The sequence below is a fragment of the Cygnus olor genome, chromosome 2, assembly GCF_009769625.2.
Source record: "Cygnus olor isolate bCygOlo1 chromosome 2, bCygOlo1.pri.v2, whole genome shotgun sequence".
In the NCBI taxonomy this organism is placed as follows: Eukaryota; Metazoa; Chordata; class Aves; order Anseriformes; family Anatidae; genus Cygnus; species Cygnus olor.
In genome coordinates this window covers 151,252,064-151,373,959 of record NC_049170.1, presented here as the reverse complement: position 1 = coordinate 151,373,959, position 121,896 = coordinate 151,252,064, and the positions used below count along the sequence as shown (strand labels likewise).

Below are 121,896 nucleotides of genomic sequence, written 5' to 3'. Positions count from 1 at the left end.
GGAACACAGCTGTCTTGCTGAGGGCTGGATTTTGCTCAGGATTATCCTTTAACTCAGCATCTGTGTTCCTGCGAGGTCTGAATGGGATGCGACCAGGTACAGCAGAAAAGCTCCTCCTGCGCCTCCTTCCCTGCTGGGGCGCAGAGAGAGCTGGGATGAAAAAACAATAATAAATCTGGGGGTGGAAAATGCCCTCTACTTCAAAACGCTGGAGAGCAGAATTTTCTTCCTTCCATCTTCCAATGGCAGTTTTGCCTAAGTGTTTTTCCTGTGCAAAATAAAGCCCCTAGCAATATTTATTTAGCCAGGGGTCTTTCTAGGGTCACCACCTCCCCCTCTGTGTAGCTGGCATCTGTTCTGCTCGTGATCCACAGGGTTAGCTGCTCATCTACTGCAATAACACACAAGTGGCGAAATAATATAAAAGAAGGGAGCTGAGTATAGTGCTTCTGTATAGCAGTCCCGTTTCCTACGTGGCATCTCAGAGCAGCTAGCTCTGCCTCCAGCCTCCCTGCTGTCACCTTTCCATCTGCTTTGGGCCACGTACAGGTTTTGTAGTCGTCGTGGCATTGCAGAGAGCTGTGTGCCACAGCACAGGGCCTTGCTGGGGCTGCAGAGCGAGCTGCAGCATCGGAGCCCCCTGCAAGCTCCTGCCCATAAAGCTGGCCAACAGAATGCCATTTACAGAAATTAACTTAAGAGCTGTTACCCCATCTAATCCCTATCCGTTCCTAAAAGGGATTGATGGCACTGGAGAACAACAGCATCTGTCACTGGAGGGAGAGCCCTGATGCAGCCTGAGCAGTCCTTTGTGTTGGGCAGGTGGAACGGGGGTCCTGGGGGAATCCTTGCTCCTTCTGCAAGCAAGATGCCATCAATAGTTGGTATGAAAGAGGAGACACCATGCAGGGTTCCTCAGGGTTGTCATAGGTGCCTGAGCACAACTCTGGCCCCAGGACCACCAGCTGTGGGGCCTTCCTCCAGCTGCTAGCCCACAGCCCAAGCCAGCTGGTCGGGCTGAGGGCAGTGCTCTGTCAGCCTTTGCACTCTGAAGACTCTTGTAGGTGATTATTTTTGGTATGTACGCATTTAAACTTCCCAGAACACCTTTGAGTGTTGCTGCTGGCTGGTGTCTTCCTACTTCTGCAAAACTGTCTCATTCTCTCTTCATCAAAGGTTTCACGTGCGTTTGACGGGAATGGTCATGCTGAAGTTGTCCCTGTTCCTGCTGAGGTGGCAGGATGAGGCCGGGTCACATCATAGAATAGAATCACAGAGTGGTTTGGGTTGGAAGGGACCTTAAAGCCCATCTGGTTCCAACCCCCTGCCAGGGGCAGGGACACCTCCCACCAGACCAGGCTGCCCAAAGCCCCATCCAGCCTGGCCTTGAGCACCTCCAGGGATGGGGCATCCCCAGCTTCTCTGGGCAGCCTATGCCAGTGCCTCACCACCCTCACAGTGAAGAAGTGACCTCGCCAAGGCTCCCAGGGGGGACCCTAGGTGCGAGGAAATCCCAGTGGATTTGTCACCACCACAGGTGCCTGAGGTGGAAGGGGACACGCTGGTGCCAGCAGAGCAGCCGAGTGTATCGGGTTGTGCCCGCATCCACACTCCGCATCCTCCTTTGGCTACAAACCTTCATCCCCCTCCCTCCTCCTCCTCCTCCCCCCACCTCAGCACCCCCTCCCTGAGGCCAGCGAAGGACCCCAACCCACAGCACCCCCCTCATCCCCCCTTCCTATCCCCCATTTTGGGACCGCTTCACCAGCCCCCGGGGGGTGAATGCTTCTCCCTCCTCCGGTGCTCGCTAGCAGCGGGCCGGGGCAGGGCGGCCCAGCCGGGCCCGATGAAGGTGCCGGAGCCTCCTCTTCCTCCCCTCGGGGCTCGGCTTCCTTTTATAGCGATGCGGCACCGCTCTCGCCGCCCAACCTGCGGCGGCGGAGCCGGCCCCCGGCAACCCGGAAGGCGGCGGCGGGCTGAGCGCCGCGGGCGGCCCCGCGCCCAGGTACCGAGCCCCGGGGGGAGCCGGGGAGGGGGGTCCCGAGGGGAAGGGGCGAGGAGGCGGCTCCCGGAGCCCTGCTGAGGGGCCCCGAGCCCTGCTGGGGGGCTCCGAGCCCGGCTGTGGGGCCTCGCCTTCGCCCCGCGAAAGGGTGGGTGCAGGGGGAGCTGTGAGGGGATCCCCCCGTGGTGGTGTGTCAGCTCCCTCCCAAGAGGCTGGGGGGGAAGCAGGAGACCCAGCCCCAGATGTCCGTGGAAAGCTGAGGGGGGGATACGGTGGAGTGTCAGCGAGATGGGGTGGATGGTTTGGGGGAGGAAGCCGGGGTTTGGCTTCGTGTCCTGCTGCCTGCAATGGATGGAGGTGCGTGGTTCGGTTTCTGTCCCAGGCTGGGCACGTTGTGCTTGGTTGTCCCCTCGCGCCAGGACAGATGCCAGGCTGGAGGCTCCTCACACAAATCTAGCACCTGCTCCTGGCTGCACAGCCGAAATTCAGCCAGCTAGAAGGTCAGCAAGGAAGCGAGAACTTGTGCTTTGGTGACTGCCTGGCCTGGGCAAGGACAGCGGCGTCGCTGTGATGGTGGCTCTGTGTGAAAACTGCCCCGGCCTCTTAAGCAAGTCGTGGCGTTTCAAAAGGATTAATGGTGAAACAGAGAGGAAATAGCACGCAGCCACCCCTAAACCGTGATCTGGCTGCGCGGTGTAGAGCCACGTTACCGTTTTGCTGTTTAAAAAAGTGTTATCTCTAATAAATGAATCGTTCTTTAGTGTGCATGACCCCAGAAAGGCGTAAGGGGTACGCCTCTTGTTCCCTAGGCTTGTGATTAAACCAGGGAAGATGCCGTTTTTCCACCCAATGTCCGTCCCCTAGCAGCGTGGGGTTTCATCGGCTCCTGTCTGCACTGCTCCCGGTCAGACCGATGGGCACAGTCAGCCCGTTTTCCACCGGTTGTCACCACTTGGTTTTCGGGGTGCAGCGGGGTCAGTGGCACGGATGGTCCTGTGGGTCAGGAGGAGAAGCTCACTGGAGAGATGAGGTTTCTGAGCAGGTCTGAGGCAGGGAGAGCAGTGTCCCACATTGAAAATGGCAACCAACGGGAGCTGTCTGACGAACAGGACTTCCAAAAATGTTTCCAGTAAAGTCAAGAGCATCTGTTTCCTTAAACGAGATCGAGAGTTCGGATTGCTCAGCAAGGAGTGTGTGCAAGGGATTTTCAATAATGTCCATGGCGCAGCTCAGGCTTGGGGAAAAAAACAAAATAAAGAGGCCTCATTTGGTGCCTCTAAAGGTGGTGTGGCCAGCAGCAGCAGTGTGAGAGGGCAGTGGAAAGCGTAACGCAGCCTGTAGGTGTGGGAGGGCACGGCCACTCTTCACCGCTATTTCTTTTTACTCAAAGGTATCAGAGAATAAGTAGTGACTTAGAAGAATAAAGGGCAATGTTCGACTGAGATACTTCCTGTGCTTGTTCGAGAAGAACAAGGACGAGAGTATTTTGAAAGTAAAAGCTTATTTCCTGCAAAAAGCTTTTGCTGAAGTGAGGGGTAAGATCATTTCAGAGCCGGAGTCGCGGCTGCGGTGACTCGGGCCAGCCACGCTGGCATCTGGACAGGGCTTGGCTGAGGCAGAGCCGAGGGCACCGGGCGCTGGGCTGTCTGAGCCTGCAGCGGGGGAACAGGCGCAGCATCGTGTGCTTCTCTTGCCTCACCGAGAACAGGAAGACGGTCTGGCCTGTTCCCCTGCCTGCAAACAGCCTCGCTCAGTAGACTCGGTACCACATGGCCTCGCTCTGCCTCTCCCCCGGAGGCTGAGTGGCCGCGGTGCGGTCTCCTGTCCTCCCAGCGAGTGTCCAGGAGCACGATGCCTGCGTGGGTACCAGGACTGCTCCTGTAAGCTGAAGGTCGTTCCTACGGTGCCTGTCTCAACCGTGGCTTAGAAAGGCTTATCTCCGAGGTTAGCTCCAGCCGAGATCTATCTTCCTAATCGTCTGGTTTAGGTTTTCCTTTAGTGCTTACCGTGGCTGTAAGCTTGCTTATCTGCCACATCGCCGCTGTCATGCAGAGCTGCACGGTCCCACCAGGAGCTTTCCCCTGCAGGAGCGTGCTCCTGGGCGAGGAGGTGGCCTCGGAGCAGCCTGCAGCACTCCGGGCTCCTGCAATACAGTTGTTGGAGCGGGGATTTCCCATCTGCAGCCGGGCTGTGTTTCGTGATGGATAGAGAGCGCCTTGCACAGCGTCTGCAATTGCCCAGCTGTTCAAAACCTTCTTTTTGCGCTGCTCTAAGTGGATCTCGATGTAGCGTGGATTTTCTTTTGCTTTCTGAGCTGTATTGCTGTCCCCGCTGGGTGTGGTTTTAAAACTCTTCCCCCCAGAGTTCTGTGGGTTTTTTTGTTTGGTTGTTTGCTTGTTTTTTGAGTGCTGCACACGTGAATTTATTTCCTTAAAACCTTTCTGCATTGAAGGTGCTCAAATTGAGTATACGTGTGACCTTGTGGAATTAGGTGGGACAAGTCTAACATACAGCTCTGGTTTCCATTCCCAGCAGCTCTTTGCATGGTATGAGATGCTTTTCTATCATTCAGAAATGCAATTAAAAAAAAAAATGCTGCTTTTGATATCTGCTTTGCAGAAATGCTGTAAGACCTACTCCAGGGTATCTAGCGAACAAGCTCTTCTTGTTTTCTCAAAGGCTTCCAGTGTAGAAAGGGAAGACTATCAGGCCTTCTAACTGCAGCAGCAAATGAGGAAATTTATCTGAGCCTCCCTAGGACAGCCTTTGTCTCAGCCAGAATTAGGATCCCCGCCCCACACATCTGCCTTGCTGCCAGTCTTGAGCCCAAGCCTCTTGGCCACAACCCTCGCTATTCGAGGAAAAAAATCACGGGCAGTAGATGTAATCTGCACTATGAAAATCTAATCTGTGACCTAATTTGTTGTGATACCATGAAGAACCTGTCAGCAGCGATCACTGTAACCGGCGGAGCAGACGCGCTGCCCGCTTTCCAAGAGCTCTCCGCGGAGCAGCCTCGGAGGCAGCCGCGCTGGGCCGAGCGTGTACGTTTGAAATCCTCCTTCGCTGCCAAATTTGGGGAATAATACACAGCCAGCGCTCCGACCGCTTTCGTTACTCTTGTAAAATGAAAGTGGTGCAGGCACTCTTCCTGCGTGTGGAGATGAAACTCTTCTGCAGGCGCTGCCGATCAGGCGGCTTTGCTGTGTGAGAAGGAAAATGGGCTGCAACAGGAGCGGGGCAAATTTTGGTGCGTGTCCTGAGAGCTGCTTGCCTGGTAATTGCTCCTCTGGCTCGGCTGTGGCACTACTTTGGTGGAACCAGCTCGCTCAGCGAGGGGTGTTTGTGGGAACGACTTCTCACCGGTGTGTGGTGAGTTCTCACGGGCTGGTTCTCAGGTCAAAATGGGCCGGATTTGGGTACAGTCCCTTTTACTCAAGTCCGCTGTCCTTCAGGGGAAAAAACGATCTTCTGTGGTGTGTTACTGAACCCACAGCACCGCCAGTCTTGCTCCACGAGAACTGATAAGGCAGGAAAGTTTTACAGCTTGGGAATGTGCAAGCAGGAGGCCGATAACTGGAGGTGGTGTTCCTAGGTCTGGGCACGGCTGCATCTGACAGGGAGAAATCTTCACTGAGGAACTACGGCTCTGTCAAAAACTGACAGCAGAGCTGGGCTTCCTGTGTGATTGTTCTAGAAATAACAGTTCCCCTTTTTTAAAAAATATTATCTTTAAAGTGACTTTCTTGAAAGTACTCAGTTAAAATGTGCCGGGGTGTGCAGCCTATTAACAACTGCTTGGATTTGTGTCCTTGCCCAGCGACACACCGTCGGTCCCTTCGGGCTTTGAGGGCCTCCCGGTTCCACGCACACCTCAGGCACACGTTTGCGTGGCCTGCATGTATTTGTGTAGCTTTTGGTAAACTCTGGGTCCTTGTACCCGTGCCGGGCACTCGGTGCTCGTGTCTCAGCGTGCTGTTTGTTGATTTGTGCTCGCTCCAGGCTTTTCCCTCCACCCACTCGCTTCCTCTCACCAGCGGCCAGCAGCTCCTCACGCGCTGCGGGCAGGATCCCCGCCCGGTCAGGGTCTCGGCGTCTCGCCGCGGGTGAGCGGAGCAGCAGAAGCAGGGGGCGGGCACCTGGACGTGTCCGGGGGATCTTCTCCCTTCTTCTTAGCGCTGGTGGGGCTACAGGTGGAGGGCTGCGGCTGGCTCCGGGTGTCCCAGTACAGTGCTGTGTTCAGGTTTGGGCCCCTCACTACAAGAAGGACGTCGAGGCCCAGAGCAGGGCTACGAAGCTGGTGAAGGGCCTGGAGCACAAGTCCTGTGAGGAGCGGCTGAGGGAGCTGGGGGTGTTTGGTCTGGGGAAGAGGAGGCTCAGGGGAGGCCTCATTGCTCTCTGCAACTGCCTGAAAGGAAGGTGTGGGGAGCTGGGGGTCGGCCTCTTCTCACAGGTAACCAGTGGTAGGACCAGAGGGAATGGCCTCAAGTTGCGCCAGGGGAGGTTCAGGCTGGAAATGAGGAGACATTTCTTCTCAGGAAGAGCAGTCAGGCATTGGGACGGGTTGCCCAGGGAGGTGGTGGCGTCACCGTCCCTGGGGGTGTTCAAGGAGAGGTTGGACGTGGTGCTTAGGGACATGGTTTGGTGGGTGACATTGGTGGTAGGGGGATGGTTGGACCAGGTGGTCTTGGAGGGCTTTTCCAACCTGAATGATTCTGTGACTCTAAGAGGGAGCTGGGCATACTGGGAAGAGTCCGACAGAGACCACCAGGGTGATGAAGGGATGGGGGCACCTCTCCTGTGAGGAGAGCTGTGAGAAGAGGCTCATGGGGTCTCATCAATGTCCGCAAATATCTGAAGGGAGAGTGCAATGATGACAGAGCCAGGCTCTTTCCAGTGGTGCCCAGTGCCAGGACAGGAGGCACTGGGCACAAACCAGCACACAGGAGGCTCCCTGCAAACACCAGGAGCACGTCTGTCCTGGGCGGGTGACAGAGCCCTGGCACATAGGGCCAGGAGGAGCCAGAGCAAGTGACAAGAAGCAGGGTGGGTGTATGGCTGGAGGGGACGAGGGTGGGAGAGGGAGGATGGCTGTGTGTGACCAGGCTGGGCGCTGCTTGCTGTCCCTGCCTGTGGGGACAGTTCTCTCTATGGGTAATTTTTTCTATTTCCTCATTTCTTACTAAGGGTTGCCACCTCCCCTTGGACAAGACCAATTACTCAACCCTGCGGGGTGCATCTGGCGGCTTACAACCCGTCAAAAAGAGAAAAAAAGAAGCCCATGAAAATAGCATGCCTGTAGTTTTAAATTAGGCAAGGGCTAAAATTAAAAAGAACAGGCCTATCTGTGGCTACGCAAACCGACAGGGAATTAATATTCAGCTGACTGCCGAGGAAGGCGAGCAGAGGTCTGCAGCTCGCACTTCCTTTGCCTCGTCCCACTCGTGTCCTTGCAGCTTCTCCTCTCTGCAGAGCGTGCTCAGGAGTTAGGGGAGAGCTGCCCAAAACCTGCTAACATCGTGCCGGTCCCAGCGCTACTTTCAGCGCTGTGACATGTCAGCAGTGCCCCGCGTTTTTAGCTTTAATTTCTTTGCTTGGCTGCTACGAATGAAACTTCGGGTGCCCCGCAGCGGGGTCACTCGTCGTCAGAGCCCAGGTGAGGCCTGGTTCCACCTCCCATTTCCTGGGCGAGAGAAGTGCCCCCCAGACACTTGTTCTTGTTTCCTCTCTCCAGCTGTGGTTTGCTTTCCTCCGCTGTGATGGCGCTGCTATGAATGGGGCTGCGGCAGAAACCAGTTGCTGAAATAATTCCCATTACAAGAATAACTCAGTCTGCTCGGTTCCTAGCAGGTCCAGTTTTCACTATGGGAACGAGTCAGTGGGCAATGGACTGGTGGGAAAGGTGGGAGCTTCCTGGTGGAGGGGAAAATGTTAAGAAAAAAGGGATTGGGAGCTGCTGGGGAGGGAGTTGTGGTGGTGAAACTGCCTGGTCCTGCTGGTGGAGGTGACGTACGGCTCTGTGTGTGTATTTGGGGGCCGTGTATGTTCTTGAGGAGGGGAGATTTTGACACCTAGAGCCAGGAGAGCTGCAGGTAGGGTTGGAAACTGAATCCCAGACGGAGATGGGGCTCGGGGGCTGGATCCAGGTTGGTGTGCAGACCTGCAAGCAGACAGCGAGCGCCCCCGCTGCCAGCAGTGGATGTTCCCCAACCCTAAGTGCATTCAGAGGGGCTGGAGGGCGCTTGGAAATCAGTATTAAACAGCACCTCAGCACAGCTTTGACAAATTTACTCCAAGGGCTGGTGTTACCCAGTGTGGATAAACTGCCGAGCTGCCTGTCGAAGCAGCGCAAGGCTGAGGGCTCCGGCTGCAAACCTGGCGTCCTGCCCCTCTCACCTTGCAAAACTTGTACCAGGACTTCCTGCGCCCACAGCTGGTCAGACACCCTGGTTATAGGTGTTACTGGCATTGCTTTTATCAGCAAAATTGGCTTTTGGCTCAGTTGTGCCTTGTTCTAGGGCTGCTGGTACCCAGGGCTGTGTCCTGGGCTGTCGCAGGAATCGTCCTGCCTCTAAAATACCTTTACGCCTCCGAGGTGCGATTCTGCCTAGGACTTGGAGTTGCTGTGCATGCAAAAAACGGTCTTTTTAGCTTGTTGAGGTTCTGCTCGATCTGTCTTTTTTCTTTTAAATAAATCGCTTGCCGTGAGTGGTGTGCTCTTAGTGGGGTCCCGCTCGGGAGCGCTGCTCAGGGTGAGGAGGCTGCTCCCTGCTTCTGCGGGGGGCTCGCGGAGGTGGTGCAGGACCCGTAAACGCTTCTCCTGCAGAAACCAGCCAGTCTGAGGCAGCAGTTGGGGCCTGCAAGGAAAATACCAGGCTCAAGTGAGGGTGTCCTGTGGAAAAGGCCTGATTCTGACAGCCTTGCACCTGTGGCTCGACCCTAGGGGAAGACGTTCTTTTGGGGAAGGTTTTGTCCCCCAGAGCGCAGCCTCGGAGGTGTTCCTGGGCAGATGTTTTCGTCGAGCTGCATGAGGCCATTTGCATATTGCGTGGGGCTTTTCCTCTTCCTCTTCGCTGCCGTCCGCGTGTCTGGGAGGAAAGTATCGCTCTCAGTCAGGGCCCGAAGTCGTGCAACTTCCTCTGAGCAGTGGCTCCCGGCAGCGCAGCCCCCTGCGGGAAGGGGAAGGGCAGGGGCTCCTCGGGGAGACCTCGGAGGGGAACTTCCCGAGCGCTTCTCCTCCTCCGCTGGTTCCTGGTGGGCAAAATCGGAGCCCCCGCGCTCCCCTGGGGGGCAGCTGGCTTTCTGCTGCAGGGATGCTCACATCCCCGGTCCTGCAAACCCCGCCGTGAAGCCAACAAACAAGGCTCTGCTGGAGCAGACACCGCAGGGAGCGGGTTCCCTTTTCTTTCCTGCCATGCGGAGGAAAAGGAGCCTCGTGCCTGCCCCCCACGTACCCGGTCGGAGCATCCCACGTCCCACACGAAGCACAGGCAATGGCAGTCTGTATCTGAGCGTATCCGAGAGTGCAAAAGACGTAATTTTGGAGGTCACTGAAACTCGGTCCCTTATCCCAAAGCCTCCTTTTGCCCTCGACGCTATTACTGCCAGTAAAATAGGTGAATTTACATTCCAGCCCCATCTGACGGTGTTCCGGATAACGCAGAGAACTGGAAAAACTGCCCTTCCTTTCTCTGATGTCACTTTAATCCCTTGAGTATACAGAGATTAGAAGATATTTGATGAATGCACTGAACATTCCTTGCACATTTCTCTTCCAGCACCCATCTGACCGCAGGTCCTGAATGAAACGAATTTGCGTTTGTTTTTAAAAGTGTCTCATTTTGTGAACCAAGATGTCAACACGTTTGCAAATGGTCCCCCAAGAGACGTTTGTGTCTCCTGGAGTTTAAATTGCTGGATCAATTTCCCATTAATACTGAGGGCGTTTAAAGGACAAATTCTCTGCCTACTGCAGTGAAAATTCACCCCGAGGTATGACATTTCGCCTGCCACTGAGTGTAAGATAGCTGATCACAATGGACTGGAAGAGCTAGGTTTGCACATCCTGGTAACAGAAGAGGGTGAGCATTACAGTAAGCCTTGCCTTCTTATTATCTTCTGTCTTTTCTGCACGTGGAAGCCTTCGTGCTCTTTGCAATTCATGTTACTGCACTACCCAGAAGCCCCTGCCTGAATGTGAGCACGGTTTAAACCCTAGGAGTGCACAAAGAGAGCCCTGAAGAGCTTCCACTCAAAAGGGCGTGAAGGAACAGGAGCACCAGGGTACGGCTGAGGTCTTGCAGCCGAGCAGCGGCCCCGACGCCCAGTTCCAGCTGTGGCAGTCCCTGCACAGAGCCACCAGCCCCGTTGTGTGTCCTGCTGGCAGCTGTGCTGGCGGACGGGGCTTCGCCACGGCTGGTCCCTGCTCAGCATGGCCCTGTCCTGAGTCAGAAGAAGGGAGGACGGTGCCTGGCAAGCCTCAGAGCGCCGCTCCTTGAATAAAACACAGAGGCAACTGGAATCAGCTATCGGTAGAGGTGCAGCTGCAAATTATTCAAAGCCAGGGGCATGGTGGACCTGAGCCTGCACTGAGGCGTGTTTACCCAGGGAAGTGCCAACATAACCGAGGAGAACACCCCGTAAAATTGCACCATACTGGCCCAGGGCCCTTGCACCGTCCCAGGAACCGGCTGCCAGGATGGAAAAGCACCGAGTGAGAGAGCTCCAGTGTCAGAGAGCCTTCCTCGGGTTGCTACCTTCTGCTGCCGGCCCTCTGTGCTTCCCGGCATTCCCTGATCTCTTGCCAGCTCCCTTCAACAGCTGCGGTTTGCGGCTGTAACGCTCAGCGTTCGTCTCCTCTCTGTCCGAGCAGACCTGCGCCGGGGCTGGGTGCGCAGCCTGCAGCAGCTCTGCAGTCCTGGGGCTCCCAGCACCGGCCTCCGGGCGTGAAATCGACCCCTTTACCGAGACCCAGGGCGCTGCAAGCCAGGGTTTGCGAGGCTTCTGGGTCCTTCTGGTGGAGCTGTGAGGAAAGGTTCAGACAAACCGCTCTGTAATGCGTTATTTCGTTTCCTTTAGAGAAGAGAAAAGTGCCCCTAGTAAATCCAGAGCTGCGCTGCCAGCCCGGAGGAAGCCCACTTTCCGCATCTGGCAGATAAAACGCTGGCTGCCTACCACGCTTTTTGCAGGAGGCATCACTCCGTTTCTGTCTGTCTATCACTACCGGGGCTGCGGTTGGGGCAGGAGCGGCTCCAAGGTGTAAGTGCGTGCCCGTTAGGAATCCCACTGCTTGTTTCAGGAGACCCCAGAAGTTCGTGAGGTGCTGAAGAGCCTCCAGTCCGCGCTGCGCCGGCTGGGACTGAACTGGTGACCGGGAGGGGAAAGGTTCTCTCGCACATTTACAAACCCTGAGGCATCTGTTCCCCAGGCACAGATTTGTCTAATTTCCCTGAGCCACTGATGACCTGCCCTGAAACGATACTCTCATTCCCTTAGGAACTCCCTTGGGTTGATACCAAGCGGATAGTTATTTTTGGGTCCCTTCCCAGAGAGAGTGCGCTGGATTGCTCTGATCCTTGCACGCCAAATAAATGTATCATCGGACCGTAGTGAAGGTCCAAAAAGCTTTATTGAAGGGGAAACGGATTATTAATAATTGAGGATAGTTCACTGCATTGTTTTGGAGCCAAGCAAAGCTAATAGAGCTTTTTCGTAGCAGAGATAAAAGTGTGGAGTATCAAGACTGGATTGATTGCAACAGTTAATGGGAACATAAAAGTCAATTAATGAATCGCAATGGTTAACTCTGCATTAAAGTGAAACACGCAGCTCCCAAGCAGGGTATTAAGCATTTTTAAAGACTACAGAAAGCAAACAAACGAACAGAGGAACAGCAACAAAAGAGTAACGAAAACCCCGCACCTTATTGACTGGTAAATGCCTGTGTAAATAACTTTTTTTTTTCCCTGGGAGAGGAGCTCACGTGACCACTTTTTTAATCCATTTCTCCTAAGGCTCTGGGTGCACGTGTGTGTTTTCCCCTCAGCACCTTTCAGAATGAAACAAAGCCCCCGCAAGGAGTTGATCGGTGATCAGTTCTGCGGCGTCTCGTCGCGGTGAGGACTGTAGGGCAGAGGGAGCGGGCTTCTGCCGGTGGGTTTGTGACAGAGGCTCTGAACGGGGAGAGTTCCCGGCTGCGACGTGGCTGAGCTGCCCCGTGGTGCTTGTGACCGACCCAGTGTAGGTAATTTAACTCCTGATTTCACAGTATGTTCTCTATTTCTCTGCAATAACAGCAGAACATCCCGTACTGAAAAGCGGAAGCTGAGGCACTGGAAGGAATAGCTCAACTCCTGGTGGATGAGGAAGGTTTCAAACTGTCCTGCATTGAACAAATTAAAAGGTTTGTTGCGGAATAAACTAGCAGCCATTCCTTCTCAGTGACCGTCATTATATTCTAATGCTTCCTCCCTTTGCAGCCTTTCTAAAGCCATCCGTTTGTTCCTCTGAAACCTTTGTCCAAGCCTCCGTCAGGCGCGATGCCTTTCTGCGCGCAGCACTCCCCTACTCTGCCTTCTTCCGTGGTCACCGTTCAGTCTTCTGGAGGGCACTCGTCCCCCTCTTGGCCATCTGGCCGCATGCGGGGCCTCTTTGAACGCAGTCCCCTCCGTGCTAAACTCATCTGCAAAGCCTTTCACAAGCTCCGGGCCAGAGTCTGTCATCCGAACTGCAGTGTGTTGCGCCTCGGGACAGGAGTGACCCCATTCAAACCACTTAGGAGCACGCAGATTTAGGATTGTCTCGTTGTCCTTATGTTCATCTCTGCTCCCACGTGGTTCCCGTGACCCTTTCACATTCCTGCTGGCCTGAGCAAACCGTAGCAAAGTTGTACTTGCCTACATCCGCCCCTCCCGTGCTTTTAAAGTAAAGTTCAGCAGATAAATGATTAGGATTAAAATATGAATGGAAACATAACAGAAGAATGAAGAAGCAGGTATTACTTGCTTTTACTTGGAAGAAAATAAGAATTAAAAAATAAAAAGTCCTGTGAACAGTGTAACTAAGGAATCCCAGTTCCCTGTGGATTTGGGCCTGTGCACCCTCCATCTCCCACTGGAGCTTTCTCGCTGCAGAACCTCCAGGCTCCTTCTCCTCACACTTAATATCACACGAGAAGTCCAAGGCCAGAGAAGTGGTCAAAGCTCTTCCGAGCTACAGCCTAGCGCCTCACAGGAGAAGACTATTTTGCTTCTTTCCATTTTTTGGCTCTTTCACTGCCTGGGACAGGAATCTTTTATAACGAGGAGTATATGGCCACCTATTAAAAAGGAAAAAAAAACAGTTTTGTGACCCAGTCGTGTAGAGGCAAGGCAGTCAGGGTGGGAAGCTGCTTGCTCCGCTCTGATCATCATCAAACTCTGCACCTCAGCTCTGACTCGGGGAATCCACCGGTCTCAAGCGGGACTGCATCCACCTTGCTATGAGCAGAATGTTTCCCAGCCCATGCGGGGGGGTTCAGCTGGACGTGAAAAATATTAGCGTTTCATTAACTAGGTAAACTCAGAATCTGTTTAAGTAACAGAAACGTGCAATGTCAGCTCTAGTCCCTCTTCTTGCTAACTGAATGCCGTACAGCTGCGCTCGGGGCTAGGTTCAGTCCTAGGTGCCACGTTCACGCTCAGGAAAAAGGAAGAGAGGGCTGTCTGGTGTGCAGCGCTTCTGTTGCTCAGCGGAGGAAGTGTTGGAGGGCATGCCCCAATGCTTCGTTTTACTGCAGCCTTCATCTGCGCCCGGTCTGTCCCTCACAGAAAATGTGTGCGCTGCTGGGGAGGGATTGCTGCAAACTTTTTTACGTTCAGCAATTGGGTGCGCTAACATTATGTTAATGTCTGTTGCAGTTAGGAGCACCATGATGGAATTGCATGAAGGTAAGAGTAGAATGGGATAGAGCAGATGACTGTAGCACAGCAGTATTTTAAAGAGGTAGATCCAGTTGGTGAGCCAATAACCCAACCCTAAGTCCTTTTTCTCTCATTATTCAGCAGCCTTGTAGGCGACATCGCTCAGATCATAAATGAAGATGAGTTTTGTTTGCAGTTCTTCAAGTAGGTGTTACAAAGCCAGTCCAGGTTTTGATCAGCTGAATTGAAATCCACTGAATTGAAATTTCAGATGGGAATAAGCAGCCAGGTCTTTGTGAACTGGACAAGAGGACAGAAAAAGCCTCAAAAGTGGCACTGCAGCCCCGCAGGGTGCTGAGCACCCTCGGCTCACGGTCATGCCGCTGGTGATGACCCAAGCCAAGGGACGCAGCCTGTGGCTTTAGCACGTCCCTGCTCGAGTCGCCCCCAGCAATGCTTAACACTCCTGGGTTGTGAAGTCTGCATTCGTACGCTGGGTTTTGAAATTGGCCCCTCTGAGACTGTCTCTCCAGAGCCCTTCACTGAGGTGCTTTAATTAACTTACTTGATTTCCCTGCTGAAAGTTTTCAGCATCCCCTGTGATCCCCAGAGGAATCTAACTGCCACGGCAGCAAAGGGAACAGCTGAGACAAAGTGAAATGGTCTCCTGACGTCTTGGCAGCATCCCTTGGTAATGACTAGACAAGGCCCAAAAGTCACTATGAACCAAATGCTGAAAAACAACGCCCAGAAACAACCAAAGAAATGATTACATCGCTACAAAGGCTGTGATCAAAGGTAAAATACCAGTCTCGTGCAGCCTCATGCTCCTGAGGTAGGCAGAATTCCCAATGAAATCGATGAATATTTGTTTCCGTCAGGGTGGCGTTATTACCTTTGCTTGAAATCCACCAAACAAAAATTGTTTTCCCTTCCAGAGGGTAATGAACCAGTCTAGCCCTCTTAAATGTTGCCTTCCCTGCTCTCTGAAGCATTGATTCCGTCCATTAGCTGGAACACCGTTACGCTGCTGATTGACCCGAAACATTTTGTGAAAGAAAGGAAAGAGGCTGGTGGGGAGCTTCCAGCTCAGATAGGGTGTTTGTTTCCTGTGGTGCTCCTGCCGGTTAGCTTGGTTTTATAGACTGACATGACCGAGGGCTCGTGGGAGGTCAAGTGAAGTGCCTGACACCCTCCAACGCACCCCGATTCAGCAAGGCACCGAAGCTGCCCCCCAGAGTAAATACGTGCGGTGACGTTCGGGTGCTTCCACACGCGCAGAGGTGATGACCCAGCACCTGTTGAAGTGGTCGTGGCTTTTCCACTACACTGAGCGAACAGGAGCAGACCTCTGGGTGCTGGACAGGTCACGAAAAGCCCGTGCATTTCATGTTTCTTCTCACCTGAGTGCCCTAAGTCGGGAACTGCAGTCCGTGGCCATGACCTGCTGCCCTTGGTCGTGCTGGATTATCTCCCTTGCTTGGCAGGGCCCTCGCTGTCCAGTTCACCTGTTTGCTACCCACAGCGTTTTTGCCGTTGTGGTCGTTCAAAGTACTGAGCACAGTGGTATCCATGCGTTGGTTACGGAAGAAATTCTGCGTGTCACAGACTTGAATAAGATGCCTGAAGATGTTAGCATCTAATACTGCGTTCTGCTCTGCTCTCTGACAGGTCTACCAGTATAATTTGTCTTCCTATTTTCCGGTAGAGAGAAAATATGATTAAAATAGAAGCTGCAGTTCCTCTTTCCACCTTCCCTTATGCTTACTGGTCTACAGTCTTTTTTTTTCTAATGCAGGCTTAACACCTGCCATTTTCTTTTTATTCCTCTTTTTGCTTCCCTGTCTCATACGGGTAAGCTGCACTGCTGAGGAAGGGCAGCAAAATGTAAAAACAAAAGAGCTTTATTGTATAAAATCCCTGTTATCTTTGATCACAATCCAACACCGAACTCTCCTGCGTCATTTGACTTAAAGGAGCTGTTCATTAATCGAGCGTGCGTCGTGGCTCTTAGCTGAGGCATGCCGCGCCGAGAGGCTGTGCTGATCATTTGCAGGGAGCAATTGCATCAACTGATGAGAGAACTCGAAAATAATCTCAGGTTTGGAGTGGCAGCAGAGGAGATGACTAATGTAGTTAGTCACATGAAGTGACTGGGGCACAGCGCCGGGAGACAGTGGACTTTCTCCAGGTTTGTTAGGGTAAAAAGGGTTTGTTAGGGTAAAAACTTCTGAAATGCGTTGGTCTCCCCGTTTGCCACCTAAATATCAAAATGACCTTTGAGGGGAAGGAGAGCACTTTGAGATGGCATTGCCTGACTCCATGCGAGTATAAAACGTTGTAATTGTTTGCTCTTACGGTATCTGGAAGCACTTCAGGCATCCTTGTAAGCACAGAATGCTTTGACCTCGGCTTTCTGTTTTGTCTGTGCTTTTTTGAAATTTATGTTGATCATCCACACTTTGTTGCAACTGTTTGTACTTCTGAAGAGCTGCATTTATATCACAGGATTTCTGCTGCCCAAAACGAGAGCCCTAAAGGACACTGTAGTGTGAATGTGACTGCTTCTGCGATCCCTCATCTGCCAGGCATGCACTCGAAAAGGTGGAGGAACCTGGAAGAGGGAGGGCAGAACCTGATGGTAGTTTTATCCGAACTGAAAGGTGCTATGAACCACGGCAGCGTAACAAAGGATCTCTGCAAAGCTGCTGCTGTTTTCCAGCCTAGAAATTTTGCTGCGAGAAATCTCGTCTCTTTAAAAATTAAAGATCTCTGTATGGATATGGATATGGGCTGCTTACTTACCATTTTCATCCACGTAATGGAAAAGTTAGTGCTGCTCCCCCCGCCGCACAAACAACACTTGTCAGTGGACAACGCACGCTGTTGTCCCTGCTGAGTACAAATGAGAAAAGATGACTTCCTTTTCTACTTTTGACTTTCTCCCCTAGGCTACCATTAAGCCTAAAAGTAGCCGAAGTATTGTGACTGTGCATGGTACCCAAGGGCAGTTTTGCTTCTCTGTCTTAATTTATCCGGCTATCTATAGCTTAAAATAAAGCCATCTTTTGTCACCGGTACATATGCACATGTATATGCTGTATGTACATCCAACAGTACATTTGGAGCTTAATAATCTGCTCTGTGAACATGCTCTGACCCATTTTCTCTCCTAAGGGTCAGTTTTATCTACCTGGCAACAGTACTCCTACTAACAAAACAATCAACAGGCATTTAGGACCCTAGCAGCAGTTATGTTCTATTACCATTCTGTAATTTTATCATGCAAACTGGCAAATATCATCCTTTTTTTTTTTTTTTTTTTTTTTAATATTTATCCCAGTACTAACCTGGTTAAATCATTTTCTATTCAGAAGGAGCAATTAAGAAATTAAAAGCGAAGGCAGAACTAATGGAAAATTGGTGGGTTTTTAAGTCATGCAACATTTTCCAGATCGTTCAATAATTTTTATGCTTCAGTTATTACGTGGGATGTGGATGCCTTAGTATGCAGCTGCTGTTAAAGCATCGGTAATGCTCAGGTTCTGGGCACTCTTGCTTGTACTCCTGAAAGATGAGAGGTACGACTCAAGGGTATGTTAAAATTTGGGACAGCCCTAAAGAGTAAATAATACTGTAAAAGTGCTTATAGTTTCAGTAGGAGAGGCTTTTTTTGCCTTCCCCTCCCCAAACTCCATGCAGTTTACAGTATTATGAACATCAAAAATCATTCTTCCCTGAGGCCGGTTGCATTGTTTCCTTAGCTCTGTACCACAGGACAAAGTTCTGTGCAAGAGAGGTGAGAGCCCCCAGGCTTGCATTAAACCCACGTGATGAATCCCAAATAAACTTGGAGCGTGGTTCTGCTTCCCTTGAATCCAGTTCAGTGGGACCTGGATCTCTCCTTGCCTGGCAAGCAGACTTCCAAATGTCTTCAGAGAAGAAAGAAAATGTGGTAGTGACCTGCCAGCATCTCGGGAAGGAGGCTGCATCGATCTCGTACAGTGCAGATTTTTTATCTGCTGGTTGCAAAAAATTCTTACTGCAGCAGAAGTGAAAAGTCATGTCGAGCACTTTCAGTTTAGCCTACCCACCTACAAGAATCAAACACAAGCAGAACTGGGACTTCTGGTCTTCTGCCATTCTGCTCATCAGCTTCTTCTCTGAAAATCTTCTTTCATATCTTCTTGGACATCTCACCTATTTGCTCCAATCCGCACTATCCTGTAACAGTCCCCCAGGCTTGCCTGAGCACTCCCCTTTCCCTGCTTAGGTGGAGGCAGCAGACAATTAGGAACATGGTTTACCAGTCCTGGTATTGCCTGCATGCTCTTTGAGGACCCAGTTTATAGTGTAGTGTAAACTGAGTTCGTCAGGCAGGTTTTGGTGCTAAACTATCCTCACAGACTGCATCCTTCATATCCCAGGATACTATCTTATCCAAAATACTTTTAAATCATTAGCTTATTGAATCTGTACTTCACAGAATCACAGAATGTTTGGGATTGGAAGGGACCTTGAAAGATCATCTAGTCCAAACCCCCTACCAAGTTATGAGAAAACCTAAGTTTATCAGTTTAAGTTAACATATATAGAGCTATGAAAATGCAAAAAAGAGAAATACACTGACCTGTAAATCTCTGAAGTACTTTCTATTTTTCTTCTTTCTCAGACTGGGTTTGGGAGGGAGAGCTCTGCATGCGCTATTATTTGACAGTTATCAAACTGGCGCTTGGCTTCAGAAGAGAAAGTAGCTGACGTGGTTAGACTTTCAGGTGTCTTGTATGGCTCTTTCAGATTGAGTAATTACCTTTGTCGATGATAATGCTTTACCTTTGGACGCTGTGCATGAGAGGCTGCAGGGAGAGCCAGCCACCTGTTTTGTCTTGGTTGTATCTGTGTGTTCCTGCCCGGCTGTCCTCTCATTCTCTGAGCTGTTCCTGGTGGAGAGTACCTGGCAGCACCACGTTATCACAGTCGAGGCCTTGAAATCGGCAGTTGCTTTGTGTTCACTGAGGTGGTTGTTTGATACCTATCAGGTGAGAAGTCTCACCAAATATAATGTAAACTGGCCTTTGGCTTCTTCAGCCATTCAATGCGAAGGTCAGATGAGACTTCATGGGAAAGTTTTGAAAATAATTGTCTAGATTCCAGATAACGTTAAGAGGAAAAAAAAAAAAAAAAAAAGCAGAACTTTTGTCTTCCTGTGTGTGTATATGTAATTTTCCGAAAGAAGCAAGCCCCAAAACAGGATATTGATGTTATCCCTCTGCTTTTGCAAATTAGTCTATACCAGGAGTAAAAGTAACTCGGGGTGTGCCATGTCCCAGAGTGTAATGACAACAAAACCCGAGTTATGAGATAGGTGTGGAAAAGGCGAAACCTTCAGAATTTATTTTTTGCATGCAGATGTCTACATGGAGAGGAAATTACATAAGTAAATCAACAAAGTGTCATTAAAGGACACTTTTGTATTTCTTAACACATTTTGCATATCTTTTACATATTGTGGGAAACGGAGAGCACAATGACCCCTGCCATTGCCATAGTGGGATGTTCCTTCTGCAGGAGGCTCTGGCAGCTCAGAGTTCACTGAAAGATTTCACTTTTCCCTTTTTCTGCTTAGTTCTTAAAACACGACCCACCTGCGAAGAGATTTACGTACGTCTTTAAGTCAGCAATCCTGCTTTTCACCAAGAAGGAGCTTTATGTCCTTTCCCATCCCAGTTTTGCCCGCAGCAAGCGTTTAGAACCCCTGAGTCAGGCCTTAAAATAAAAATAAATAAATCACACAGTTGGCTTGGGGCATGACGCATATTTTTTAAGTCAGTGGCTTTTCGCTTTAGGGTGCTAAGTCTCAATGCTTCACCTGCAAAGGCTGCTCACGTCAAAACAAATGCCGGTGGAGAATCACGAGGACAAAGACCTGGACTTTGAGGTGTGTGAGGAGGTTTCAGGGCTGTGCTGCACCCTTGCAATTTTTGGGTGAGCTTGGGTGTCCCTGGGTGGGATGTGACCCTGAAGGGACAGGGTAAATAGATGTATATGCCTTGAGTACTGTGTTCAGTTTTGGACCCCTCACTACAAGAAGGACATTGAGGCCCAGAGCAGGGCTATGAAGCTGGTGAAGGGCCTGGAGCACAAGTCCTGTGAGGAGCGGCTGAGGGAACTGGGGGTGTTTGGTCTGGGGAAGAGGAGGCTCAGGGGAGGCCTCATTGCTCTCTGCAGCTCCCTGAAAGGAAGGTGTGGGGAGCTGGGGGTCGGCCTCTTCCCACAGGTAACCAGTGGTAGGACCAGAGGGAATGGCCTCAAGTTGTGCCAGGGGAGGTTCAGGCTGGAAATGAGGAGACATTTCTTCTCAGAAAGAGCAGTCAGGCATTGGGACGGGCTACCCGGGGAGGTGGTGGAGTCACCGTCCCTGGGGGTGTTCAAGGAGAGGTTGGACGTGGGGCTTAGGGACATGGTTTGGTGGGTGACATTGGTGGTAGGGGGATGGTTGGACCAGGTGGTCTCGGGGGTCTTTTCCAACCCCAAGGATTCCATGATCCTACATGGCCACATACGGCTTGCAGCAGCCCTCAGGGCTTGGCTAAGGTGCCCTGAGGAACCCCCCTATCCCCGGGAGGAGCCCCCGTGCGCCCTCATTTCCCCCCAGACCCCCGCACACACTCTGTGCAGATCCCGAGGAGCCTGATGGCAGTCTCGGGCCCCGCACCGAAAGATGGCTGCTCCCCTCCCGCCATCCCCTCGGCCCCTTCACCCTCACCCCCCTACCCCCTACCGCCGCCCGCCCGCCCGCCCGCCTCCATTCCCCCCCCCCGCCGGAGACACAGCGAGTCAAAGCAGGTGCATGCGCAGTGCGCTGGCAGCCGGGCGCGCGTGCGCACTCACCTGCCGGGATGCGCGCTGCTCCCCCCCCCCTCCCCACCGGTACATCCGGGTCAACGCCCGCCCGCCCGCACCGCTGCTCCCCCGTGGCGCTCCCCCTGCGGCTGCCCCCCCCCCTCCCCTTCCTCCTCCTCCTCCTCCTCCTCCTCCTCCTCCTCCTCCTCCTCCTCCCGGCCGCCGCTCGCTGCCTTCGGCCCGGCCCGCAGGGAGGGAGGGAGGGGAGGAGGCAGCGGCTCCGGTTCCCGGCTGAAGCTCTGGGTGAGTGGCGGGGAGGAGGAAGAGGAGGAGGGAGGAAGGAAGGTCCCCCCCCCGGTGCCCCTACCCCGTTACCTCAGCGCTGGCCCCCCTCAGGGAGCCCCCCCCCGTAACTTCTCGCTGCCCCCTTCCCCGCCCCCGGGGGGGGAATTTGGGGTCCCCGGGGGGGGGATTTGGGGTCTCCCCAGGGGATTCGGGGTCCCCAAGGTCTCTCAGTGTGGGGTTGACCCGGGGGCAATTTGGGGTCCCCCTCATCGGTGTCGCCCCCCCCCCCCCCCCCTTGGGGGTAGTGGTTGGGGAGGGGGGATGCAGGAATTTGGGGTGGGAATGTGGAAATTTGGGGGGAGATGTGGAAAACTGGGGGGATGTGGGAGTTGGGGGGGGCATGCAGGAACTGGGAGGGATGTGGAGAGTGGGGGGGCAATGCAGAAATCTGGGGGGGATGCGGAAATGTGGGGGAATGGAGGAATAAGGGAGGGATGCAGAAATTGGTGGGGATACAGAAGTCGAGGGGGGATGTGGAAATTTTGGGGGGAACGCAGAAATCGGGGGGGGATTTGCCGCCCTGTGCCCACCCCCTGATTCGGGGTGCGGTGGCCGAGGTGTTGGGGCTCTCGCTCCACCGTGGGCTGAGGTGACTGCAGCGGCGTGACAAGGTGGTGGCTCCGAGCTGCCGGTTAAATGAGCGACGAAACCAAACCGTAGCTGGGTTTGAATTTTGCCCTGTGCCACCCGAGAATGAGGACGCGCAGCTTGGCCCGGTTTTGTTACTTTGAGGTCTCGTTTATTAATAAAATACAACAGCCTCCTGCCCAGGAATGCCTCGGATACCACCGAAATCAAGAGCCTGTTAGTCGTGATGGTTCTTGAAGCATTTTTTTTTTTTTTTTCCTTTTTATCTGTTCCATTGCATCAGCAAGCCCTGGATCCAAATGTCAGTGGCAGCATGACAGCTGTCTTTCTGCTGTGGTGGTAGAGTCGCACCAACGTTTAAAATCTGTCGTTCTGCATTTCTGACGGGGCGATGTGGAAGTACAAGCCTTGCATTAATATGTATGTACATCCTTAAACCGGCAAAACGTCTCGATTAATACAGTAATCTGTCTCCTTCCCTGTTACCGTTTCTGTTGTGAACCGCAAAGTTTGTTTTGCTCAAACTTTTTTTTCCCTTTTGTACACAGATGGTTTCATTCATTGTGATGACTGCACGGCCTTTGATTATACCTGTAAATTAACGAGCGTTTTCTCTAGTAGGGCCTGGCAGGGAAGGGTACAGGACGGAGGGATTTAGCCACTAACCTGAGGTTACCATTGTCAGGGTTGGAACTGGTATTTAAACTTGTCAGCTTCTGCCTGACGAATATCTTTTTTCTAGCGAGATACTTTGTTAGGCTTGCAAAAGGTATCTTCAGTTCTGCGTGGCAAGAGTAACAGTAGAAACCTAACTCAGGTGAATAAAATATCGCTCTTCTCTGAAATAGGAGTGGTTTGCGTTTGACCTAGGGAGTGCGTTTCATTACTGAAACAAGCTTTTAGGAGGAAAGTAGGTAGCGTTTTATTCAAGTCAAATTGTGAGGTTTCTTACTGCGTATATTGGCTGCTGGAGAATAGGGTCAGTAGAAAAAAGTGATCCCAGGATCAGTTTTAGGATACCCCTGTCATGAAGCCTCGCCATTGTACGAAAGGGAGGAAGGAATTTGATCCCTTCTGTTACACAACTTCCCTTTGTCATCAGGTGCTCTAGATTTTCTTCGTTGTTTGCAGTTGAGCTGAGGCCACCTGAGGTGACTGATGACTGGAGAGGCTGTCTTCTGAAATCCTCTGCCTCTTCCTACAAAACCTTTCCTGCAGGAGCCTCGCTGTCTCCAGAAGCATGATGTTAGCTGTTTCTCTTCTTGCAAGCGTAACTCTTCTGTTCCCTTCCCTGAGTTTTGCGTGAGTCTTGTAACATCTGCATCAAGGAAATATGGAAAGTTGTGTTGTATCCCCTTGTAATTCTTAGCAGAATCATTAATTTTGAAATGAATAGGTCATGGAAGGGTAGGTGGGGAAGAGAATCGAGGTGTCTGTCTCCAGGCTTCTGCTGGTGCTCACTAGACACCTGGACGTTATAAAGAGACAGAGAGGTGGGGAATGTTTGTGTTGCTGACTGCTGGATTATCGAGCGATATCGTAATAGGAACTGACTTTGTCATGTGGCAAATAGTGTGGAGAGGGCCATTCTGGATTTCAGTAGCTGCCTAGGCGTGGTGAATGTAAATGCAGGCTTCTTCCCCCCACGCTGTGCATAGGAGCATACAGACCCATGGGCAGCCAGCAGTATTGTTTTGTTGCTGCCTGGCAGCTGGGGGCATGGATAGAAGTCAGGAGTACCCTGGGGAAGAAGCAGGCAAAGGTAAAGCTTATGTGTGAGGAGTCGGTTTGGTTTTTTAAGCAGTCGTTGGGTGATTTGGTTGTTCTTTTTAAGAAACAACAGTGCTAGAGTAAACCAAGGTTATCGCCTCTGCCTGCCCTTCCTGAACGCTTGTTCTCCCGTACTTGTAACGGGAGTTGTTCTGGTCATTGATGTAGTCAGGCTGAAGTTGCGAAGAATGACTCCTGCCTCTTGAGGTACTGCTAACTACCCTGAAGTGTATTACAAGTCGATATTATGGGGGTTGCCATAAAAATGATTGGAAATACATCTTCAAAGCTGGAATACTTCGGGTGTTGTCAAATAGCATCTCATGGACTATCAATAGTCAAGAAGAATGCTACAGGTGAGGTGTGAAGCCCAAACGAACACGAGTGCTGAACCTACCCAAGGCTCGAGCGTCAGCGCTGCGCTCCTGTGCTCAGCGGGCTGTGCTCGGGCTGCGGGGAGTTAGGAGCTGGGGATGTGAGGTGCTGGCACCTGGAATAGGTGCATCAGGTAGGCAGGGTGAGGGTCATTTCAAAGCATTTTCCAGCTGTAAAGGAGGAGCAGGTGTCTGCACCTTTCTTTTCAGCACCCGTTCATTTGGATGTATCAAGAGCAGGTATAAATAAATCAATGGCATACCTCATAAGTGTTCCTTTAATATTAATCTATGTAAAGAGTATTAATATTTTCTTGTGATTATCTAATTTAATACCTCCAAGTACCCATCAAGAAGTCTGCTTTTCTCTTCATGTGTACAAGGTCAGCGCTTATCAGATTGCTGTCAGTCCCAGGGTCTTCTCTAAATTCACCTCAATTTCCCTCCTGCTGTGCTTCAGGAATGTTCTCTTGAGTGCCAAAAGCTGGCTGCTGCAGCTGGCAGAATGTTTCAAACCCTCTAAAATTTGCTGAGAGTAACGAGCTGCCTTGTATCGGCGCTGTTCTACATGTGCAATTCCAGCGCTTATTGGGGGTATAAGTATTGTGATTATGGGAGCAGCAGAGCTTAGCAGAAACCAACAACAAACAATGAGTAGCTTTAGAATTGACTAGGTAAAGCTGGAGGTATTTTTAGTTACAGTACTTTCTTCTGTGTTCCCCGTCTCCTGTGGTTTTAATTGCATTCTGCTTTTTAGAAATGGCGTTTTGTGGCCCCTGCCATGTGAAAGCCTGACGCACAGAGCGTACCTTCACTGCGGAGACAGCGAAACTAGTCACAGACAAAGCGTTTTGAAAGGTGAAAGCAAAATGGTGTGCTCATTTGACTTTCACTCCTGATAACTTAAATTTCAAGGTAGTTCCAAGACAGTCATAGATATGAGGTAAAGGCTGATGATATCTGGGGTAACGCGCTCACGTTCGTTGCTACAACCTTTGTCATCCAGCTGTGCTGCCTTCACCTGCTCCTGACTGAGTCGTGTGGTCTTGGCTAAATGGTTAGTTGTGTACTTCTGAGGAGCTCTGCAGGTTTCAGAAACAAAAAAATCTTGATTTTTACAAGGGCTTTAGGTACCAGACTTCTTCTTTCTTAGTGTTCTTTAACAGTTCTGTGTATATAAGGAAAGATTTTTGTCTGCCCTGTTTGCTCTAACCTAAAGTTCCAGCCCTGCATGTAGGCAATGGTGTGTGACTGACCAAAGCCAGCACTTTTCCTTACGCGGGGTCTCCATGGGCCTGTAGGAAAAATCAGAGACTGAATATCTCCGAAACAAAATAAGTCCAAACTTCAAGTGTATAAAAACTAACTTCCCCTAATAATGCTTCAGGGGGAGGCTCCTGTTTGGTGGAAGCGCCCTATGGTCTGTGGGCTTATTTCCCAAGTGCCTGACTGATTCTGCAGCCCTTGGGATTCCCAGGTGGTCTCTGCGCAAATAGGAATTGGGTCTGGGACAGCTTAGCTTGTGGGATTGAGCGCGTTCGGTTTGGTGTGGCTGTCGTTACGAAAATAGCCTGCCTTGCAAAACAGGCCTTCTGTCTGCCACCCACACCAAAACCTAAAGCCTGATCCCGCAGGCAGTTCATACGCTTGTCTGCAAGGCTGATTCTCATCAGCAGGCTCTGCCTGAATCAGTGACCACCAGGCAGAAGAAGTTCAGCGCCAGTAACCAGTCGAGGAAGGAGGAAACCCGGCAGAAGGCTGCCCTAGATACATCTTTAAAAGCCCTGCTGCCTCCAGCCTGCGCGCTTAACCATTCCCCGGTAGCAGGAGGCTGCTCCGTGAGTGAGCTGTGCTCAACTGGCGCGGTTCACAAGCCTCTGAAATTTAGCCACGAGGCGGTTCTGGTTCTCCTGTAGCGCCAGATGACTAAATTAAATGGAGTGCTAGCGTGAGCAACTTTTTCTGGTGTGCCGTACGAGGTAAGAGCTGAGTTCCTAGGAGCCCGAGTTGTAAATGAGCTGACTGGAAAGCCCTGTTTGTGTGACGAATGGATCTAGCAGTCGTGTAACTTCAAAAGTCAGATGTAATTGAGTCTGCTTCCAGTCAGGTGTGGCACTGGGAGATTACTGGTTCTCCCATTCTTTGGCTTTATGGCAGTCTCGAGGGTGACATCCTCACACAGAAGGGGATTTTTTGGTTTTGTGCTGGACAACAGGGCGTTTGCTTCTACTTCCGATGTACAGGTCAGACTAACCTTTTTACTGCAAAAAGTGTGCTTTTCTGAATTGTCTGTTCAGAGGCACTGGTAGACTGAAAAAAAAACTTGTAAGGCTGACTACGAAATATATTCATGGCTCCTATTTCTGAAAAACAAACAAACAAAACCTCCCTGTTTAGTGTCTGTGAGAGCGAAACTTCTCAGCCCAAGTGAGTCCTGGGCAAGAGCCTGAAAAGCCAGTTCACTTCTTCGTGTTGCATTTGCACCTTGTATGTGCTGAGGCATGTGGTTATTTGAAACTTGTAACGTGGAAGTGAAATATGTAGCCACTAGACTTCATGAAGCTTTGTCTTAAAGATAAAATTGCTGACCTCTTACAGAAGTGGGGATCGTATGGACAAGGCAGAGCACTGTATAGGGACTGGTGATGGACGGTATTTAATTGATTTAGGGTTTAGATTTCCTGTTTGTGTGCTTTCTGGGAAGGGATGTGGGTCTGTCAGGTGAGCAGCCAGTTGAACTGTAAGAAGGGTTTAGCAGTTTTTTTGCTCTGGGTGCTTCTTGTAGAAGATGGCCAGCTGCATGTGGGAGCAAGAAGCAAGCAGATGTAATTCCCTTTCATACTGAAGGGGTACTTTAAGTGCTTTAGCAGTGCTTAACTCTGCAGCTCAGAGTTCAGAGCTGAATTTGTTTCTTAGCGGTAGTGACCTACCGGCATCTCCTGGCTAGAAGTTCAGAGGACGATGTTACAAGGGCTTCCAAGTATCCTAACAAATCCTAAGTTGTTTTCCTACCTTTTCTGAAGTTTCCACTTCTAGCAACATTCGACCTTGTTCTGGAGAAACCGTCCACCGTTCAGTGAGGAAGGCTTCTTAGCCAGCGCGGGGTGGGATTGTGTCCCAGCAGGGAGCTGCCTGTAGGTGAGGCTGGCAGCGACGTCTCATATCTGGCGGTGTAAGTCCCTATTGAGGAAGACTTAATACTTCGAGCAAATAATGTTGCATAATATTGATGTTAATGTTGTGTCAGGTTTTCAAGAGAATTTCAGTCAAAGTACTTCAGTAGCTGCCAAAAGTGAGGCTTGGGAACAGATGTTGTAACTATTCTTTAAATTTTTTGACAGCTCTTCAAACAGCTCTGTCTTGCCTGAGCTCTACAGCAGGGTGTTTCTGCGGGGTTTATGCTTCTTGCTTTGCATTTCCCCCCATCCTTAGCCCAAAGTATGCCTTGTTTTGACCCCGTTATGGTCCCGTGACAACTCATGCTGTGATAAACGGGTCCAGTCAGGCAACATGGGGGAAGAAAAGGGTTTGGGTGGAGATGAGTTGAGGTGAGGAGTGGTAGCAATAAGCTAGGAGGAAGAACAGCTTATTTTGAGCTGAAAATAGGAAAAAACATTAACTAGAATCTGGGACTGCACTGGGGACAATGTGTTCAAAAACCAATGTAAGGGCCGTGTTGGGAGCTTGTTGGCCACGTGAGGAACATGGGTCAGGCGCTGCGGGGTCGTGTAGGAACGGCCTCGCTAGTCTGTGCTCACCCTGCCTCCTGGGGTCATCGAGGGAAATTGGTCTCTGGGACAAAGAACTCTTGCAGGAAAAATTAGTCAGAAAAGCTGTCGGGAATGGCCTACAGATAAAGCACACCGAGTCTTTTCCACCACCATTAGTAGCCAGCGGGTCTTTGCTGCCTTGGCCCGATACGTGGCGAGGTGGTAGAAGTCGGAGCACTGAGCTATTGAGCAGCTTTTTAGACACACGACCAAGATAGTTTTGCCTCTCTTTTCCATCAGAGCTGTCGAAAGAACATCTCATTTTCTACGAGACCATTTCTGTAGTAATTTCACGCAGCCTCGTCCTGGTTTATAACGTTTCACACGTTATCACAAGGTCTTGAAGCTGCAAGTAATCGGCATGCGAGTGCGTTCCAGTTTTCACTATTAACTCTCACAAGTACGTGCCCATTAGGTGCAGAGGGGAGGTGCCTGCAGCTACCTGCTGGGTAGGGCTGCCCACTTGGGCTTTCCTTTGCAGCTGAGACACGGGTCACTGGGAGGAGGGCAGCCCTGGACACCCAGCCCCATGCCACCCCCTCACTTTGGGCCCTGCTTTGTCCCAGGGTCCGACGCCTGGTGCGTATTAGTTCAGCGCTTAGTTTAATATCTTGCCATATTCTCACTACATCTTGCTCCCGAAATGCAACTAATTTTCTCTAGTGTAGTTTCTGCCGTAGTATAGTACGCTTTCTGTGCAGTTATTTACGATCAGAATGGCCTAGTGAGATGAGGAAGTGGTTTGCTTCCTATTTTACACAGGAGGAGCAGAGGCCCGAAGAAGAGAAGTTCAGATAGTTCTGCATGCATGGCTGGAAATGACTGGAACCGGCGTCTCTTCAGACTGGTTTACATACTGCAGCCACATCCCTATCAAACTCGCTGCTGTTCTCTTGCCGTGATTCTATTTTAAGGCTTTATTCTGACTTCACATCTCTTGTTAATTTGCTTTTTGGACCTGTAGCCACCGGAACCGAACTGGAGAACGCGGCAGCGCTCGAGGCCTTTCAGTTTATTGCAGCAGGACGCTGCCATTTCGCTCTGTCATAAAGGCAGAGGTATTGCTAGTTGTTTTTTTCCTCATGTAAATAAGCTGCTTGCTCAGAGAAATGCGGAAGGATTAATTCTGGCATTGTGTGACTCCCCGGAGCTCGCACTGTGCTATCAGTAATCGCACAGCCCCCTGATTTCGCTGCAGATACCGCTGGCTCCTGCATTCCCAAGTGCACTGTAGTCGCACAGCTTTAGGGTCAAACGTCCAGGTGGTGTAAAAAGCTACCTGGTAGCGTTCAGGTGTTAGGGGGAAGTCAGGGTGGGGGTGCAGCTTTACGAAGAGAATTCCCTTCTCTGTGTGTGTGGTGAAGGAGGGCCGAGCTGCCTTGTTTTTCAGTCGGGGCTGTGTTTCAGCTCTCCACGTCGCTCTGCTGTTCCATTTGACAGCCAGTCCTACTGCAGCCGCTGGAAGGCAGGACCCACCGGCGCTTGCTGTTCCGTGCAGCCTTGTGGCTTCTCGAGTTTCTCGTTAGAAGAACCGTTTCTGTTTGTTCCCTCGCTAGAGGGAAGGGTAGAACGCTTTTGCTGCTCCGTTTTTTTGGATCCTCCGACTAGCTCAACGTGCAGCTCTGCTCGGGGAGCTTCTGCTGAAGATAAGCCCTGCGAACGTGGCTCACGCTGGTTAGAAAGCTGCGTGGTACTTTAAAAGGAGGAAAAAGCGAGTTTACTCCTGGGTAAAGAAAAGAACAGCAGCCTCTGCTGATGGAGCTGTGGTTTTTTGCCTTTTCTTGCCAGGCCTACTGTGTTGGCTTCCGTTCAGTTCGTGTTTGGCTGATCAGCTTTGCAGCCAGCAGGGCTACGAACGCTTCTGCTCTAGGTTTCTCTTGAAAGCTTTGCGTTCACTGGTGACAAGTATCTTCTCGAGTCCTTAAAATAAAGATTTCTGGCCCCTGTTAGGGAGTGGAGTGATCCTAGGAATGGTTTTGATCTGAAAAGCCAAGTCTGTGCTGGGGGCTTCTTAGAAGCACAGCTGGCTGTGATGTGGTACAGGGTAGGTGACAAACAACTTGAACATTGGTGTTCGAACTGGCGATGCTTCGTGTAAAAATGGCTGTGCGAACACAGGTTAAACAGTCAGAGCCTCGGGTGCTGTTTTCTGGCCTTCTGCAGGCTTTCTGCGTGTTTAGCTACGCGATCTGTCAGCTCTCCCCACCTTCACCTCCGTGGGTGCATTTATGCAACTCGAGGATCGCCGGCTGGAGCGAGCGTGGCGGTGACACCCGGCAGCGGAGCACGACGTGCTGGAGCACGGCTGCGTGCGGCTGAGTCAGGAGGGAGCTGGGAGCAGCAGCCCTGAGAAAGAAGAGGAAGTACAGTCATGGTAAAACTTCATCTCAAGTTAGACAAACAAACAAACAAACCCAGAGGATGGGAGCGCAGTGAAGCGATGTCCTCGGGATCTTCCAGTCGCTCTCCGTGTATGGCTTGGTGGGTATATATAGGCACAGACACGCACCCACGTACCAGCATATGTGTCCACATACGTTGCAGTATAGTTAGCTATGTTATATCTTAAAATAGTATTCCGGTAGGGCAGTTTGGATCGCAAACAAACTCGAGCTGATGTAGAACCCACGGGTATTTTTAGGAAACGTATGGTTTAATTGCTGGCCAAAATACTTGAGTGATTTTCAGGCCTCTATTTTGGTACACCAGCGGTGCAGGCTGTGCTTGTGCTCTCGTTCCACTTGCTGAGGGCAGATCCCCTCTGCCAGGGGACGAGCCTGCAGGCACTCATCAGGGCACGCTGTGTGTTGCTGACAGTCGTCAGGAAATAAAACCTACCGGGTACAATATAGAGCAATTTTCACAATGCGTTGGCTTTAGGCCACTGCTAGAATGACTCAATGCTGCTTGATTTTGTCGTCTTGATGCGTGTGTAATAGCCTCAGAAAAAGGCCTAAAAATCATTTGGTACCTTCAAGTAATTTGAGTTTGGCTTCCCCAAGCATAGGGCTTTTCACTTGCTCACAGAACATCACCCAGTACTTTGGCGTGTGGAAAAATAAACACAAAACCCAAACGCTTTCTTTAAGATGAAAAGCACAGTTGTGGCGCTCAGAATCGGTCTAGTTCCTGGTTCTGAATCAGAGCTTTGGAAAAAGAACCGACTGAATGTATTTACTTTAGTCCTGGTAAGCTGCTGTTCTCAGCAAAGCTATAGGGTGTTTCATTTTTATCAGGTGTTGCAAATGAGCAGCAGTTTCATTTAACAATTTCAAGATACTTTTTAATAACTTGTTTTTCTTCTGATTGGTATTTTACCAAGGCACTTAAGTGTATCTTTTTCCAAGGACGGTGGTCAGCCTTAATGAAAGCTACTGTTACAGTTCATCTTTGGGAGTTCAGGGGAAGAAATGGAAGGTAGTGAGTGAAATCCTCATTAGATGTCTGAGTCATCTTTCTCGTTTAGGGTTAGGTTTTATGAAGACCCTATTTCTTTAGAATACTTTTGTGTTGTTTTTTGGTTTAAAGCTGGTTGAGTTGAAGCATTACTTTTTTCCCCCCTTTTCTTAGGAGGTCTTAGAGTACCGCTAGCTACACTTCTGCTGCTGCTCTTCACTGGAGGAGAGCACCTAATAAGCGTGTTTTTATTTCATCAGCCAGTTACTGTGTGTAACACCATCTCTTCGTTACCGCTGGCAGCTGTGCTATGCTTCATAAGCTGCTGAGACTGCTGCTGCAGGACGGGCTTGAAGTTTGTCCTGCTTGTGGGCAGTGTGATAGCAGTAACTGCACGGTAGGTCTCACGCCCTCGCCTTATGTCTGGCGGGGCAGTTTCACTCGTTGCCCTCCTAATCCTCTTTATTTGGCATTTACTGGGAATCTTCTTCTCGCTCGTACTTCAGGAAATATCTGACATAGGGAACATTCTTTGTGTTTCCTTCTGTTTTGATCCACCACGCTTTTCTCTGCTTTGCTGTCCCCTGAATACTGATAAAACCAAGATGTTCAGAGGAACTGCTGCGAGCAGCGTCTTACGTGGCAGTACCGTAGCTCTGGTTGTCGTCCTGCTGCTTCCTACGTTTAGCTTTAATACTTGTAATCTTGTCCGTAAAACTGAGGCTAGAACTGTCTGAAAAGGAAACTGAATTTTGTCTTTTTTTTTTTTTTGAAAAAAGGAAGATAATGCTTGCTTTGTCAGTGAAACTAATCTTCAAGGTCAATACTTCAAGCTTTTCTAGTAGGATACGGGTCAGTAGAAGTGAAATCGGTATCTCCTATCTTTATCATTAACTAGGCTAAGCAGTGTTTGTCCCAGGCTGTAGATGACACCTGCTGAAAGATGCAGGTCTCCTTCGTTGGCGTCTGTTATTGCCTGAGACTTCATCGTGACAAATTTCTGACTTGTCCACGAGTCACTCTGAAAATCTGCTTGGGCTGGGCTTTTGGTGTTTGTCTTGACCAAGTTTGAAAGGGAATCTTCTGTTCTTAGGTTGGTTGTGTGTGTGTTTTTTGTTTTGTTTTTTTTTTAATAAGCCCATATTTTGTAGGTCAATTAGCACGAGAAAACCTTTTGGGGAAGCTTGGCTCTGACACAGTAGCCATGTCCTCAGCCCAGGAAACCTGACTATTAGTTCCTGCTTTGCTGTAGCACCTGCTCCGAATAATTGGCTCTGTGTGCCTTGCAAAATGGGGCCAGTTTAATCTTCACATGGAAATAGTGTGGTCGTGGTGCTAAATATGCTGCATCGCTGTTTTCATAGCTAGCCAGACTTCAAAGAACTTAGTTTTGAAAATATTTCTGAAGGTTGCAGCCCCAGAATTGTCTCATGCTTAAAGAGTCTTCTGCCACTTAAAAGCGACGGGAGCGATGGGTTTACAGTGAAACCTGCGTGTAGTTTATAGAAAAACCAAAGCGCACATCGGGGCTGAAACGGAGCACCAAGGCCTTTTACCTGTTCAGAGCAGGGAGGATGGAAACGCCTCGTCTGCCTGGTAACAGGGGATCGGTTCTGTCTGGTTGTCCCATTTATAAGAAAATGATTATATTTGCGTTTGTCTCATTGCCCATATCCTGACTCACTGGCAGGTGTGGATAGTAATGCATAATCTAACGCGTGATAAATACAAACACAGGTTTATTGTTTATCAATATAAAATATTTAAACACAATGCTAAATATTACGTGGGACGTGAGTAATTGTTTGTTTCAGAATCTGATAGTGTATTCATTTGGAAGTTGTACCGACAAATAGACTTATTCCAGCAGGTCTGGAATTTTTTTTTTCATTGGTTTTAACTGAGTTCCTTTAATTCCAGTTGCTGAATTGTTCCAATCATAAAAGCACGCCGTGACTGAAGAGACCTGGCCGTTCCAGCGTGACGAAGTGGGCTACAGCGGTGTGTTGCATAAATAGAAGTAGCTGTGTAAAGCTGAAACTTAACCTGTTTGCAGGTGAACAGTTTTGCTTGTCCCAGCCCAGGCACCAGTTAGGCTGCGCTAAGCTGACTGGGGAAACTGGTCCAGGTTTCAGCCGACTTCTGGGGTGGTGGTGGTGTAACCAGGGAGCTCTGCCTGTGTGAAGGCAGTGGGGTTCGTGGTGGTACCACGGAGGGAATGAGGCAAGGGGTGTTTCTTCTTCTGGCAGTGAGGGCTTAAAATGTAGTAGGATAAAAGCTTTATTTTATGTGAAGTTTCAGAGGGACTGAAGGAAACAAGTAGATATCTTAGTTTCACGTGGAACTTGCCCTTTAGGAAGGCATTGTCGGAGTCTCTAAAGGCAGTCGAACTCTCTGCTTTCTCCCATACGTGAGGTGTGTTTTTCATGCAGTAATTTCAAGGAATTGGTTTACGCTAATTCACTCCTAATAAACATTAAAGCCTTTCATTTATCTGCGAAATCCTTTGACGAAGCTGGCTGTGAGGAGCACCAGGCTTTGCTTCTAACAGGAAAGAAGGTGTGCAGTTCTCTCGTCTGTGTCATCGTGCAAAATGAGCCAAGGAATTGAACTGGGGCCTTTGTCAGCGCTGTGTGTTCTCCTGAATGCGAGAGTTTTTCATAAAAATATTTTTTTTCTTTTAACGTGATCTGTTAGCTTTCTAAAAGGCGACCTGAGGATGTGACTCAACCCTACAGAAGGAAGGAAACATGAAATGTAGGCTGTTCTCCTGTTCTGAACTTGCAGCAAACCTTTGCAGAGGGTTCAGTATTGTTGCTAAATAAATGCAGAACCGCTGTACTCTGCGTGAAAAATAGGGAAAGCACAGCTGCGTGTGTATGTTCTCAGCTTTTTGAAAAAAAAAAAAAAAAAACCATTTGCTGTTAATGTCATCTTGCATGTAAGCAAAACAAAAAAGCACCCCCCACACCCTATTTTAAGTTATTTAAATCCAAAGGGGTCTGAAGTCAGTCCTGCTCCCCCTTCCCTCTCTACACACACAATGCCATGGATCCTGCTTGGTGTCAGGTAGGGGTTTGAGGTGAGGGAAGTCAGCAAACAGGTGAGCTGTGGACAGGAGGACAGTAACACTGCTAGCTCTGCTTCTTGTTTTTCTTCTCAGCATCTGCTGATCCAAAATGAAATTGGGATCAGTACTGATTTTGGAGCTTAAGTGGTAAGCGTCAGTATTAAACTTCTTGGTTTATGGTAGTTTTTTTTTATCTAAAGGTAGCATGCTAGCTAAGGAAAAGAAGATACAATAGCAAAACATGTTTCTTTTGTTCCTTTTATTCTACAGTTAGTGTTGAAAGGGTGTTCCATATTTAAAGGAATTATATCTTCTTGAGTGTAGTACTGTAGGGGTGTTTTTTCCCTAGAGTGGTATATGGATAGTGTTCTGAAGTGTGGTTATGCAGTGAAAAAAAATAAAAATACAACAACAACAAACACACCCTGGTGACTTTGAAGCATTGGCAATGCTCACTCCTTGGTTAAGGTGTAAAATGGATTTTTATCCATAACATACAGATGCCAGTGACCGACCAAACTACCCTTGCTGTTCTAAAATGTGGCAAGTCTTGTCTGTGCCACCCCTGGCTGGACCAGGGAAATCTTGCTGACCATTGATCGGTCACTAAACTGCCTTCAGCACTGCCACTTGGAGTTGTCAGCTGAAAGCAGCCTCGTATTTATTTTTAAAGCACAACTGGTAGCCCCTCTGAACAAGGGAGAGGCTTGCACTGCCATACAAACGGTTCTCGTGGCACTCACTGCGGCTGAGGGAAGTGGAAATGCCCAATATTTCGGCATGGGACCAGAAAGTCGTGATATGATAGAAATATCAGAGGCTGCTTCAGGACTTCCACCCTGTAAGTTCATTCTTGATCTTGCCCTTTGAGGAACAGGCTAAGTGATGGAGAGATTTGATGGAAGCAGAGATGGGAGGAGCACAGGTGGGGAGAGGGGCTCTGTCCACGTGCGCCATCGTCGGCTTTTTCTGCTTGATTGTAGCGAATCTGCATGGACCTCAGGAAATGGCTGACCTAGTTTCTTGGCTGGTAAATTAATAGACACGTCTGCTTTCTGTGGAATCTGATCACAGACTGAACTGATGTTTAAAATGATTGACAGTCTTGGAACGTAGAGATGGGATAGTGACCTTATCTGGGCTTTGATGGTAAGGCACTTGAGAGGTGATGCGATAAAGGGATATGAAATAAATAACATGGCGCAGGGTGACAAGGAATGAGTAACTTCGTCGTGGTACGTGAAGTTGGCATCCAGTTAGCAGGCGTAATAGGTGCAAAATAAATTAAATCAGGCTCTTTTTTCCTCTCCACACAGTAATGTAACTGTGGCACTTGCTGTGACACTTGTGTTTTTAACTTCAGTTAAAAAAACAAACAAAACAAAACACTTGTGTACTTGTTCTCATAGCAGGACTGAAAATCAGTGTATTTAAAGGTAGTGGTAGTGCTGGTTGTGAGATTGATTGCGAGATATTTTTATGCCGAAGAATAGCGTGGGAGGGAAGCCAGTCTTATCCTGGTACAGTGCACTGGATGTGAAATCTGGGGCCTTGAGAGCTGCTTCGGAAGTCATCCTAGATCAGGACCTGAGCGTCTTCCCTGTGGCAGTCTCCTTCTTAGTAAAGATGCCAAGGGACTGTTCATTTTTCGCCATCTTGTGTGGAAGGTGACTTTGTAAAGCTGTGTATGCGTGGGGGTGTGTATCCATACAAAATATGTGTTTATTTTCCCCAGATCGCTTTCATCCATCTACTAGTTAGCATCTCTTGCTCTGCAAATCCAGCCTCTGTGTGGAATTAGGCTTGTCGTTTCGGTGCTGCGTCCAGCAGGAGAAGCTCAGGTTAACCTGCTGAACGAGAACGAATAAACCAAGTTCTCCCTCCCCTTGCCCCTGGGGGAGCAGGGGCAGGAGGAATGGAGCTGCGGATTAACAGCTCCAGCAGCTTTCCAACAGAGCTGCTCCTAACGTTATTCAGTGTTAAACAGTCTTGTTTAAATATGCAGAATTGTAAAATGCCACGCTAGGGATAATGCTTGGCGTGTTGGGCGGTTACTTCTCAGTGCCGGTACTCTGGTTTCCTTCCCTTTGGGCGACTGCCCTAGAAGCGGGGTGTTGATACTCTCTGCGTGAAACTGGAATTTTTTCGCTGCTTGAAGATGGGACTTCTCTGCTAGCAGGTGTGCTTCAGATGAATTTTGTCACTGTGATTCCTGTTGGTATTCAAATGCTGTGTGTAAACGGCCTTTTTGCAGCTATTTTGGTGGCTTCACGTTTCCCTGAAGTTAAAAGCCTTACGGAGCTTCGTGTGCCTCTCCAGCAGTGAGTGACGGGGTGGGAAAACATATTTTCAGATGTTTCTCCTGTCTGGTGATTTGAGTTTGCATCATTTTAGTTGTTCACGGCCTGGATTGCGTGTTTCCGTCTGGGTTTGTTAAGGACAAATAGGTCATCAGAATGGAAAGGACAGCTTAGAGCAGCGTGGTACAGGCTAACTTTCGGACTCGTGTTGTAGATACCGCTGAACCTCCTTAACTTCGGTAAGGGAGCAGCAGTTTGACCATCACACGGTTAGTTGAACGTGCTTATACAGCTCAGCAGAAATAACCTAACCTTTCTCCAGCTCAAGTCTTTGAGTGGTTTGTCCCGATATGAAGGTCATCAAAAGACGGTCAAGAACATGTTAGGGAGGGAAGCCAGCAGAAGTTAATTTTGCTGCTTATTTTCGGTGCTGCTGGTCCAGGCAGCCTTGGAAACTGCAGCCATACGTGGTGCTGGTGGTTAGTGGGATGTCCTAAAGACCCAAGATTTGGGTGACTTGCATTTTGTGTCAATACATGAGCCCTGCTGGGAAGTTAAACTGCACGTTTTCCAGTTAAGATCCATGTTAAAATGATGCTGTGCTTCCGATCCTCTGAAATCTATTCCAAACGGGACTTGGTTCTGCTCTGTGGTGCTTACTTAAGATGTTGTTTTACTAACCTGTTGCCTCAAAGCAAACTTGAGATAAGCATTGGCCTCCCCAGGTAGTTCTGACAAATGGCGTTGTTTAAGCGTAATTGGGTAACTTGTCTTTGTAGTGGCTTCATGTTCACACAGAAACCCACAGCAAAACTCTAAGCTGTAGTTTAGTTTAACGCTGGCAGGAATTGTGTGAGTACCTGAAGCAGTAATCTGGCTAAAGAAATACTTGTTTATGCCTTTTTTATATAATTTTGGTTGCTGACAGGGAGCTTTTTGTGTGTGCGTGTAAAGATGAGCAGGGAAGGACTGCAGTCCCCGCTGTGCAGCAGGTTATTCTGCGAGCTGCTACGGAAATAACTGGCGTAGTGCTGTAAATGGTGTCTGGTGAAATAGATTTTTACACATTCCAGCAATTTTTTTTCTTATCTCTGTTTTCTGTTTTCTTCCTGGTGTATCTCAGTTTTAAGTGTCGCCTTCTACAGTAACATCTAATCAAGCAACGCGTAATGAGTGCTATCTCATGAGAGTGGACAGGATTTTTCTTCCCATGACGTAGCTGGGAGTTACGTTAACTAGAAGGCCGAGGCTCCGTTCTGTGGAAGATAGGCCGGGAGGTGTTTAAATAAATAAAATCACTGTTTGGGGGTAAATCTCTGCTCTGGAAACTTGGAAGATAAACCAACCTCACTGCGTAAGCGATCCTGGTGGTGGAGCTGAGCTTCCTAACTTCAGCTTACTCAGGCAGCCCCGCTGCAGTGTCTGAAGGAGAAGTCAAAGGGGAGTCCTTGTTTAATCCTGGGAGGAACTGCGTTGAGTAAGTACACAAAGCAAAACGGAGGTCTCTTCAAGATACGTCACGGTAGTGTGTTGAGTAACCTTAAAAATAACAGGAGGGTGATGAAAAGCGCAGCTTTGACTCTAAGCTGCTAACAAGAAAGCTGAGATTATGTTTAATGGTTAGATTGAGGGAAGCTCTAAGTGTATACAGATTTTAAGTCCTGCAAGAGGGCTTGACAGGCCCGACTCCTTGAACAAACTGTCGTAACGCCGGAGTTGATGAAAGCTTGACTCCAGTAAAAAAAAAAAAAAAAAAAATTAAAAAAACAGGCTACGGCCAACGCCGTGAGTTCAGCTGTTTTGTTGGATCCAGCTACAATCCCCTTCTTATTTATGGCATGGCTCTGTGTTCCTGGTGTAACAACTGCCCCCCAGTTTTCATCATGTTGTCTCTTTAATTTCCTGCTGTTCCTTGCAGCTAACCTCCTGTGTTCTGCAGCAGCAAAGGCCGTGATCCTCTCTCCCCTTGGGAGATAATGAGGACGGGTGAGAAAGTGGCTAATATTACCTCCTGCCACCACCGCTGTCTAGGTGCTCTTTCTGAGCAGAAATAATTTTTTAGCGGTTCTTCTCAAGGTTGTAGTTTGTTATGTTAATTTTCAACATCAGATATTTTTAGGTCTGCGTATCTCAAGGCTTTTCTTCTGACAGTGTCAGACTTGTGTAGAGGCAACTAATTCTTACTGGTCCAGTTTGGATAGACTGACAAATTTCTCACGGGAGACTTAAGGGGGTTATGTCTAGAGCTGTCCTAGGCAATTCCAGCATCCTTGTTTTTAATTTAAAAAAAAAAAAAAAAGGTCATTCTGGCCAACTGATCTCCTTGTTGTGGGGAGGGGAAATGGGCAGTTTCTGGTCCGATAACAGAGCTTTAAGCTAGGAAGTCTTGCAAGTACCTTTTAAAGTCAGTCCTCCCATCAGAGCTGTGAAGGCAAATGGTTTTTATAAAAGCTGGGAAATGAATCTAATCCTGTGATCATTGTCACGAGCAGCTCCGCTGCCAGGGTGACTTCAGGAGTAAGGGGGGACCGACTACTTGGGGCCTCGGTGCCGCCTTTGAATTCTGCGCATTTGCGCCAAGTTCTTGTTTGTCTGCTTTCTGATACTGGTTTTGTGTGCGCTTTGGGAACCTAAAGCTATAAGGAGGTGTTTTGTTCACCCTTTGGTTTTATGGATACTCACTCATATACACACAAGATTGCTTTTGTAGTTCGTATGCCATCTCAATGTTGAAAGCATCCAAGAGTGGCATTCCTGGATTATTTTTCATCTCCTTTCCACTGTGGAGAAGAACTGACTGTCCAGATTTCCCTACCAGTAAGGGATACTTTTCTGTATTTCTTTGAGCGTAGCTACAGGCAGTGTGATTTAACCGATGCTCTGAAACCAGAAGCAGGTTCACTTCGACTGAAGGAGCAGAAACTAGGGCTTAACTTCCCCTTTCAGTCAAATACCAGCAGCAGGCTAAAAAAAGCCAGCCTGCGCTTACCTTATCGTGATCTAGCTGTGTAACTGTATGTTTTAAATGGTTCCCAGTTTGAGGATTTATAAGAGCAAAGCTGGGAGCTGCAGATGCCGCCTCCTCCTCGCCTAGCACCTCAGGTAGGTTTCAGGCTGACTTCATGTTTCTTTTAACTAATTTGCCCATGAAACCCCGGTCAGGGCCTCGATATCAAGTGTGAAACTTCAGTAGGCTGAGATTTCTCCAACAACTGCGTTATTTTGCCCTGGTTGCTTTTCCTCAAATAATCCTGGGACAGGTTTTTGTTTGTTTTGGTGGTGTGCTGTGTGTGGTTTTTAGTTCTTCTAACTAAAGCCAGCCCTGTGGCTTGGGTTTCTTGGCAGCTTGACTTGTGCCCACTGATTTCCAAGTGACAGGAGTGGAAATAACTGGGTTTTGTTGACTTTGTTACTGGCAGAGAGCGCTAGTTAGTGTGCATCAGGAACTGCTTGCCCTCTGCCTTCACGAGTGGAAAAAAGAAATGTGTGGACAGGTTTCGGTTTCTCGAAGTTACACTGGTGTTGACTTCAGTCTCTTGGAGCATTTATTTTGTAAATGGGGAGAAGTAGGCTTGGTTAGGATTTTGGAAAGCACAAATAGTCTTGAAGATCAGTTACTTCACAAGCACTCATTTTTTCCTTAAAATACCCACTCAGGCGTTTTAAAGAGTAAGCAGGGCAGAAATAAGTTTTTATTCTTTAACACAGGGCTGAAAGCTACACATTTGCGTGCTGGGATTGGTGTTTACGATAGTGTCTTTGGACTGTTGCAACACTGGCGAATGTCTTAGTGATGAATATTTCTGATAACAATGCCTGTGCATCAGAGGAGCCTGGTAAGGGTAACCGTGGAGCTTGATGACAGCTGAAATTTGCTCTTGGCAGCTTCAAAATCGTGAACAATGACAAATAATATCACTTAAAACCATTGCTAACTCTTAAGCTTTCAAAACATTTTATTTAAAAAAAACCACAACCTTCGGGGGAGCTCCTGAGTTGTGATGAAACGCAGCGATAAATTCAGATAAAAGCACCGAGCTGGTGTCTTCCCTCGTCCAACGTGTTCCGGTGACACCTCACGGGAGTTCCTGATGCAGCCGAGTGAAATTTGGAGTAACGTCTGTGTAAGGGCAGAGTTGTTCTGCGTGTTGATGTTTCCAATGAAAACAAACAACTAAAGTTAAGATGCACTTTTAAAAAAATCATTCACTTACCAGGACGCACAACTTGGCTTTAATAGATTAATGCTGATAGCTTGAAATATTCAGTTTAAGCTGGGAATTTAGCAGTTCTGTTTCTTGTGTGTGCATGAGCGTGACAGCGCCTCTGTGGGAGTCCAGGGTGCTCTAAGTACTGTGACCCCAGGCTGAAAACCTTTTCCAACAACAGCAGCATTCAGAAAGGGTAGAACAGATCGGGTGTATCCATCCGGACGTCTCTGTCATCTTCTTACATATCTCTCTGGGCTTCAGTACGCTTTTTTAATTTGGGTGTCTCTCGAACTTCTATCTTGCTCTGTGTAAAGACGAGTTAATCCTACTCGAGGTTGGCTGCTGAGCACTGAATCCTTTTGCCATTCACCTGCTCTTACCAGAGACCCCAAAGTGAGTTTTCTGCCTTTGGCTTTACAGAGTGTGGGCTTACAAGAGTAGAAAGAGTTGGAGTTGGAAAAGGTTGAGCCACTCCTTGGGGTAGTAGCTTTCATGGCTGGTAGAGGAGTTATTTCAGAAACCATCATTGCAGGTGTCGCACTAGCTCGGCCCTACCCCAAAGTGCCTTTTTGGAGCAGTGATCCTTGGGGTAAGTTAGTGTTGGAGCAGCTCGGTGGTGGTACGGGCAGAGTGGCCAATGGCAGACCCTAAATGTCTGTAAAACACTGTTTGTATTTGTGAAATTTCTTCTGGTAATCAAAACTTTAAGTGTGTGTGTACAGGGGTTTATGGTGATACAGAAATTGCTTCCTCACACCTGAGCTTCCTACTGTCCGCTGCTTTGTAAGGGTGTGGAGGGGCAGAGGCAGTGAACGAGGCTTGAGAAACTGCCTTACAAGTACCGGCTCTTCTCACACCTGGTGTGAATTAGCTCTCTTTGACGGCCTTCCCCCTTTGGTGCTGTTTGCCAGCATCGGTAGGATGCGACAGCACCTAGGGCAACTCTCTGTGCCTTAGGTTACCCCTTTTGAAGCCACCTGTGGGAATGGTGCACTTTGTTTGCTGGTTTCGAGGTCGGCAAAGCGCAGCTGCTAATGGCTTCTGCCATCTTTTAGGATCTCAGCATGGACCCGGGGTGAGAGAGACAGAGAGAGAGACCACCCTTTGGAGCAAGCCTCCCTTCCCTACCTAGTTTTTGACTGCCCGTAGTCTCGAGAAAACCTGGCCACGTTTTTAGGAACTGCTTGATAACTTGTGTTCCTGCTCGTGCTCTCAGCTGCCGTAAGCGCGGTGTCTGCCATCTGGGACAGGGCTCGGCCCATGGGGCTGACCCGGAGCCAGCCAAGAGGCTGGTGGCCCTGTTCCAGGGAGGCAGGAAAGGACAGAGGCGGTGGATCCTGTTAATGGCTTCAGTCTAGCTCAGCGTTTTCACTGAGACCACAAGCTTATCTCCAAACCTAAGGCTTGCCCGTGGAGCAATTTATTTATATATAATATTGCTAATACGCTTAGTAGAATGCAAACTGCACTTTTACAGCCATTTTTTATCTTAGAATGTCATCCTCATAAGTTTAATGTTTTTTAATGAATACTTTCTAATATTTTAAGACACTCCTCTAATAATCCAAAAACAACCAGTGTTGCAGTTTGACCTGGATGAAGCTTTTTTCTCCATGTATGTCATATTTGACATGCATTCTTCACTTTTTAGATTATGTTTATTTGTAATCTGTGCGAAAGGATGACTTGATCAGCAATTTGGGATGCCTTGCATTATTTTATTTTATTTTTTTAAATTCAAAGTAGTACTAGCAAAGGATCTTTTGGGTAGAATATTCAGAAGTCGAAGCAAAGTTATTGTTATGTCCAGGATTAGAGTAGACTGTCTCAAATAGTTAACTTTTTACTGTCTGTAAGACATGAGAAGGTTAAGCTCTCAGCAGTAAAACCATTTCCATTATTTTTCAGTTGAGGCCCAAGAGTTTAACGTGGATGTTTTTGCCAGATAGAATTGCACTCTGATTTTTGGAGCTGCCCTGCGTCAGCAGCTTGTGTTCCTGATGTGAAGCAGTGGGGAGATCTGAGTTACCCTGTGTGCTTGGCATCGTGTGCCCTTAGGGACTGCCTGGAAGGTCTCTAGGCAGCCTCTGCTACATTTATCTCTTTCCAGATTCACCCAATTTTACCTTTGCCATCTCTTCCCGTAGCAGAGTTCAAAGACGGCATGCTTGGCTCAGGTCCTGTGATGCTTGGTGGTGTGTGTGCAGCCTCGCTGCAGGTAACAGGCACGGCAGTGTTAATTACCTGAAAGCGAACAGGGAGTCTGCACTAAAATCTGGGATTGAATGCGTGTCACTGCAGTGCTAGGTGGAGTTTCTGTAGCTAAATGCCTCCTAACGTAAGATAAGAGCAAGATGAATAATTATCTGTGAAACTCCTCTATTTTCTCTGCAGTTACACGTTGACTGAAGCATGTCCAAGTGAAAAGCTTTCATTCTTTCAGACCTGGTAGATCTTGCTCAAATTTGTAATGCTATTTTTGCTGATATTTGTATTTTTAAGCAAATAACCGAATTTCCACAAAAATATGTGAGATACAGGCGCAGAAGGCCAACATCCACTTCTGTATTTTGATGATAAGACACTGAATACAGTTAATATTTGTGGTTTTCAAAGGCTTAGTAACACCACATTCATTTTTTATTGAAAGACTGAGGAAAACTACTAAAAGCCCCTTGATCAGCCAAGTGGTTTTGCATCGCTCTTGTAAACTCAGCTTGCTTGTTCTAGTTTCTCCCTGATGCTCACGACAGTGCCATAATGCTAAAGTAATTTTCTAGTGTAGTCACAGTGACAAGCATATCTTTATTAACGGGATTTATAGTTACGTACGTCTCACTTCCTCGGTCTTGTTTTTGTCGTGTTCCAATACTCGGAGATTGCTGGCAAACGTCTGCGGTGTTTGGAAAGTTCCTGCTATAGGAAGCTCTGCTAGAAGAGCACCAATAAATCATCCGGTTCTTTGGCAGTGCCTTTGCCACATGAGATGTCCCTGATAAATTGCATAAGTTCATGAATGGCAATGCAAATAATTCCATAGTAGGTAATGTTTGTTCTAGCCCATGCTAGGCGTGACAGGCCTTGAGCTAAATCCCATCTCTTATGAAAGTTAACTATCTTCACTTCCTCGGAAGCTCCTTTAAAACAGATGATACGGAAGATTTTTGAAGGAATCTGAAGGCAAGGAGACTTTAATCAATCCTGCTGTAGCAGATGACTTCTCTGAGTGCTCTACACTGCGTGTGTAGCCCTTTCCTGCCAGCAGCCAGACACGTATGTTGTGTGCAGTTGATCAGTGCAGCTGTACCACATCCAACACGCCCTGTAGGCACTGAATCATAGTCCTTGCGCAGCTCTGTAGGCACTGAATCACAGTCCTGGAGCAGGTGAGCACTACAGCACCACACGGTGGACCCAGCTTCTTCCTAGAAGGCATGCATCTGCGGTGCGTGCGCGCACACTTTGTTCGTCCGTCCTGCCAAGCTGGAGCTTGCTTCCAGGCTCCTGTTACACACTGCAGGTAACACACTCCTCCAGATGCCGTGTTTCGGAAGAGCTCGCGAGTCTCTGCCTCTGTTTGACTGAGCACGGGGCTCCTACGTAGTGCTGCTGCCCATCCTCCGGCCGCACGAGGTGGCTGAGGGCCCTGCTGGCTGCTCAGGAAGGAGCAGCCGGGAGCGTGCTCCACCTGTAGAGCAACTCGCTTGTCCCATGGATTTAAGGCTCTTTGCAAATGAAGTCCCTGATGTAAATTTGGAGGCTGCAGAAGGCAGGCTCTTCAATTTCAAGTCTAGTTAAGACTTTATTAATACCATTTATTCCTGTTATTCTATTACTCTTGAAATCCATGGTCCTAGAACTTAGTCTCAATGACTGCAGATGGGTACAGGGCTCGTGCTGATGATACTTCTGTTACATGTGCTTTCGTCCACTCCGACTTACTGGTAAGTAGATGAAGTGAAGCTGTAATGTCTGTCTCTTGCTGCACTTTTAGTTATGTGCAGCAACTTAGTATTTACAAGAACTTGTGCTGGGTGTGACTCTACAATGTGAATTTCATCTCATTCAGGGCCTTTTGTTCGTGTGTATTTAACGTCAGGTTTTTGGCTGCATTTCTCTGTGAAAAACTGTACCCCAGAAGCTGTTAATCTTGAAACAAGTATTTCTAGCCTTGTAGTAGCAAAAATGCTTTGCAGTCTAACCAGTCTGTAAATAAAAGTAAAATTTTTTCTGCTTGTCTACTGTTTGAGAATAGTTTGATTTGGAAAGGATGAGCTGATTCCCTTGTCCTAGCCTCTGTATGTGACCGTTTGAATGTTGGTGTTTCGCTTGAGCAGGAAAATATAGCAATTGTTGTTAAATGCTACCTTTGTCACCCCAAATACGAAGCAATTTAGAAAAAATGTAGAGCTTCTGTATTGACTTAGTCTGTAATAGGCGTTGAATGCATGGTGCAAAGCCTCTGGAGATGATGGCCTTTCCAGCTATGTTGTCAACAAAGATCTTGTACTGTAGATACAGACCGAAGTGTATGGAGGATGTGGGAGTGTAAGAATGGCTTAAAGTTCATCAGATTTCCTGTGCAGCAATAGGAGTCCAGTTGCCTCTAATGACTCTGGTGAGAAGCGGATGTAAGAGCTGAGGCAGCCTGCAAACAGCCCTCTGAGGGTGAGACTTCCTACTCGAGGTCTGAAGCACTGCAGTATCTGACAGAACAAAAGGTAAATATTTGGACCCTAAAAAGATCATTCAGGCCATCCAAGCGAAGAGTTCAGGCTACTTAAACATGAGATCAAGTTAGGTCTTGTAAACAAGGCCAAGAGCTTGAAGTAATACCTGTAGACTAGATAACAAGCTTGTCTAAATCCAGCTGATTAGGAAACAGGAGAAAAAGGCTGTATTGACCGGATACCTAGATCAAGGGCTTCATACACCTTCCCTCTTCCCTGCTACCTGGTTTCAGTAGTAAGAGCATTTGAATTGCACCTAATGCAAAAGAAGCAGGCTCTTCTGCATAGCTGGGAAACCAACCTCTGATCTGTGTGGGGAGTTCAGTGCCTGTGTGAGCCAGGCTGGTGCCTGTCTCGGCGGGAGCTGGGGCACTTTGCAGATAGAGGTTTAAGGGGTGGGTCTAGGGAGGGCTCAGCACAGTACGCACTGCTGAGAAGGTATTTTTATGGCATGGGAAATTCCTCAGTTCTAATCTTTGCTCACACTAGGTCTTTGTCCAGTGGAGAACTGAAGCTGTTCTTGGAGCCTGGATGTGCAACTGCTATCCTCTTGCTGTGAGCCTTGCTCAGGAAGAGTTCTTGTAGGTTGTTTATCTTTAACCATTAGAGTCAATGCCAGTTGTGCTGGTCTGCTGGTTTGTGTCACACAGACCTTCCTTTATTCCACCTCTGTAAAGAGTAGACAAACTGGGACTGGTCCTGTGTTCATCCTGTGGGTTAATTCCTAGTTTTAACAATATATTTTGTTCAGTCTCATGGCCAGGTGTAGTATAATTAAGGAGAAAACACTACTTGAGATCCAAGATCAAAAAAACGTGATGCCTGTGCTTCAGGATGATGAAATATTCAAACTTCTCTCTCTTCCTATATTCTCTTCCGTGCCTTGTAAGAGGAGCATCCTCTCACCAGTAGTAGAAAGGATTGCTCCTACTTGAGTCCCTGTAACTGTGGGCCTGCCGTTTTCATACTGCTCTGAAAACCTGGTCAGTAACTAAGCTGGGGAATGCTTCATCTGTGTCCTGCCTGCTCACCTCAGAGGAGCTGAGCTGTTCTGTAAGGAGTAACTATTTCAAAGGGGAACTGAATAAAATGCTGGTTATAGTTGTGTTTGTTTTTTCTCAAGTCGTGCCTCAGATATGTTCTGACTGTCCATAGTTAAATGCTCTACCTCATGTTTGAATGTTCAAATGATTCCTATCAGTATGGCTGTACTTCCAGTTCCACATTTCTTTTAAATAGAGAAATATGCTCGTTGTATGGTTAAATGAGATCTGTAGTTAGCGGTTTCAGTTTTATGTTAAATGTAAGATCTGTGTTGTTTCTGCTGCTGCTTTTATGGTAAATGTAGGCACAGGTTCCTGAGCTCCAACAAGTTGAGTGAATTCAGGCTGGAAAAAAAAGGTCTGATGGTAGCCAAAGTTGCTGAAATGTGAACAAGCTCTCCTGGGCCTTGAGCTGTTCCCCATGGAATAGCTCATAGTGGTGTCCTCTTTTATGTTTGCCTTGAGTTTTTTTTAATAAAGCTGGTAAGGGTAGTGTTCTTCTCAGATTCAGACCCTCTGTAATACTTCAAGTTTTTCCGAGAACCTGTGTTTTAAAGGACGGTGGCTAAGCCATGCAACTGTGAGCTCAGAATGTCAAGCCCAGTGTTTGAAAGCTGAGATGCAGCACTGGAAGGAGAAAAGCACTTACTCCAAAGTCATAGAAAGGATTTCCAACTGTAATTCACAGAGGAAAGCTGGTCAGTGTTTTGTTTGGTAAATTACACTTCAGTTAATGCATTGTCTTGGACTGATAGTACTTTAAACCCACGCCAAACGCTTGCTGTGGGGACAAGGAAAGGTTATGCGTGAGTGCTTTCTGTCTCCACCTCTGCAACTCCTAATTTAAGTGAACGATCCTCTTTACGCACAAAATTAACTTCTGGTACGTGAATGTTTCAGTGCCTTCCCACTCAAACACATAAAGAGTATCATCAAATATTTAAGTCTGGTAAATAAAGAAAATTAGCAGTTGAAAATGGTCAGAGCACCTCTCGAGTGCTGTGGAGCTATGAGGAAGGAGCTGGCCCGTGTTTTGGAAACAACTCGTTTAATCTTTGTTATACATCGGAGCGTCATCATTATTAACTGTGTGATTTACAGCTGAAGCTCAGACTATTGAGTTGTAGTATTGCTTCTTTTGATGTTAAACAGCTTCATTACTCTCCTGCAAATAAAGAAATGAGAACTTACTTTTTCAGCTGTGTAGAAGGAAACTACTGGGGATATGTTAATAGCTCTCTGACCAGCAATTCCTCAAGTCACAGAGCAGTTTCTTCTTCCAACTGGAAATTGAAGTTTTGGCACTGTGAGTTGGCAAGGAAAAAATAACTTTGCATCGTTTTGGTGAGTGATGGAAGTTTTCAACCAAGTTTTGCTTTCTGTGGAAACTATCTATATGAATCCTAGCGTTTATTGGTTTTCCTGCTTTTATAGGGGAGTGGATGTGTTGTTTTTTTGGATCTTTTTTTCATGGCTGCCATACTATGAAGAGTAGTCTGTCAGAAGCTCTGCAGGGGTCATTTTGACTGCTCAGTTTGCGTGCTGTCTTATGGCTGGCAATAGAACTTCTTATAAACTACCAGAAGCCTTCTGACAGTTATCTTTAAGGATCTTTATAGGGACTTTTTTAACTCGTCTTTCTATACTGAGCCTTTCAGATATGCATTAACCTGCTGAAGGGTTGTTGTCACTCGCGGTCTGTTGTGATCCACGTTGGGGAGAGTGCATCGCCTCCAATCCCTGTTGCTGTCTCTTCTACTTTGTGTTTTGGGCTAAGCAAAGTCGAGCGCAGATAATGATGTGTCTAACACGTGATTTTAAATGTGGTTCGTGTCTCTGCAACAGTGTTGGGTATACAGGTTGATGCTAGGTGGAGTTATTTGTGGAATCCTAGAATAGCTCGGGTTGGAAGGGACCTTAAAGCCTGTCTGGTTCCAACCCCCCTGCCACGGGCAGGGACACCTCCCACCAGACCAGGCTGCCCAAAGCCCCATCCAGCCTGGCTTTGAGCACTGTCAGGGATGGGGCATCCCCAGCTTCTCTGGGCAACCTGTGCCAGTGCCTCACCACCCTCTGAGTGAAGAATTTTCTCCTTTATATCTAATCCAAACCTACCCTCTTTTAGTTTAAAGCCATTCCCCCTTGTCCTATCACTGCACCCCCTGACAAAGAGTCCCTCCCCAGCTTTCCTGTAGGCCCCTTTAGGTACTGGCAGGCTGCTGTAAGGTCTCCCCGGAGCCTTCTCTTCTCCAGGCTGAACGACCCCAGGTCCCTCAAGTCCCCCTTCACAGGAGAGGTGCTCCAGCCCCCTGATCATTCTTGTGGCCCTCCTCTGGACTCGTTCTAATGTGCCTGTGTCCTTCTTGTGCTGGGGGCTCCAGAGCTGAACACGGGGCTCCAGGTGGGGTCTCACGAGAGCAGAGCAGAGGGACACGTTCACCTCCCTCCCCTGTTGGCCACTGTTGATGCAGCCCAGGACACGGTTGGCCTTCTGGGCTGCAAGCGCACGTTACCAGCTCATGTTGAGCTTCTCATCAACCCTCAGGCCCTTCTCCTCAGGGCTGCTCTTGATAATCCTATACATAGGAGCTAGACAGAGCTTTTAGTTAGAACTATTTGCCATGTCAAGTTGTTTGAAAACCCACAGAAATGTAAGTTTTTGCCTGCTGTCTAAGTTACAGATCACAGAGGAAACGGCGGCTCAGGCTGCCGCAGGCCCTCACCTTGGTGGTGTCTCTGTGAGGCCAGTGTCCAGGCGGAGCCAGGCAGAGGACTGGAGCTCGGGCTGTTGGGTTGGCAGTTGATGGTTCGTGCTGAGTTAAAGGAAGCACTTTGACTTGAGTTTCCCTCTGAGATATCCCTGTTACCTGCTTGTGAGGATGTGGGCCCAGCTCTGACACAGGGCGTGCTTGGCCTGTGAGCGGGCTCTTGCTTTAACGCTGGCAAAGCCTGAAAAACCTCTTGAGATAACTTCAACCCCCTAACTAGAAACTGCTGTATCTGACAATAAGGGCTGTTTTGCCACAATATTTCAGCAAACTTTCTAGCATGGGAGTACTCTGAATTATTATTTTTTCAGTAAAATGCATTACCTCCTGTTACTGGCTTTACTATTTTCCCCGGATGATGCAGCCTTTAATGTCAGCGTGTTCTTCTTGTAGCTCACATGAGGGCAACACGTGGAGGCTTGGGAAGTGTTGGCTGAGGTTGTGCCTGTTGAAACACATATGCCAGAGCAAAACAAACGCCATGTGACTCACAGAAGACTCTTTGCACCTTTATGGTTAATAGCTTTCTTCAGCATGAGTTTTGTATGGAGAGCAAGATTTAATGGGGCACTGTGCTGGGGAGCTGAATTCCACCTTCCCCTTCAGTGACAAAACTAATGAGGTAAGGGATGGTCACCTAAATGAATAGGTGAGGTGTAAGGGATGGCTGCTGAAGTGAACGGGTGAGGTCTCCCTAATTTACCAGAAACAAGGTTTATTGTCTGCTTCCTTCTTTTGGACTCGTCCTTACAAAGCCATGCCAGTGCAGTATGCGGAGGGCAAGCAAGGATGTCTTCTGAGAACGAGCGTATTCTTCTCTTGTTTACCAGCTATTCTAATTAGCCTGTCAAAGAAACAGTGTTAATTTGCTTCACAGACGTCTATTGAAGTAAAGAAAATTATTTTTTGAATAAATACTGACTGAAAACTTAAGAGCTAAGCTGGCAGATGCTTAATTCTTCAGTGTTGTCATTTGTATCATAGGTTACAAGCTCTTGACAGGTTTTATCAATGGAAACAGATTAGACCATATAAAAGGATACAAGGGGTAGTTACTTTGAAAGCTTGATTTTTTTTTTTTATTATTTATTTCATTTTTTTCCCAAATTTCTGTAGGGACCAACAGTGTCTTTCCTCAACAGTTCCTCGTGTGGCTCCAGGCTTAATTCTTTGCTCAGCACCAGCAGATCACAGAGTTCCTCTGAGAGTGGATGTTTCCATGATTTCTCTGCTCCCCTGTACCCGTTACTCTTCTGCTACGTTGACTTATCCCATCTGGAATTGCCCTGGAGCTGTAACTCCTGGCACTTCTTCCCTTTCTTGCTGAAGGGCCAGCACGCAGGAATGGGGTGCCAGGGGGAAGCTGCAGCATGGGGAGTGCTGAGCAGGGAGAGAGCAGTGCTGGGATAGCACGGGGCAGGAGGGTCTCCGCGCTGGGTTAGCTACAGCTTTCAGTAAGACAAAATTCTGCGTGCTACTTAATGTAATTATGACAAGGTTTGAAGGCATAAAACTGGCGATGTGAGTTGGTCCAGTGGAAGTGTAACCCAAGTTTTCTGTTTAATGAAATCATCAGTCATGCTTGAAAAAAAATCTGTTCTCTGGTACTGAATAGGAAGCTTTTTCTACTGCAGCGTAGCAGGATAGAAGGATCCAAGTATTTGAGTGTTGAAGGAAATTAGGCATGTTGCAATCGCCTAAGTGGTCACAGCCACGAGGACTTTCAAATCCAGTTGTCAGGGCTGAAGACAGCGATCGTGCCGCTCTGCTCAGCGATGTACTGAGCTACGTGTGAGTGTAAGACCCTACGGCTTCCATCAGGGGGTTTTAACTGAATTGTCAGGAGTTGTTAACTTCATATAGCTCCTTGGCAGGAGGAGCCACGCCTGAAATACGGTAGGAGAACAATTGTTGAAACAAAGCCTATGCTTTAACAAAACGAGTAAGGTGTCATGGATGTTTCTTGGATTTCTGGAGGTTTCTTGGGTTTATGATTCCTCAGGAGAACAAATGAGTATGTCATACAACGGTGCTGGGGGGGGGCAGTTGATAATTGGCCGGGTACTGCTTACTGTATGTGCACACAAACTAGCAAAACTTATCATTGATTACCATTGCTTTTCTTGTTTTCACTTCTGAAATATCTGTAGCAAAAGACTTTGTTTCAGTGTGACTGCAAATAGAATAAATTTATTTTATTTATCAGTTAAATTTTGGATAATGACCCTTACTAATCTGCAGAGTCCTTGCCTTCTCCTCTTCTTCGAGCACTGCTGTTTGGGTTTCAGGATTCTTTGGTGGGAAGGGGAGGAGGGAATGGGTGGTAACTTCTGATGATAGCTTTCAGATCCCCCAGCCCCAGTACTGCAGAGCCCTTCCCTTTCCCTTTTTCCTTCCTGAGCAGGGACAAATCAGTAGTATTATGTTTTCTGATTAGAAATTTCACTGCGAAACAGCATACTTTCCTATTAAATGCTCGTTAATCAGGATTATCTAATGTAAAAGGAGCTGAAGTAGTACAAATTAACACTGAATATTTCACGTCTCTTCAGCTGGATCTGCAGATGTCATTAACGTGACAGGTATTTTATATTTCTAAAACAATTTCTAATATGAGATGCATTGCAGGATGGGGTTGACGTCTCTACTGAACAAAGAGAACTGTCCTGTGAAATGGGAGGATCGTTCTTTAAAAGAACCCTTGAGAGATGTGAAGTGTCTGCGGGGTAGATTCTGGTACCAGGAGCAATGCCTGCAGTAGGAGCTCCAGTGGCTTTACTGGAGGCAGGTTGTTACACCACCCAACTATAGGTGAATTAGCTGAAATCCCTGAGAGATAAGCCTGCCAAACCCCCTATGGGACAGGTTTGTGTAATACCATAACACAAAGGATTAGTTTTGGCTAGTTCATCACCCAGTCACTGCACTAAAAAAGGTAGATGTTGGTTGTTGTGTAAACCTTCTCCAAATAAACTGAAAGACACCTGGAGTGCTTGCGGTAGATCTCAGTGGAACATTTCCGTAGGAAATGTTGTTCTGTTGCACTATAAGAGTCTAAATTTCGACACCAGAAACTTAATTTTGAAGCAGCAAACATAAGTAATCTTAATACGTTCAGAAAGGAGTAAGCTGTTATTGACTTCATCTGTCTTTAAATGATGAGAACTGTAGCAACAAAGCATTTTCCCCAGTATGCACTATACATACATACATATATATATATATAATATATATATATGCCACTGTACATGGAGACTTTTTTTTTCTGCTGCAACTAAATGTAACTTGGCTCCGTAGTGCTGAGATGTAATGCTCTATTTCTGATGCTTGTGATCATGGATAGCTGATTGCCTTACTGACTCACTGAACAGTTTGTAAGGATGCCTCTTTATTTGCTTGTACTGTCAGTTCCATAAAATCACAAGTGTTTTATGTTTTATTTGGATTCCTAAAGCACGCTGGCTCCTTGGCACCGCAGGTTTAACACCAATTTACCACTGGCACTGGCTGATGTAATTGAAATGCTGTGTATTGTTTCATTTTAATGGGATTCTTCTGTTTGTTCAGATTCTGAAGAGAAGCTGCGGCATCGGTAATCTGAGGAAGGGGAGTTCTCTGTTAAGACTGCAAGAAGATACTACCAACTGGTAAACGCTTCCTTACGTGTCTTTGCTTGTTGTGTTTCTTTGTTTTCTGTAGTATTTTAGGTCAAAGAGTGCAAATTATTTTGATCTATTGAAAGCCAAAAGTAGTCTATGCAGTAACTTATTGTGCTTAACTGTAGTTCACCAGACAAAAGGCACAGTATTGGTCAATAGCATGTGGGGATTTAAATAGAATACGGAGTGATTAAATTCTTCCCTACCAAGCGAGAAAAAAGACTAACCTTTTTTCTGTAGTGGAACTTTAAGCGTTGTCTATTTGCATTTTCCGGTAAGACTAATACAATGTGCCTGTGCCTCTTACTATACAAAGGCTATTTACTTGAAGTGTAACTGAACAGTGAAACTTCAGATCTGATGCTTCAGAGCCTGGAGGGAGAGAAGAAGGGAAACTTTAAAAGAAATCTGTTTTAGTAGTGGAACATGGCTAAGCATGCTAATTGAAATTTCCAGGTGCTTTGGAAGATGTTATTAGTGTGCTTTTAATTATTCTAAGGGTGTTCAATGAGACATAATTTTCACTGAAAATAGTACATGATAATATAATTAAGGATGTATCATAATTCACAGGCATTTATAATCACGTGTAGGTTGCCAGTAGGTTCAGAACAGTAAAAAGATCATCAGGGAAGAGCTACAATCTCTTACTGGCAGCTTACCAACCCAGTTCAGGGGTTGAGCTACTTTGTTCCAAGCCAGTCACAAGGAAACGTGAAAATTTAGGCCATCTGAATGTGACTTGACATAGCTAAGTCCTGTGTGCATCCATAGGTGGTACCAGATTAACGACTCACTTCTCAAATACTCAGTGTCGTAAATAAAATAGTAGCCTTCAGTAGGGAGGGGAAGCATCCAGAGAGATGTAAACTAAGCATGCAATTTTCCTTTGTGACTGTCCCTTACTATATACCTTCTATAAAACTTGAATCCTATGCTTCTGTTACTCAGCCTTGTAGCTCCAATGGTAGCAGTAACCCAGGAGACAGTTGTTAGCCCAGAACGGGATGAGCAGCTGGGTCCAAGGATAAACGCGAAAAGCAGCAGCAGCGTCCTAGCCAGTAAGGAAACATTCAGCTTCAGTGACCCAAATATTTACAGATGCTTATTAAGCTTCCCGTGCCAGTTAATTTACCGAAGTTTTATAAACAACTGGAGATAGAATAAAGTCGTGTTGTACAGCTCTTGCTAATAACCAGGGTTGACAGAGAATATTAAAACACTTTGTCCTGCTGCTCTGCCAAGCCTACAAGCCTTCAGAGCTTTGCTCTCATTGATATATGTGCATCTGTCAGAAATGACATAGCGAAAACGTTTGACTTCATCTAGGCTTTTTTATATATAGCTTGCATGTTACAGCTATTTGTGAGCTATAATTTCAAGAGCTCTGGTGCTGAGCTCTGTAAAATAGCTCCAGATACTAAAACGTGTATAAAACTTCTCCCCAGACGCCCAGTTTGAAAGTGCGTGCCCCTTCAGTTTACAGCAAAAAAAGCCCTGTGGTTTGTAGTACGTCACAGTTTGAGGTACTTTACTGACATCAGTCTTGAACTGCATTGTAATTATCATTTTTAAGTATTGTAATCATCTTAAAGTGTTGGATTATTCTGTTCATACATGATAGAACAAATGACGTATCTGAATTTGAGTGCACGGCTTGCCCTGGGCACAACTGAAAAGCTCGTTAGCCCAGCAGTGAGGGCAGTGCTGGAGGTCATCTGTGCGTTTCCTTACTCAAGCTTCCCTTCCCAGCCCCCTAGCCCCGTCTCTTGCCAAAAGAAGTTGAACAGGATGGCTGTGCGGAGTGAAACTGGGTAGCTCTAGAAGGGAGCTCGTTGTCTGCAACCGTGGTAAAATGTTCGTCTTCCTTCAGTATTTCCTTTAGGACCAAGCAGGGCTTTATTAGCTCACGGGTAGCGTTGCATAAACTTGATCTCACTGTTTCCAGCATGAGCTTTAAAGGCTGGGAAGACACCAGGTGAGAACCTGCTCAGCTGTAGCACATTGTAGAGCTCACCGAGGTCTCGGTTTGGAGCTCCCAACTCTGGGAATACGCTGGAAAGAGAATGTGACTGCGAACACCGCATCGCTTGGGGCACAGCGTGTCTGCATCTTGGTACTGAGATCAAAATGTTTAGCCAGCTGGCTGCTAGTGTGGGGCAGGCCAGCCCAAATAGCTGTATGAGACGTGTGCCTCTCTTACCCAGATGTTGTTCTGAATAGTCTTCCTTTTGGCTGTGATGTTTCTGCAGTCTGTTATCACAGGCACCGAAGGACACAACATTGTAGTGTTTGCCCTGTTTTTCATGTACTAGCTTTTCTTTTTCGTTACATTACCTTGTATAGGACTTTTTTTTTTTCAGAGCATCAATCATTCAGAAAAGATCTTGCTAACTATCTCCTGTTTCTGAGTATAATCTCTGATAATTATTCATTCTTATTCTATAGCTGCTTCTCTCAACCGCAGCTTGAACTTGTGTGCGTGCTTGAAGATTTAAAAATCTTTCCATGTAACTTAAAATGGTTCCCCTGTAAAATGATGGTGGGGAGATGTCTTAGGCAAACTGATTAGCATGTTGTGGAGTCTGTTCCAGCACTCATACTGCACTGTGTGGGGATTAACAGGTTTTGCATTTTGTGCTAATTTTAATACGCATGAAAACACCTTTGGTATAATGTTTGCAGAGTGGAAACAAAAGCATCCATGTCGCTTCGTTATTAATTTTGGGAACTCTTTGTTGTGGCTTGTATAGCTCGTACAAGGGTAGCGTTTGTCTGGCTGACACAACTTTAAATGTTCTGCTTCCTTGTGGGCAGAATCCTTAAAATTTCTTCTGTAATTATTTCAGTCTCTTAGTGCAGATCCCTTGGTATCTGCCAGACTTGAACAGAGCAGGAAGGTTTGTTCCTAGCTGTCCCCACGCCTGCATGCCTGCAAAAGTTTAGTAATGACGGATCTCATCCAGAAGAGAGATTTTGTTGAGCGAGGCCATATTGCATGTGTTACAGACTTCTGCATGGCTTTGACTGCCTGGGAAGTTTATTTAAAAGTTAAACGTGCCGCGGGAGATATAAAGCAAGGTTCTGTTCTGTTTTGCTCAATGCTAAATGTTTCCTCTATTAAACAAGGAAATAGGTGTTAAAAAACCTGCAGCTTTTAACGTGCGCTCTCAGGAGGAGGTTTGTCATTTGGGGAAGCCTTATGTAGCGAGTATAGAAAGGAATGAAGTTCCAAATGCTTGAGTAATGCAAAAAGCTTTCACTGCAGAGCCTACCAGATAGCAACTGTAGGATATTGGGAAACCACCAGGGTAAAAGAATAATCCGTCACCATAAGGTCACATACTGTAAATACATAAAGAAAAACGAATGTCTTTCTGACAACGGAAACCGCTTTTACTTCCCAGTTGTGGCAAAAGTTAAAAACCATCTCCTTTGATAGTGCTGCTCTAAATATATTGCTGCAGGTTTGCCTATAAATTCTCTTTGCAGTTTGGCAGAGCCTGAACTGATGTCACCTCTGTGATCGTGGGTTTGTTGAGATGGTTCTGAGAAAATGGAGCTTGAGTGCACACGCACACACACCTCTTGTGTTTTTGTCACTCACTAGAAAAGATTTTGGTAGAAATCCTGATGGTTTTATTCATTTCTTTATCAGCATGCCTTTATTTTGTATTAATGCTGGTATCTGAGGCGAGAAAGAGGAATAGCTGGCAGTTTTTAGGTCGAACTGAGCCATCTCCTATTTGCTGGATTTTGTCTTGGGGCTTGTTTAATATGGCTGATTGCAATAGCATGGGAATAGATGAAAGGCTTATAATCTTCTGTGCAGTCCTGGTTTGAAAGCCGAATTTTGCATTCATTGCTGATACGTACTTAGTCTGCCTGTGCCGATGCAGTGTAACATGGTATGTTTTCTCCCGCAGTGGACATACAGTTACTTAAAACCTTGAATGAAGATGGCAGTAACCTGCAAACGATCAGTGACAGGTTTTTTTGGACTGTGATCAAGTGGAATCCAATGCAGGGCTGTTCCAAAATGCTCTGCCTTTACGTGCAGTAGTCACGCTGCAACACAGTAGAGTAAGTTGAAAAAGAAGTGAGGTTTTCAGTCTGATTTAATGGCTCGCGTAGCACGCTCTGTGCTCTGCTCGAGACTTGAGCCATGCCGTTTTGTTTATGAAGGTGAAGCTGCTATTTTTCTTCACCTGTAAATAATTGCTCAGGACAACATGAACTGTTTAGTTCTGTTTGTTCAATGAACCTTCAAATCAAAGACATTAATTTAAGGGTTGTTTTGACTTTTCAAAAAGTCACTTTTAAACAGACCTGCAAAATATGTAAACTTTTTTCACTAGAGCGGCATTTGGCCTGAGAAGCTGTGCTTGTTGAGACAGGTGATTGAGATTTCACATTACATTTTTTATGGTCTGTTCTAGGAGGTTGATGTCAGATGTTGCTTATTTCACTTCCTGGCTTACAGAAGGACTCTTACATGCTTGTCAAAGGAAACTTCTGATTTTTGTGTTTTTTTTAAAAAACTCTGTAGGGAGCTGGACCACTAACATGTAGCCCCATCAAATCTGGTTAATGCTCAGTTTACTGCTTGGCTGCAGCTGCAGTTTTATTATTTTTGCCTCCTTTTATCTCATCTTGGAAGTAATTTTGGAGGTTACTGCGCAGAAATATTGTGCAGGTGTTGAGACTCAGTATCATTAAGTTACAGTGCAGCAATTAAGACCTTGTTGTGCAGCTCCTGTTCTTTTCCCTGTCTATTGGACAAAGCTGTTGAATGCACATGAAAGTCCCTAGGAGCTAGGCCTAGACTCTGGTATTTACACATGCTGTCTTTTGTCTGTATTATGGAATTTTTGTGCATGCTTTCATCTGAAACGCTTCTGAATAAACATTTAGGTCGCAGGTTAAAATAACTTGGTTAGGTTCTTCCTTTCTGGACACACAGGGATATGATTGCTTCGAGTTTTCTCGCTATTTTTTACTAGCATGCGATTGCTCATGTTTTTCTCTGTTTTAGAGTAATCGTGATCTTTGATTAGTGGAATATTACTGTTCAGCTGATGTGAAAAGCTTCCTTTATTTAGTTTGAGCTGGAATGGTTATCGCTGCTCTTTCTGGCTGGGTGACGGGGTAGAGGTGAAGGCACTGCTAGGCAGGTGGGAGGTGGTTTGGGGACTCCCGGGGCTGTGGGACGGCTCCTCTGGCTGCAGGGGATCTGCTCTGATGGCTCCCAGCACAACTGACTGCTGACCCAAGCCTCTGCCGTGGAGCCAGACTCCTGCACGGCGTTGCTCCTGGCTTGTGCATGAGTAGCTGCTGCGAATGAGCTGCTGCCGAGAGCTGCTTAGTCGGGAAGTATGGGGATCTTCGGGAGGAGGTAAAAAAGCAAACTGCTTAGGTATCCCCTTGAGTCTGAGAGAAGCATGTGGCATGAATTACTGCTGCTAGTTTGTCAGAATGACTTTTCAAGCTCTTTAAAAAGCTAGTGTGTCTTCTCTGAAGTCTGGAATACCTGAATCCATTGCACCTGAGAGCAGAGATGCTGCTGTGGTGCTGCTGGAGCTCTAGCCTAAGCTGCTTCGGTCTGGGTTCACCCTGCAGTTCTACCTGGTGGGGCACTAACGGGGGCTTCAGTTCTCGTTTTCTAGTGCTGTTGAGGATTATGGTTAAAATTCGCCAAAAAAGAAAATAAAGCAACAGTAAAGATCTTTTGGGTGGTCGGTTGTTCTGTTCTCTCTTTGGTTCCCTTTCATGGCAGAAGTTCCCTTTTGTTGATAGGGCCTGGTGTAATCCTGAGGAAAGTTGTTTACCCTGAGTGTGGAAATGTAGATTGTAAGAAATAAGGGTTCTTCTGTGTAAGTGTTGCTGAATGGGGCACGGGGCTTGGGATTGCTCGGAGCCGATAACATGCTCCTAACAATGGTGAATGGGAAAGCCCTTTTGACCTTTTCTTGTCTTAATGTTTTCCTTATGCAAGTGGGTGAGTATTGATGCAAGCTTCCTGGGACAGCGTACGGCTTTGTTTCTGTTACTCTCGTCTTAGTGAGTCACAGCTCTCTTCAACTGTCATGTTCCCCCCCAAAATTGCATCATTTACAGGGCTCAGATAAAGAGCTGTTGAATCACTTGGCCGGCGTTCAGGAACACTTCACAAAGGGGTGTTAACGGTATAACTTCAAAGGAAGCATTAATAGCAGAAAAATAGCAAGGTTAAGTAGTCATAGGGAAGTTAAACACGCAATAGACAGACAGCTAACAACAACATCACTTGATGTTGTAAAGGTATTCAGTATCTGCCTGGCATAGGAATGCTTAAACACTTTTTGAGGAGGGAAAACCTGAATGCTAGGTAGCTGTTCAAAATTCCGCTTGTGTAACATACGTGGTACTGAATTACTTGGGGACTTAGGCTTATGAAAGTTCAGAAGAAATACAGGACACAATGTGCTACCAGAAACATCAAGTTCAGTTGTTTGTGTAATTGACTATTAGACACAGGACTTGCTGCAGTAATTCTTGCAGGCTTTCTTCCCCTTCTCCCTTTTTTTTTTTCTTTTTCAGTAAAGCATGAGGGTGCTTAGCCTGAAATATCACAGTTGATATTCCCCGGCCCCGTGCCCAGCCCCAAATCCAATCTCTGTTTTCCTGAAAGTCCTTACTTGTCTTCTCATTACCTAACATGTAATAATTCTCGCTTGCTTGGAGAAATCAAAAGGATTATTTGGAACTTAACTCTTTGATTTGGTGTAAAGAATCCTTTGTACTTGGACTTCAACTTGCAGCTTTTTTCTATAAAAATCTCTGACAAGATGCAAAAACTAGGCTTATGATGGTTCATTTTACTGTTACTGCTAAGCCAAAGTAATGTTTTTATGTGGAAAACGTCGTTGTAAGTGGATGAAATGCAAAATTTGATGCTGAGTATTAGTCTTGTTTGTATGTGAATATCCTCTTATGCCATACAAGCTTGTGAATTATCTGTTTTTGCCACCTTTTTGGTTGGAAGGGTTTACGTATACAACCCTGTCCCCTTCTTGTGCAGCATCTCAACTTCTGTGAGATATTTTCTTCAAAGCAAACCTGACAGTTATTTGCCACGCTACTTTGAGGGCCAAGGCTTTGGGCTAAGCATTAGGGAAACTGAAACGGTGCTTTGTGGACCTCTCTTGGACCATGCTGAATAATTAACTTCTAGCTGAGCACACGGACCTGAGCGTGCCCGCAGCTGTCTGGATGACAAGCGTGAAGAGCTGAATGCTAATACAGCTGTATAGCATAGCAGTTATCTTGGCATAAATGAATTTTCCTCTGGGAGTAAAGGACAAAAAGCATAGCATGTGCTTTTAGTAGGTGTCTAGCACAGGTCCAGAGCTAACAAGCAAGCTTTTGTATCAGATCACCATTTCTATCACGAAATTACAGGCTCAGAACAGGTTTGAGTAATGTGGGATCCTATAAGGCAGTATTGAGAAATGATGTAGGATTGGGAAAAGCTTAGTATAACGCAGAGACCGTAAAGACCCGACTTAGCTTTAGAGGGATGATTGATTGAAAATGAACAGAGAAGACAGATGAGAGCTGGTGCTTTCTACAGCCAGAGGTTAGAAAGGTAGTTTTACAGCAGGCAACCACTGGATTTGCTTTGTTATAAGAACTGAGATAACTAGTTACAGACGGCCTCTGCGGAGACTTAATGTGTGATTCCCATGCAGATTTAGCAGTCTTCTTTTAGCACCACTAATGTCAATGTTAGAGTTCACGTCCACCTAGGATTGAATCTGGGCTCATCTGCGGAAACCTTGAAATTTTTTAAAACACAATCTTAGTGATGATTTATTTTTATAGCTTAGCCATCAGTTGCTGTTACTGAAGTAAAAAATCAAGTTTTATTACTAGATGTTTCTTAACGTTCGTTCTTTATTACCCACAGCACGTGGGATGTATTTGACTTGTGGTTCTCTGTTGGACTGGGCTTGTTTTTGTATTTTTTTTTTCAATGTGTACTTCCAGTTCTAAGAGTAACCAGTTTTTGGAGTGGTTTCCTCAAGCTCATTTCAAGCTTGTAACTAAGGCAGTAGAGCAGAAGTGTCTAAAAAATGCCGGAGCAGTGCAGTCCTTGAGCTAGGTCCTATTCTGCTTAGACTTAAGTGATGCTCAGATTCCTTGATCGAGAACATCTCTACCACAGCCCACCTCGGGCTTGCACGGAGTCCAAGTCGATGATGCTTAGCAAGGGAAATCCCAGTGGGATCTTGAACTTCAAGCGAGTAATTTAAATACTTTATCTGTCAAGGTAGCAAAGGGGATTGTTCTCTGAACACCTAGTATAAGGCTAAAGCCTTAGTACCTAATGCTTAATGGAGTGCAGGAATCCTCTGTGAGCTTTCTTTGACTGGTGGTGGAAGCTTGCCTCGTGGAGTGATTCTTTTCTGAAGTTCCCTGATGAGCTGAGGTACCAAGCTAGGACACAGAAAGTAATCTAGATCCTTCTAACAAAGTTGTCTTTTCTTACTACTCAGTCTCTTCAGTTCTTAGTAGGCGGAAGCACCGTAGTGTTAGAAAGCTGCAAAATCCCCTTTCTTACCAGTCCACATCTGCTACATTTGCTGCCGAGGCGGTGCTTATGTGTAGGGGTTTCTGAAGAAGTTCAGGGGAGCTGGGCAGAAGGCCTTGTTTGCATGCTGGCAGTTACTGGTGAGCTTGTGCTCTTCTGGGATCTGTTCTCGTGCACTGCTGAGTTGAGCAGTATCGGTTCCATACAAGATGGATACCCAAAACACAGCTTATCCCGTGGTTAGCCTGTTACCAATCTTTTTCAAGTTTCATTATCTCCAGGATGCCAAGTTTACTTAGTGCCTCTGTTATATTTGGGTAGCGTTTAACTTCTGTCAACTCCAGGCTTCTCCTGACTTGCTGATTCACTACCCAGCGCTAATGGTGTAGATGGCTTCTCCCATCAATTCTCCAGCTGCTGTGACAACTCTTAGAATTCCTGCTCCGCTTGGCCTAAGGAGTTAGCATACGCTTCAGCCTCCTCCTGCTGTGGTGGAGTTAGGCTGCAAGTCAGGGGCCGTGTGCCTCTGTCTGTGTAATAGAGGTTCCAAAAAATGAAATGCATTAATCTTTCTGCTGCCCGACTCTTTTAAAATGAAATAAATCCACAAGCTCTTAGCCCATTGAATAAAAGGTAACTTTCCTCACAACTGCTTCTGTCTGTGACATTATTTTCAATACTTGGCTGCCTCAAAATTGTGAAATCTAGGAAAAATGCTTGTTTCTATATTGCTCATTTTTCACTACCTATTGAATTATATGGTATACGCTTCATCTTCTGCCTGCTGGTATTCTGTCTGTATCAAGCTTCAGATCCAGACCTTGAGAATCAGATTCAGAAGGGAGGTTGGATATATTGCAGATCCTCTCTGCAGAGAGAGATGTGGTAACGCACCCGGAACCTGACAACTGGCTCATCTTTATTCAGATACTCACTTGTGTCTGAACTGAGGTGCATCCCGAAGTGCAAAAGTTAGTCTTGGAAAGAGTCCATCACACCATTAATTTCACATCTGGCCATTTTTAATGGATGTTCGGTGATCATTCCCCACCGACTGCTAGATATCTGTAAGTCAATTCGTTACCCGTTTACACTGTGCTTTATTACGTAGCGCAGTGTTGATACCAACAGTTAAAATACCCTGTGATGCTTGGGTTTTGCCGTGTGACTTCATACCTATCAGCTTGTCGGCATGAACCAAGTTGATAGCATCAAATATGCTCAGTCTGTTTTGCATGAAAGCATGCTCATCGGTGCTAGGTTGGGACATGGGGGTGCTGGTTGATGGCCGGCTGACCGTGAGCCAGCAGCGTGCCCAGGTGGCCAAGAAGGCCAATGGCATCCTGGCCTGTGTCAGAAATAGTGTGGCCAGCAGGACCGGGGAAGGGATTGTCCCCTCGTATGCAGCACTGGTGAGACTGCACCTTGAATATTGTGTTCGGTTTGGGGGACTTTGAGTTGCTCTAGTGTGTGTGGAGAAGTGTGTGGTGAAGGGCCTGGAGCACAAGCCCTGTGAGGAGCGGCTGAGGGAACTGGGGGTGTTTGGTCTGGGGAAGAGGAGGCTCAGGGGAGGCCTCATTGCTCTCTGTAGCCGCCTGAAAGGAAGGTGTGGGGAGCTGGGGGTCGGCCTCTTCTCACAGGTAACCAGTGGTAGGACCAGAGGGAATGGCCTCAAGTTGCACCAGGGGAGGTTCAGGCTGGAAATGAGGAGACATTTCTTCATGGAGAGGGTGGTCAGGCATTGAAGCGGGCTGCCCAGGGGAGTGGTGGAGTCCCCATCCCTGGAGATGTTTAAGAGAGGTGTGGATGGGACGCTAAGGGACGTGGTTTAGTGATGGGACTCTTTGGGTCAGAGTGCTGGCTGGACTTTGTGATCTTGAAGGTCTGCTCCAACCTAGGTGATTCTGTGATAAAGATGGGAATCCAGTTAGTGGGTTCCTGTCTTTCTGCCTGTTGTTTGGAGCTGGTGTAACAGGCCAATGATTCTGAGCTTTCCTGGTTGCTTCCCTTTTGCTGAAGGGCTCTAAACTTCTGTCCTCCTCTCTTCATTATCACAAGAGTCCTGGTAGACTTTGTTAACAATCAACTTTCACTCATGTCTCTGAAGCCTTGAGGACAAGCTATCTGAGCATCAGCGCACTCTTCTCACAAGTGTTAAGTGCTTACAAATGCAATATTTGATATGGAAAGATGTGAAGAGCTGAGCAATTCTTCATTTTTCTAATAATTGTATCAGTTGGAAATTTAGTCACGTATTTGTAGCAATAAACTAGTACTGTTAGGGATTTTAATTTTTTTCCTACCTTTGCTGCTGTCGTGCTTTTTCTCCCTGTTACTTTCACGTTTCCTCATATAGTTTGGCCATTCTAATGAATTTGGACTATTCTAATTCTTAATAGCTCTTTTTAGTTAGTCAGTCTAAATTTAGTTGGACTTCCAGTCAAAATGGTCTTAACCAGTGTTCTTGACTACCCAGAAATGTGTTTTTAGGTAGAAACTTCTGTGTTCTTAAATGTTGTTTCCTGTTTGATTTTTTTTTTATTTCAATTTTCTGTTATTTCAGGAAACGAGCTTTTTGAAGTAGTGTCTTTGTTGGATCTGACTGGTTTTGGTTTCTGTTCACAACTTGAGTTGTGTTCAGCCCTGACCTGCAGGGGACCAACATTTTCCAGTTAGTGTTTTGGTTTTTGTTGCTTTGCCTCAAAGTGTGAATTGAGCAGTCTATGGTCACGAGGAGGAAAAAGACACACATAAAATATCTGAGAGTAGGTGGGATTTAGGGGAATATAAACTAAATCTAATTTTGCCACTGATATTTTATTACAGCTTTGACCCTCCAGTAATTAAATTTATTATGGCATATGTGCTCTTTCAGATTATCTAACACCAGCAGCCCTTTTCCCTAGAAACAAGTTTGTTGCCAGATAATTGTTCCCTATTTATTTATATGCCTACAGATAGAACAATTCTGCATTCTAGTTTTTTCATGTATTTTTTTAAAAGTCAGTGGCATATGGATCCAGAACTACGTTTATGAAGTAGATTCTGAATAGTACCGTGTCTGGAACAGATGTGTTAGCTTTTGCAAGGCTGCATAGCATTACACTGAAGTTTTTTGGTGCTAAAGAATGTATTTTCATAATCTGTTTTTTCTTTTGAAACAGAGTGGAGGCCAAGAACAGAGTGCAGCACTGGCTGTAGGTAAGAACCGAAACTTAACCTGCTTGAAAACTCTCCTGACTCATAAGGAATGAAAAATATAATATGGACGGGTAAAATGGACCGTACTGAACATTAGCAATTTTCTCTTCAAGAACTTCTTTTCCCCAAGTTGCTTCCACAACTTCTGCAAGCCCTCATGTTCTCTGGGAAGTCCTTGATCTGTAGCCTAATGCTTGTGTCCCTGTGGTTAAAGATACTAGATGGGTTGCAAGCATTTGGATTTTTGTTCGCCCGGTACATCGCCACACAGCCTAGTAATGATTTCGAAGACTCACTGTAGCAATGTGCATTTTTAGTGTGTAGAACACAGTAGTTTGGCCGCATTTAAAACTTATCCTGGAAGATCATGTTTAAAATTCTTGGAAAAATTTGAATGGTTTTTCTTTCTCGGCATTTATTTTGTCTCTTTACTAATGTTACTGCGTAACTTCAAATCTTTCCTGAGCCACCTGCCTTAAGCCAGAAGCAAATACTCTGAGAAAGTTTGTAAGTCTGAAGAGGTAGTACATGCGCACTTGAAGGCTTTCCCTTCTAGTTTTATAACCTGCTACTTATTTAAGCTACTTCAGAGTGTGTGTTATAGTATATGTTTATTGTGCTGTGCCAGCATAGCTGTCTTTTGTGTCACATTGGTAAGGTAACTACCGAATGTGAGATGGGATTTATTTTTCTTCTATTTCTGATGAATCATCAAAAAGTTATTCAAATTCTGGGGAGATAATTTTTCATCAGTTTTGTTGACAATAGTGGGAAAACATTTGAGTGCCATGTCCAAAACTCTTTTGATATCCCATTCAGAAATAAAGAATGACATAAATGTCACAGAAATAATTTTCCCTGATTTTAGTATTTGTTAAATATATTGAAAGAATTGTTTTGCAAAAACAAGCAAAACAACAAAACCACTGGTTTTGTTGAGATTTGTATTGTTTTTGTTAATTTTTGTAGAGTTTATGGTGATTCCAGATCAGACAAACAGTCCGTCTAATCTACTATCTTTCCTTTGTTTAGGAGTTGAGTCTAGGAACTGGGCAAGCATACAGTAATATTTTTCCCAATCTGCAACAAATGGATGGGAGAACATCCGTTGCTAGCAGTAGTAGTGTTTTCAGTTGGTAGTAGCCTTTAAATCCGAAGTCACGGGTCTTTTAGCAAAGCTGCAGTTTGAACCAGTGCAAACCCTTACAGCAGGCTGTGCGTTTGCAAAGGATACAGTGTAAGAGTAACTGAAGTAGACCATGGGTCTGTCTAGCCAAGGTCTCCAGGAATTACAATTTTTTTTCCCTCTGGATACATGCACTTGGTTTTGCTAATCCTTTCCCACTCCTCCCTTATTCCTCTACCAGGACAGTGCTGCTTCTGCTCAGGAAGGTGAGTCGTCCCGCACAGCTAGCAAAGCTCAGGGTGTTGCTGGGGGTGCTGCTGCCTGCAGGAGGAAAGGCTGTCCAGAGAACAGCTACAGCACATGGCAAGAAACTTCTGTTTTCTTTGAAGAAACTGAATCAACATTTCTGGTGTTGAAGGGAAGTTGGTTATAAACAGAAATTATGTTGGCCACTTCAGCAGCCCTTCAGTTCAGGCATCTTTGACTGCTAATGTTTTCACCTTCTCCAGCTGTGCTGAAACAAAGCAGCTGCTGAAAGTTTGACAGCATCTCAAACCAGAAGGGGATCACCAGTGTAAAGGGCTTGAAGGGACTGGTAGAAGCCGTACCCAAGCAACATTTTGAATGGGAAAACACCAGTAAGATAACAATGGTAAAGTTCTAGAGACTGTTGAAAACTGTAAAGCCTCAAAGAATGAGGCAAACTTAATTAGATGGCATTTTCTGAATAAGGTTAAAAGTTGAAAAAGCTTAAAATGCAATAACGCTTGTACCTTTAACATAAGTAGATGCCTGGGCATGAGCAATAACCAGGAGGGAATATATTGATGATGGTTCTAGGATATAAATATTTTCAGGCCAACTATTCTTGAGTCAAATGTAATTGTTAAATGTGTTCAGTGTTCTGTAATGGCTTTAAGTTCCACATAAGTGCTGGTTTTCCCCTAGCACAGCTGCAGACTTCTAGCATCCTTTCTCAGTGAGTTACACTGAGCTGCTTAAAGACCCCTCAGCTCCTTATTTATTCTTCAGCCTGGTTCCTTCTAATTTTGTTTGGTGCAACTGGTGCATGTTAAGAGTCTGTGTTTTGCTTCTTTATTTATGTGTTCCCCATATCACTTATGACTTTGTAGTTCTTTGTTTTATTTTCCCCACTTCAGAAAATCTTTCAGATGAGGAGTTCAAGATAGCTAAACTGTTTCTTGTATTGAAGTTGTGACAGCTTTGATCATTTATGTAGTCCTTCATTAACTTTTTCCTGTTCTTCCGTATCTTTTTTGAGATTAAGGGACCAGAATTTCCCTGTATAAATTGCGGATTCAATACTGAGGTGTAATGGTGTTCCTCATTCCTTTCTTAATTCTGAACACTTAGATTAAGTCTTTTTTAGCTGCTTGTGAGTATAATTAAATGCAAACCTTAGCTAAACTGAACGTGACTCAAAGGTCTTGTTCCAGAATTGTAATAGTTAGCTTGGAGCTGAGAATCTTCAGTATAAAGTTAGGGTTGTTTTTTCTTTGGTTCATCACTTTATGCTTCTACAACTGGATTTCATTGTCAAGTTACATTAGATTTGTGAGGTTCTTTTGTCTGCCTGCCTTTTTCCTCACTATCCTGAATATCAGCATGAGTAGCGAACTTTCTCTTTGCTGCTCTGGACCTTCCCAGGTCACCTGCCCATACATTGAACAGCGTTCCTGCGAGAAACTCCACTGGTGACTTCCTTCCATAGTGAGAACTGATCGTTTACTATTTTTCTGTTCCTTCTGTTTTTTCAGGGATCTTCCTTCTTATCCTATGGCTTCTTTTTTTTTCCTTTCAAAGCCCTTTTTTGACTAATTTTAACAAAGGACATTGGCAATCCAGCTAGTTTATGTCAGCTGGATTACTATTATCTATCATTATCTCTTAAAAAGTTATTATTTCTGCATTATCATAGCTGGAACAAGGAGGGTCTTCACTAAAGTACCTAATGATTTTTGAGACTCTAGGTCCATTTCAGTTAGACCTATAAATCAGAGCAACCATCTTGTGGTGCAAGGTGGTACGGCTTTGCAGAATTGACTGAGGGACCAGTGCAGGAAATCAGAGCTCCACATAACACTCCGCATACTTGCTGCTGATCTCACAGGATTGCAGGTTGTGTAACGTCTCTGGAGAATAGCAAACATTCCCCTGTATTTCCAATAGGTGGATGGAAAAAAAAAAATCAATCTTATGTTTATGGGACACCTTTAGCTCAATTTGAAAAGAAAATTTGGGGTATACATGGAGGGGGGGGAATTGGAAAGTGTAATAAAAGATTCAGCACAATTAGATCACATTGGTCTAGATTATTCACACTGACTTTCTAACAAGGAAAAAAAAGTATCGAGACTCTAAGTAGTTAGAGATTCAGATTGCCTCGTGAGACAATCTGAAGAGCTAACTGGAAATAACAGACTGCTGCAGAAACTTGATCTTGCAAGAAATCTCTTATGAAATTTTGAAGAAGCAAACAACCATGTAGAGACCATTTTTTTCCCAGGCTAATGCCTGTCTGACTTTGTTACTGTTCTGAAAACAGATGGATGGGGTGTCAGTCTGGTGGTCATCTTCTGTTGTACCATCAGGAACCTGATGGGTTTCATTAGCTGCCTGCAAGCATGCTCTGTCTGACGGGTATCTTGGAAAAGGAAGGCTCTACAGAATAATCGGAAAGGTTTCCTGAGATGCACAAATCCCTGCTGTGTGATTTGGTGGGCCATAGGACTTGTATTCCTCCTTGGTTGTTCAGAGCCAGTGTGTCACTGACATTCTCAAATGGACAGTCAGCGTCAGCTTCATACACACGAGATTTGCATTTGTGCATGCTGAGAAAATCTTTTGAGATAAAATATGTAAATGACTACATATATCCATCGGCTTTTTGAATAGGTAATATAACGTTGTTAGGGTAGGAGTTGCAAGGCGAGGCACTGAAAGGGCTGCAGCGTTGCAGTTCAGAGCCAAACTAAAATGAAACATTTCATTTAACCAATGAAGATCAGTGCAGATGACTGTACTCCTTGTATGAGTACATTAGATGGCAGTAGCGGGCAGGCTGTTTGTCAGAGCATCAGAGGAAACTTCATCCAGCTTGCTTACTGAAGTGTATGGCAGCCTGATTCGTATAGGTGGAAATGGAGCTATTCTGAAGGAAAACACATTTCCACATAAACCCGGGATTGCAGAGGAGTGCTTTTTCATAAGTGAAATACCAATTCAAGGTGGCAGATCGGTTGTATTAGGCCCTGTAGTGAAGATAGGGATTGAACATACCTAACTGCTGTCCAGAAAATAAGAGAACTTAGTTTTTTTTACTCTTGGATGGAAAGCTGACAGGAGGAGGGCTTGGCACACACATTATTTTGGCGGTGTGTTTATTTTTGAGAAGGGAGCTTGATAGCTCTTAAACTGTAGCCTTGAAATACAAAACTTATTATTGTAGAGTAGTGTAGCACTGTTTTAATAGGCATACCATCTTCTGTAGAGTAAGAAAAGTTTCTTTGTAAAAATATTTTTTAAAAAGTTTAAATCTCCATCTCTTGTTGAATGTATTTTTTCGTCTTTATGTGCCTTCAGTATTTTCTTTATTCAAAGAAAGTTAAGAACATTCGTTTTTTATCAGTATGGAGGAAAAAAGACGGACTTTAAGATCAGCCAATGTTTCCCTGATAATCTCAGTTGGTTAACTACTGTACTTGGGCTGGAAGGAAATTGCTGGCTCTCAGTCATGTAAGATGCTAAGATAGTACAAAGTAGCGTGAACACATTTGTTACACGCTTCCCTTTATCTGGAAGATGAAATTGTAAGGCAGTGACCTCTGTCGGAGGAGTTACAGCACTGCAGAAGACTTCTCGAGATTTTAAACTTCCAAGGAGAAAGCAAAGTGTAAACTACATCATTTGGGTATAAATATGTCTAGAGAAAGCCTTTTGTCTCCTAAGAGTTATTTTATTTATTTATTTATTTTACTTACAGGCTTGCTCTTGGCATAGTTGCAGTTACTCAAGGGTAAATCAGAGTGCATTTTTCAGAGCTTCAGCTCTCCCCTTTTCAATACAAATTCTGTTTTAAAAATAAGAATAATCCTTCCAGACAAATTAGGTCTTGTTGCAAACTTGTCTGGCACTCCTTAACGACATGAGCTATGATAAACTAAGCTGTTCTCTGTCAGCTGTACCGCTAAAATATTCCCAAATTAACAAGGCTTTAAGACTGCCTCTTCTAGAGGAACTGTGGAGTCTTCAGTGCCTTTCCCTAGGTTTCCTCTAAATGGAAAAATGGTCTGAATAAACATTGAGCTGCCTGTATTTTACAATTCTGGTTTCAAGGAATGTGAATCTTTTTCACTAGGCTGTTTTCCCTGGCAGGGCTCTGTTTTCCTGATAGGGCAGGTTTTGAACTCACTGTTGTTCAGAAGGGAGACTTTATTAATGATGTGTGATCTTAAAAAAAAAAATTAAAAAAAAGTAACTTCAGTTTCAGCAAAGGTAGTTTATTGTATCAGTCACTTTAGATAAAAGAACTGATATCAGAGGCAGCTTTAAATAGCCTTTAAGCAGTACTTTTATTAAGTTAGCCTGAATACTTCCTTTTCTATAGAGAAAACATTTTCTTGTAGTATACTTCTTTTTTGCATTATTTGTGTAAGATAGGGATGACTGAAGCCCCTGCAATTCAGTGGCTTTTTTCCCCTTTTTTAATTGTTCATGAGAATAAAATCACGGTCGATTTGTAACTAGCGGTGTGCGGAAGAATAACCACTAGATGTCAGTAGTGGAAAGCAGTGTGTGGATCTTTGCATAGGTTTGGACTGAAGTATGCTGAAAAGTGTGTGTAAAATGATGAAATCCTGTCTTTTGCTAGAACAAATTGTTTAGTGGTGAATGAAATAGCGTGTTTTATGTGGAATTGGTGACTGGAGTGGCACTTCCTATATGCATTTGATTCAGCAGTTAGATTCAGATTACAGCAGCTGGCCTGACACCTTCAGCATTAATAACGTTATTATAGCTGTGGTGGGTCTTGAGTATGAGAGCAGCTCATCCAGAATCTAACCTGTTTAAAGCTCATAGCACCAGCTTCTCCTTCCGAAATCTGAAGTTAATAGTTCTCACTTTCTGGTCTTTTTTCCAGATTAAGAGTGATAATGAATATTCAATAATTATTTCTTGTCTGGGCAGTGTGTTTTATTACTTCGGGACTTCCTTTAATGTCAGGTGTTTAATTACTTTAAGCACCAGGATTAATAACAGCAGTGGGGATTAGAGTGTCAGAGGGTATCTGTGCTTCTCGGGCACTTCTCAGGAGAGAAAAAAATGTGCATTAGACTAAGAAAAACACGTTTGGATCCAAGGAAAATATTAAGACTTCTTAAAATGGTGATTCCTGCAATGTAGTTCACAAGCCCTGGCTGGCTTTTTAAGGTTGCGGGCAGCGGACTGCAGAGCTGAACTGCTTCATTGGGGTAGAAAGCGACACTCAGCCCGATGGGCTGTTCGCTTCGTGAGCTCGTGTGTTGCTGAGGGCTCCCTTTGATTCCGCTAATGTGGGCAGCCACTTGTTCACTGGCTTTTTTTTTCTGTTCGCGGCCAGATACTGGAGGCAGGGAATGTTCAGTAAGCCTTGAAACAATTGCCGGGCTGATAGGATTATCGTTCTGGAGGAACAATCCAGGGAGACGTTCAGCTAGGCTTTTGTTAGTGGTAACGCTCAGATTATAACTTGAAGCACTTTGTGTCATACTATAATGATACACGTTTTACTCTGTGTTTTTTCACTTACAATTTTACCAAAATCTCCCTGGGTGAGAGGTTTGTGCCGCACACCCCTGACCAGCTGAAAAGTTTAAACTCAGTCCCCAAAAGAAAACGTGTGCTCTGTGTGTGTGCTTGCATACGTTCCTCCAAACTCTGGAGCATGGATACAGGCTTTTAATTGAGCACAGATTTCGTGCTCTGGGTGTTCCTGTTCAGCCTTAAGCTTCGTTAAAAGGAGTCAGGGAATAGCGTATGGTTTTCCAAAAGGTCAACTGGCATTTTCTTGAAGCAGGCATTCTTTGGTAGTGACAGACGTGGGTTTTTACATCTGCTTATTTAACTTGGTGTTAGTGTGGAAGCATGCTATTCTTCCAGCAGAACAAAGCAAAATTCAAACTGTCATGTGAACATCCTTCTGGTGTTTTGCCTTTAACAAAGAGTAAGTTTTCAGCTGCTCACCAGTTGAAAACAATCCTTGTTAATGCACAGCTTTTCTTCCAGGTGAGAGAGGGGGAAATGTCTTCGGTGCTCGCCTGAATTTAGTTGCATCATGTATTTCTATTAAACTTCCCCTGGGCTTAGCTTAGAAAAAAGTACTGAAATGTGTCAGGGATGTTTTCAGCATGAAGGGCATGCGTGCAAGACTTGTTTTGAAAATATGCCTTCGCTTTCCGCTTGTCTGATCGTGACACTACCCTCAACATCATACAACCCCATAAGGCTGTAATGGGCCAAATCACTGTAATGAGATGTGGCATTCCGTATGTCTTACTCTGTGCAAGTAGGTCAAGTTTAAAGCATGTTCCTGGCTAGGGCTTCGATTTCCCACAACCTGCTCCACGTGGCTCGAGCGCTGTGCTGGCGCTCAGAGCGTGCCAGGAGGGATTCTGGGCAGCTTCACAGGGACGGGAGGCTTTTGGACACAGACTAGCAGCGTGCTTTTTTCTGCCCCCCACTCTGATTTTGTGACGATGGATTCGTGGCAACAGAAAACTTCAGTAGTGTAAAATGTGTATTTACTGAATCTTACTCTGTTTTCCTAACGAGTTACCTTTGGGCACTGTACTATAAAATCTTAATTGTTAAGACCCCTCAGAGGAAAGTTTGGTTTTAAAGCATGCTTTATTCTGAATGAGAATACTAAATAAAATGTGTTGGAGCTTGATCTGAAGCTGTGGAAGAGCAAATAGGTAGTGAGCTAAACTGTACTTAGGACTGGGCTTGCGAATATTTTGACTTTGTGATCGCAAGGTGCAAAATCCCTCTTGATAAGGGTAACCCCAGTGTGGCTTTTGTTCCAGTTGCACGTGAATGTTCGTGGGTCAGAAGGGGGCACCACCCACAAAAGTCACCTCCAGTTCTGAGTCAGCTCTGGGACCAAGCCAAACTGCAGGGTAGGAAATGCAGTCAGTAGTAGTGCTTGCGTTGGCTTTGATCTTTATATAGGCTTAAATCTTTCTTGAATCAGAGCTGACTGATGTGGCAACGTGCTCAAGAAAGACAGTTCATACTGGAAAGTCTGCTTGAGCAGGTACAAGGTCAGGACTGGGTAACTGGAACCATTTCTGACTTTCTAAAACAGTAGTTCTACTTACTTGAGCTGAAGACATGGACTTTCAAGGAAATTGGAAGAGTCCTTGGTAAATACGTTCCGACCAAATCCATTTGTGCCACCATGGTATTAATTTACCAAGATCAGTCTTTATAGAGCTGCTAAAATCTTCCGTGTTGATGCTTTTACAGGGCATCAGATAGCAGAAGAGGGCCTGGGAGATGACTGCAGTGGCTGGTCTCTGACACTATTCACTTTTCCAACATGCAGATTGTCATCACCTCCAAAGTTAGAGCCAGTAGTGGACCGTCTTCTTGTGTTTTGGGACCAGCAGAAATGCAAATAAGCCATCCTGAACAAAACAAGACTCTACTAAATCTGGATCTGTCAGGAGCCTGAGGCGTCTCAGAGCTGCATTGCTGTACTCTGGGGTTGATCCAGGTGGGCTGCTGACACCACAGCCTCTCAGAATGGTCACTTTTTAATTTCGCCTCTAGAGGTTCTACCTGTGTACATGCAACGGATCAGCTCTGCTGCTCAGCTATACCTTTTGAAGCAAAATAAAGTACAGAAGTGAAGAGTCATCTAACCTGAGCCATTGCATGTTGATCCACAGCTTTTTCCATCAATCTGGGGGGCTCCACACTGTGACAGTGTGCCACTGTCTCTCTTTTAGGCTATTTCAGAACTCGGGAAACTAATGTTTAGCCTCACTGCAAGAGTGAGTTTCTATCTGTTGAATCTCACGTTTATTCCTTGAAGGAAGGAGTGCAAGAAGGGGAGAGAAATTGTTCTCCCAAGAAGCATTAAATCAATTATATCACCTCAACTTTTGTCTAAATTGAGCTTTTAAAGTTTTTCCAGTTTTTTGAGGTCTAACTTTTTAGTTTAGATTACAATTTAGAGGAGTTGTCATTTCTACAGTTCTTCAAGCACACCAAGTCCAATGATGTTTAGGAATACTTGAGAGTCTCGAGTAACTTAGAACTCACCTTGGTAAGTGTCAGAAATAATACTGCTTTTGCCCAGCTTCTGCCAGATTTCCACTCACTCCATACAAACTGAACATGTGGCGAATACTTGGCTGTGAAGAAAGCAAATGTGATCGTGTCTTTTGAGTGGAACTGTGATATGGCTAAAGCATATCTAGATTGTTTCAGTATGCTCAGTGCACAAGGGAAGAAGTCTGTTAAAGACTTTGTTACTAAGAAGTGTATGTGCAACTCTGTGTTTGTGTAAATTTGAATGCTTTCCTACATCACCTGTTGTCTTGTTGCTGCCATGGTTGAACTAATTCATTCTCATCTTCAGCTTCTCTCCTTTTCTGAGAGAAGTTGTTCGCCAACCTGCTGTCAGTAGGTCAGTTGGATCTTCTGCTTGAGTCTCTTTTGTGCCCAATGTTCCAGGGTAGTGTCCAACCTTTTGTTGGGTTTTGCTATTGGTTAATCTCACTCCCAGAAAAAAAAATAACATGTGTTAATATAAACTAACTTATTTCTGGGGGTAGACCTGTGTGGAGCCAGGAGCTGGACTCGATGATCCCTGTGGGTCCCTTCCAACTCAAGATATTCTATGATTCTAACTTTTCTGGGAGATAAAGGTCAGAGTGAAGTTGTCCATATTGCAAATCTGAGTCCCCAACCCCCTTTTTACCCCCCATTTTAGGAAGTGGTAGGGATTCAATTAAATGATGTGTTCTGCCTTCGCTACATGCTCTGCTGCAACCCCGCCTTTGAAGTATTTCAGCCCTACAAGCTTGCCCCTAATCTGACCTTCAGAAGTAACGTTATATTTACACCACGTGCATGACCCTGTAAGCTGTTAGGAGGGCACTTGATATCAAACCTACATGGGAGAATTCGAATGAGGTGTTGAAAATATTTTTGTGGAGGAGGAGATAGTGCAGCTGAAGAGCTGAAGCATGGCAGTAACTGGTAACTTTAGGCATAAAGTTCTCTTTAATCTCTTAACACCATTCACTTTTGTGTGTTAGCTACTTTTCTGTTAACGTTGGAATTGCAATACTTAACGGCACAGTTTTGTGATTGAGGTTTGGCTCTTAAATCTGAACCTGCAGAGTTGGTTGTCATTAGGCAGCTTGTACTTCTGCCTTTTGTTGCTGTCGTTGAAGGTGTTTAAGAATGTCTCTTTTTCAGCATTTTCTAGATTGCGAATGTCCTTGTTGAGGGAGGGGACTGAGTGATTCTTTCAATCCTGTGTTACCGAATATGCCTGTGAGATGAAGAAGAGTAATTACCTGCTTTCTGGTGTTGCTTGTTTACACAGCGTTGGCACACGTAGCGAGCTGCTCAGTAAGCTACGCAACAGAAAGCTGTAGAAAAGCTGTCTCTTTGAAGAAACACTTCTTTAGATGGATTTGTTTTGTAAAATGAGAGTTGAAACCGGACATCCTAATCTAAATCTTCCATACATAAGGGCTAGGAGATCTGTTTGGACTTCTGATCGAAGTTCACATGCTTAGGAAACAGGACTTCTGTTTCCTGGTGATTCAAGGGAGAAGTTGAACGTGCAAAAAAGCAAGCACACACCTAGTGATTTGATCTTATGATCAGAATCCACACTGGTCAAAGATGCTTTTCTAAAAATCTGTATTTTTACCCGTTCGGTTGTTCTGCAAAAGTTGTTAGACTAACATTACCGATTTGGCCCTGAGTAACTTTCAAAAACCTGGGATTAGTTCACTGTGGGTTCCCAGGCTTTTGTTGATGGTGTGAGATATTGTTGAATCTTGTGGATCCTGAAAAACAAATAACTTAGTGCTGGCTTGCTTCTTCTTCTTACACACCGGTTGCATTTTCTTTTGGAACTCCAGAAATCTGGCAATGCGGGATGCAAAGATTTGGTTTGCCAAACAGTTTGTGTAGGGTTCACACTGCTTCAGTTTTCTTAATTCCTCATAAACTTACAATTCTTACTGCCATGTTGCTTCCCTCCGAGTACATCAATCTTAAAGCAGAAGACAAACGAGCAGACGCCGGTAGATCAGCAGAGTTAGACTAATCTGAAACTTGATTTTAGATCTGATGGTTGAGACCAATGTTAGACCGATAACTTATTTTTAAAAGACTTGAAATCTGTGTTTAGGTAGTATCTTTTAGCTTGTCTTGCAGCAGTACCCCACTGAACTCCTGATATTTCAGGGCCATAGTTCTTGAAGTGTTTTTAGCCTCTGTAATAGAGTCTCTAAAACCCTGGAAGGCCATTGAAAAGGCTGCCTCTTTGTGAAATGCCTCTTTGTGAATTTTCATAGTCCTACTGAAGGTATTGATTTCAGAAACTTACAGTAACGTTTGAAACTTCTTGTGAATTTATCTGACCCAGATTAATCCAATAACTTTTAATTTTTCTTCCACTTTTCATTTCTTTTTAGCTGGGATGTGATAGCAAACATAAGAAGAGCTGTTGAAACTTGATTATCTCCTGTTCTTGGAAAAGACTAACTTGTATTCGACTTGTCACTTTTACCTGATTTTACTGGGGGGAAATGCTGTTCGTTGGCCACAGATTACTGCTGAGAGGCTTTCTGAATTTTGTTTTGCGTTATGGAGAGTGAGTCAAAATCAGGCTTGTAACAGCACCAGTCCTTTTGAGGCTGCTCTCTTCCTAAGCAATAATTGCTTTGTGGGTTGTAGCAGCTATGCAAAGCAATTGGTCAGTCGTCATAGGTGACAATTCTTTAATTCTATTAAACTCAGATAAAAAGAGCCAGTAGTTCAGAACTTCATTTTCGCCGAAGCTATTACTTTTCATTTTTTTCCAATGATCAAGGAGAAGAAGGGGAGAAGACGTGCACTGTCCAGTGCACATTTGCTGCTTCCCACCACAAGCTGATGAATCTGCAGCGTGCAGAGCCGGATGGGAGCCCTGTTCCAGCTGCCCCCAGGCGTGTAATTAACACAGGAAACGGTTGTTGGAACTAAATTATTTTGCCATTTTTATTTTTAGGTTTGCTGGCATGGGTAATCTCATTAAGGTGCTAACCAGGGACATAGACCACAATGCAGCACATTTTTTCTTGGATTTTGAAAGTAAGTCTCTCAGCCCTTCACAGCTGGTGTGTTTAAAATGGTAACAATAGGGTTGCTTATACCTGCTGGAATGAAGGCTAGGGGACTCAGTTGCAAATCTGCGAATTGAAAAAGGGTTGCATGTGGTTTGTTTTTGTGTTTTTTGTTTTGTTTTTTTTTCAGTAGTAGCCAAGCCACCATCATGCTGCTGTGTAAATTTTCTTTTCGTGTGCTTAGTCATTCTGGGTCTCTGTGGTCAGTGATGTCCGTCCATCTGCCTGCAAATCAAGTGATCATAAAACAAAAAATTCTGTCAGTATGCCATGGTAATCTGTGCTGAGCAGTTGTTCTCTGTAATCCTATCTTACGTATGAGTAAGTACTAAATCATTCTTGATTCTGGTTTGTTCATTCATGGTGCAGTTAATGTGTATTTTGACATCCAAAAGTCCAAAGTGGAGTCGTCTGAGCTGCTCAAATGTTCTAGGCACCTCGTGTCAGATCTGGGGCATACCTGCGATAGCATTTTCTGCACACTGAAACGATGTATCCTGATTCAGCTTTCTATAATGGCTTTCTGACAAAATTATAAGGGCTGCCAAAATGAAAGCTCTTCCTTCTGCTGTCCCATCAGGTAAAAATCTGTAGCATGGCTACCGTGTCAGTGCTTGCCAATACGGTACTTAGCCCTCAATCCGTGGCACCCCTGCTCAGGAAACTGGTGCTAGGGTGTACCGGGACAGAATTAGTCACCAGACCTTCAGCTGGAGTCGTGCCCCTTTCTCCAAGGGGAGACAGAAGATGGTGGTGACACACATCACTTGTGACAGGAAAGCTGCATTGCATCTCTGGGACCATCAGCTGTACGTCCCTGAGGTGGGGTCTCCCTCCACCTGGAGCCTGAAGGATGGGTTCATGCCTGATGGATGCCTTTGGTCTTCTTCCCCCACCGCTTCATTCGACTACATTTGGGCTGTTCCTTCTTATAAAGGAATATTTTTTTTCTTTCTCTCATTCTTGTCTTGGCAGGTACCTTAACATGGGGAACCTTCTTAAAGTTTTGACATGCACAGACCTTGAGCAGGGGCCAAATTTTTTCCTTGATTTTGAAAGTGAGAAGATGATTTTATATACCTATTACTCTTTGCCTGCAGTAGACTGCATTTGTCATGTACTAAATGTATGTTTTCACTTTGCCATCTTTCTAACAGCTTTGCATGCCTGAGCTATGGATAATTGTTCGGTGAGCTTTTGCTGTAAATGATGATCTGCTCTAAAATATCCTGAGTTTGTAAAATGTAAAATCTTTGTTTCAGGGAGGGCTTTCAAATTGCATTTTTACTTCTGGAATCTGACATGGTTCCCATTTTAAAAACAAAAATGCTGTTTGTTTTTAATCAAAACTTTTAAAATAAATTTTAAAAGAATTGGAATTATTTGAAGAGCTACTGAAATTGCAAGGAGATACATGCATCTTAAAGGAAAGATGAAGTATTAAACCTAATTCTGTTTTGTGCACTGCCAGTGTGCCTGCGGATGCAGAACAACGCTGCATATGCTGACTGGCTCACAACAGCTATTCATAGCTCTCCACATCACCACGTTAAAGGTGTGTATGTGAACCTTCTGTGATTTGGCGTTGGGACTCGACAGTTAACCTCATCCCTACTTAATGGGGGCACTCAACGTGTAGAGATGAAATTGCTTTTGAAAAGAAGAGACGTGTTGCTTTTTTGATCAATGCCAAGCCTTCTGGAAGGTTCACATACTGTTGATATTTCTGCTTTTAGTTTTTGTTGCATGCCATAACGTAGCCTAAGAATGGCAGGTAAGTGTTGTTGGCTGCAGCTCTGCATGTTGAATCACTTCGCTTTGGGATATGCTATTGCTTTTCTCCAGCTGCGCATCAGCAAGCATAAAATAAGAAAACTAATCTTCAAGTGCATTTTGACCATGTAATAAAATACAATGGCATACCATAACAAAAAAAAAAAGTGTTGTGATATGGATAACATGAGATTTGTTACCTTTTTTCCTTTAAATTATTTTTCAGCTGTGTTCAGTGAAACAGTGGCAATTGGTTACATTAGTTCTAACGGAAAAGGGAATGCTTGGAGAAACATGTTTTTGCTTTAATGCTGTTTGAACTTGTAACGTTTCTAAACCCTTGTCCTGTACTGTTGATTTTATCATTTGTCTTTTCTGAACATTTTGTTTACGGGAAGATGGTAGCCATACCGATTGTCCATAAAAGGAAGATAATCCAGGGTTGTGTTCAAGAACTGGCAAACAAAAGCGTTGGTTAAAAACAGTTCAAGTCTTACATATTCTCAGAGTAGGTACAACTTAGTGAAATAGGGAGAAATGATGCAGAGGAATTTGGGGAGCTCCAGCTTCATCTGCAAATACTAACCGTTTAATAGGACTAAATTAGTTCAAATTAGCTGGATGCAAGGGGCACAATTCTAAAAATCAATTGCAATGATAATTGCTGCTAATTTATTTTAAAAGTTCATTTTCAAGCCATCAAGATTCTTTTTAAGTGCATGTTTTGAGCATGAACAAGATTTGGCATGAGAGTAAGCAGGTTGCTGACATGAAATGTTTACATTCGCAGTCAAATTAAATGACTTGTATTATGGCTGAGTTGTTAGACTGTTCTTTATTCATTTTGGACTCTGCACTGTGTGTGTTTCTGCTGCTATACTGTGTATCTGCGCTTCTTTCTCCTCTGTTTCAGATAGCTTGCCTTGACAGAAACTTGGCTCTGACACAGTCAAGATCTTTCTTCAAGACTTGGCACTTAATCTCGTGATACTTAAGTTTATGTTTTTATGGGGATGAGCAAGTAAGCTCTGTATTAATACTAAATTTGCCAATGCTATGTTACGCCTGGCCCAATAATACACAGGTTTAGGTATTTTGTTTTTCAATCCAAGTATGAACAGGCTAGTTAGGTGTTTCTTGACACAGTACCATAGAGACAAAAATCAAACGTCCATAAAGCTTTGTAGGGATATGGATGCTGAATTTGGAAATGCTTTAGGCTGGTTTCTAAGACTTTCAGATATTTATCTGGGTCCTAGATTCTGGTGATTTCTGTGACTTAAAATACATGCAAAAAATATTTCATTAAATGATATAATGGGCTTTACCCTGCCTTAACACAGATTAAGCTCATATTTTCTTTGGTCATTCACCTCAGTTATTTGAAACGAATAATTGTCTCAAATATTCTCTTAATGTCTCTGCGGTGCCGCTTGGACGTTAGCAGAGCAAAGTGCACAGCTTTGTGAAGACAGTATTACAAATTTAAAACAACGACCTGCAACACTGGAAACTTAGAGCTCAACTTTTATGTTGGTGTCACCGCTGTCACAGTGCAAATCCTTTCCAAATTTCCTGATTTGAATAGTAGCTAAAACGCAGGGTACTTTTGCTTGCAGATAGCGATCTCAAGCCAGCAGTGAAAGTGTTCTGCATTACCTCCAAAGAACTTGGCTAGGCTTCAGAGAAGCCACAAAGATAACATTCTCTGGAGTAATGATGATAGAGATGCATAAATCATTTCATCTTCAGCAGTCTGGGATTTTTCTCCCCCCCTACTGGTGGCTTTTGTCCCAGCCAGTTTTAGATAACTTGTTCTTTCCTGGGAAAAATACCAGCTGAAATAGCGTTTGCTGTGCAGTATAAATTTTTAACCCCAAATTCCTGTCCCTTCTCTAGTCTTTAGGATAGCTAGATATTTTTTTAAAATAGTCATTAAACGTGTGTGTTTCCAGCATGCAATATGTTGTCATACTTTCATAGCTTTTCGCTCGCATAACAGCATCTGTATGTTGTTTCAGGTCTACTCTTTTGTCTTTGTTATCACATGAGCTTTCTGAACCGTCAATGTATATTGCATTTAGTGCAGTAATATTCTGATTAGATCTAAAAATCATTTAAAGAACTCCCATTTTGCTTGAAGGACCTCAGTCTTTACTTATTTTTTTATTATTGGATTAAAAACTGAAAGCTGTCATGAATGAGCAGGGGCTGGCTCCACTGGCAGCAATGTCAGACCCGTCTTTTTGTTCTTTTCATGGACAGCGTTGCAAGGGAAAAGCAAAGCCTCGTCCTAAAGTTGTAACAGGACCTTAGTCATGTTAAGAGGAAAGAGGGAATCCCTGAAATTGCCTTCCTCATCCTGCTGTTTGGATACCTGTCATTGCTGGCTGCTCTTCCTCAGTTGCCAAAACGAATTCCAGACGTACAGCTGGCTTTCCTGCTCCATGCCCTACGCGGTGAGGGGAACAAGTTCAAGTCCAAATGGACTTAGCTATAGCTGAAGTTCTCAGATACATACTGATATCTGGGAATGCTACCTCCATTTATGTGAGCTTCCAGCTGTGCTTGGAAAGGCAAACCTTTCCCTCTTCACCTTTCCCTCTTCCCATCTTCGGCTTCTCAGAATGCAGCACGCCAGGGAGCAAAGAAGTCAATTGCTCTGAGCCAGCCTGCACACCAGCTTGAAGTTTTTCTACATTGTTTCACTTAAACGCATCTTAATCCATCCTAAATTCTTTTACGTTCACTTCACAATCCCTTTAGGTTTACTTTTAAAATTTGAGCTATTTTCTAAATAAAAACATAACACTTCATTGCATGTCTAGGCAAGGAGGAATTGCAGATGGGATAGGATCTTAGCTGGGACAAAACAAGCTATAGTGTTTGTCTATGGAAGGTGCACCAAAATAAAATACATACCAAAAGAAATAATCCAGTGTCTACTGGACTTTAAAATGGGTATATTTAGAAGTTTGTTACAATAAACAACAACAACAAAAAAACCCACACCCCAACAAGTTAACCTAAAACAATGGCTTATGCTTTCCAGGAACATTTTAGGGAACTAAAAATACAGTAATTTGCTGGTTCAGACAGACTTGCAGAGGTGAAGGGCTTGACATATGTAGCCAGCCCTTCAGTAAAGACCACGTGAAAATCATCGTCCAGATACAAATCATTTCTGAACGTGGAAGGTCACAGTACCACATCTGTTCTGCTTGTCTGGGGGTTTTGAGATGAGGAGTTCTCGGGGGCCCTTCTGCTGTGCGGACCCCCCGACCCCAGTGTTGGAAAACAAACGGCCCTTAGAAGAGAGGGTGAAGAAAAAGTACTATGAAAAATTAAATAGGCAGGAGGGGTGCTCAGCGTGAGACAATCCAAGTGGCAAGTCTTGATTGCATTATTTAACAGCACAATCTGGAATGCTACAGAGCTTCATGTTTTAGTCTGTTTTTCACTATAGCGTTTCATGTCTGTGCATGAACTGCTGCCAGTCAACTGATGCTTACCTGTCTGCTCTTTTCCCTCATTTTTTTTGTCTTCATTTCTTACAGCAGTCTTCAGCAGCTTTCAAAATTATAAATGACCTTTGTGATGATCTGAAAAGCATTGGCCACTTTTACTCGATGCCTAATCGATGTGGTGCTCTTAGACATTTTATTTCTTTAAAGGAGTGACCTGTTCTATTTCATCCATGATAATTCTTGGTGGTTATCAAAATAGCACAGTAAAATTGTTGCAGAGTCTATATAAGCATACTCACTAATAATGCCTCTCTTTCTCTCTGCAATGAACCATAAAAATAAGAAGTATTATGCACAAATTACAGCAAAATCCAGACAAGCAATGCATGTGAAACTTTTTTCTCCCAACGCAAACTCTGCTTTATAATGTCTTTTTCTAGTGTGTGACACTGCAATATTGTGATTTTTTTCATTTAAATGTCCCTAACTTCCATCACCATTAGTGGGAGTTGTGCATGTGGATCATGGAAAAAGCACTTCCATTAAAAAAAGTTATTTTCCAGTCTCTTTAAACAGCACAAGATTATGAGGATATATTGTCTATAGATAGCTTTTTTTTTTCCCAAAAAAAAAAAAAGGGGGGGGATTTATTGTTAATACCCTGACTTCCAACATTGGAAATCCTGGATTAAAGTACCCTAATATTTATTTATTTAATATCGTATTTTTCCTATTTAAACAGATGAGAATTTCTTTTGTAAAGAGTGGCACTAACAGTAATTAACTTTTTTTATATCAGTCTAAGACGAACTAACCTTATAACTTCCATCAGAAATTTAAAAGAAAAATTGATCTTGTGTCAGGTAAGCCAGGTCTGAGAAATTTGTACCAAGAGATTTTGTAAAAATGTTAAAGCCTTGGTTTTCTCAAAACATACTTCCTATTGGATGACATTTCTTTAAACACGTGTAACTTTCTGAAATGATCAAATATGCTTTTGGAAAATTTTTAGTTAATTACAGGGAAAAAAAAAGGGAGACAACGTGTATCCTTAAATGAAAAGGACTGAAGAAAAAAAGGAGAACAAGTTTACATTACAACTTTTTTTTTCTCAAGTCTGATTTTGCAATTAGTGCAATAGAGAATGCTTTATGAATTAAATATATTAAAAATTAAAAGATACAGCTCCTTTCCAACCAGTAACTGAGGAGACAGGGGAGAAGGAAAATAACCTGATGCAGTGTTTCCAGATAACAGTAGAAATTGAATGCCTCCTGCTAAGGTTAGTATATATGCAGTGCGTGTCTTTTGAGTACTTAACTAAGTCCCTTCCACTGAGTTTGTAGTGCAGGTGAGAATTTGCCCAAGGTGAGGGTTGGTTATCTTGGTATGACAGTCATAAAGGCAACCTGCCAGGATTTCTTTTCCTAACCTAATTGTAAATTAGTCAGATTAGATTCAAGGTGGCTTTTGGGGATGCTAAATTAGGGTAAAAGACTACTACAGTAAATGCAATTACCCTCTTGTAGTTCCTCATACATTGTAATAGCTCTTCAGAGAACAAAAATTCTTTGAGTTGATACATAAAGAATTTGTCCCGTAGGTGATGGTTTACCTTTTGAATTCCATAATGTTGTTAAATATATATATATATATATATATGTAATATGTTCTACTGTTTAGATGCCCAACCTACAGAATCTGAAAAGGAAATTTATAATCAGGTGAATGTAGTGTTAAAGGATGCAGAAGGAATACTGGAAGACTTGCAGTCATATAGAGGAGCTGGCCATGAAATACGAGAGGTGAGCCAGAGCGTTACGATTGTGCACAGCCTGTGATTGTTCGTTGATTCTAACAGTACCACCAGATTTAACTTTGCTTGCAGGAGCTGTCTTGGCAGAGCATGTTGTCTCTTAAAATTGCTGTCTTGAATTCCCTCTCTGGAATGTTCCTTTTTAACAGCAGAATGGATGTCACTTGTTTCAGTAATATCAATGCACACGTGTAATAGTGAAAGATTTTCTTCAAATGTTTTGTGGAATTGTTGCTGTTTATTTTTTTTTATTTTACCACATAAGCTCTTCTTGAGTTAGCGGCTGATTTGGAAAGATTATGGTATGACTACAAGACAATATTGAATAATGTCAACATCTTTTTGTGTACTAATTGGAGAAGTCTGTATGGGAATCCTAGCACGCGAGACATCTTCAATGCCTTTTAATTGGCTTTTATTTATTACAGTAGGTGTTTGGAATGGGAGCAAAGTTCCTGTACAGGATATCGCTGCTTTTCCTTTACCTTTAGGAAGGAGTGTAACTAATGCTCCTAAAATGAGGAGGTACTTGCTATTTCATACTCAAAGAAATCCTGGCAGACAAAAGCCTGCTAATTCCACATAAATTTGATAATCATAGCCATTCAACTTTCATAAGTAAAGTGAGCTTTTTATTCCCTCTCTGTTGAAGTCCTAGGTTAGGTTTAGGAAGGGTAATTGTGTCACACACAACCCTCAGAAGGGGAGTTGGTTTATTTGTCCTTCAAGAAAGGCGCGTGTTCAAGGAGAGGCTGTAGGATCTGGCAGGAATGTATGCCCCAGCACCAAATCCTGCAGCTCCCATGTGGAAAGAAGAGAGACACATCTACCTGAGAGGAGGTAGACAAGGCACGGAGGAAGCTTTTAGGGACTGGAGAGGAGTGTGTTGAAACGTGTAGCCCAGAGTTGACTGAAAAGTTGACTTTCGGAATCACAGACTTGACTGTAAAGATTGAACAGGAGAGTTATGAGCACTTCTATTTGTTTTCTTAGTAATCTTCAAACTGCTAGTTTCTGTCTTAAAAATGTGGGGAGGTTGAATTTACAGTAAGCTTCCAAGACAAAAGCCTTAAAGATAAGGTCTATGCATTTATGCTTTAAAGCTCTGGCATACACCATGTCTTCACGTTGCTGATTGTACCTAAATGTTCCTACTGTAATACTTAGCCTGAATTTTACAGTGAGTATGTTGTGGTTTTTCTTTTTCACAGTTTCAAAAACTGGTGATAGATATTAACATTACGAAGAGGCTTTGATCACTAAACTGTTTAGTTTGCAGATGCCCCAATGAAGTTGTTGATTTTAATTAACTAGATATGTTTAAGTTTTCATACTCTGAGTAGCTTTATTTTTAACAATTTCTTTATGCTTTTTTGATTAGTTTTTTTCCCCCACTATCCTGGATACTTATTTTCAACAAAAATATTTAGAGCTTTTTGGAACAGTCTTGGGTTAGCGCATGCTTGTCTCTTTACCAAAAACTTCTTGGTAGAATTCCAAATAAGTAGTTCTTCAAACAATCACCTTGCAGAGATTTTTCAATCAAGTCTCAGATATCTTTAATTTAAGCATATTTTTTTTCTAATTTAAGGCAATACAGCATCCCAATGATGAGAAGCTGCAAGAGAAGGCATGGGGCGCAGTTGTTCCACTAGTAGGCAAACTAAAAAAATTCTATGAATTTTCTCAAAGACTAGGTAAGCTGAACTTGCTTTTTGTCTTCATTTAGTACGCTTGACATATAGAGACATGGAACATATCTAGGTCAACCACTTGTTACTAGATAAAAGCTCTTATTATATAGATTCCTTCCATGCACTGGATTGGATTTTATATCTGTGTACCACCTTTTGCATGTGAAAGCAAACTTATTTTGGTGGATGCCTGAGAGGAGAGAATGGGAGTATACTTGCCATCTTCTTTCCTTGTCCCTTTATTAACTCTGAGGAGCACTAACCAGCTGGTAGACTAAGACATGGAGTATGAGTTTATCTTAAAAACTAACTAAATGCAGCTTCTGCTGGTAGGTATATACCTTGAATTTCATGTTATCTTCTTGAAGAGTCTACAGTCTGCTAACCCAGACTATTGAAATGTATTTTGCACATTGCAGACAGAGCTCGGACAAAACTTTCTTTTTAAAGTTTTCATTGCTGATTAAATCATAGTCTTTATAGCAGTTTATAAGTAAATATCGTAACAGTGGCACATAGAAACAATTCATCAACCCTGCTTATTATTAATTGCCATGTGTCTTGGCAGATGGGTATTTTAAATCTAGTGTGCAGAATTCCAGTGAATACAGATACAAGTTGCAGGTACAGATGTATATTGTAAAACATTCTTCTCTGATTTAAGAGGCGGGATTGCGAGGTCTGTTGGGAGCCCTGACAAGCACTCCATATTCACCAACACAACACCTGGAGCGAGAGCAGGCTCTTGCTAAGCAGTTTGCAGAAATTCTTCACTTCACACTCCGGTTTGATGAGCTTAAGGTAAGAACTTGGCATAATTTTGTAAGTGCAAAGGTTCAGAAGAAGAAAATAGTCTGCTTACTGAAGCAGTTTGGGTTGTGTGCTGTTCTAGAATAGATCATGTATTAGATGCTCAAATACCTACTATGCATGGCTAGTTCACACAACTTACAGTTAGATTACAGTGGAATGCAGAAGAAATATATTAGCTTTAGGCACTTGTTATATTTTGGTACATACTAATCATGTTTCTTCAGCTGAATTTGGCATATCTTTTGGGATAATGCTGCTGCTGCTTCTTCTGTATGCACATCCATTGTCTGGCTATTTTATTGCTAATGTGCGAAGATCCAAGCTGAGATGATACTAATGTACTGGTCTAATTGAAGTCACGTTTCTAAAACTTTTTTCAACCTACTAATCTCAAACTCCTATTAGAAAACCAACTGCTTTTCTTGTTCTCATTACATCTTGTTGTGAGAAATCTGAGAATTTAGCAATAAAGGTTTTTCTATGCATCTCCACTCGCAACATCACAGGACTTTACTTCAGAAGGCTGAATGTCTTCTTGATCTCAGTATTGTTTTATGAAAACTTATCTTTATATTTTTCTTGAGGTATTTGTCACAACTTTTTTTTCTTCCATATCTATGTAGATGACAAATCCTGCTATACAGAACGACTTCAGCTACTATAGAAGAACTCTGAGCCGTATGAGGATTAACAATGTCCCAGTAGGTAACCCTTAGATGAGATGAGATTTAACCTTATACTATCACCTTTTTTTTCCATATAAAGAACAACTAAATTCTTCTTTCCTTCTGTTTTATAGGCAGAAGGAGAAAATGAAGTAAATAATGAGTTGGCAAACAGAATGTCTTTATTTTATGCTGAAGCAACACCGATGTTGAAAACCTTAAGCGATGCTACAACAAAATTTGTGTCAGAGGTAAGAACATAAATTTATGAGTTGGATAGTGTACTTCAAAACTGTGCAGGGCCAGACATTGTTTTAGAAACACAAAACTTCTACCAGGCTTAATCTGTCATCCAGAAATGAAACTTGCTTTTTGGGTCCTCAGGAAATATGAACTGTAGGAATTAGGTCCTTGAGGATGTTTTTGTTTGTTTGTTTTTTGTTTTTTTTTTTTTGAATAACATTACAACACTCCTAGTGAAAACTTTTCTCTAGGAAGAAGGTGAGGGAGGTAAGTATGTTGCCTAAGTTTTGGTGGTGTCTTGGATCAGAAACTGTAAAATTTAGAGGGAAATAGCTTGATTTTGTGTGTGTGTGTGTGTGTGTGTGCTTGAAATAGGGAAGGGAATTGCAATATAGCTTCCTTTTCTCCTTCCCAAAACACTTTTGTAGTTGACTATATGAAGTCAAGTATGCTTCCGTTACTGGGGAAGGGGAGAGGAGTCTGAACTGAAAGGGTATTCCAAGATTGTAATCCATCCTCATTTCTCCTTATCTAAATATCAGTGATAGAATCCTGTCACTACAAGTATTGTGATTGGCTTCTGATAATTATATGATGAATTTCTTCCTAAATGGGAAGAATACACACCATTCGTAATTTTTTTAAAAAGATATAATTTACTATTACTGTGCAACTAATAGTATTCAGAATACTAATACAAAAAGGTATTAGTATTTTAATAACTTTTGTTTATTCTTCTTTACACCTGAAATGCCTTGAAAAAATGCGTCTCATTTTATATTTCTTTGACTGAAATGTTCATCTGAAACAATCTTAAGTCTTACTGTTCCAGCAGATGCACATATTTTGCTACAGAAATTTGTCCTTACAGAACTTTTTAGATTTTCATTTAAACTCCACAGAAGTCAATAGTGTGTGATACAGTTCTACAAGCATGCAAAACCTATGTGGTAGGCTTCAGTAGTGTGGACTATGGTCTATAGGTTGCTAATTTCTAAATTCATGTTGAAAAATAAACAAAAATGCAACAGTACCTAATTTACTGTAGCTGTATTCATGTTTTTAATTCCTCTGTTTCTGTACCAGCAGATCACTGATTTGATTTAGGTTTCATAGTATAATCTTTCACAGTAATTGAATTGGAAACTGTTTATCTTTCTCTGCAGAATAAAAATTTACCAATAGAGAATACTACAGATTGTTTAAGCACCATGGCCAGTGTGTGCAGGGTCATGCTGGAAACCCCGTGAGTACAATCAGTGTTTGTATTGTGTATGAATTACATCCATTTTTTTTAAGACATGACTTGTGATGCATAAGAAAAAAACATAATTTGGGTAATTAAGAATTGTTTTCTTTTTACCAACTTAGTTTCATGTCAAGGGTAACAACTAACTTGTTTCATTTTGCTGGCCATGCAAATCATGTGGTCTACTTTTCAGAACATATTAATATTTTAAAATAGATTGGCTTTGAAAGCTAGACAACCTCTTTTTATTTTTTGTAAAAGGCTTTCTCATATATAATTCAGAAAAATACACTATTTGAGCATGATTGCCTAGGGCCTTGTGGAAGAGGTTGTGGGCAATGCTTTGGATGGTATCTTCTTGCAAGTTGGCTTGGCTAGCAACTAACAAAATTAGTGTCCCTTTCTGGGGAATTTATGAGACGGTTTTAAGCGTGAAGGCAGTCTATTGTCTACTATAAATTTGAGAGGCTCTGGGAGTATGAACAAAAAGTCAGACTAAGCTTTGTGTTTCTTCTGGGATCTAATTTCCTATTGGTAAAACTGCTCAGACAAGAAGTACGATGTCTTACTTAAGTTTTGCAGACCAAATACCATAGTACGTTTTGTTTTGAAGCCTATTATGAGCTCCGAACACTTACATTATTACCCTCTCTAAGAATGATCTGTCCCATTCAAGAAATTTTTTAACCATTGTTCATTAGGCTTGCATTCCCCCCACCCTCCCCTTCTCAGTCAGAATTTTGTATTGCTTGTATATTAGGGGGTGGAGGGGAAAAGGATAGGATGCACTCAAAACAAAGTCAGTGTGTTCTCTTTTAATCTTTTTTTTCTGGAAAAAAAAGTGTGGAATATTGTAGCAGCAAGGCACTATTTTAAGTCTGAGAATCTTTAACTTCCAGTTAACACTTTCCAACCAGTGGTCTGACTTTTGTAGTCAGATTGTCGAAAGGAAAAAGGAGGACTCACAACTCTATTTTTCTCGGAGAATTTATGGCAGGATTTCTCTTTAATCTTTTTTAGGTCACTACTAGTAGCTATCTTTTGTCTTGTTTGATAGATAATGCTCTGTTTTTCAATTGCAGTGAATATAGAAGCAGGTTTACAAATGAGGAAACAGTATCATTCTGTCTGAGGGTAATGGTGGGTGTCATCATACTCTATGACCACGTGCATCCGGTGGGCGCTTTTGCCAAAACTTCAAAAATTGATGTAAGTTTAATGTTACTGAATAATCTTCTGAGTACTTAAGCTGCTGTAGGCTCCCTTTCTTCTCTCCATGTTTTAGTAGCAGATCACACAATCACAGAATGGTTTGGGTTCGAAGGAACCTTAAAGATCATCCAATTCCAACCCCCCTGCCGTGGACAGGGACAAATGGGCAGATGTACCTTTCGGATTGATAGTAAAAGGATAGTGTTAACTGTCAGCAAAACATACGTAAGTAGTGAGAAATATAAAACAGGCCTTCAGATACATAACGGTTATTGTCAAGTCATGAAAAATCCAATGGAGTTCAGGTAGTGTCTTGAAATACTCTGAAGAGTCGTGTTGAAAGGTACAAATCAGAATGACTGAAAATAACGGTAGTATCTGGTTTGTTCCTCACTGTCTTGTAAAATGCTAGCTTAGTTGTCCCTTAGTCTTCAGGTCAAACTTCCTGCTTTTGTTTTATAGTAAGAGTCTGTGGAATGCGTGCTGTTAACATGTGCTGCTTAGTGGTTGTTTCAAACAAACTATTTTATGATTGCGTTAGCTACAGATTTTGTCATTATTTCACTGACTGAATGGAGTTCTCAATGGATCCTATTGTAAGCAAAGATTGTTTACGGTTCCTTAATATTGATACAGCAGAGCTCAATGTCAAAGTTGTGTTGTCTAAAGATAAGCAGATTTGAAATTAGCAGAGCCATCCTGTTGTAGGAAAACATAATACTGAAAGCTTAATTCTTTTCCAATATCAAGAAAGTGTCTCTACACTGCTGCAATTTTTAAATGAGTTGTTTTTTTTACTGACGGTGTAAAATACTTTTGTAAATTTATAAGGTCTTCATATGAAAAAAAATGTTTATTTTTTTTTAACTCCTAGATGAAAGGATGCATCAAAGTTCTTAAAGACCAGCCTCCTAACAGTGTAGAAGGTCTTCTAAATGCTCTCAGGTACTCTTTTCTTTTATATGAAATATTTTTCTGTGGATATTCAGAAGTTGTCTAGGGTCTTTCCTTCAGCTATGAGGTGTTCATTCAGTGTTACACGTAAAAAATGAATGTGGTTATTGCAGACTTCCAATGTGTCTGGAGGCATGGACACTTGAAGAAACAGTGTTTTAAAAGCTAGGTTACATATTTGTATTTGTTTATTCTAAGATAGCTTTCTGCATACTTCAACTGCATCCAGTGTAAGAACGACTATAGAGGTAGATGTGACAGAGTGGATTTTGTCATCAGTGTTACTACCTTCAAATATAAAATACAATACATACTAGAAACTAACTGATCACATCTACCGACTGAACTACCAAACATGCAGATGAGCAGCTGCAGCATGTGCACTGTGACTTCTACCAGCTTACTAAAGAAATGGCTGGATTGGTTTGTATCAGCTGTATCCTCAGCTGTGTGTGATTTGACAGTGTCTTGATGATTTCATGTAGTATTGGTAGAGTATGAGTAATTTAATGCAGTTTTTGTTTTGCAGATAGTTTCAGACATATCAGGTAGATATTTCTAGGTACATAGCAAGAACTTGTTCCTCTGTCACAACGTATTTATAAGGAGGTACTTCACAGAATCACAGAATTGCCGAGGTTGGTAGGGACCTCTGAAGATCATCTAGTCCAACACCCCTTCTGAGCAGGATCACCTAGAGCACATCGAGCAGGATGGCATCCAGGCAGGTTTTGAATATCTCCACAGAAAGAGACTCCACAACCTCCCTGGGCGACCCGTTCCAGTGCTCTGTCACCCTCACAGTAAAGAAGCAAGAGAGTCAATGCCTTTGCTGTAGAATATACAAATCACCACATAAATTGGAGAGATGAAGAATGAGTAATTCTGTAGAGAACCCTCAAAACTGCAAATTGGGTCATAATGCTGTATCTCTAGTCAGTAACCTGTTCTTCATGCTAGTGTCCAGCATCAGAGGTTTGGCAAGAAATGCTGAACCATGATGGGCAGATGAAGGCTTCATTCTTGTCCTTACTTGAAAAAATACTGTATTTCATTGCTAACAGTTAACCAAAACTGGGTATGGTTATCCATGCGTTCACTTCATTTGAAATGAAGTGAATTTTTAATTTGTCTTTCTCTTAGTTTTGTAGTGGGTAGTTCTGCTTTTTCTTATCAGTAGTGAAACTCCTTTAATTTCATTTTCCCTTTTCTTTGTGTTAAGATGTGGTAAGAAGTGAAATGATGTGGTGACATAGATGGTTTCACTTTGAAATTTGTTTCAGATTATTAGCTAAAGAAAAAATCTGGGCTTGGTTTGAGACTTGTTTCCGTACCTGTGTTGTTACTTATCTCTGAATCTCTTGTGATCGGTATAAACAGAGCTTTCTAGAGAGAAAGCGCTATATTAAAACTTATTTTCAGATTGGTGAAGTACACAGAAAGTGTAGTCCAGGTCTTCACTCCATTGTGTATTTTGTGTTTAGTAGTGTGAATTCTGTCATGCTGACATTTCACCACATTAACACATTTCATACATAAATATTTTAATGATACTGTTTTTTCATGTCTTTGACTCATTTGGGTAAGATTATTTTTTTTAAATCACATTTGGAGTTATCAGGAAGAGATGCAGAAGTGAGTTGTGATGTGCATGCAAGGTGGAAGCAGGCTCAAGATGTCACGAGAAATTAAGTCAATCTGAGACTTTGATTCTGGAAGAGAGTTGGAAGTTTTCTTGTTTTCTCAAGAGATAAATAATGTCATAAAAGTAAATGGAAAGTGATAAGGATTTTGGAGGGAGATCAGCTGTTCAGAATTAATTTCATAGACGTATTTTAATTGTGTTCAGCTTGTTGTGGGTAGACTTCTTGTGGGAGTCTACTATAGACCACCTGGCCAGGACGATGACACTGATGAATTGTTCTTTAAGAAACTGAGACTTCTAGATCAGCTGCCCTTGTCCTTATGGGGGACTTCAACCTCCTAGATGTCAACTAGGAATATCACATAGCTGAGACAAACAGGCCCAAGAGATTCCTGAAGCACCTTGATGATAACTTCTTGGTACAGGTACTAAGAGAGCTGACTAGGAAAGGTGCTCTCCTAGACCTGTTGCTTGTAAACAGGGAGGGTCTTGTGGGTGAAGTGGCCAGAGGTGGCCACCTTGGCCATAGTGACCGTGAAGTAGTTGAGTGTAAAATCTTCAGTGATAAGAGGAAAGCTGCCACTAAAACTTCAACCCTGGATGGAGGAGAGCAGAATTCAGACTGGTTAGTGAGGTCCTCTGGGAAACTGCTTTTAAAGACATAGGGGTCTGTTGATGCTGGTTGGTTTTTAAGTACCACCTCCTAGGAGTGCAGGAACAGGCGATTCCAAAATGTCGGAAGTCAAGCAGGAGGGGCAGAAGGCCTGCCTGGCTCAGCAGGGATCTTCTTCTGGAGCTTAGGCAGAAAGTGTATGGTCTCTGGAAGCAAGGTCAAGCGACATGGGAGGACTACATCGATGCTGCTTGTCTTGTAGGAAGAGAATTTGTGCAGCCAAGACTCAAACTTGAAGCTGACCAGAAGTGTGGGGGACAATAAAACAGGCTTTTTTAAGTATGTTAACAGGAAAATGAGAACCAGAGCAAACACTGGTCTGATACTTGGTGAGGACAGTCACCTAACAAACAGGAACGTGGACAAAGCAGAGATGTTCAATGCATTTTTCACCTCTTCAACACAAAGTGATGGGCTCTGGGACCCCAGCTGCCCTGAATTGGAAGATTGTGACTGCAGGAACTGTAAACTCTGTCAACCCCAAACTTGTGTGGGATTTGCTGCTCCACCTGGTTGCATACAAGTGCATGGGGCCTGATGGAATTCATCCCAGGGTACTTAGAGAGCTGGCTGATGTCATCAGAGGATCTCTCAATTATTTTTTAATGGTCTTGGGAATCCGGAGAGGTCCCAGTTGACTGGAAGCTGGCAAATGTGGTCCTAATTTTCAAGAAGGACAAGAAAGAAGATCCCAGCAATTACAGGCCTGTCAGTCTCATTTCAGTGCCTGGTAAAATTATGGAGAAAATTATTCTGGGAGTTATCAAAAAACACCTAAAGGATGGTGCAGTCATTGGTCAGAGCCAACATGAGTTCACAAGGGGAAGGTCATGTCCGACAAACTTGCTTTCATTTTATAGCAAGATCACTCAGCTAGTTAACCAGAGGAAGCCAGTTGACATAATCTTTCTGGATTTCAGTTTGGCTTTCGATACTGTCTCCCACAGTATCCTTCTGGACAAAAAGACCAGAATACAGTTAGATAAAAACATAGTAAGATGGGTAAACAGTTGGCTGACAGGTTGGGCCCAAAGGGTTCTTGTAAATGGGGTTACATCAGGATGACGACCTGTCACTAATGGGGTTCCCCATGGCTCCATTTTGGGACCAGTCCTCTTCGATGTTTTCATAAACCATTTGGATGTAGGACTTGAAAGCTTTCTGAGCAAGTTCATGGATGATACCAAATTAGGTGGAGCTGTCTACTCCGTCGAGGGTGGGTGAGGCCTTGCAGAGATCTAGACAAGTTTGGAGTGCTGGGCAATCACCAACAGTATGAAGTTCACCAAGAGCAAGTGTCTGATTCTGCACCTGGGAAGGGGCAACCCTGGCTATTTGTACAGACTGGGAGATGAGATGCTGGAGAGCAGCCCCGCAAAAAGGAATCTGGGGGTTTTGGTCGACAGCAAAGCTGAACATGAGCCAGCAGTGAGCCCCGGCAGCCAGGAGGGCCAACCCTACCCTGGAGTGCCTCAGGCCCAGCACTGCCAGCCGGGCGAAAGGAGGGATTGTCCTGCTCTGCTCTGCGCTGTGTGGCCTCACCTTGAGCACTGTGTGTAGTTTGTGACACCATAGAATAAGAAAGAGAGTGCCCAGAGGAGGGCAACAAAGATGGTGAAGGGTCTAGAAGGGAAGAAGTATGAGGATTGGCTGAGGTCCCTTGGTTTGTTCAGCCCTGAGCAGAGCAGGCCGAGGGGAGGCCTCATGGCGGCCTGCAGCTCCCTCACGAGGGGAGCGGAGGGGCAGGCGCTGAGCTCTGCTCTCTGGGGACAGCGACAGGACCTGAGGGAACGGCATGGAGCTGGGACAGGGGAGGGTCAGGCTGGGTGTCAGGGAAAGGTTCTGCATCCGGAGGTGGTCGGGCACTGGGACAGGCTCCCCAGGGCAGTGGTCGCAGCACCGAGCCTGCTGGAGTTCAAGAAGTGTTAGGACAATGCTCTCAGAGTCTGATTTTTGAGTGGCCCTGTGTGGAGCCAGGGGTTGGACTTGTGGTCCCTTCCAAATCAGGATATTCTGTGACCTCTTCTTCACATGGACAAAATACCAAGTGCAACAGAAAGCCTTAGGCCTCTGTAGAAAGTATAAATTCCCAAAATGTGCAGAAATCTGTATTGATGATAATTCTCTAAGTCATTGTATGTTCTTCTACTGAACAAATAAAAAATCACTGCAGTTGTGGATCACAACGAAGTGCTAATTTAACATGTTAAATATTTGAATTACAGAATAGCACTTTAACTTTTAAGTTGGTCTAAAAAGAAGATCAGGGAAATAGATCATGCACAGATCACAACACTGAGGATACACAGTAGTTTAAAATAAGAGCTAATCAAGTTTTTTGTAGTGATGAAAACTGTTCTAATGTCTTAAAGAATTTTGAGGGGAAAGGGGAGTAAAAATACATGCATATTATACCCTTTGGGTTTAGGAGCACAGTTACTTAGCTAAACAGGAAATTAGGCTAAAAAGTGGTTAAATCCATTGTCATTAAGGAATCCTTAAATGGTTTAGTCATTGAAAGTTTGGAAGAAAAATCTCTGCAATCATGTCTTATTTGAAGATGGTGCTGTGGACAGAGAGCTCAGAGTTGGTGCTAGTGTTCATAATCAGCTACCACAACTGCTCACGTGAGTTCACTGCAAACTGGCCAACATCTGCCTGAGGCTTATTCTTTAATTCCTCTTGGTGCAAGGCTGTTGAGCTATAGTTTTGATAACAGATTTTTCTGAATGTGCTATTTGGGTAGTTGGGTTAACCATGGAGTGGGTAATCAGTGGTCAAGGGGCTTGCTGTGATTTAACAAACACAATTTCTTCAAATATGGCTCAAGCTATCTGTACCAAAACAAACCAGCATCTATGCTCTTCTAAACTTGGCTTTTATTTCTGTGTTTAGGTACACAACAAAGCATTTGAATGATGAGACTACCTCCAAGCAAATTAAATCCATGTTGCAATAACAAAAACCTGGAATTCGCACCTGCTGTAGACAGACAGTATTCTGCAATGACTGAGATGCACAGATTTTTTTTTAGTGATTGCAACTACTCTCTCGTTCATTCTTGCTTTTTTTTTTCTTCTCTCTTCCTGTTTACCCTTTTTTATCACTTTCTTGTTCTTAAGTAAGCTCAGACTTCTTTTCTGTGCCAAATCAATGAAATTATGAATTCTGGAAAGTATTTCTACTTTTCAGAATAGCCATCCTAAGTGGCAGCTAATTATGCGTTGCATTTGGATTTCTCTGTACGGGGGAAAGATTTGTGACTTGAACTAAATATTTTTAAACTTGTGGTTTTTTCTTTTTTTGAAAAACTAATATTTAATATTGCTTCTTCTGCATGGCAAGACTGCCTACTTCTGCTATTTAAAAATCCCTTGATGACTTCATTTTCTATTGCAGCTTATTTTCATGTGCAACCATGAGGAAACTAAAAGCAGATTTGTTTAAATTAACTGTGTTTGTACAAAATGGTACCCAACACAAAAGTTTTTTTAAATGAGTAAAAACTGTTTTGTTTAAAAGTTACGTTTGCATTTTGACTCATTTTTGTAAGGATGTATGTTGTATGTTTAACCTTTAATAACTAACGTTAAACTGTGGTGTGTGCGTAGCAAAATTACGTATGCATGTTCATGTCAAATGATTGGCTGTGGATAAGATAATAAAATCAGCTTTCATTTTTCTAAGTGTGGTTTGATTTACCAGTATTTTGAGTGAGATGTCTTCGTGCTCTTTGGATTTTTACAAAAAATAAATTTATAAATTTTATATAGTGAAAACTCTGCTGTTTCATTACCAGTTACCGCTAGAGTCTAGGACACTGATTTAAACCTAGAATGAGGCAGGGTTCCTGCTCTCTGCACTGAGTTGATTCCTTGTCCCCAGAAATACTGCAGAGGGTTTGAGGAGGCCTGGGGGAAGAACACTGTCCATTCCATACAGGTCCCAGTGGATGCTGCTGAAGAACCTGCATCATGACTGCTACCCGTGGTAGCTTGCACAGCCATCAGAAATGACTTTCCAGATCAGGCTGCTGGTTTGGCTCTTTCCATACCAATGGTGGGGAGATAACTTCCCTCTCTGTGTATACTGGTGTAAACGTTTGTAGAGCTAAATATTTCGAACTGTGTGTAAAGTCTGAGTTCTCTTAGCACAGTAAATAGTGTTGCCTGGTCTTTGGCTAGTGTTTTACTGGAACAAACGTTAAGCTTTGGTGAAGAAAATCAAGTGTTTGGGAAGGGGAAAACAAGAAATGAGAATTGCTGTAAAGAGCACCTGGAAGATGGCATATTTTGCATCAGTGGACAGACCTTTAGTGCACCTCATACATGTCTGTGCTGTGGTTGTACCTGAAACGAGCTGCCAGCATCCTGGAAAGGAAAGGAGGAAGAGAGACTTTAAAACTGTAGGCAAGCAAGAACACACTCAGCTTCATTTGCTGGACAGCTGCTGTAACTTCCCATGGCTCCTGATGGAATATACCAGTGGGACCGTGCTGGATTTGTTGCGGGCATGCTTCTGCATTAGAAAAGATTCTCCTTTTATTAACTTTTATTTTTTCTGTCAAAGATGCTTAGCAGAGGCCCCTGCTAAAGAGAAGGCAAGCCATGTGCTGTGCTATGTAGAGGAATAAAATTTTCTTACTTAGACCTGGTACTTCTCCCTAGTCTTTTTGGCAGTGTCACACTTGAATCTAGTTGAGAAAGGACAAAAATTTTTTGAATAAAAAGAAAAAAACCACAACCAACTTTCCCAGGATTGTATGGATATTAAAATCTGTACGTAACCAACAATTCTGCATGTATCTGAAATGGTAACTGTCATCCTGAGTTCATTGCCTTTAGGGGAAAAAAAAAAGTAGGTTTCACCTCAGCCTTGCTATGGAAAATAGCTATTAAATAATCATAGAATGGTAGTCATACTTGTCCTGTCATGTGTTAAGGCTTTTTAAAGGAACTGTTTTCTGGAGAATAGGTTTTAATCATCGCTTAGGTATAGGGCAGTTTTTATTTTTGATCTCATTGAAGAACACTTGGAATAGTAAATCCAGAGTGAGTCCCATTATCAAAGGACTAGCAACATAGACTGTTTTTCTTTGTCTGCTTCAATGGCTATGGATTAAAACAATCCAGAATTTCTTACATTGACTGTTGTGGCCAGATCTTTTCTGCTGCCTGCCCCTATCACAGCTCCCAACCATGGTGGTTGTGGACAGAGAATAATTGGCGCTTTCTTTTTTTCCTCCAGCATTTGCATTCCACAATTTCTCTGCGTATGCAGCTGGGCAAGGAGATTAGAGCTGTGTGCCTTTCCTTTGGCTGGCCTGCAACTCTGAGAGCTGCTCTCCTAGGGAGCTTTCCAAGGGAAAAGCATAGACCTTGTGGCATGGGGCATCAGCTGTTGGCGTTTCTGAGCTGGAGCCACTGGGTGTTTGCTACTTGAGCTCTGCTGTCTGTTCCTTGCAAAACCACTCCCTAATCTTCTCCCTTTGTTTTAGTTCTGCTGTCTATGGAGGTGGAGAGAAGAGCAGCTGCCAGGCTTGGTACTGATTCTTGGTCGCTGAACGGCTTCTACTTTATGTAGGTTTGGAGGAGGAAGGGGAATTACCCACTCCCTCCTTCGGATGGCACCAGCCTGAGCAGTTGCACGGAGTCCAAGAGGGCTGGGCACTCGGTGGTTTAAATCAACGCTCTGCCCCATCAGCCATCCTGCCTCTGCGAGCTGCTGTAGCCACCCTGTAGCTGCTCTGGGGGAGCAACTGTTTTTTTTTTTTTTTTTCTTTTTTTAACAGCCTGCTTCTGCGATGTTGGTTGGTTCCTAAAATTTCCCATACAGAATACCCAAATGATAGAAATGGCTGTCCTAAAACTGTATCCTTTCCTGTCTATCTTCTGCTTCTAAACCACATCAGATTTTGCTTTGCCAGAAATGCAGCCAATCCCCTGGGCTGCTCAGCACATGCAAGGCTGCAGTGATTCCTGAGGCCACCCTGGGCTCAGTCCCAGTGGTGCAGTGCAGGTCATCCTTTTATAAACAGGGCTGGAGGAGATCCAGAGGGAGAGCTCCTGAACCTTCCCGGTGGGCTTGGTGTGTTCATCGTGATCCAACTCTCATCCGTGCAATAGGTGTAAGCAATTACCGAGGAGTCATTTATGAAGGAGCACTGAGTTTGTAATTAAATATGTCATTTCAAAAACATCTATGTTTTAATGGCTCAAAGCTTTTTTCACTCTTTTTCCTGATGTGCTGCTCCAGCATAAGGTCTACTTATTGGTCAATGGCAGCAGCTCTCCAGCTGGGGTTAGCAAGGTAAGGAGTAAGGCAATCACAGAATGGCTTGGGTTGGAAGGGATCTCAAATATCACCTACTTTCAACCCCCTGCCGTGGGCAGGGACACCTCCCACCAGACCAGGTTGCCCAAAGCCCCATCCAGCCTGGCCTTGAACACCTCCAGGGATGGGGAATCCACAGCTTCTCTGGGCAGCCTGTGCCAGGGCCTCACCACCCTCACAGTGAAGAATTTCTTCTTTATATCCAATCTAAGTCGTACCCTCTTTTAGTTTAAAGCCATTCCCCCTTGTCCTATCACTGCACTCCCTGGCAAAGGGTCCCTCCCCAGCTTTCCTGTGGAGGTTCCCTGGGTGTGGAAGGGTCTGGAGCTCATGGGGCCACCCTCACCTGCAGCCTCTCCAGCACTGCCCTGCTGATTCATGGTTACACCTATAGCTCCACATGAAACTTTTATTTTCCTTTTGGTAACCAGCTGAAAAAAAGACAAAGCATTCATTAATATATGTTGTAAAGCTTTGGTGCTGTCTGTTCTCTCTCACATGCGGCTATGATTGGGAGCAGCTGAGGAAGGTGCAGTTGTCTTCTCCCCTGAAGCAGGCTACTAGAAACTACTGTGGTCTGCTCCTGGCTGCAGGCTCCTGCCCTGGGGACGTACGTGCTTTGCTTACGCCTGAACAGAGGGCGTTGAGGTGCCTGATGATCGAGGCGGGGAGTTACAAGAAGTTGGTGAGCAGTGGTGATGGAGTGGGACATCAGGGAGCTGTTCCTGGCTCCTGCCATGGGCTTCCTCATTAGCTGGTGGCACATCTTTGAGACCAAGGTCTCCACAGGTGACCTGCACAGGTCCCGCTGCATGCTCTCCCCTTCCTCACCATCTGGTGCAAATCACCAATCTGCAGAGGCATGGAGAGCTCCTGCTGCAGGTGCCACTTGCAGTATGACCTTTAAGGCTTGGGGTTTTCCTGTAGGTAGCCACATACTCCATGAACTCTCTGGGGCAGAGAGAAGAAGAGGTGAGCTCTGTAGTCACGGGAGTCTGAGACAGCCCCAAGTCACAGCTGGCCTGATCCATGGTCCATCTTTCCCTTGGACGCAGGCAAGGAAGAGGCTGAGCTGCTTATTTCATCCCGGCTCCCCGTCCTCCCTCATTGCACTGGTTCACACGAGCCCATTGTGTCAAACCTTGGCCAAATGACTGGCTGGTGTCCAGGCCTGGGAAAGGAGGCCGGGTGCTCATCCAGCTCATCCCATGCCACTGGGATCGAGCCCATCATGTGAGGGGGCACGTGAGACAAGCGTCCTGTTGCAGCACAGAGGGATATGTTGCAGGGCAAAGGGGATGTCTCCATCACCAGCTACATGACCCCTGGTCAGTGTTGGTGTAACTAAAAGCAGTGTGAGAGTGCGTCTGTTGAAAGACTTGAGCTTAAGTAATGTGCAAGTCTTAACAGTGCTATTTCCTAGCTTTTAAGCACTTACCTTTATCTTTAGCATCCTTACCGTTGTTTTTAAGGTGATGAACTGAATTTAGCACGGTGCATCTTCCAAATGGCTCGTAGTGAGTGAGAGGGGAATGCCACTGGGAGAGCCAGGCTGGAGGAGCTGTCTGGGCTCATCAGCTGGCTGGCTGATGATGGCTAGGAGAATGATGATTTAATGCTAAGGGAAGGAAAGTTGGCTGATGTCACGAGGAGTTTCCTAACACAGCTCTTACGCTAACACAGGCGTCTTGCAAGAGACAGGGAAGAAGATGGCTCCCGGGAGACTTTGAAGCGAGACTGAATAGAGGCTGAGGGGTGCCTGTTAGGAGATATTGTTGCACTGCCATGGGCAGCGCTGACTTGCTTGGTCCTTTCCATCTTAAACTGAAGTTTGCACTGGAAACTGTAGTTATGAAGCATTCCTGTGTGGGCAGCTTGAGGTGCCACAATTCAGAAGCTAGGAGGCACTGGACCAAACCCTGGCCTGCAGAGCATCCATAACAACTATAAATGCAACTTTGGCAGGAGTTGCAGCAAACACTTTCTTTCATATTGCACGAACCAAAAAATGCCCTGGAAAAGCTGTCGCACCTCTGAAGTGAAGTGAAATCGTCTGTCCTGAAGATGGCAGTGATGCTCTTCTCAAATGAGCCATATTTTCTGGCTAAATGCCACTGTTCTTTGAGAGTGACTGTCCCACCCACCAACTCTCCCTTCTATAAATTATTGCAATATTACTTTTCCCTTCAAAGGCTCGGTAATCCATTGCTCTCTTTATTTCTCCCCTCATTTCGACACATTAACACAACTTGCTTCACGCTCTGGCTTTGCAAATGGGGAACATTTACATGGCTGTAAATGCTACTTCACATCCTGTAAGTGTCTATGAGTGCTGCTGACCATCTCGCTGAGGAATTTTTTTCAGGAAAACGCATGAAAATCTTTTGAGTTTTTCAGAGGGGTTCACAGTGAACAGCAATGTATATATATATATATATATCAAAGTACACATGCACATAGATTATAAAATATGTTTGTATATGTATATTATAAATATCCTGTGATATCACTACTCTACTCGCTAAATTTACACTAAAACCTCTGTTGCAGGTAAAAGCGAGGGGTTGATACTGTGCACTGCAATGATTTCTTCAAGCACAGTGTGCTGCTTCTCACCCAGGCCTGTGATGGGGCAGGATTTGGCTGCATTTTTTTCCCCAAAGTGATATTTTATTATTTTATTTTATTTTATTTTATTTTATTTTATTTTATTTTATTTTATTTTATTTTATTTTATACTTTATTTTAAATGTTGATAACAACAGACAAAACATACAATATGGGGAAATTTCTGGGGCCTGACCAGCCTCAGGTTAGGAATATCCCACACTCTCCGATGCTCGATTTCTCTCGTTAGCAAAGGGCTTGGTGCTCTCAGCCCCTGCTGGAGCAAGATGCCTGCTCTGCGCTGCACAGGAGCAGCTCCTGGGGGCTGTGTAAGGGGATCAGAATTTGGGCAGTCTGCACCTCTTCTGCAGACTGCTGCTTTCTTCTGGTCATGGCTCAGCCTGGCCTCTCACTTGTGCAGAACGATGGTTTATGGTACTGGATCAGTGCCGGTTGGCCAAGCACATCTCTTCTGGTCCTGTGTGCTGGTTTCCCGTGGCATTCCTCATCTTACCCCTTCTCCAGGGCATGTGTTCTCACTAAGATCACTGAAAGATCACAGATCACCCAAAGAACACTAGATGCTGGGGGGTGGAGGTTTGTGGTCAATCATCACATTCCTTTGGTGACCTCCTACAGGAAGAGAAAGTGCACCTAGGCAGGAGGTAAAATGTTCTTGTGTTGAAGCTGTAGATCTGAGGACCACCATACACTTTCTCCTTTGTGAGAAGCATCTTTAGGACCTCCTTTATGGAAGACTTGCCCAAACCCAGCTGCTTCTGCAACAAACCACCCCACACATGCCTGCCTTGGCAGACTGAAAGCAGAAGGCTTGGTAGGCCACATGCCTATAGCTAAGGCTGGATGGGGCCCAGACACTGTGAGACAGTCCCAAAGCAGTCCTAAAGCCTGACTGGGTGCAAACTGTGGTGTACGGTGGCCATGGTGGTGTCCCAGCAAGCAGGTACCACAAAAGCACCACAAAATTACCACAAAAAAAGATCTTCGCTACTTGACTGCTGCTGAGCTTGTGAGTATTCTTTCTGCCTTTTCCTTGACAAATCTGGTTTCTGCCTCATTTGTCTTGTCCTGAACCCATCAGTGTTAGGTTGCAACGATGTCGGCCTGTGCCTTTCACTGGTTTCTGCTCCTCCCTGTCCTTCAACTGCTTCTGCTCCTGCTGCTGGCCTAGGCCCTGGCCTTGCTCTTCCTGGGGCACAGATATCGTGGGCTTCACTACAGGGCCTGCCCAGGTCCACTCTGACCCTAACTCAGAAATACTATGAAGTGTCAGTATTAAAGGCCCCAACCGAGTTAGGAGAGCTCTCGCCATGGCCGTAACAAAATCAGCGGTGAAAATAAGTTTCTGAGAAGTTTGCAATGAAACCAATAAATGGATCCAACACTACAAGGAGGAAAGTGAAGCAAAGCAGGCTGTATAATAAAGAGTTCCAGTGAATTGAATAGATCATCTCGTGAATCAGTACATGCATGGATTTTACAGATAAACTGCACAAGGAAAATAAGTAAAGGTATTTGAGCTCAGATCTCCTGTGCTGGGGAACCGTTTTCTCACTTTAGCTGTCTCATACACTACAAGCTGTCTCATGTGCACTTCAATAAATATTTTGCAACATCTGATTTTTGTGTGTGTATATATATATAATGTATACATTAAATAAAAACCAGATGTTTGTAACGGACAAACTATTAATTGCAACTCCTGAGGGAAAAAAAAGTGGTCGTTATGGTAATGGTTGGTCTGCAACAAAACATCTGATTTATATAATAATATATTTCTATGATTTTGTTCAGAAAATCAAATGTCTGTAGCAAGCAAAGTATAAGCTACAATTGCATTTCTAGGAATTTAGGAACTGCTAAGCTCACTTAGACCTATGAGTCTTCTAGCCCAGGATTTTGACATTGACCAGAGCGGGGCGGTCAGAGTGCGTTCCAAGAAACCCTGCAACAAGCAGTTAGGTTATCCCTTATCTCCAAAAAAGTTTCCATTCCTCCCTCTGTAATTAGAGGTTAGCTAACGCCTCAAATCATGAGAGTTTATATCTTTCCTGAGACCTCATTTCAAAAATAACTTTAAATATTTACTGCCGTAACTCTGGTCGTGCTCGTTACGAAAGTCCAATCGTGGCTGGAGTTTTGCCAGGGTTTTATTATCTCTCAGCTTCATCCCATTTTCCTGCTGCATGATGATCTAAGGGTGGGTGAGAGCAATGATTTATACGATAACCCAAAAAAAGAATGGTAGCTGTTTTGGGAAATTGTCAGAAAGCAACTAACTTTTCCTATATATAGTTTTTTCCATGTCATGTAACTCACTGCAGCAGGAGCACAGGCTTTGGCGCTGCGCGGCGAGCTGTGGGTTTGTTTTCCACCCTGATGGCTCTGTGTTGGTGGAGATCCTGAGGCCGGGGCCCTCCTGCCAGCTGTGATGTGCTGCTGGCCCAGAGGCACCCCAGGTGCTGGGGTCCGAGACCTGGTCTGGAGCAGCCCCTTCCCCATTGCCTTCCCTTTCCTCTCTCTTCATGCACTCAGGGTCGATCTCCAGGGCAGAGCGGCAAGCGTTGGCCTGCAGGGTGCAGACAAGAGGACCAGCGATGACCCAGGCACGGAAATATTGGGGCTGTGAAATTTTGGAAGGCCTGTGCACAGCATGCTGGGGAGCTCGTGCAGCCTGGAGCAGGTGAGTTGGGCCATCACAGAGGTAGATGTGGCTCTGGTGGGTGATCTGGCCACATTTGGAACAGAGGTGAGGCAGGTTAAGATGAGGATGCCAGCACGTGGTGATGTGTGATGGGCTGGATTCGCCTGGTGTGACTGGGGATGTGTGGCCTAGCTGCATGCACACACCCAGCAGCTGCTTTTCTGATAACTCAACAGCCAAATGCCATGCTCGTGCTCAACATGGTACCAACAGAAGACCATGGCCATGTTTTCTGTATGAGCCATAGTTTGAGTCATTACTCAACAGATGCCTGAGAGCTGCCTCATTGAAGGGAAGCTGTAGTCAAGGCGTGGCATGATGCTGGTTCACATGCAACGGAGAAAATGTAGCTGGCAAGTCCTCAGCGTACAGAGCCTTTCAGAGGAGCCCTCACCCCTCTGGGCTTAGCCTCGTGGGGTTTGGAGTGGTCTCTGTCAGGCTCATTATTGCTTGGATGAAAGAGAGGCACTGGGATAATGAAAAAGGGTTCTGGCAGGATGATAACCTCACCCTAGACTCCCTGTTAGGAGTTAGTAATCTTGCTGATAAACTACCTGCCGTGATGTTATCAGTAGGGATCTCAGTGTTAAAAGCTGGATTGATGTCATGGAGTTCGGTTTCCTCCTCACTCTTTTCACAATGGTAAGGCATTGATGTTTGCCTGGGATAAACTGCTGTATTCCACAGCCATGCATTTTTGCTTTCGTTGTTTGTTTGTTTGTTTGTTTTTATATGTACTAATAGCAGGCAATATTTTAAATGAATTACCCCATTCAGGAGGGAATATTGAAATTGGGTGTTAAGTGGCAATTTTGCAAGGAAGAAAATAGGATCTGAGCTCTTCCCAGGCTGAGGGAATATTTAAACCTGGATCCATCCTTTCCCATCCCTCTCTTCATGGTCAAAGGTGCTGAATAGAAAGGAAATTTAATCCAACTCTGAAAGTTCAGTAAATATTCAGTGAATAACCTATCCACTGTAAGAGTGGCCTTGCATTTGCGTGAAAAATTCGTAGGCACTTTCCAATGTTAATCATACTAATGTGTGCATCTTTAGAAAGCAAAGCTGGCCATGTCTTTCTAAAAATCTGCTAACAATGTCTGTGTGTTCATTTGTATTCAAGTGGTACCTCAGGACCTTTGATTTAATTTTAGGAGCTGTATAAAAAATAAGAAATAGGGTTGCTGTTCTGGTGCTTAGATCAAGACAATTAGAGTGGCTATATGTTCAGATGCAAGGTGGAACAGAAGAAACAAATGAACTGGAAGAATAGTCATGAAATGAAGAAAGTTCCCCAGGAAAGATCATATCCTAATTCAGCTAATTGTTGTCTTCTGGACATGACTCAGTGTCCCCAAGTGAACCAGGCATCGTGGCATGATTTAAAGTAGGGTAATGAGGCCACGTGGCTATTTTTGATGAAAAGTTTGCTAAAAGGTGGGAAAAAGCTGTGTGATTCGGCAAAGCTCTGTCTCGCAGCTCCCAGGGGTGGGGAATGGTCTTCTGGGTGCCTTGTGACCCCCTGTCTGCCTCCCCAAAGACCTCAAAAGCAAAGGCAGGCACCACGGCTCAGTGCTGGAGGGGACGCTCAAGAGCAACAGTAAGACTACTTGCGGTGTTGTTCTTTATCCCATCTTAGCTATTGCTTAAAACCACACTTACTCTTCAGGCTTCGTTTATTGCTCTAGCAGGCAATTTATCTGAATGAGCAGATAGCACGGCGCTCTTTTCTTCCAGCTACAGCTGATTCGGATGCTATTAGTGTCTCTGACTGCTCGAAATTGCTCTTTGCTGGCTGCAGCGCCTGGTGCCTTCCTGCACGCAAGCGCCGGGGCTGGTGCAGCTGAAGCACAGGACTTTGGCCATCGTCCCCAGTGTTCCTGACGGAGAGGCTGAGGTAGCACACATAAACCCATCCTCATGCATTTAGATGTCTTCATCAGCAGAGAGCACCGTTTGGGAAAGAGACGTTTAAAAATCTCTTTGTTGGGTTTATAGGTGCTTTAAAGCCACTTAGTCATTTGATAGCAGGTTAAAATTAGTCCATACAAGATCAAGCATCAACACACTCTTTTCCCAAAGCTCCTTATTAGCATTGATTTTTCAGTCAGGAGAAGAGTCAAGTAGTGGAAAATTAAATTAATGATACTGCAGTCTGTACGGCTTGCCTGGAAATGCCTGGCATCTTGTGCAGGGACCTTATCACATGGTTTTCCATGATACGAAGCCTAAAGATTCAGCAACATGAACACTAAAAAGTCATTCTAGTTTTTAAGTCATTATTTTGACTGCAATGAAACATCTTTTCCCCTCCTCTGTCTTTCATTTCTGTAATAGTCAGTGGTTGAAATAACACGACCCTCATTATTCAGAACTTCACTTAGATAACATCCTGGTGATTGTGGTTGCCAAAATCATGAGTGTGCTTAGAAATCGTACATTGATTCTTTCTGAAACAAACAAATAAACAAACAAAATAAAAACAGCAGAAATTAATCATGGTAAAAAACAACAACAACAACAAAACAAAACACACACACACACACACACACACACAAAAAAAAAAACCATAAAGTCTAGGTGTGAGGAAATCTCTGCAAAATGGTGTGCTGGGAAGATGGGGTGCGTTCCTAGCTCTTGCGTCTCACTGCTTGGCTGTGGCCAACAAAATGCCAGGTGCAACATCAGTTGCTATTAACGTGACTTCTTGCCCGGCAGTGGCGGCAGCCGGAGCAGAGGGAAGGGAGAAGGTATCGTGGCCGGGACAGAGCTTGCCCTGTGCTCCTCATGCTCTTGGGCAGTCAAAGATGGATACACTGGCACTTTGCACTATGCACTAGAAGGAATTGGTTGTTGAAGAGATGAAGATGAAGGTGCCTAAAGAGTAATGGGTTCCCTCTTTATTTCACCTTTATTTCTGGCAAGTCTTTTTGCATTGGACTAAGCAGACCTACCCTCAACTACGTCAAAGCAGGAGTCTCATCTAAGCTCTCTATGTAGAGAAATGTAGAGAGACATTTTCCTCCACGTTGATTCATCCTATCATATGATGGTTAGGCAGACAAGATCAATGACTTTCTGAAGGCACCTGTGACTGCAAGGAGAACCTAGGTGGCCATAGTCATTCCTTAGATAATTCAAGCGATGTCATATCAATCCTGGTTTTCTATTACTACCTTTTGCTGAAGGGACAAACTTAAACCAGCACAGGTATATGGTATACACTCACGGCACTGACACTTCACTTGTAAGGTGTCTGCAAGACCAAGGAGGTGACAAAACAGTGGTGAAAATATATTTCAAACAGCAGGGACTGGATAGCCTGAAGTGGGTGGAGCAGTAACTTTAGGTGATTGGACCATAGAACTTTTTGAGGAAAAATCTGTACAACAGCTTGATTTGCACCAGTTTATGACTGCTGGGAGGTGAATGACATCAGCAGAACAGGACTCTTGTGCTAAGCTGTGATCACAGACTTTGTACGGTGACAAAATGTACAACAGCAAAGACAAAAATTTAATCACAACCTTTTTCCTGCCGATTGACCAGTTACCAGTGTTCTCCATAGGCACTGCAGACCACCTGTTGATATGTGAAAAATCCTTTTTTTTTTTTTTTTTTTGACATAAAACATTTATTTCATGGACACTGTTTAAGTTACTCCTAGCCCATCACTGCTTGTTCCATATGTTCCAGGCTGAAAACTACTGGTTTAGAAGATGTTTAGGGATTGGACCTGTTCATCCCTTCAGAGGGGGACCCCAAAGCCTGTGGTAGAGCTTCTGAGGTCACTTCTTTGAAGGAGCAGACCTGAAGGTGACTGTACAGGCACTGTAGTAAGGCGCCAACCATGTTTATTAACTATCAGTAGGGTGATGGTGTAGAAGGAAGTAGGGCTGGAAATAATCCCTACATCTCCCCATTTATTTATTTTTGCTTCCAGGTTTTCTCTTGGAGTGGAGATGCAAGTTTTCAAAGTCAAATTTTGCCTTGTAGGGAAGAAAAAAAATAAAAATCTTTCTAAGTGTTGTTTCTTGGGATTTTAATGTGCCAGGCTGGGGCCCTTGAGGAGGATGTGACCGTCTGTCTCTGCAACCTTGTTAGATCTCCTTCTGCCTCTCCCCAAAAGCATGTGTTTGAGCACTGCAGGAACATCATGTCATCGACACCGTAGCAGCCAGTTACTTTATCCTGTTCAATGCCATCATTTCATAAATCAGATCAGAGGATGACACTGGGTCATTCTGTCCTGACTGAAGTGATTAAGTAGATCTGTGCTATTAACTGCAGTTATCTTCTGAAAATGTCAGACTGCCTGCCAAGATCTTGACATGAGTTAAATAAGCATCTGCTGGCTGAGGACTCGAGGTCTGGATTGGAGGCAAAAACCCAGGGCTCGATCAGCCTCCCCAGCCCTCCAGATCCCACATTTGGCTGCCCCTCGGTGTTTTGGTTCTGCGTACAAAACTCATGTGCCCAGCAGTTTTGTCCCAGCTGCATAGGTTTTGTCCTGGTGAGATATCACGTAGCTGGTGTGAGGAAATTAAATATTATTTTTAAAATACATTTTCTGTGTATTTACCATATGAAATCAGTGTCTCCCTCAGATATCTGGCAAGTATCGTGGCTCTGTCAAATATTTTGGAGAAAGAGCCTTAGCACTGACATTAAATGCAGTACAAGAAAGCCTGGAGAAGAGAAATTGCTGCTTTAAGGAGGGAGGATGTCTGCAGCATTGCAAAGTGGCACAGAAAGCACATAGGCACAGCTCTTACTGTGGGCTAGGATTGGATTAGCATCCCCTCAGCAGTGCTGTGAACCACCTCCTGCCTGTCTGGGGGTCGCTCAGGACCTGCTAACCCCCCTGCAGCAGTGCCAGCCCTTCGCATCCTTCACCCACAAATGGGTGCTGGCTCCCACGGTGACTCTCTGACAATTCCTTTAGGATCTGAGGGGGGTAAAGCACTAGGAAGCCTGCACTGTTGGAGAAAGAAAAATAAATAAATAAATAAAATAAAATAAAATAAAATAAAATAAAATAAAATAAAATAAAATAAAGGTGGCACAGGATGTTTGGGAAGACAGCGTGTTAGAGTTTCCCTTCTGTGTAAGTGGTGTTTGCACACATAGATGGATGGATACTTTTGCTTCAAGTGAGTATACAGATGCAAAGTCATGGCTTACAACCCTTTCCTAGGTTAGGAAAGGGCCACTCATGTTCCCAACACACAAAAACACAAATGATGATGATTTTTGTGTATCATTTAGTTTCCTAGAACTGTTTTGCAGGTATATGTGGATGCTGCAAAAGTATAAAAGAAGACTCTTTATAGCAGAATTGCTTTTTACTTAGATATCAGAAAGGCAGGACTCCCAGGTTTTATTTTCCTTGGACTTCTACCATTATCTTGGTTATGGCACTAAACCTCCTCCTGTTAGCTTTGTCACCAGAGCAGGAATTCCTTTGGCCCTGGGAGGCTGCAGGGAGCAGAGCAGACTGGTGGGGCAGCAGGAGAAGGGTGATTTGTGGTGTTAGGCCAGTGCCTGTGTCCTGTCCCTGGGCAGCTTGCTAATTTAGTTAGCTTTGCTTCCAGTGAAAGGATCCAAAATTGTGGATAACTGGGAGAATGTGTTCCCCTGCAGGTGGTTAAAGGGGCTGCATCAATGGAATATTAGGGGAGAGAACCAGGTGTCTTTAGTTTATCAGCCTTTGGCTGTTCACTGAAAGGCACTTTTACGTTCCTATAATTTCTGCTTCATAAGGAAAATTGTGTAAAGCCAGGCTTTTAGACCAGCTCCAGGAATGTGCCATTCAGTCCCCATTTAACTGGCTGTGGAGGTGCAGAGACACCTCTGAAGGTACTGCCGCAGCACAGCAAGGGCCAGCAGCATTCAGAGGTGTTTAGATGAGGTCCTTGCCACTGAATACTCCAATGTGATTTCCTTACAAAACTCAGGTATTGAATAATTCTGGTTTACAAGGGTATTTCTGGCACCATTGCTGCAAGAGCATGTCAGCTTTAGAACAAAGGGTGGCCGTGGGACGTGGGAAGGATGGGGGCAGCAGCTCTTCCAGCCCACCCTGTGCTAATAGGGGTCTCCCAGGAGTCCTAAAAGATCTCAGGCACATTTCTTTCCTGCTCATGCAGGGCTGTGCCGGGAGGCTTGGCCCAGTGTGGGCTGGTGGCAGCGGCTGCAGGCATTTCCCTCCCTGCAGGCTGCAGCCATATGGGCGCAAGGACACGGGCGGCTCTTGCAGCCTGTGGTTTTGCTGCAGCTGGTGTCTTCCCTTTAAAGTTTTGATTGCCTGAGATAACACCCAAGCTCGGCAGCGGCGTGGCGGTGACGGTCCTTTGCTTGTTGGCTGTAACAATTTATTTGCCTGTTTATCACCCACCCCTGAAATACCTTAAACACAAGGTCAGGAGAAGAAAAGCTTTAAAAAGCCTCTTTTATGGGCTCATGTGAAAATCAGTGCCATCAGTCACATTATCCCAGCAGGATGTTAGACCTCAAATTCTTATGTGGAGTTTTAAAATAAATTCCCAAAATAGGACATAGTTCAAAATTGGTTAATTTTCAAATGCGTTTCACTGAATTTTTGCATAAATTCGTCGACATTTGCAGAAAGTGAAAATGGTTGTGTCACATCCTCAGCTGCTGCAAACTGGCACGATGCCACTGAAGTCAAAGGGGGAAGGGTAATTTACATCAGTTGAGGTTTTTGGCATTGGGAAGTGGTGAGGAAGGGACACAAATGATTTCCCCACATGCCCCGTAGTGAGTGACCTGCTGTGTCCAACTTCTGCACAACAGGTTTATCATTTTCTTTTGCTACTTGGCACTTTGAGTCTAAGCCCTTTTCCCCACTTCCTCCTGCCAAAAACGAAATACAAGAAATGAGTCAGGTCTCCCTCGCTCTGGATGTATCTCAAAATCCCTTGGAAATAACGTTACTGCATTCTAGTAATAGTTGGCGGGGACTTTTTCCATCCACAGCGTATGGCTGCTAATTATGGGCCTGGCTGTCAGTGGGATTGGAGAGCACCGCACATCTTCATGTTATTAATTTCCATCACAATTTGGGGTGGCAGATGCTGCTCTGTGAAATGTTACAAAGAACCCCAAAGTTCCCTGGAAGGATTTTTTGCTCGTGTTAGGGGCTTTAACAAAGACGTGTATATATTTATTTTCTTTTCCCTCTTTCCTTGGCTCATCATGAACATATCTTCTCCTCTGAAGTTCTTGGAAAAATTTATTTATTAACCATGAAATTGCTTTTAACCATGCTTGTATTTCCTTAAAGGCATCCACCCACCAATTGTTTTTTGCCGCTTCCTCCCCTCCATTTCTTTGCTGGCCACAAGCACAGTCATTCCCTGCCTCTAACATCAGTGAGATCTGAGGGTAAGTCTGAAGTTGGTGCAAATTTCCCACTTTTTCACTGACTTCTCTGGGAAGAAGGGAGGACATTATGCATGAGCTGTGAGTGTCCTTTAGCCTCCCATATGAGTAAAAATATTTTGTATGGGTCCAGGCACCATGGTGATGGAGCACAAATGGAGCTTCAACATGGACACAGACAGACACAGACACAGACACAGATTTCTAGGTTGGAAGAGACCTCAAGATCATCGAGTCCAACCTCCGACCTAACACTAAGCACTCCACTAAACCATATCGCTAATCTCTACATCTAAACGTCTTTTAAAGACCTCCAGGGATGGTGACTCCACCACCTCCCTGGGCAGCCCGTTCCAATGCTTAATAACCCTTTCGGTAAAGAAGTACTTCCTAACATCCAACCTAAAACTCCCCTGTCGCAACTTTCGCCCATTCCCCCTCGTCCTGTCACCAGGCACGTGGGAGAACAGACCAATCCCCACCTCACTACAGCCTCCTTTAAGGTAACTGTAGAGAGCGATAAGGTCGCCCCTGAGCCTCCTCTTCTCCAGGCTGAACAAGCCCAGCTCCCTCAGCCGCTCCTCGTAAGACTTGTTCTCCAGACCCCTCACCAGCTTGGTCGCCCTTCTCTGGACTCGCTCGAGCACCTCCATGTCCTTTCTGTAGCGAGGGGCCCAAAACTGAACACAGTACTCGAGGTGCGGCCTCACCAGAGCCGAGTACAGGGGGACAATCACCTCCCTAGCCCTGCTGGCCACACTGCTTCTTATACAGGCCAGGATGCTGTTGGCCTTCTTGGCCACCTGAGCACACTGCTGGCTCATATTCAGCCGACTATCAACCAATACTCCCAGGTCCTTCTCTGCCAGGCAGCTTTCCAACCACCCATCTCCCAGCCTGTAACTCTGCTTGGGGTTGTTGCGCCCCAGGTGCAGGACCCGGCACTTGGCCTTGTTGAACTTCATACAGTTGACCTCAGCCCATCGCTCCAGCCTATCCAGATCCTCCTGCAGAGCCTTCCTGCCCTCGAGCAGATCAACACACGCACTTAGCTTGGTGTCATCTGCAAACTTACTGAGGGTGAAAGTGGAGAAGTGGAGCAGGGAACTGTGGTGTTCTGGAAGCCAGTAGCTTGTCCTTTACCTGTAAAGCTGCTTTGCACCTTGCCACCATCACAAATTCTTGCCTTTTTCATACCAAAATGTGTGCTCTTACAGGGGAGAGCAGAGCAGCCTGATTTCACAATCTGCCAGTGTCCCACAGGTGGGACCTCCTGAGGGTGCTTGCGTGATGGGGAGAGGAGGTGAAGGAAGAGGGTTGAAGCCAAGGGAAATCTGCATACTTACTTCAGCCTCTCTCACACGGCTGATCTGAGCCACTTTGGCTTCAAGAGTCTGGAGTTTGTGGCACAGCAAAGCAAAGTGTTGGAGCCTGGAGGCCCTGCAGGTGTCGCTGGCAGCGAAAATCTGCAGCAGGTTGCTCCTCCATGCTCAGGTTGACTTGGGGACCCATCAGAGCTACAAGCATCCTCAGTTTGGTTTGCATGAAATAATAAGCTGTTTTGCTGCATTCAAATCATGTGTACACCATATGCCATGGCTGAGGGGAAGGCGAGTTGTTCTGGGTTAAAGTATAGCCTTTTGGCGTGCTTTCTTCCCTCCTCCTGTCCTTCCCCCAAACCAAGAGCCTTTTCCACTCTCCTGCCCTTAACTTGCGCTTTGCAGGGCACCAGAGAGGAGAACACGCTCACTTTGTATGGTGAATTAATGGGTTCAAACGGTCACCTTCCACAGCAGAGACGTGTGGGAAAGAAAACCTGTGTCAATGTGAAACATGTGTGCGCCTGTCCGAGGATGAGGCATCTGATTCATAAATCAGTGGCAGGGAGGTAAGGAGAGATGTGTGGGTTTGGTAACAACTGTCAGGCTTAAATGGTGCATTTTACTCTTTTTCATCTTAAGTCTCCCAAGAAGATCATATTATTGACTAGTATGTTTTCTCTCTGGTGCTGCCCGGAGTTTAAAGCATCCAGAAGGTCAGCATGTTCCTGTTTCATGTTGTCCCGCGATCCCTGGTGATGCTTTGTGCACATGAGTATGTCAGGGTCTGCAGGGCACGTGTTTGGAGGCCTGAAGAAAGGCTGCACAAGCTGTCTGAGTGCTGCGTCTCGCCCACCACATTAGGGCTGGTTGGCTCCTTGCAGCGTGCTGATGCTGCAGTGAGCAGGATGCAAAGAAACTGAAAAATTGCTTAGCTATGCTGGGAATATTTCCACCAAGGATACATGAACGTGGCTTAGGGGAGGTTAAAGAGAATATATGGTCCTGCTTGTATCAACTGTCTCTTCAGTGACAAGTCAGACTGAACTTGCAGCATCTTTTCATGCCAGGCAGGGAATTGTCCCACTACAGCCAAACCTGCAGCCTGCTGATGATTCGTCCCAAGAAGCCGTCTGCGTACCTAGTAGCTGGCAGCCCTCAGAGATGGGGTTAACGTGGGTTTGAGATCCAAAAAATTGACTGATCCCATAATTTGCAGGATCTCCTCTTCTCTAGAGTGGTTTTGGGTCAGTTACCACAACTACAGCAGGTTCGGAAGTGGAGGTGAGCCCCAAACCTAGGGTGCTGACCTTGTGCATGGAGGGGCAGACTAAGAAGGGAAGACCTGGCCTAGGTCAGAGATGAAACAGGTGGAAAGAAGCACACACAGTTTGAAGAAAGATAGGAAATCTTTCTGATTTCTGATTTTTTTTGGAAATGCTTCACTTTTTACCCATTGCATTAGCAGTCCCTGAGCGTTGCCTTCTGGGCTGAGGAAGAGGAAGACAATGCCCAAGCAAACTGCACCGTGTCTTCTCCCACACCACAAAGATCAAACGGGTCCAGCCAAGGCTCTGCAGTTCCTGTTTACTCCATATAAGAAGTTTCCAGTCCCGTCGGCATTCATGGTAGTTCCTGTGGCTCGTCCTCGATAACTAACTCCAACTGGCACAGCTGAGACATCAGCGAGATGAATCCTTGGAGAGCAGCCAGCTCTTGCTTTTATTTTGCACTTGTGTTGCTGATGTCAAACCTTTGAACAAGGCCTCAGGCCCCCATTGCTGCGCAGGGCAGACAAACACAAAGAGGGGGCTCTTGTCTTGTGGGGAGGACAAGAAGTCACAAGAGCTCCAAAGGGATGCCAGACTGCGAGCGTCTGTTGTGGTCCAAGCCGCTGCTTGTTTCCTGCAGTGACGCAAGCCCGTGTCAGTCCTTTTGGCTGGCTGAGCATGTGCGAAGGGAGATGTTAACCTCCCTGGTGTTCCTCTGCCTGTTCGTGCGCACGTGTTTGCGCAAACCGAGAAATGACGTGCTTGATTCAAAGATTTCTGGGTGGGGTGGTTTGGTCTGCGGGATGCTGGAGGTCTGAACCAGGCACTGTTGGGCTGGAAACCTCTGAATGGTGATGTGGAGGGGGCATCTCACATCGCTGAGACTAGCAGAGGCTGCGCCTTAAACTTCTGGAGCTTAAACTTCTGGAACTTCTCATCTCTGCTCCCTGGGGACAGCGACAGGGCCCAAGGGAACGGCATGGAGCTGGGACAGGGGAGGGTCAGGCTGGGTGTTAGGGAAAGGTTCTGCACCCAGAGGGTGGTCGGGCACTGGGACAGGCTCCCCAGGGCGGTGGTCACAGCACCAAGCATGACAGAGTTCAAGAAGAATTTGGACAATGCTCTCAGACACATGGTCTGATTTTTGGGTGGTCCTTTGAGGACCCAGGAGTTGGACTGGATGATCCTTGTGGGTCCCTTCCAATTTGGGATATTCTATGATTCTATGATTCCATGATTCCCGGCAAGAGCTAAATGCTTGCCATAGACATCTGTAACAGATGTGGGGAAAAAATAGCATACTCTTAAATAGCCAATGATAATAATCATAGCCTTGGATGTAAATAGCTGACAAGCTGGTCAAATCAGAGATTAGGCTTCATGCTTGTATGACACTGAATTTGCCTCCTGGTCTGCAAGGAGGAAAGAGAACTCTTCATATTGCAATGGTACATACAGTCTTGGGTTTGTAAGTGATCTACGTGTTTGTCAAAATGGAAAATTTAATCCTCAGTACTTCAGCAGCTTCTTTCCCATGTAGTAACAGCACATAGCTCTGGTTTTGTTGCAGTCTATGTTCTTGAGGTATGCAGCAAGGGCAGGATTATGTTGTGTGAGAGCAGCAGTTGTTGGTTGACTGTGTGCCGCCCTACTGAGCGTTAATGATTGAACACCTACCTGCACTGCACATGCAAAAGAATTGATTGTTTCCAGGATATGCTGTAGAACTTGCTGTGTTCCATGTGACACTGATCGGTCCCTTCCTGTCCCTGACATAGTACAGCTCCTCGAAGGCATGACACTGTTCCTGTTAAGTAGAAGCAACTCCTGTTGATTTGGCTGGTGCAGGAGTAATACTTTGTATACTAAACCTTTATATTTTGAATGAAAATTTCCCTTTTCTCTGTGGAAATAAGAAATTTAGTACATGTAAACTCTTCCAAATGAGGTTGATTTATTTTATGGTTTTTTTTTTTTTTTTTTTGGTTGTTCTCTTTCCATATAATGAAAACTTGCCTGTGATGAGGATATCTAGATGCTATGGCAGTAATGAGATTTCCTTGGTTTTACTGTGTTTTATACAGGCAGGTACACACATATTGAAGTTCTGACTTGACATCTTCAAAAGCCTGTACTGAAGCTAAAATATTTGGCTGAGGTATTTCGCCCTGCAGCTGTGGGGCTCCTGTGCAGAAGAACTCTGCAATGCTGAAGTGGTTGTGTCTTGCTTTCAAATGGCTTTTCCAATGGGAACCTTTGCTCTTATATTTGGGAGAGAAGTTTTCTACAGAGCCAAAGCATCATGTGATTTGATTTGCCCAAATGTGGGTTGGAAATATGAAGAAAATTAGTGTAAATATTTTTCTTTCATGATGATAGATATTTTCCCCACTCAAAAATATTGACTTTTTATTTCTTTAAGTCTCAGATGTGATGCTTGAAATATGTTATGTATATACATCTGCTTTCCAGAGTACATAAAAAATTAGATTCTCTGCTATTATAAATTAATTAAATTACAGATCAAACTAGTTGGAATGTCACTAGAGGTGCAAAATGCTTTTCTCTGCCTTTCTTACTTCTCCAATATTATTATCTGGCATGACAAATTTCCTACAATTGACCTACCAGCTTTCCACCAGCTAAGTATATGACCAGTCATTCTCCTCAGTGAAATCAGCCAATCCTTTTTTAACATGGAATTAATGGTGATGAAAATTTACATCAGCAAAGGATTTATCACAGTATTTTACACACAGACTTACTACAGAATTAAACATATTGAAAGGCTCCATAAATACCAAGCATTGTTGATAATCCAAGACTTGAAGTCCTAATTTTGTCCCTTTATATTTAAGCTGGCAGAGGAGATGCATAAAAGAGAAAGAATTTCCTCCCTTTAGCTCAGAATATTTTTTTTTTTTTCTGCAGTAGAAAGAAATGATTTCTTGCAGCAAAAATGTTGATCATGTTAATTGCTGATCTGAGAAATTTAGTATTTTAGGCACAACATTTTTATTGTATGCAACTAAAAGGAATTCTAGTATCCCTAAAGCTTTCCTTTTTTTTTTTTTTTTTGGCCTTTGCATCTGCTATAAGTAGTCAAGTGTCAAATGCCAATATGCATACAGCCAAATGGGTCAATGAGTCCTCCTGTTGTCTTCTTCACTGGCCCTGAAGCCTTTGTTTCCCATTAATGAGTAGAAGCCAAAGATAATTCACATAGCCTGACACCTGGCTGATTATCTTTGGGATCACCTAAAGCTTAAATGAGGGCTTGAAGAGTGTGCGTGTTCAGAACGAGAGAGTCTGTGTGGTCTTGGTGAACCTACTTGGGAAAACTTGACTGTTGCAGGAATATTGTGCCTAAAACACATACCTATTTTTTTATTAACCAATTACTCATTATTTTCAGCTGGATGGATTAAGCCTGCTTACTATTTGGGTAGGTGCTGCTGGTGTCACTACTGTACGTTATTCCCAATTCTTTCCTGGTGCATTTAAAAACACCTTATTTGTGCTCTTGCCATTGGATGTAGGTAACGTCTTATGTAGAGTAATCACTGGAAAGGTGCAAAAGCAAGCAGTGAGATAAAGGCCACATGCTCTAATTAAGCCAGATCTGGAGACAGTGACTGTCTCTGCACTAATGAGCAAAGCCGAGTCCCAAAATTCATGGCTAAACTCTTTATTCTCATCTTCTCTGTCTTGTTCTCTTTGAATGCTAGCGTTCCTTATGCTCTTCTATGCTGCCGTAAAATGACTTGTACTACGAGTCCTCTTTGTTTTGCCTTACTTTGAATTCTTCACCTTCCTTAGCCATGTCCCAGCCTTGTTTGGCTCTTGTGGGTCTCCCCTGGTTGGCTTGGTGGTGGTGGTGCTTGGTGGTGTGGACAGGGCATTGTGTTGGCAGTGGTCAGGCTCCGTGCCCTCAGCCAGAAGGCATCTCATGCCAGAAGGCATGATGAGGGGCACAAGAGCTAAGTCATACAGCCAGCACTTTGAGGACAGTGTTCTTTTGAATCACACATGCTTTGCAATGACATCCACAGAAGACACTCATTTCCCCCCTTCCAGTATCACTGAGAAATGGGAAACTCCTCCTTAGCAAAGGCGAGAAACTCCTGCTGGCTCCTACGACACCAAAATGGACAACCTGGAGTTTGTCAGATCAGACGGCAATGAGTGCCTTCCAGCTGCCATCAAAAGAGCCTTGGGGAGCCTGCAAGAAATTCCTCTCCCTTTCTCAGTGGAGAACAGAAAGACATGAGCAAGTGCCTGGATCTGGATCCCAGCTTCGGCCAAATCAGGATAAGGCTTGGGCTCCCATTCAAAGTGTTCTCACTAGGGCTTGGCTGCCGGTGGTGGATATCTACCTAGAAGTGGTGGTTGCATGAGCCTTTTGCAATCTTGGCCAGAGGTGTAGGGGAGATTGTTCAGTGAAACAGGCCCTTTTGGGAACTGAGAGTATAGAAAGCATTTTCTGGAGATATAGACACAGGTATGGAGGGGAGTAATCACAGAATCACAGAATGGCCAAGGTTGGAAGGGACCTCTGAAGATCATCTAGTCTGGAAAAAGAGATACAAATAGTCCAAAAAAAAAAAAATCTTAGGCTGGAAATGAAGATGTTTCTTTATATCAGAAAAAGCTGCTCTAAAAAAGATTCCTAGAGGCGCAAGGAGCTCATGGGCAGATTTTCCTGGAGGAGGCTGTGGTTCCCCTGCTATTACTGCCTTGTGTAGGTTTTTAAGCAAAGTTTATTATAAAAGGGATATCTCAGTGTTGACATATGTGACAGCAGTGGATGGTTACCACAGCTTGGCAGAGATGCAGTCGTGTTCGGATGGTGTCAGGGTGATCGGGCAAGGTCCATACAAGACTGAAGGATCCTCCAGCAAAGTTACATCACTTTTTATGTTACTGCTTGTGGTGCTTTGCACCACCATTTGCTATCTCTGTCCACTTACACTTCACTGGAGGAGAGGCTTTTCTAAAGTGTCCAAGGCCTGCACACTTTGTTGAGTGCCATCCCTCAGAGATATCCTTGTTTCTCCTCCTGGCTTCATTTCCCTTTGGATTATTGTCCTTTGCCTTCATTCAGTACTGCGTGATGGTACATAGCCTTAGTGGGTCAGAAATAAACAAAAGCTGTTGGCACTTTTGTTGATGTGGTAAAGCTCTAATGATGGTGAGAACCAGGGCAATGAAACTGGGGCAGGTTGGGTTCATTTCATGCTATAGGTACCGGTGTATGTACGTGAACCGTTTCCTTTTTAACATACACTCCCCTTTCAGGCTTTACATTTCTTAGCATGGTTTGGGGTTAGCTATGGTAGCATATAACTGGTTGACATATTTTCCACAACTGTGTTGTTTATTCTGCTGCCTAAACGTATTTTTCTGGCATCTTTGCAGTGCTTTTGTGACAAGTTCTCCAAGCCCTCACATGGTTCAATCTCTGCAAAGACTGTTCATGAGGCTGGTGGTTTTGTTTGTTTGTATTTGTTTTGTTTTGGTTTGGTTTTTGACAGGTTTGTGCATTCCAAGTGTTTGAAATGTGCTGGTCTTCACAAGTGGTTGAATGTTTTAGGGTGTGCAGGGGACCTCAGGGGATGTAGAGACATTGTTTTTTTTTCCCCCCATTTTATCTCGATTCCCAAATTAAATAGGCAATGCTATCTGGAGAAAGGAGAGGAGAGGAAAATGTTTTAACTGAAAACAGAAATTTGTCTACTCAGAATTATTGTCTGAACATAACAGCAGCTTTGTTAATCTCTCCTTTATACTTTTATTGTGTGTACTACTAACGTGTATGCATCTGATTAAAAAAGGATTATCACTTATATAAGAATTATGTAGTGAAACAAATCATAAAATTATGGTCTAGACAAACTTTTTTTTTACTTTTTTTTTTTTCTCGTTTCCCCTGAGTGATCTCTGGAATATATTAATCAAAGAGAGATTAAAGAAAACAACTCTTCCTCTTCCTCTTCCTCTTCCTCTTCCTCTTCCTCTTCCTCTTCCTCTTCCTCACTCTTGTATATGTCTCTTTCCACTTTCCTCTCTTGTTTTTCATGTGGTCTTTTAGATAAAGGGTTAAAGAGCAAACCAAGGCATTTAAAGGGAGAAGCAGGTCTTGCTGCTGACAGTGGCGGGGCAGCAGGTTAAGGGAAGGTGCAGAAGGAAGCCAGGAGGGACAATTAGGTTCTCCCAGAACTCACAGATTGTGAGATGTTACTTCAAACAGTTTTACAAAAACTGATTTTTGATGAGGTGATGACTACAGTCCCTATGAAATATTCTACCAACCATAACACTGATTAGAATCCACTAAAAAAACTAAAGTGAGTTTTCCTTCACTGTCCCGGTGAGAAAACCAACTGCCCAGAAACCTTTCCAACAACCACAGAAGTTAACATCGATTGCCAGGAAGGGATTCATCCTTTAAACAAAATGATTTTGCAAGTTTGCCATTCTTAGCTGTGCATGCCGAGAGAGCTGGGAGCGTGTATCTGCCAGACATCAATGCCAGGCTCAGCTCTGCTTGGGTGCTCTTACTGCAGAGCTGAAGTCCAGCCTTTTGTTTAATCCTGGGGGTGTCCTGTAAAGAGACTTTCCCCTTTTGCATCCAGGTAGGGCACTATTTGCTGCCACCCTGGTCCCCATTTGGAGACCTCCTGAGCAAATCCTTTCAGTAGGATTTGGTGTTTGTTGCTATTTTTACGTCGGGGTGGTGCTGTAAAGAGAAGCTGCTGCTGGGTACCAAGGGAAGGGAGGATGATGTGGGGAAGCACCCATTTTCAGGATCAGGTTAATCACAGGTTTACAGGGGCATGCCTGGCCTTGGCCATGTAGGGCCCCACGCAGGCTCTCACTGATCCGTGCCTCAGTTTCTCCTCATTCCTCAAATAACTGCAATCTTTCCTCCTATGAGCACATAGGGGA

At 44.8% G+C, this 121,896-nt stretch overlaps 1 protein-coding gene across 12 annotated transcripts; it reads left to right on the top strand.

The window, feature by feature from the left end:
* Window positions 1–1,891: 1,891 nt before the first annotated feature.
* On the top strand, window positions 1,892–96,975 carry CYRIB (CYFIP related Rac1 interactor B). Of its 12 annotated transcripts, XM_040547173.1 has the most exons (14): window positions 1,894–2,005; window positions 52,678–52,757; window positions 64,506–64,542; window positions 76,971–77,053; window positions 78,061–78,143; window positions 84,009–84,130; window positions 85,733–85,838; window positions 86,500–86,636; window positions 87,272–87,349; window positions 87,448–87,564; window positions 88,723–88,802; window positions 89,888–90,014; window positions 90,892–90,962; window positions 96,185–96,975. In XM_040547173.1, the coding sequence occupies exons 5-14, from the start codon at window positions 78,071–78,073 to the stop codon at window positions 96,246–96,248; spliced, it is 975 nt and encodes a 324-aa protein (XP_040403107.1). In that variant the 5' UTR covers window positions 1,894–2,005; window positions 52,678–52,757; window positions 64,506–64,542; window positions 76,971–77,053; window positions 78,061–78,070; the 3' UTR covers window positions 96,249–96,975. The 12 variants fall into 12 exon arrangements, with proteins under 12 accessions (XP_040403096.1, XP_040403099.1, XP_040403107.1 ...); XM_040547162.1 differs by lacking the exon at window positions 76,971–77,053 and having other exon boundaries at window positions 1,892–2,005; XM_040547165.1 differs by lacking the exon at window positions 78,061–78,143 and having other exon boundaries at window positions 1,893–2,005.
* Window positions 96,976–121,896: the final 24,921 nt, after the last annotated feature.

Coding starts and splice junctions, on each gene's coding strand:
- CYRIB (XM_040547162.1), top strand. CDS start 78,071: ATGGGGAACCTTCTTAAAGTTTTGACATGCACAGACCTTGAGCAGGGG. Junction 87,350..87,447: donor TGAGGATTAACAATGTCCCA/GTAGGTAACCCT, acceptor TCTGTTTTATAG/GCAGAAGGAGAAAATGAAGT. Junction 88,803..89,887: donor AGGGTCATGCTGGAAACCCC/GTGAGTACAATC, acceptor TTTCAATTGCAG/TGAATATAGAAGCAGGTTTA.